Source organism: Pan troglodytes, chromosome 14 (genome assembly GCF_028858775.2).
Source record: "Pan troglodytes isolate AG18354 chromosome 14, NHGRI_mPanTro3-v2.0_pri, whole genome shotgun sequence".
Taxonomy (NCBI): domain Eukaryota; kingdom Metazoa; phylum Chordata; class Mammalia; order Primates; family Hominidae; genus Pan; species Pan troglodytes.
In genome coordinates this window covers 31584881-31729059 of record NC_072412.2, presented here as the reverse complement: position 1 = coordinate 31729059, position 144179 = coordinate 31584881, and the positions used below count along the sequence as shown (strand labels likewise).

The 144179-nt window shown below is 39.3% G+C and overlaps 1 protein-coding gene and 1 pseudogene across 29 annotated transcripts; both read left to right on the top strand.

Moving 5' to 3' along the window:
• The first annotated feature begins 34017 nt into the window (after positions 1-34017).
• On the top strand, positions 34018-141581 carry N4BP2L2 (NEDD4 binding protein 2 like 2). Of its 29 annotated transcripts, none has more exons than XM_016925140.4 (10): positions 34018-34421; positions 36182-37440; positions 45667-45791; positions 50935-51023; positions 51756-51832; positions 55236-55382; positions 130128-131866; positions 135487-135572; positions 137951-137995; positions 141384-141581. In XM_016925140.4, the coding sequence occupies exons 2-9, from the start codon at positions 36182-36184 to the stop codon at positions 137972-137974; spliced, it is 3546 nt and encodes a 1181-aa protein (XP_016780629.1). In that variant the 5' UTR covers positions 34018-34421; the 3' UTR covers positions 137975-137995; positions 141384-141581. The 29 variants fall into 29 exon arrangements, 25 of the variants coding, with proteins under 25 accessions (XP_016780629.1, XP_054520841.1, XP_054520848.1 ...); XM_063792439.1 differs by having other exon boundaries at positions 34345-34583; XM_016925138.4 differs by having other exon boundaries at positions 34361-34518.
• Positions 76400-76831, top strand: LOC134808190 (MICOS complex subunit MIC10-like; annotated as a pseudogene).
• Positions 141582-144179: the final 2598 nt, after the last annotated feature.

The window sequence follows — 144179 nt, the reverse complement described above, 5'->3', positions numbered from 1 at the left end:
GGTATATCTCCTAATGCTATCCCTCTCCCCTCCCCCCACCCCACAACAGGCCCCGGTGTGTGATGTTCCCCTTCCTGTGTCCATGTGTTCTCATTGTTCAATTCCCACCTATGAGTGAGAACATGCGGTGTTTGGTTTTCTGGCCTTGCGATAGTTTGCTCAGAATGATGGTTTCCAGCTTCATCCATGTCCCTACAAAGGACATGAACTCATCCTTTTTTATGGCTGCATAGTATTCCATGGTGTATATGTGCCACGTTTTCTTAATCCAGTCTATCTTTGATGGACATTTGGGTTGGTTCCAAGTCTTTGCTATTGTGAATAGTGCCACAAGAAACATACGTGTGCATGTGTCTTTATAGCAGCATGATTTATAATCCTTTGGGCATATACCCAGTAATGGGATGGCTGGGTCAAATGGTATTTCTAGTTCTAGATCCTTGAGGAATCACCACACTGACTTCTACAATGGGTGAACTAGTTTACAGTCCCACCAACAGTGTAAAAGTGTTCCTATTTCTCCACATCCTCTCTAGCACCTGTTGTTTCCTGACTTTTTAAAGATCGCCATTCTAACGGGTGTGACATGGTATCTCATTGTGGTTTTGATTTGCATTTCTCTGATGACCAGTGATGATGAGCATTTTTTCCTGTGTCTATTGGCTGCATAAATGTCTTCTTTTGAGAAGGGTCTGTTCATATCTTTTGCCCACTTGTTGATGGGGTTGTTTGATTTTTTCTTGTAAATTTGTTTAAGTTCTTTGTTGATTCTGGATATTAGCCCTTTGCCAGATGGGTAGATTGTAAAAACTTTCTCCCATTCTGTAGGTTGCCTGTTCACTCTGATGGTAGTTTCTTTTGCTGTGCAGAAGCTCTTTAGTTTAATTAGATCCCATTTGTCAATTTTGGCATTTGTTGCCATTGCTTTTGGTGTTTTAGTCATGAAGTCCTTGCCCATGCCTATGTCCTGAATGGTATTACCTAGGTTTTCTTCTAGAGTTTTTATGGTTTTAGGTCTAACATTTAAGTCTTTAATCCATCTTGAATTAATTTTTGTATAAGGTGTAAGGAAGGGATCCAATTTCAGCTTTCTACATATGGCTAGCCAGGTTTCCCAGCACCATTTATTAAATAGGGAATCCTTTCCCCATTTCTTGTTTTTGTCAGGTTCACACACAACCAGTATTAATGCAATTTTATAGAAACATAATTTGAGATAATGCCATCACCAAGAATTTTAATTTAAAAACCAATTAGTTTGAGCTTTTGCATAGTACAATATTATAAAGTAAAATGTAAAGATTAAAAAATTATCATACGATTCTTTCATTAAAGAATACTGAGTGAGATTGGATGTGGTAGTGCACGCCTGTAATCCCAGCACTTTGGGAGGCCGAGGCAGGCAGATCATGAGGTCAGGAAATCAAGACCATCCTGGCCAATGTGGTGAAACCCCATCTCTACTAAAAATACAAAAATTAGTTGGGCATGGTGGTGCACACCTGTAATCCCAGCTACTCGGGAGGCTGAGGCAGGTGAATAGCTGGAACCTGGGTGGCGGAGGTTGTGGTGAGCTGAAATCGCACCACTGCACTCCAGTCTGGTGACAGAGCGAAACTCCATCTCAAAAAAAAAAAAAAAATGCTTAGTGAAATAAATCTAATTCTAATGTCTAGGGACAACCAGAAATAAATTAGAAAGAAGTGTAATTACAAATATGAGTCAGCACCTCAAAGAGAACAGACCTACCCAACATATGAGAATACAAACAGCACATCTACACACAAAGACACTGTAGGGTTCTGTAAAGAGAGTGGATTTTGATATAATATGAACTTATTGCAAATGCTACACTATGAAACTTTCAACTACTCAGTTTAATCATCTGTACAATCTAAATGATAATATTAACCACTTTTCAAAGATTTTGTGATAATTGAAATATTATATGTAAAGTTCCACATACAATTCTTGACATATTATAGTCACTTAATAAATGGAAATTAATATTAAGTTTTATAAGTGAGTAATTCTATCTTCTATAAGAAACCTCTTAAAAATAAATCAAAGGTCAGACGCAGTGGCTCATGCATGTAATCCCAGCACTTTGGGAGGCCGAGGCAGGAGGATCTCAAAAAGTTAAAAATAAAGCTAACATATAAACCAGCAATTCCACTTCTGAGTATACACCTGAAGGATGTGAAATCAGTATGTCAAAGAGATATCTGCACTCTCATGTTCATTGCAGCATCATTCCCAATAGCCAGGACATGAAGCCAACTTAAGTGTCCATTAGCAGATGAATGACTAAAGAAAACATGGTATATGTACACAGTGCAACAGTATTCAGCCTTTCCAAAGAAGGAAATCCAGGCTGGGCACAGTGGCTCACGCCTGCAATCCCAGAACTTTGGGAGGCCAATGGGTGTGGATCACCTGAGGTCAGGAGTTTGAGAGCAGCCTGACCAACATGGTGAAACCCCATCTCTAATAAAAATACAAAAATTAGCCTATAGAAAATGATCCTATCAATTTCGAGTGTGTAACCACTAAGGATAAAATGGCTAAAGGTAAGAACTGTATATATGATATAAAGAAAAGATAGCTTCAAAATATTGGTAAACTTTAAAAAGTAATTTTAATTTTGCAAACATGAATCATTCCAAGGAGGGAAGAAAGCAGGAGGTCCCTAAAGAAACCATATGTAGGCCCAGAGCAGTGGCTCATACCTGTGATCCCAGCACTTTGGGAGGCCGAGGCGAATGGATCATAAGGTCAAGAGATCAAGACCATCCTGGCCAACATGGTGAAACCCTATCTGTACTAAAAATAAAAAAAATTAGCTGGGAGTGATGGCACGCACCTGTAATCTCAGCTACTCGGGAGGCTGAGGCAGGAGAATTGCTTGAACCCAGGAGGCGGAGGTTGCAGTGAGCCGAGATCACACCATTGCACTCCAGCTCTGGGCGACAGAGCAAGACTCTTGTCTTGGAAAAAAAAAAAAGACGAGGTCTTTCTCCATCACCCATGCTACAGTGCAGCAGTGGAATCATGGCCCACTGCAGTCTCTACCCTCCCGGGCTCAAGCTATTCTCTTGCTTCAGCCTCCTAAGTAGCTGGGTCTACAGGTGCACACCACTATGCTTGGCTAAGTTTTGTAAATTTTTTTAGATGTGGGATTTCACAACGTTGCGCAGGCTGGTCTTGAACTCCTGGGCCCAAGTGATTCTCCCACCTTGGCCTCCCAAACTGCTGGGGCTACAGGCATGAGCCACCGTGCCCGGCCCACATAGTTTCTTAAAAAAAAAAAATCGTACATTTGGTCTATAAAAAAAAAATACATATGGTTTCTTTTCTTTTTCTTTTTCTTTTTTTTTTCTTTTGTTTTTTTTTTTTTTTTGAGTTGGAGTCTTGCTCTGTCGCCAGGTTGGAGCGCAGTGGCACAGTCTCGGCTTGCTGCAATCTCCGCCTCCTGGGTTCAAGCGATTCTCCTGCCTCGGCCTCCTGAGTAGCTGGGATTGCCGGTGAGCGCCACCACACCCAGCTAATTTTTGTATTTTTGGTAGAGTTGGGGTTTCACTATGTTGGTCAGGATGGTCTGGATCTCCTGACCTTGTGATCCACCCACCTCAGCCTCCCAAAGTGCTGAGATTACAGGAGTGAGCCACCGCATCTGACCTACATATGGCTTCTTTAGGGACCTCCTGCTTTCTTCCTCCTTGGAATGATTTATGTTTGCAAAATTAAAATTACATTTTTTAAAGTTTACCAATACTGGGCCAGGTGTCGTGGCTCACTCCTGTAATCCCAGCACTTTGGGAGGCTGAGGCGGATGGATCACCTGAGGTCGGGAGTTCGAGACCAGCTAGACCAACATGGAGAAACCCCATCTCTACTAAACATGCAAAGTTAGCCAGGCATGGTGGCGCATGCCTGTAATTCCAGCTACACAGGAGGCGGAGGCAAGGGAATCTCTTGAATACGAGAGGTGGAGGTTGCAGTGAGCTGAGATTGAGCCATTATACTCCAGCCTGGGCAACAAGAGAGAAACTCCATCTCAAAATAAATAAATAAATAAAAGTTTACCAATACTTTGAAACCATCTTTTCTTTATATCATATATATAGTTCTTATCTTTAGCCATTCTACCCCTAATGGTTACACACTCAAAATTGATAAGATCATTTTCTCCTGGGTTGTCATCACTTTCTGGTAATCATTTCCTCTTATTGATGACTTGGTTGTCCCTTTGAAGCAAGGCCCATGGTTAAAGTTCATGTCGTTTCTTCTAGCCCTTGTTCCATTCTGATAGATAGGTGTTAAGAATGGACCCAAGCAAGGCTGGGCACAGTGGCTCACGCCTGTAATCCCAGCACTTTCAGAGGCCGAGACAGGTGGATCATGAGGTCAGGAGTTCAAGACCAGCCTGCCCAACATGGTGAAACCCCATCTCTACTGAAAATATAAAAATTAGCTGGGTGTGGTGGTGGGCGCCTGTAATCCCAGCTACTCAGGAGGCTGAGGCAGGAGAATTGCTTGAACCCAGGAGGCGGAGGTTGCAGTCAGTTGCGCCACTGCACCCCGGCCTGGGCGACAGAGCAAGACTCTGTTTAAAAAAATAAAATAAAATAATGAACTCAACTCAATTTGGCCATTTGCAATTACTGAGTTCTTTTTCGCCATAAGTAGCCATATATATTTAGGGGTATAGGAGGGATGTAAGGATCTTAGCCACAACTTTGCTAACGGATTTATAAAGAGAGCAAATCTCAGACTAAATTCTGCTACATATGCAGACATTTGTTAGCAAACTGGCATGAAACAGAGAAACAAAAATTACAAACTTGTTTTGTAAGCTCCATGAAGGCCCAACTTTGTCCTTCAAATGTGCTAATCACAACTTGCACGAAAAGTTCATTGTAACCAACACAACAGAGATGAATTCAGTTACTTTATAGATGACAGGCAATAGGAATTCTCCAAATTAGTGGCTGATATGGCTTGGATTTGTGTCCCTGCCCAAATCTCATGTTGAGTTGTCATCCCTAATGTTGAAGGAGAAGCTTAGTGGGAGGTGACTGGATCATGGGGTTGGATTTCCCCTTATTTTCTTCTGATAGTGAGTGAGTTCTCATGAGATATGGTTGTTTAAACGTGTGTAGCACCTCCCCCTTCGCCCTTTTCCTCCTTCTTCAGCCATGTAAGGCATGCCTGCTTCCCCTTCTCCTTCTGCCAGGATTGTAAATTTCCTGAGGCCTCCCAGCCATGCTTCCTATACAGTCTGCAGAACTGTGAGTCAGTTAAGCCTCTTTTCTTTATTGGGGGTTGAGTGAGAAAATTAACTTATGCCTTAAAACTTTTTATAATTTTATTTCATGGAATGGAATTAAATTACCCAGTCTAAGGTAGTTCTATATAGCAATGTGAGAATGGACTAATATAGGGGTGGAATACAAACTTTATCAGAATAAAGCTTCATACCACTCCAAAGATGACCCTTTTAATGCAAAGGTGAGGATTGTTTCTGTATTTCTGCATATTGACACAACTTTCTATATATATCTACACTTACATCTTGAACACCACTAATTTCATCAACAAAACCTATTTCTAGCATCCCAAATGCTAATTACAAAACTCTGTGTTGATCAGAGCTAAAGTGGATATTGTAGTCACCTTTGGAATGTGGCCTTTTTTTGTTTTTTTTGTTTTTTTGTTTTTGAGACAGGAATGTGGCCTTTCATTAAATGTTAGCTAACTATTCCTGAAACACATATTCCTAATTAGGGCACAAACCAGTCTTAGAGTGTAGATTTAAACAAACACACACACTGATATCACATTGTTTATGCTAGAAACTGGCATTTGGAAAAAAAAAAACAAAACTACAGTCAACTTAGAATGGGTCATAAGCAAAGCCCCAGTTCATTTGTCTGCCTGCATGACTTGCATTGCGTTGTTCCCAAGATGACACCAGGCGGAATTTTGTAAATAATAAAATGATACTTTTATTTCCTTATTGTGCTTAGTGTACTTGTTTCTGAAAGTGACAGTGTGAGAAAATCCTAAGCAGAGAAGTAAGAGAGAAGTGAGGGGGAATCCTAACCAGTGGTGACAGCAAAAAAGGTGACAATGTCAGAGATGGATTGGGGCCCCCAAGGCAGAAGTCGGTTTCTCAACTTGGTCCAGGCATTGGTCAGTCCAGGATTAGATGTCCTCACAAGTACGCTTTCTGGTAATAGGCATCATTTCCCCCACTCATCTTTCAGTCCCTCTTCACAGGAAAATCAAGACTTTACAATGGACATGGAGTACCATAGTTCACACAAATAAAACTATGCTAAAAATACGTGGAAGAAGGCTGGGCGCAGTGGCTCATGCCTGTAATCCTAGCATTTTGGGAGGCCAAGGTGGGCAGATCACCTGAGGTCAGGAGTTTGAGACCAGCCTGGTCAAACCCCATCTCTACTAAAAATACAAAAATTAGCTGAGTCAGGTGGCATGTGCCTATGATCCCAGCTACTCCAGAGGCTGAGGCAGGAGAATTGCTTGAACCTGGGAGGCGGAGGTTGCAGTGAGCCAAGATCACGCCACTGCAGTCCAGCCTGGGCAACAGAATGAGACTCCATCTCAAAAAAAATAATAATAATAAAAAAATATATATTTATATATATATATATTTTATATATTTATATATTTTTTATATTTTTTATATATTTTTTATTTATTTATATATTTTTAATATATTTATATATTTTTAATATATATTTTTATATATTTTTAATATATTTTTATATATTTATATATTTATTATATATATAAATATATATATATGCAATTATTTTCAGTGAACCCTAAGGGAGCTCTTTTTAAAACAAAACTATCTTGATAACAAAGCCACACAAATTTTTATCTTATTAATAAAGAAAGTCTGCTTCTGGTAACTTTTGTACCTTGAATAGGAAACTGGGCAGGGGGATTAGAAAATTAACTTATGCCATAAAACATTTTATAATTTTATTTCGTGGAATGCAATTAATTCCCACAAATTTTTATTGATTCTGTGCATGAAGCCATTTATGCTTCTAATCAGGAATTGGAGAAATAGCATATTTTTTGGCTGTTTAGTGTCAAGGTCATTTGAAATTACATTTTGCAAGCAATTTTTCAGAAGAACTAGTCAATATATTTGCTTTAAAAATGTAAGTATATGACTTTAATAAAAACTCATGTGTGACTTTAATGGCTTCATTAATTTTCCATCAGTGATGTGATTTATTGATTTTTCCATTATAAGGATTTGTGCTTACTATTCTCTAAAATCTATTTTTAAAAATAATGTTTCGTTACATAAAGATGACATTTATTTTTTAAAGCCTAGAAATGTGAAGCTGATTTTATTTTTTAACTAAATCATTGTCTAAAACTGCTGAGCAAAAAGTGATATGGGGATTATTTAGCAGTGTTTTTCCTATTTAAAAACTTCTATTTTGTCGAGCACAGTGGCTCACGCCTGTAATCCCAACACTTTCGGAGGCCAAGAGGGGTGGATCACTTGAGGTCAGGAGTTCGAGACCAGTCTGGCCATCATGGTGAAACCCCATCTCCACTAATAATACAAAAATTAGCCAGCATGGTGGCAGGCGCCTGTAATCTCAGCTACTAGGGAGGCTGAGGCAGGAGAATCACTTGAACCCATGAGGCAGAGGTTGCACTGAGCCAAGATGGTGCCACTGCACTCCAGACTGGGCAACAGAGTGAAACTCTGTCTCAATTTAAAAAAAAAAAATATATATATATATATTTAATCAAAGTGACATGCTTTCATCAGAGAAAATGTGGAAATACAGAAAGAATAAATAAGTTATACTACTTGGAGTTAGCAATGAACACCAAATCTGAGTAGATTAAGCAGAAGGGAGTTTACAGGAAGGATATTAGAGGACATAGAACCCAGGATCTGCTGGGGACCCAGGGTGAGAGTGAACTGATGCCAGTGTTGTGTGGGAATGGCTGGCTACAAGAACCATAGCAACAGAAACTACATCATCAGAAAAACCCATCAGCAGTGCAATGAAGATTCCTTGCAGTAAATATCTTTGACCATACTTACAGCCTCGGGACGTTAGATCAAGATTCAAAATACTAGGAAAATACTTAATTATCCAAATCATAGGTCATGTGCTCATACACTGGCTGTACCAGGGAGAGGAAATGGTGAATCTGGTCCCTTCAGCTTTTGTTGTGGCACTGCTCCCACCAACACTACCTACAATGGGTATTCTCTACCAGGAAAATGGGTATTCTCCACCAGGAAGATGGGTATACTGACAAGAAAGCTGGCATTGGATTGGATACTAGAAATTATCCAATTCCCACCCCAAAAAGACAAAATCCCCTAGAGAGATGTTAAAAAGTGTCATACCTAAGCTTACCACTCAAAGAAAACTTAATTATTTGGTATCTTTCTTTTTAGGACTTTTCTATGAATTTTTCTTCTACATACATAGCTTAGATCATGGAATCCAAATACAATTTTTAAAAATCCTACTTCCTTCAAACACCAATGTAGCATAAGCATTTATTTTTCATGGGATTAAAATGTTGATAGTCATTGTTAATAGTCAAATAATTATCCATAACACATATAATAGTAAACTTAAAGCATTTACCTACTGTTGGAAATTTAGATTGTTTCTTTTTTTCTTTTTTTTTTGTTTGTTGAGCCAGAGTCTCATTCTGTCACCCAGGCTAGAGTGCAGTGGCGCGATCTTGGCTCACTGAAATCTCTGCTTCCTGGGTTCAAGCAATTCTTCTGCTTCCGCCTCCTGAGTAGCTGAGATTACAGGTGCCTGCCACCATGCCTGGCTGATTTTTGTGTTTTTAGTAGAGACGGGGTTTCACCATGTTGGCCAGGCTGGTCTTGAACTCCTTACCTCAAGTGATTTGCCCACCTTGGCCTCCCAAAGTGTTGGGATTACAGGCGTTAGCCACTGGGCCCGGCTGGGAATTTAGATTGTTTCTAAGGAAAAATACCTCTGTAGTTATTGGCACAGGAGTTGCAGATCAATTTTTTCAATTGACTATTCATTGTCTAGTGAATCAGATTCAAGCCCAGCTTCACGGTTGTGTCTCAGTTCGGGCTGCCATGACAAACATACCACAGACTTGGTGGACTAAACAGCAAACATTTCTCACAGTGCTAGAAGCTGGAAGTCCAAGATCAGGGTGCCTGCAGACCTTTGTCTGGTGAGGACCCACTTCCTGGTTGGCAGATGGTGGTCTTCTCACTGTATCCTCACAGGGCGGAGATAGAAATCACCTCTCTCATATTTCTTCTTATAAGGGCACTAATTCCATTCATGAGGGCTCCACCATTATGACCTAATTACCTCCCAAAGACCCCACCTCTTACTACCATCACCTCAAGGATTAGGATTTCAACATATTAGTTTGGGGGGAACAAAAACATTCTGCTTATAACAGCATGCAACCAAAGCAGTTGCACAGGGCCTGGGATCAGAAGGGTGCCACACTTGGGGCTTGTTAAGTTAAATTTAGCCTAAAGCTGCCTCTATACATATTTGAAAGGTTTCTCCCTACATAGCAGACTGTAACCTAACTGGATGTATAAACAGACTGTAACATATTCTTCTTCCAACCACTGAGTTTCGGCCAATCAAAGGTGGCCAACTGTTCAAACTGGGTTCACATAAGGCAAAGGCAAAGCTGTAACCAGTCTGGCTACTTCTGTACCTCTCTTCCATTATCTGTATATCACTTCTTTTCCTGTCCACAAATCTTCTTTGACTATGCAGTAGCACTGGAGTCTCTTTAAATCTGCTGTGATTCTGGAGGCTACCTGATTAATGAATCAATCTTTGCTCAATTAAACTTTGACAAATTAAATTTGCCTAGGATTCTTCTTTTAACAGTTGGTGTTGGAAGTGGGATTCAAAGTAGAGCTTCTCTCAACCCTCAGGAGAACTGAGTGACCAAACAAGGTACCTGCCAGACTCATTCTGTCCTCCCTCTAGAAACACCTGGGTAAGTTCTCAGATTCTGAAGCTCCATGAATTTGTGTTTTGAGCTATCCAAGTTTGAGCTGAAAATTTTTTTTATCTGAACTGGGTTCAGAAGTCACAACAAAAATTGGGCCATGTCCAGGTGTTACCAGAAAGGGGTCCTGATCCAGACCCCAAGAGAGGGTTCTTGGATCTCACACAAGAAAGAATTCAGGGTGAGTCTATAGAGTAAAGTGAAAGCAAGTTTATTAGGAAAGTAAAGGAATAAAGAATGGCTCCTCCATAGACAGAGCAGTGGCATGGGCTGCTTGACTGAGTATACTTATAGTTATTTCTTGACTATATGTTAAACAAGGGGTGGATTATTCATGATTTTTCTAGGAAAGAGGTAGGCAATCCCAGGAACTGAGGGTTCCTCCCCTTTTAGACCATATAGGGTAACTTCCAGATGTTGCCATGGCATTCGTAAACTGTCATGGTGCTGGTGGGAGTGTCTTTTAGCATGCTAATGTATCATAATTAGCATATAATGAGTAGTGAGGATGACCAGAAGTCACTTTCATCACTATCTTGGTTTTGCTGGGTTTTGGCCAGCTTCTTTACCACAACCTGTTTTATCAGCAATATGTTTTGCACCTAGGACGGTATGTACAAAGGCCCCAGAGTGACAGAAGTGAGGCCAATTCCATTAAATGAAGGAAGGTGAGTGTGAAGTTGAAGCACCGGGGTGGGAAGAGAGACAAGAATTGAGCATGGAGAGGTTACACCACGTAAACATTTCTTTTTTTAGGATTTGGCATTTGGCAGTGCATTTTTTTTTTTTTTTTTGACAGAGTCCAGGCTGGAGTGCAGTGGCGTGATTGCATCTTGGCTCAATGCAAGCTCCGCCTCCTGGGTTCACGCCATTCTCCTGCCTCAGCCTCCCGAGTAGCTGGGACTACAGGTGCCCGCCACCATGCCCAGCTGATTTTTTTGTATTTTTACTAAAGATAGGGTTTCACCATGTTAGCCAGGATGGTCTTGATCTCCTGACCTCATGATCCGCCTTCCTCAGCCTCTTAAAGTGCTGGGATTACAGGTGTGAGCCACCATGCCCGGCCGGCAGTGCATCTTTTAAGCATTACATCTGTGAACATGTTTCCTGAAAAAAAAAAAAAAAAAAAAACAGAAAAGAAAAGAATAGAAAAGAAACAAAGTCTCAAATCAAAGACCCCAGCCTCCACCTTAAAAAAACTAGAAAAAAAAGAGGGCAAATAAAACTTATACAGAAGAATGGAAATAATAAAGATCAGAGTGAATATTAATGAAAACAAAACAGAAGAAAATTAAAAATCAACGTAATAATAGCTAGTTCAGTAAAAGAGTTCAATGCAATTGATAAAACTCTAGCAAGAAGTCCATTAGAGGTTCTGGTTAGCGCAATAAAGCAAGAGAAAGAAATTAAAAGGTCTCTAGCTGTAAAGAAAAAATTAAAACTATCTTTATTCATAGAGAACATGATTATCTATAAGCAAAATCCTATGGAATCTACAAAATGGAGCTAATAGCACTAATAAGTAAGCTTAGCAGGGTTGCAAGATAAAATAGAAATATATAAAAATCATTTTTTTTTCTAAGACGGAATCTCGATGTGTGCCCCAGGCTGGAGGGCAGTGGTGTGATCTCAGATCACTGCAAGTTCCCTTTCCTGAGTTCAAGCAATTCTCCTGCCTCAGCCTCCTGAATAGCTGGGATTACAGGTGCATACCACCATGCTGAGCTAATTTTTTTGTATTTTTAGTAGAGACAGAGTTTCACAACGTTGGCCAGGCTGGTCTTGAACTCCTGACCTCAAATGATCCTCCCACTTCAGCCTCCCAAAGTGCTGGGATTACAGGGGTGAGCCACTGTGCCCAGCCTCGAGTGTATTTCTATATAGTAGCAACATTCAATTAGAAATTGAAATTTAGGCAGGGTGCAGTGGCTCACGCCTGTAATCCCAGCACTTTGGGAGGCCGAGGCGTGCAGATCACGAGGTCAGGAGATCGAGACCATTTTGGCCAATATGGTGAAACCCCGTCTCTACTAAAATACAAACAATTAGCTGGGTGTGGTGGCACGTGGTTGTAATCCCAGCTACTTGGGAGGCTGAGGCAGGGGAATCACTTGAACCCAGGAGGTGGAGGTTGCAGTGAGCTGAGATCACGCCACTGTACTCCAGCCTGGTGATAGAGCAAGATTCCATCTCAAAAAAAAAAAAAAAGAATTGAAATTAAAAACCAAACCATTTAAAATTACACAAAAATATAAAATAATTAGGAATAAATTGGATAAACAATATGTAAAGTCTGAGTGCCTGAAGACTATAGAACATTGTTAAGAGAGATTTATTTATTTATTTATTTATTTATTTATTTTAGGCCTCTTTTTCACCTTTATTAATAGAAAGTGATAATGGGTCAAGCTACCTGAAGTCAATATTGAATCTCAGATGTGACTACTTATTCATTGCCTGAAAGATCAATCTACTTCAGGGTCACAGTCTGAAGATACAGTTTCTCCAAATATTATACAACAAAAATTATGTGTTCTGCACCCTCCTCTTGCCCATTATTTATGTTTAACTGAAATAACCGACAAGATTTTATAAAGCTATTTCTTTCACCCCCTTCCTAGTCCTCTACAGAAAGATGGACATTAGGTTCTGTTTTATTTTGTTTTATTACATTTTGTATATATGTATGTGTGTGTTTCACCCCCTTCCTAGTCCTCTATAGAAAGATGGACATTAGGTTCTGTTTTGTTTTATTACATTTTGTATATATGTATGTGTGTGTTTCACCCCCTTCCTAGTCTTCTATAGAAAGATGGACATTAGGTTCTGTTTTATTTTGTTTTATTACATTTTGTTTATATGGATGCGTGTTATTACATTAACATAAAATGTATTTCTTACTGTGAGTTGTTTTAAGAAGTTCGAATGTCACCCTTTTATTGCATACACTAATAGATGAACTATATGATCCTTTAGATAACTGTATAAATATCACTTCTTTTAAAAAATATTTTGATAAGTGTTGAACATTTGTTCAAGGTTGAACCTCAAGACAAGTATTTAGGTATATACACTGTTATCAAAGGTTTGACATGAACTAAAAGCATCTTTGGTACATTATTAGCCCTACTATTTAATTTGAAGTCATTTCTTTTGTTAGAAATTTGGTATTCCAAAAGCGAAGACAATGCTTTTCATAGAAATCATCTATCAAGAGCCTATTATGTAGCCAACGTTCTGATACAGATATCTATATAATCAGTAACACAGGATCACACTTAGCAATTATATAAACTTTGAAGTTTCATAGATAATTTTTACTATTCTTTTTTTTTCTTTAAATTTTTTTTTTCATAAACCACTATGAGATATCATCTCACACCAGTTAGAATGGCAATCATTAAAAAGTCAGGAAACAACAGGTGCTGGAGAGGATGTGGAGAAATAGGAACACTTTTACACTGTTGGTGGGACTGTAAACTAGTTCAACCATTGTGGAAGTCAGTGTGGCGATTCCTCAGGGATCTAGAGCTAGAAATACCATTTGACCCAGCCACCCCATTACTGGGTATATACCCAAATGACTATAAATCATGCTGCTATAAAGACACATGCACACGTATGTTTATTGCGGCATTATTCACAATAGCAAAGACTTGGAACCAACCCAAATGTCCAACAATGATAGACTGGATTAAGAAAATGTGGCACATATACACCATGGAATACTATGCAGCCATAAAAAATGATGAGTTCATGTCCTTTGTAGGGACATGGATGAAACTGGAAACCATCATTCTCAGTAAACTATCGCAAGAACAAAAAACCAAACACCGCATATTCTCACTCATAGGTGGGAATTGAACAATGAGATCACATGGACACAGGAAGGGGAATATCACACTCTGGGGACTGTGGTGGGGAGGGGGGAGGGGGGAGGGATAGCATTGGGAGATATACCTAATGCTAGATGATGAGTTAGTGGGTGCAGCGCACCAGCATGGCACATGTATACATATGTAACTAACCTGCACAATGTGCACATGTACCCTAAAACTTAAAGTATAATAAAAAATAAAAAGTTAAGAGAGATTTAAAAGGCCTTAAAACTCAAAGATATATACCATGTTAATAGATGAAAAGACTTGATATTTTTAAGATGTTACTTCTCCCCAAATTGATTTACAGATTTAATGCAGTCTGAACACAAATCCCAGTGGATCTGTTTTATAGAAATTGACAAATTGATTTTAAAATTCATATGGAAATGCAAAGGACCTAGAATAGCCTAAATGACTTGGAAAAGAATGATATAAATGGATTCATATTATTTGACTTCCAGAGTTTATTATAGAGCTACAGTAGTCAAGAAAATGAGAAATTGCATACGATGGATAAATCAATAAAACAGATAGAGATTCCATAAAAAGGCCCATGCATATATGGTCAATTGGTTTTGATGGTTTCAAGGGCAATTTAATGGAAAATAAATAATCTTTTCAACAAGTGGTACTGAAACAGTTGGATATCCATATGCAAAAAAAGTAAAATCCATAATTTGCAACATATACCAAAAAAGCTCAAAATAGATTATAGACAAAATATAAGCCCTCCAAATACAAAACTTCTGAAAGAAAATATAGGAGAAATTTTTATTTTATTTTGGTATAGGCAAAACTTTTATAGATTCAACAGCAAAAACATGATTCTAAAATAAAACAATTGATAAGTTAGATTTCATCAAAATTAAGAGATTGGTTTTTTAAAAATGGATACATAATAGATGTGCACATTTTCAGGGTACTCATGATAATTTAATACATTCACATAAAGTGTAAAGATCAAATCAGTATATTTAAGACATCTATCACTTTAAATATTTGCCATTTATTTATTAGAGGCAGGGTCTCATTATGCTGCCCAGGCTGGACTCAAACCCTTGGGCTCAAATGATCTATCTTCCCACTTCAGCTTCCCAAGTAGCTGGGGACTACAGGTGTGCACACTGTGCCCAGCTCTGTCTTTTCTTTGTGTTAGAAATATTTGAGTTATTTCTTCTTTTCTTTTCTTAGTCTATGCTGGGAGGAAATTTTTGACTTATTTCGTTTTAGCTATTTTGAAATGTGCAATAGATTATTGTAAACTATAGTCACTCTACTGATCTATCGAACACTAGGTCATATTTTTTCTGTGTGTTTGTACCCATTAATCAACTCTCTTTATCTCCCCTTTCCCCCTACAAGAAATTCTGTTCTTTGAATTTCTTGACACTGTTAACAGAATGAAAAGGCAAGCTACAGCCTGGCATAAAATATTTGTAAATCACATATTTGATCTAGAATGTGTATCCAGAATATATAAAGAACTCTCTGAACCCAATAATAAAAGAATAACCAATGTTTTTCGAATGGGCAAAAAATTTTAATGGACACTTCACCAAAGAAGTTATATGAATGGCAAATAAATACATGAAAAGATACTTGTCGTCATTGGTCATGAGAAAAGTGAAAATTAAAGTCACAATGAGTTATACTGCTACACATCTGTTAAAACACCTAAACTTTAAAACAGCAAGTGCTGGCAAGGATGTGGAGCCTCTGGAATTCTCATATATTGCTGGTAGAAGGGTATATAATAATATGGTAAGAGTTTGATAGTTTCTGAATATTTTAAATATACAACATCATATGACCCAGCCATTTCACTCTTAGGTATATGCCAAGAATAAATGAAAACATATTAACATATACAAACAAATATTTGTATAGAAATAAAAAAGATTATAATGACTTTATTTGTAATAGCCTCAAATTATAAGCATCCAAAGTATCTATCAATAGATGGATATGTAAGTAAATAGGCATGCCATACAATGGAAGACTATTCACCAATAAAAAGGACTATTGGTACGTACAAAACATAGATGAATTTCAAAATAATACTTATTTTAAAATTTTTCTTTCTCCCCCTTTTCAAAGGCATCGACAAAATAATTTTGTGGAATGAAAGTCTGCCGAAAAGAGTACATACATTGTGATTTCATTCCTCTTAGATTCTAGAAATTTTTATTTGTTTGTTTTTGTTTTTGTTTTGAGATGGAGTCTTGCTCTGTCGCCCAGGCTGGAGTACAGTAGTGTGATCTCGGCTCACTGCCACGTCCGCCTCCCAGGTTCAAGTGATTCTCCTGCTTCAGCCTTTCGAGTAACTGGGATTACAGGCGCTCACCACCATGCCTGGCTAAGTTTTGTATTTTTAATAGAGACAGGGTTTCACCAAGGTCTGCCAGCCTTGGCCTCCCAAGCTGTTGGGATTAAAGGCGTGAGCCACCATACCTGGCCTAGAAAATGTTAACTAATATATAGTGACACAAGGAAATCAAGCCAGTTGTGGTAGCGCACACCTATAATTCTAACAGTTTGGGAGGCCAAGGAGGGATGATCCCTTAAGCCCAGGAGTTTGAGATCAGCCTGGGCAACATAGCAAGATAGAGAGACCTGGTTTCTAAAAAAAAAAAAGGCCAGGTGCAATGGTTCACGCCTGTAATCCCAGGACTCTGGGAGGCCGAGGCAAGTGGACCACTTGAGGCCAGGAGTTTGAGACCAGCCTGGGCAACATGATGAAACCTTGTCTCCACCAAAAACTACAAAAATTAGCCAGGCGTGGTGGCATGTGCCTGTAGTCCCCAGCTACTGGGGATGCTGAGGCAGGAGAATCTCTTGAACCTGGGAGGCAGAGGTTCCAGTGAGCCAAGATGGCGCCACTGCACTCCAGTCTGGGCAACAAAGCAAGACTCCATCTCAAACCACCCCCCACAAACTCATAATAATAATAATAATAATCAGGTGTGGTGGTGTGCGCCTGTAGTTGCAGCTACTCAGGAGTCGAAGGTGGGAAGATCACTTAAGCCCAGGAGTTTAAGGGTTCAGTGAGCTATTATTGCACCACCGCACTCCAGCCTGGGTGACAGAGTGAGACCTTGTCTCTAAAATAAATAAAATAAAATAAATCATAGACTTTAAAATACATGCAGTTTATTGTACAGTTTTATTAACTCTATGAAGTAAAGTTTGGTCCATCTTATCAGCTTCATACCTTCCAAAAAATTCCTCAAAGTGTCTGGTCCATCCATGGCACCTGATATTGGTTAGGCTTTGTGTCCTGTGCTGTTCTCCTGATAGTGAGTGAGTTCTCTCAAGTTCTAATAGTTTTGTAAGGGGCTCTTTCCCCTTCGCTCGGCATTTCTCTCTCCTACCACCTTGTGAAGAAGGTGACTTGCTTCCCCTCCACCTTTCACCATGATTATAAGTTTCCTGAGGTCTCCCCAGCCATGCTGAACTGTGAGTCAATTAAACCTCTTTTGTTTCTAAATTACTCAGTCTCGGGCAGTTCTTTACAGCAGTGTGAGAACGGTCTAATACAGCATCATCCCTGTTTTCCATTTCAAACTGGAAGCCAGATGCTAGATTTTACATTCACCTGAGCTAGAGATCCCTGTACAGGATTCTCCAGAAACTAAATTCTTCATGTAATATGTTTATATTGAGTTGTGGAAGATGTAAAGTTAGGCAACCATATGTGGTTTGTGTATATATAATTTATTTATTTATTTATTTATTTATTTTAACTTTAAGTTCAGGGGTGCAGGTGCAGATTTGTTCCATAGGAAAACTTGTGTCTTGTGGGTTTGTTGCACAGATTATTTCATCACCCAGGTATTAAGCCTAGTACCCATTAGTTGTTTTTCCTGATCCTCTCTCTCCTCCCACTCTCTACCCTCCGGTAGGCCCCAGTGTGTGTTGTTCCTCTCTATGTGTCCCTGTGTTCTCGTTATTTAGCTCCCACTTATAAGTGAGAACATGCATATTTGGTTTTCTGTTCCTGCAATAGTTTGCTAAGGATAATGGCTCTAGCTTCATCATGGTCCCTGCAAAGGACATGATCTCATTCTTTTTTATGGCTGCATTAGTATTCCATGGTGTATATGTACCACATTTTCTTTATCATTGATGGGCATTTAGGTTGATTCCATATCTTTGCTATTGCAAATAGTGCTGCAATGAACATACACATGTATGTGTCTTTATAATAGAACAACTTGTATTCCTTCAGGTATATGCCCAGTAATAGAATTGCTAGGTCAAACGGTATTTCTGTTTTTAGGCCTTTGAGGAATTGCCACATTGTTTTCCACAATGACAACCATATTTAAGATATATAAGTTCTAGAGTTTAAAAACCTAGAGCTAAGGTTTCTAGCTGTAGGTGTCCAGCACTGGGTCTTTCTGCTTTCATGTGTGTTTTATGAAAAGGCTATATATGCAAATCGACCTCCAAACATAGAAGGAGCCAGTAAACCAAAGAAGGAGGCAGACAAATCCCACTTGTCATAAGGTGATTTTATTTGGGAACTTAGGGACAGAAGCATGGTCTTAGGAAGCTGTGAAACAGGTAGATCTCCACACCATTATCCCCCAGAACCAGGGATTATACACCATGAAGAAAGGCAGGTGTATAATTTGATCAAAAGGCGGGATTTATGGTAGGCATATGTTCTTACACAAAGAACAATAGATAAAATGGAAATTTGAGAGGCATTCCAGGGACCAGGGTTAATCAGAAGTCAACATGGTGGATTAGCTTCCAAGATGGAGTCACTTTAGCCTCCACACTATGACTCCTCCATCTATATTTCCCTTCCTGTTTATTTTGGGAAATGTCTCTCTGCTGACTTAATGTGTCCCCTCAGGAGTATGCTGCAGATGCTTGAGCAGTGAGCAGTAGCCTCCCTGTCCTAGGGTTATTGTCCTCATTTACTTTGTTGTAACATTCTACTGCAGTGAACACGTCCATTGTCTCTTGAACAAACTTTCTATTTCAGAGGACTATAAGGAAGAGAAAAATGCTGCACCACTACATGCCACAGGTGTTAGGCCTTGTACCTGAAGACTCATGGCCTTATACCTGAAGACCACCTATGGAGATGGTCTTACTCCACATTAACAGGATGTTTCAGTTTGAGAAACCTCACCCTTGTTATCAGTTGATTTTGATTTATTCCCTTAGCTTGGCTAGGTCTCTAAAACTGAAGGAAATGAAAGATGAGTGAATCTGTATGAAACATGCAAGAACACTTTTTGAAGGTTCTCAATGATGAGATGGGCGTGAGGTGCTCAAATGGCATTTCAAGATGGGTGCTCATGCATGCAATCTGATGAGCTCTTGGTTATCTCCATGCATAACCATACAACTCTAGTTTCTTGTTTCTGGGATGGTAGGTGGTTGTGGACTGTATATGGGGACATTGAAAACATGACAACAGCAGCAGCATGAGTGAGTATGAATAAGTGAGGGGAATTGTGAATAAGTGCTATGCACCCCAGATAAAATTAGCACAAGCAGGACAGAGTGGGAGGGGAGGATTATTTTTTTACTTTGGATATGCTTAGTCTTAGGGAGTGGATTCTTCCTCTATAGGCAGTTGGGAATGTGAGACTTGAGCTTATAAAAGAGAACAGAGCAGGAAATAAATTGGTTGTTAGTTGCCTAGTGCCTGGTGATGAGTAAAGCCATAATTGAATGAGATGTTTGGTTGGTGGGGAAAGTGGGAAGGGAGATATGGAATGAGAAAAACAGGAACCTCAGAACTGTATTTTGACTTATTTGTAAGAACAAAAGATTAGAAACAACTTAAATGATCATCAATAGAGGACTTACTAAAAACAATTATGATACATTCACACAATGGAATACTGTGCAGTAGTAAAAAAGAATGAGGAAGTTCTTTCTGCATGTATATAGGATGATCTTAGAGTTACATTGTTATTTAAGAAAAGCAAGATGCTTAACAGGAGGTACTGATGCTACTATGTGAAAAAAAGAGGAAAACAGCACATGCATATTGTACATTTGAATGTGTATATATACAGATGTACAATATGTAGGCATACGCATATACATATATAAAATGTCTCTGGAAGGAGCACAGTTGCTTTCAGGAGAGGCTGGGGTAAAAAGGGACTTTTCACAGAATACCCTTTTGTATCTTTGAGTTTTAAATGACATGAATGTGTGTATATATATTTAAATATTAAATAAATAAAAATTTTAAAAAGATTAAGCTTGCGTGTGCCTCTTGTCTTAGTCTGTTTGGGCTGCTATGACAAAATACTTTACACTGGGTGTTTATAAATAATAGAAATTTACTTCCCATGGTTCCAGAGGCTGGGAAGTTCAAGATCAAGGTACCAGCAGATTCAGCATCTATCAAGAGCCTGTTTCCTGGTTCATGTATGGTGCCATTTAGCTGTGTCCTCACATGGTGGAAGAGGTAAACAGCTCCCTTGCACGTCTTTTATAAGGGAGCTAATACCATTCATGAGGACTCCGCCCTCATGACTTAATCGCTCCCTAAATGCCCCACTTCTTAATATGATCACATTGATGATTAAGTTCCAACTTATAAGTTTGGGAGGGGACATATTCAGTCCATAGCACCTCTGTTCAAAGATGAGGGAATCTAGAGATCCACTGCACGGAGTAAGAAATAGGAAGATAAGTGCAGTGAAGTGCCTTAGAAGGGAGAGTCAGAGAGAGGAGGCAGTGGCGGTTGACCCTGTTGTTTGGAGTGATAAACGCTGTAGAAAGATCAAGCATGGGGATGATGAAGGAAAGGTCATGGTGAAGAGGTGAGGGTGAAGAAGAGAAAAGTGGCTGGGCGCAGTGGCTCACGCCTGTAATCCCAACACTTTGGGAGGCAGAGGTGGGTGGATCACTTGAGGTCAGGAGGTCGAGACCAGACTGTTTAACATGGTGAAACCCCATCTCTACTTAAAAAAAAAAAAAAATTAGCCAGACATGGTGGTGGGCGCCTGTAGTCCCAGCTACTCAGGAGGCTGAGACAGGAGAATCACATAAACCTGGGAGCCGGAGGTTGCTGTGAGCCGAGATCGCACCACTGCACTCCAGCCTGAGCGACAGAGCAAGATTCTGTCTCAAAAAAAAAAAAAAAAGAAGAAGAAGAAAAGAGAGAGAGAGAGAGAGAGAGAGAGAGAAGCCATGTTCCCAAGGACATTATCTAAAAGGGAAAGACCAACAAACAAACAAAAAAATAAATAATTAATTAAAAATTAAAACAAAAAACCCACCAAAATCGGGAAAAAAGTCGGGGGGGAAAGGCCTGTTTACTTCATGGAGGAAAGAAAAGTCTATGAGCAATGTCTTTTGCCTGGTTGTGTTAAATGTCTGTTTCCACCCTTATAGCTGTGGAGAAGAATGTGGTGAAGTGTTCTAGAAGGTAGCACCAAACCTACCCACTATCACCTCCTCAGCACATCCACATCTCTGTACCCACCAGGATCCCCTACGGCTCATCCCATAGTAGCCAGAAAAGTTCTGGACACATTTATAATCCTTAAGCACCCATTGGTGTTTTCTTGTGACAGATTTTTGTTTTGTTTAATTTTTTTTTTTTTGAGATGGAGTCTCACTGCAATGCCCAGGCTGGAGTGGAGCACAATGGTGCGATCTTGGCTCACTGCAACCTCCGCCTCCCAGGTTCAAGAGATTCTCCTGCCTCTGCCTCCCAAGTAGCTGGGATTACAAGCGCCTGCCACCAAACCCAGCTAATTTTTTTGTATTTTCAGTAGAGACGGGGTTTCACCATATTGGCCAGGCTGGTCTTGAACTCCTGACCTCAAGTGATCTGACCGCTTTGGCCTCCCAAAGTGCTGGGATTACAGGCATGAGCCACCATGCCTGGCCTGTTTTATTTTTGAAGTAGTGTCTTGCTCTATTGCCCAGGCTGGAGTGCGCTGGTGCAATCACAGCTCACTGCAGAGTCCCTCTTGGTCTCAAGTGATCTCCCAACAAGCCTCCCAAGTAGCTGGGACTACAGGTCCATGCCACTATGCCTGGCGAGTTTTTAAATTTTTTGTAGAGACAGGGTCTCACTCTATTGCCCAGGCTGGTCTTGAACTCCTGGGCTCAAAGGGTCCCCCCACTTTGCCCTCCCAAAGTGTTGGGATGACAGACGAGCCATCACACCCAGCCCTTGTGACAGCTTTGATTTTCACGTAAAGGTGTACTTGCTGTCTTCCTTTCTCCATATTTATTATACATGCACTATATGCACTATAATCCGAAAATCTTATTTTATTATAATTTAAACATCCCAGTAAATATTCAAGATTTTAGTATAATTGTTACTTAAAATTCATAGTACATAGCATTTTATGTGCATTTTGCACAAGTATATTACTATGGAGATTTTTAGCCCTGTGGCAATAAAAAATATTGCAAAAACCTCAGCTTCTATAATCTACATTCATAAATGATGGGTTCTCCACACAGAAAACTTTAAAATAACTAACATATAGTTTGCCAGACACTATTGTAAATGCACTACATATTTGATTCATTAAATCTCCTGAGCAGTCCTGTGAAGTAGAACTATTATCATTTCCATTATACAAGCTAAAAAACCAAGGCTCAGAAGGGTTTTGTACTTTGCTGAAGGTCATATACCCAGTAGGAGGAAGAGCCTGAATTTGAATCCAGGCAATCTGCCTTTGGAATCCACACTTTTAGCCATAAATGATACTGATTCTAAACTTAAAGTAGAAGTATGTCTTGCAGAGAATAAGTGAATAAATATAACTTTAGGAGGATTTGCATGTGTTCATGTTAAAAATAGTATAATAATTTTCATCCGATCGCTATAAAACAATGCTATAGAATAGAATTGAACTTGTAAAAATGCATTTAATATATTCTTGTAACAAGTCAAAAATACAGAGATATATAAAGAAAAAGTTAGTCACCTCCCTGCCAGTCCTCACTGCACTAAACTCCTCTCGAGGCAAGCTCTGTTTATGTCATGGAATGTCTACTTCCACATCACTGTTCAAGTTTCTACAAATATGTATACACATATATGATGTTTCTTCTTTCCTTCTTCTTTTCCTTTTCCTCCTTCCTTTCACAAAATGAGATTACACCATACATTTGCCATTCCAGTCCTTTGGTGCTGGGAAGTACATTTCACCATGATTTGATGACCAACTTCTTTGTAGAAATTCCCTCTTCTGACACTTGTATTGGGCAGAAGTCAAGGACAAATGAGGCCTGCACACCTGACAACCTGGGCCTTCCAGGGGAAACTGACAGGGCTGAGATAATCCTGTGGCCATTGCTGTGGGGGCACTGTAACTGCACAGGAGAAGGGACATTGCTGTGACACTGTCAAAATGTGAAACCTCTGGAATTGTCCTCTTGGTACATTTTGTTTCCCCTATAATTGTTAACAGGAAAATCCATAAAGCGAAGACACTTGTGTATTTACCCTTTGGAGCACGGGTCTCTGAGCTGAAAATGGGGTGCACGTTCAGGAAGCCAGCCCAATTTGTGGTGTCCAAGAATGGGCTGGAAGAAAACCGTCATAAGCTTGTCTTTTGATCAAATGAAAATACTTTTCATGTTTACTGATGATTGATAATTTTTCCTGCTTTTAAGATTCTCATTCTCATGACATTTAAGGAAAAGTGTGAAATTCGATTCTTAAGAGTAACTTATAACACATGCCTCAAGGCAAAGCCTCCTTGAACAGCGTTTATCTTCTTTACTGCTAGGAGTTGGAGGCGGCTACACTCTGTGAACCATCCTGTGAAGTAAAATATCAGAAGAGACACCAACATCACTGCCTTAAAGACAGTGGAACCCCAAGATTTCCTGGACTGGGCAGCCTCCTTATCCCCTTATCCAGGAAAGTTAACGGAAGAGACACGTTAAGAGAAGAAAATATTCTCTAATAATCTCTGCAGCAATTTTTTCCCCAATGTTTTCAGCTAAAAAAAATTGTTAAATGTAATCCTTTTTTTTTTTCATTTAGTTTCCTTCAAAGAATTTTCTTTCTATTCAAGTACTTGAAAATATCTATTTTTCTATTACTGGATCTCCCTATCAGTATGACTTTGTAAAAAAAATTGGGTAAAATACACATAAAAATGTTAACATCTTGATCATTTTTAAGTATACAGTTCAGTAGTGTTAAATACATTTCACATTGTTGTGCAACCAATCTCCAGAATTTTTATCTTGCGAAGTTGAAATTCTGTACGTATTAAGTAACAACTTCCCATTTCCTCCTTCCCGCAGTCCCTGGCAACCACCATTCTACTTTCTGTTTCTATAAGTTAGGCTATTTTAGGCAGCATTTGTCTTTTTGTGACTGGCTTATTTTACTACAATACCTTCAAGGTTCATCCATATTGTGGCATGTGATAAGATTTCCTTCCTTTTAATTTAATTTTTGATATAAGGTCTCACTCCATTCCCCAGCCTGGTCTCCAACTCCTGGACTCAAGTGATCCTTGCGCCACAACCTCCCAAAGTGCTAAGATTTCAGCATGAGCCACAGCATCTGGCCTCCTTCCTTTTTAAGGCTGAGTAATATTCCATTGCATGTTAATAGCACGTTAGGTTCACACATTCATCTGCCAATGTGTCCTAGGGTTATTTCTACCTTTTGTCTATTGAGAATAATACTGCTATAAACGTGGGTGTTCAGATATCTCTGTGAGACCCTGCTTTCTACTCTTTTGGGTATATACCCAGAAGCGGAATTGGATCACATAGTAACTCTATGTTTCATTTTTTTGATGATGCACCATGCTATTTCCCACAGTAACTGCACCATTTCACATTCCCACCAATAATACACAAGGGTTCCAATTTCTCTACATCCTCACCAACACTTGTTATTTTCTGGGTTTTTTAAAAATTTTATTTTGATAGCAGCCATCCTAATGGATGTGAGGTGATATCTCATTATAGTTGTGATGTCTGCTGAGCATCTTTCCATGTTCTTATTGGCCATTTGTATACCTTATTTGGAGAAATGTCTACTCAAGACCTTGCCCATATAAAGACATACAAAGACCATGGGCAAGTATGACGACATAGTCAAGACCTTGTGCATTTGGAGATATTTCTCCAAAGAAACTATACAAAATTATATATATATATATATATATATATATATATTTTTTTTTTTTTCCTGTCATCCAGGCTGGAATCCAGTGGCATGAGCTCAGCTCACTGCAGCCTCTACCACCCAGGCTCAAGCAAATCCTCCCACATCCCACCTCAGCCTCCCAAGTAGCTGGGACTACAGGCACGCACCACCACACCCTGCTAATTTTATTTTACTTTTTTTTTGTAGAGACAAAGTGTCTAAGTTTCACTATGTTGCCCAGGCTGGTCTCAAACTCCTGGGCTCAAGAGATCCTCCTGCCTTCCCTCTGAAAATGCTGGGATTACAGGTGTGAACCACCACGCCCAGAGTTGTCCATGTCTTAATCAAATTGTTTGTGTTGTTGTTCTGTTGCTATTGTTGAGTTGTAGCAGTTCTTTATACATTCTAAATATTAACCCTTTACCAGATATATGATTTGCAAATATTTCTTCCCAAATTTCCATGGGTTGCCCTTTCACTCCGTTGATTGTCCTTCAATACACAGAAGTTTTAAATTTTGATGTAGCCTAAGTTACCTATTTTTTTTCTTTTTCTTTTTCTTTTTGAGACAGGTCTAACTCTGTCACCCAATCAGGAGCGCAAAACAGGGTCTCATTCTGTTGCCCAGACAGGAGTGCAGTGGCATGATCTCAGCTCACTGCAAACTCTGCCTCCCAGTTTCAAGCGATTCTTGTGCGTCAGCCTCTCAAGTAGCTGGGACTATAGGCGCCCACCACCATGCCTGGCTAATTTTTGTATTTTTAGTAGAGATGGAGTTTCACCATGTTACCCAGGCTGGTCTCGAGCTCCTGAACTCAGGTGATCCACCCACCTTGGCCTCCCAAAGTGCTGGGATTACAGGTGTGAGCCACTGTGACCAGCCCCTGTTTTTTTCTTTTGTTGACTGTGCTTTTAGTGTCATATCTATGAAATCATTGGCAAAACCAACATTATGAAGCTTTTCACCCAAATTTTCTAAGATTTTTGTAATTTTAGGTCTGATACTTAGGTCTTTGATCTATCATTTTTTTATTGTGGTGAAATAAACATAACATCATATTTATCATTTTAACCAGCTGTAAAAGTGTAATTCAGCTGTTGCTATCACTTTTTAACTCTTGGGATCTCATCCTTGGGGGAATAAATTATAAAGTTTTGGTTGTCTGTCATCTAAGCAATGATAAAATCAATCCTCTATCAAATGTGAACAGGTTATGCCTTTTAGGATGGTAAGGCCATGACACCTCAGATAAAGCAAAGCAGCCAAGAGCACAGACAGATAGCCCTAAAATCTTCTGCCAAAGCCCCATCTCTCTTCGCTATTTTTATTGTGAGCTGACCACGCAAATTTATTAACCCAATTCTTATGATTATTTTTTGATAGACAACAGTTGCCTTCAGTTGTTAGAATCAAGTAAAAAAACCTTCTCCCGGCAACTTTGAGAGCAAGTTTCTGTCTCACTTACAGATATATCAAACATTTTTGTTTAGCAAGCAGGCATGGAATAGCTTATAGAGCCTACTTAGTAAGCCTGATGACCGTTCTTTGTCCTTTTAGTACTCTGACTACTATGTTGCATGAAAGGTTCTTTTTAGGCAGATGTTATAGTTTTCATAGTTGACATCAGACAACCAGAATTCCTACTGACTTACAGTTGAATGTCATCTCAACAGGTGTGGGCTACAGTCTTCATTCTGTTCTTATCATTTGTTCAGTAAAGGGAGGGAGTGTCTCCAAAATATTTTAACTTGAATACTTTTAATTTCACCAGTGAGAATCCATTTCTTATGTCCTTCATGATATTTACAAGCCATTAGTTTTGAAAAGTCATTTATGACATTAATGAGCAAAGTAGTGTTGATGGAGGTATAAATAGCTAAAGGGGTGGTTGTAGTCCCTCTGGAACACAGTCTTTTTGATATAAAGCTAGCTGACTCTCTCCTGCTCCCCATATAAATGACTGATTAGAATGCTAGCTGCATCTACCATGTGGCTTTAACACACATTTATATACGATATTGTCTATATAAAAAATTATGTATCTGTTATATTACAGACATCATAACAATCTCATAACCATGCTATAAAAAAAACCCACTTCTTACTCACAGTTAAACCTTACTTTAATGAGGCTTCCAACTCCTACCATGCCGTGGAAACTGCCCTCACTAATGCCTGCTGTGAGCTCCTCACCTCCAGTTCCTTGGATTCCCAGTTGTCCCCCTCTCCCTGGGGCATTTAACGCTCTTGGTCATCACCTTCTTTTTGATACTTTCACCTCCCACCTCTCTGTTCTTTTTTGCAGGTTCCTCTTCTTTCCTGCTTGTTCAATATCGGTGATCTTGAGAATTTTTATCTCAGTCTTCTAGTTTTCTTAGGTAATCTTCATATTCTCTTTGAATCAGTCTGGCTAAGCCCAAGGCTTCAACTAGTTCTTCCACACTAAAAACTCCCAACACCTCCATCTCCAACCCCTCTCTTAAATCCAGACAAATCCCCAACACTACCATTTGGTGATCTTCCAGGCAAATAATATGTACCATGTACAAAACTGAATTCATCAATACTTATCCCCCTTTACTCACTACATGGCCCATTTCTCTTGCTAGCTTTTCTTTTCCTACTTAATGACACCATGGACTTAGTCCATTTTGTGTTGCTATAAGGGAATATCTGAGGCTGAGGCTGGCTAATTCATAGAGAAAGGAAGTTAATTTAGCTCACGTTTCTGCAGTCTGTACAAGAAGCATCTGCACAACTTCTGGTGAGAACTTTTGTACTGCATCAAAATACAGCAGAGAAAGTCAAAGGAGGAAGTGGGCACATGCAAAGATAGACCAAACCTCAGGGGGCGTCCTGGCTTTATTTATTTATTTATTTATTTATTTATTTATTAGATGGAGGATCGCTTTGTTGCCCTGGCTGGAGTACAGTGGCTTGATCCGGGCTCACTGCAGCCTCTGCCTCCCAAGTTCAAGTGATTCTCCTGCCTTCACCTCCTCAGTAGCTGGGGTTACAGGCGCCTGCCACCATGCCCAGCTAATTTTTGTATTCTTAGTAGAGATGGGGTTTCACTATGTTGGCCAGGCTGGTCTTGAACTCCTGACCTCAGGTGATCTGCCCATCTTGGCCTCCCAAAGTGCTGGGATTATAGGCATAAGCCACCGTGCCTGGTGCCACCTCAGCCTCTTAAAGTGCTGGGATTACAGATGTGAGCCATCACATCAGGCCTCCCAACACCATTTATTGAAGAGACTGTCTTTTTCCCTATTAAGTGTTGGCTATTTGTATGTCTTCTTTTAAGAAATGTCTGGTGGGGCTCGGTGGCTCACACCTGTAATCCCAGCACTTTGGGAGGCCGAGGCGGGCAGATCACGAGGTCAAGAGATTGAGACCATCCTGGCCAACATGGAGAAACCCTGTCTCTACTAAAGATACAAAAATTAGCTGGTCATGGTGGCACGTGCCTGTAATCTCAGCTACTCAGGAAGCTGAGGCAGGAGGATCACTTGAATCCAGGAGGCAGAGGTTGCAGTGAGCCAAGATCATGCCACTGAACTGCAGCCTGGGTGATAGAGCAAGACTGTCAGAAAAAAAAAGAAAAAGAAACGTCTAATTAGATCTTTTACCCATTTTTTAAATGGGATTGATAAATCTTTTTTGTTTTATTTGTTTGTTTTTGCTGCTGTTTGTGTTCCTTGTATATTCTGGATATTAGTTCAATTAAGTCCCACTTGCCTTTTTTTAGTTTGTCCCCTGTGTTTTGAGGGTTTAGCCATAAAATCTTTGCTTAAGCCAATGTCCTGTGGTGTTTTCCCTACACTCTCTTCTAGCAGTTTTATAGTTTAAGGTCTTATGTGTAGGTTTTCAATCCACTTTGAGTTGGCTTTTGTATATAGCGAGACATAGGGGTGTAGTTTCATTCTTCTGCATATGGATATTTGGTTTTCCCAGAATCATTTATCAAAGAGGAAGATGGCTTGAGCTCAATGTATGCTCTTGGTACCTTTGTCAAAAACCATTTGGCTGGCCAGGAGCAGTGGCTTTTGCCTGTAATCCCAGCACTTTGGGGAGGCCATGGTGGGTGGATCACTTGAAGCCAGGAGTTTGAGACCATCCTGGCCAACATGGCGGAACCTTGTCTCTACTAAAAATACAAATATTAGCCGGGCATGGGGGCATGTGCCTGTAGTCCCAGTGACTTGGGAGGCTGAGGCAGGAGAATCACTTGAACCTGTGAGGTGGAGGTTGCAGTGAGCTGAGATCACACCACTGCACTCCAGCCTGGGTGACAGAGCAAGACTTCGTCTCAAAAAAAAAAGAAAAAAAAAATCATGGCTGGCCATGGTGGCTCACGCCTGTAATCCCAGAACTTTGGGAGGCCAAGGCAAGTGGATCACGAGGTCAAGATTTGAGATCAGTCTGGTCAGCATGGAGAAACCCTGTCTCTACTAAAAATACAAAAATTAGCCAGGTGTGGTGGCGCACACCTGTTATCCCAGCTACTTGAGAGGCTGAGGAGGAAAATCGCTTGACCCCAGGAGCCAGAGGTTGCAGTGAGCCAAGATCATGCCACTGCACTCCAGCCTGGGCCACAGAATGAGACTCTGTCATTCTGTTTGGCTATGAATACATAGATTTATTTCTGGGTCTTCTATTCTGTTCCATTGGTCAATGTGTGTTTTTTTTTGTTTGGTTGGTTTTTTTTTGTTTTTTGTTTTGCCAGAGTCTCGTTCTGTCACCCAGGCTGGAGTACAGTGGCAGGATCTCAGCTCACCACAACTTCCACCTCCCCAGTTCAAGTGATTCTCCTGCCTCAGCCTCTTGAGTAGCTGGGACTACAGGTATACACCACAATGCCTGGCTAATTTTTGTATTTTTAGTAGAGACGAGGTTTTGCCATGTTGTCCAGCCTGGTCTTGAACTCCTGACCTCAAGTGATCCTCCCACCTTGGCCTCCCAAAGTGCTGGGATTACACGCATGAGCCACCGTGCAGGCCAATTTGTCTATTTTTATACCAATACCATATTGCTTGGGTTATTATAGCCATGTAATATATTTTGAAGTCAGGTAGTATGATGCAAAACTTTGTTCTTTGTTCTTGTTGCTCAGGATTGCTTTGGCTCTCAGGCTTTTTTTTGTGATTTCATGAGTTTCTGTATTGTTTTTTCTATTTCTGTGAAAAAATATCATTGCAATTTTGATAGAGACTGCATTGAATCTGTAGATTTCTTTGGGTAGCATGTTCATTTTAACAATACTAATTCTTCTAATCCGTAAGAATTTATTTGTGTCATCTTCAATTTCTTTCATCAATATTTTATAGTTTTCAGTGTATAAATCTTTCACCTCCTTTGTTAAATTTATTCCTAAGTATTGTATTGTAAAGATCAATGCATAGGGGTAGAGTAAGGTGAGTAGACACCCCGTTTTAGGTCATTGCAGCTATTGTGAATGAGATTTTATTTTTCTTCAAATATTTCATTGTTAGCGTATACAAATGCTACTGATTTTTGTATGTTAACTTTGTACCTTGCAACTTCAGTTAATTTGTTTCTTAAGTTATGGCACAATTTTGACATATCAAATATTTTAAGCTGAAGTATCTGAGAAATGGCAGGTGCAAGAAGGGCTCTTTGACCTTCTCCTGAGGCAAGTCATAAGACTCTCATGTGAGAGGTGCCCTTCCTCTTTGTGGAGAAAAGGAACAACCTTACTTTTGAAAATACAGGGACACCAACAGGAATGTAAACAAGCCTGGCTAATTTCCCCCAGTTTACTACACTTAGCTCATACCTCCTTCGTCCTATCACATTTTTCTATGACTCCTCTCTTCATCAAACCTTGTATAAAACACTCAGGTTTAACTATTTTTTCAGGTCTTCATAAACTTATGAAGGTTTCTATGTCGTCTAAAACGTATGTTAAATAAATCTGTATACTTTTCTTTAGTTACAGAGTTTCAGCTGAGAACCAAAGGGTAGAAGCAAATTATTTTTCCCTCCCCTACAATATTCCACCCTAAAGGAGAAGGAGCAGAACACCCTATCTTAGTTTCTTTGTGCTCCTATAAAAAGTAGCACATTCTGCTGGGCTTGGCGACTCATGCCTGTAATCCCAGCACTTTGAGAAGCCAAGGAAGGAATATTACTTGAGGCCAGGAATTCAAGACCAGCCTGGGCAACATAGTGAGACCCTGTCTTTACGAAAAATACAAAAATTGTCTGGGCATGGTGGTACTTACCTGTAGTCCCAGCTACTACTTGGGATGCTGAGTGGGAAAGGTCGTTTGAGCCCGTGAGGTTTAGACTGCAGTGAGCTGTAATGGCACCACTGTACTCCAGCCTGGGTGACAGAGTGAGATCCTGCCTCAAAACAAACAAACAGACACCCTAGCAGAAGTGGCAAAAAAAAAAAAAAAAAAAAAAAAAAAAAAAAAAAGAAAGAAAGAAAAGAAAAGAAGAGAAAATAAAAGAAATAGCAGAGACTGGGTAATTTACAAGGAAGAAAAATTTAGCCTGGGCAACATGGTGAAACCCCATCCCTACAAAACACACAAAGATTAGCAGGGCATGGTGATGCATGCCGATGGTCCTAGCTACTCAGGAGGCTGAGGTGGGAAGATCACCTGAGACCAGGAGGTTGAGGCTGCAGTGAGCCGTGCTTGTGCCACTACATTATAGCCTGGGTGACAGAGCAAGATCTTGTCTCAATAAATAAATAAAAATAATAACAAATAACAAACTTATTTCTCACAGTTCTGGAGGCTGCGAAAAACATCAGACAAATCCCAATACAAGAGCATGCTACAAGATACCTGATCAGTTTTCCTCAAAATTGTCAAGGACGGCCAGGCGCTGTGGCCCACACCTGTAATCCCACACTTCGGGAGGTAAGGGTGGGTGGATCGCTTGAGCGCAGGAGTTTAAGATCAGCCTGACCAATATGGTGAAACCCCGTCTCTACTAAAAATACAAAAATTAGCCAGGCGTGTTGGTGGGCGCCTGTAGTCCCAGCTACTCGGGAGGCTAAGGCAGGAGAATCTCTTGAACTTGGGAAGCAGAGGTTGCAGTCAGCCGAGATGGTGATGGTGCCACTGCACTCCAGCCTGGGCAACAGAGCGAGATTCTGTCAAAAAAAAAAAAAAAAAAAAAAGTCAAGGTCATCAAAAATAAGCTTAAGATATTAAAAAATAAATTTAAGAAATTGTCGCAGCCAAAAGGAGCCTAAGGAAACATGATAACTAAATGTAAGGTGGTATCCTGGATAGAACCCTTGAACAGAGAGGGCATTTAGGTAAAAATGAAGGAAAGTTGAATAATGAATAAGTTATATAACTAATATATAACTGATATGTAACTTAATGTTACATATTATATGTTATAACTAATAAGTTATAACAAATTAATGTTAAAGTATCAATGTTAGGTCATTAGTTGTAACAATGTAAGAGGTTAGTAATAAGGGAAACTGTGTGTGTGGCGGGGTGGGTACATGGGAACTCTACCATTTGCTCGATTTTTATGTGCATTTAAAACCATCCTAAAATAGTCTATCAATAGTAAATAAGTAAGGAGAGCAATGGAGTATAACCCCCTGAAGAAAAGGAATCCATAAATTCATACTGATAGTGAATAAATAAATAAGTAGGGTTCTGCTCTATAGCAGCATCTGGATTGACAAATGTGGAAGGCTTGAAGGAGGTGGGAAAAAAAAATCCCGACATTTATGGAATCTGAACCATAAGGTAAAGTTTGATTAGGTGCAGGATATTTGCTTCGTCTCAAAGTATAACCTCACAGATTGCTTATTAGTTTTTTTTTGTTGTTGTTTTTTGGCTTTTGGTTTTTTTTGAGATGGCGTCTGGCTCTTGTCACCCAGGCTGGAGTGCAATGGCCTGATCTCGACTCACTGCAACCTCCGCCTCCCGAGTTCAAGCGATTCTCCTGCCTCAGCCTCCCAAGTAGCTGGGATTACAGGTGCCCGCCACCATGCTCGGCTAATTTTTGTATTTTTAGTAGAGATGGGGTTTCATCATGTTTGCCAGGCTAGTCTCAAACTCCTCACCTCAGGTGATCCGCCCACCTCAGCCTCCCAAAGTGCTGAGATTACAGGTGTGAGCCATCGCGCCCGGCTGCTTATTAGTTTTAAGGGGGAAAATATGCCATGGAGAAGCAGGACAATACCTTGATGGGGTGACAAAGATTAATATTATCTTATAATTAGCATAGTGTGCCTGTGGATGTAACACACTGAGAACGCCACAACCTCACGTAAATGTGGTTGTTTCAAAGTAGGATGCATGAGTTTAATTATGAGGAGACAAAGGTCGTAGTAGAAATCTGTATTTGAGTTAGATTTCTTTCTGAGAAAATGGGTTGCTTTGGTGAACACTCTTGATCACAAGGCTGTTAGTTAAATAATCAAATGTATATATTCCAGACTGTAACTTTAACAACAAATGAAATTGTTATCACGTTGGGGATGGAAAAGGGTACATATCCATAGAAAGAATTATTTAAATATGAAGAGATGATAAGTTTTCCTTGCAAGGACCTGAAATTATGGGGGATGGGGAACCAATGGAGGGAGGAGGGGTTGGAGAGGTGGTGGGAAGAGAAAACGAGCCCTCAGTTGAGGACTGCCAGTTGTTTGGTTTGTATTTATTTTTAATGCAACAAACACTTACATAGCGCTTATTCTTACCAGGAGCTCGCTGTTCTACGTGCTTTGCACGTATTGACTCTTTTAATGGGAAAGCTCAGTGATTGGTCTGTATTTCCAAAAACAAAACAAAACAGCGACCTGACACTAAACGATTTTGTTCATAAGTATTTTTATCTGTTATTGGGGACCTGCGCCGCAGTAATTCTGTCCTTCCACAGAAAAGCATGAGCCTAAAATTACGTTAGGTGGTCTTTGGTAGAAACGACCGGAATCCAAATTTGTGGTACCAACTGTGGAGTTCCGTTGGAAAAGTCAGCTGGTTGTCTTCTAGAAAGCTCTAAGAAGCATGCACTGAGAGCCGATTATACATCTATTGGGGGGCGCCAGTTTCTCAAATTCCTTTTTCCTTCGGGGGTGAACGCCAGAGGAGGTCGCTGCTTTCTTTTAACGAAAGTTAGTGTTTTTAGATAACTTCCCTGCTCCAGATCTAGGAACTAATTCCGGTCTACTTTTGTTGCCAAATTACTGCGTTTGTCACGCCATGGATTCTGGGAGACCTAGTCTCCGTGCCGTGAGGTTTACGGAGCCGGTGTGAACGTCGGACTTCAATTCCCACAATGCCTGGCGCAAACGCCTAGTTTTGGCCTGGGTAACCGAGAGGTGACCGCCATCTTGCGTACGGAGGTGAGGTTTGTTACCGCGATTCTGAGAGGTGGGCTTTTAGTCCCTCCAGACCTCGGCTTTAGTGCTGTGTCTCCGCTTTTCTTTCACCTTCACAGAGGTTCGTGTCTTCCTAAAAGAAGGTTTTATTGGGAGGTAAAGGTCAATGCGTAGGGGTAGAGTAAGGTGAGTAGACACCCCGTTTTAGGTGAGGGTGGGGCGGTGGTGGTGTTTTTCGCTTCACTTCTTGACTGGACCGTTTAGATCAGCTGTAAACGTAGAAGTAAGCTCTGTGTGAACTTTTGCGCCTCAGAGACCTCCACAATTCCTGGACAGGACCTGAGCGTGTCTGCACTGGGACAAAAAAGCTGGGTGACGCACTTTTGCCCGGGTCGCTCACTCTGGAAGTCTGGAGGCATGGGGCTCGGATAGTGTATAGATCACGCGGTTTATTAACGCAACCCGGTTGCTTTTCTTCGGGACTTTTCTGACACATTTCGAATGAGGAAAGGAGAAACCGAGAGGAGGCCTTTTGGCGTTCTCCGCAGTTGTCTTTCTCCAGCTCTGTGGCCTGCTTGCATCATTCTGTAGTTCGCCTTTTTGTCCATTTCTTTTTCTCTCGTGTTAGGAACACCAGAGAGTGGCACAACGAAGAATTGGGTGGAATAGGCCTCTGGGCTGTACTTTGAGGTCCCTAAGGCATTTCAGGGGAAGTAATTCCCCCCCCCGCCCCCAAGACGGGGTCTCCCTCTGTCGCCCAGGCTGGAGTGCAGTGGCGCCATCTCGGCTCACCACAACCTCCGCCCCCTCCCCGGGTTCAAGCGATCCTCCCACCGCAGCCTCCCGAGTAGCTGGGACCACAAGTGCGCGCCCACATGCCCGGCTAATTTATTGTATTTTTGTTAAGAGACGGAGTTAGGCCATGTTGCCAGGCTGGTCTCGAACTCCTAAGCAGCAATCCGCCCGCCTCAGCCTCCCAAGTGCTGGGATTACAGGCTTGAGCCACTCTGCCAGGCCTAAAGGGAAGCAAATTTTATCTTCGTGATAGATTATTCGGAAAAGATGAACGCTTTGAACTTTGGGAGTTGCTAGATTTCTTTATTATACAAATTTCCGTTATCATCATTGCAACTTAAGTTATCTCTTCCCCCCTTTTAAATGAACACACTATACCCATTTAGGAACCTCTTTTACGCTAACTACTCACAGTTAAGGGTCTCCAAAGACTGGCACTTCAGTTAATCTAACATTTGGATGCTAAGGAGATTGGTTGTCTGAGGTTTGGGAGAGAATTGGAGCTATTTACTCTCAAAAACACAGTGGTTTTAAGTAAGGAAAGCTTAGGATGCAGTGTATCACAGTCATTTTGAGTATGTGTTAATTTGGTGTTGGCGGTTTCACTCTCCTTTTAAATACACAATTGTGTATCTATATCATAAAAATATATATTACTGATTCAACTTTACAGACATACTTAAATCTTTTAGGTCTTCTAAATTCAGAAATGGATCGTTTAAAGTTGAGAGAGATATATATATGTATATATATACATATATATATATATTTTAAAAAGGATATTCAACGAGATCCCTCCCATAAACCACCATGTTGTGACTGTACTTAAATAATAAGTGGTTATGAAAGTGACTGGTATTTTGGGAAATTGTTACCATTAAATATATCACAAATTTAAATGTCTTTATCTAATTTCTTGTTTTTGAAGAAAATTTTATTTAGATTTTTAATATATTAGCTAGTAATTGTATGATTTATTTATTTCTCAGATGTCTTATGGTGAAATTGAAGGTAAATTCTTGGGACCTAGAGAAGAAGTAACGAGTGAGCCACGCTGTAAAAAATTGAAGTCAACTACAGAGTCGTATGTTTTTCACAATCATAGTAATGCTGATTTTCACAGAATCCAAGAGAAAACTGGAAATGATTGGGTCCCTGTGACCATCATTGATGTCAGAGGACGTAGTTATTTGCAGGAGAACAAAATCAAAACTACAGATTTGCATAGACCTTTGCATGATGAGATGCCTGGTAATAGACCAGATGTTATTGAATCCATTGATTCACAGGTTTTACAGGAAGCACGTCCTCCATTAGTATCCACAGACGATGAGATATATAGCACAAGTAAAGCATTTATAGGACCCATTTACAAACCCCCTGAGAAAAAGAAACGTAATGAAGGGAGGAATGAGGCACATGCTCTAAATGGTATAAATGACAGAGGAGGACAAAAAGAGAAACAGAAATTTAACTCTGAAAAATCAGAGATTGACAATGAATTATTCCAGTTTTACAAAGAAATTGAAGAGCTTGAAAAGGAAAAAGATGATTTTGAGAACAGTTGTAAAGAATCTGAACCTTCTCAGGAACAATGTGTTCCATTTTATGAGGGTCATAATAATGGTCTCTTAAAACCTGATGAAGAAAAGAAAGATCTTAGTAATAAAGCTATTCCATCACATTGTGATTATCAACAGAACTTGGGGAATGAGCCAGACAAATATCCCTGTAATGGACAAGTAATACCTACATTTTGTGACACTTCATTTACTTCTTTCAGGCCTGAATGGCAGTCAGTACATCCTTTTATAGTGCCCTATGGTCCCCCTCTTCCCAGTTTGAACTATCATTTAAACATTCAGAGATTCAGTGGTCCACCAAATCCACCATCAAATATTTTCCAAGCCCAAGATGACTCTCAGATACAAAATGGATATTATGTAAATAATTGTCATGTTAACTGGAATTGCATGACTTTTAATCAGAACAATGAATATACTGACTGTAGTGAGAATAGGAGTAGTGTTCATCCCTCTGGAAATGGCTGCAGTATGCAAGATCGATATGTGAGTAATGGTTTCTGTGAAGTCAGAGAAAGATGCTGGAAAGATCATTGTATGGACAAGCATAATGGAACAGACAGGTTTGTGAACCAGCAGTTTCAAGAGGAAAAGTTAAATAAATTGCAGAAGTTACTTATTCTTTTAAGAGGTCTGCCTGGTTCTGGGAAAACAACATTGTCTCGGTAAGTAAAGGATACCAACTGAATACTTGGTAATTCATTATTTAAAAATTATAAATGATATTTGTCGCCGGCTGCAGTGACTCATGCATGTAATCCCAACACTTTGGGAGGCCAGGGTGGACCAGTCACTTGAGCTCAGGAGTTTGAGACCAGCCTGGGCAACATAGTGAGACCGTGTCTCTAAAAAATGAAATAAAAATGTTAGAACTATAATGATACTTGTAATCACTGACAAGTGCTTTTATGTTTCTAGTAGAAGAAAATCTTTAATTTGCTACACTTGAGAATAGCATCTGACAGTGTAACTATTTAAAAATCTTTTCTGATAGAAGAAAGGAGAATTGGCATATATGTTTATATTTAGATTCTGCTAAGGGCTTTAAAAATAGATAACACTACGTATAATTATGGCAGTGATGAAAGCAAATGCTACTTGAGAACTGTCCTGGCCTACCCTTTTGAGTCAGCTATTCAAGAAAAGTTGGACTCAGTGTTAGAAAATTTGAGTTTTTCAAGTTCAGTTGGAGGTGAGAAAAAGAGAAAATTTGGGTATTGACTCAGTTATTTCCCTTTTTCACCTTGGGCAAGTTTTGCTCTCTGTTAATGGAATAAATGATACTTACTTTTTCTGGAATTGGGAATCAAATGAGATGACCCAAGGAAAGGAATTTTGAATGTGTTGAGCACTGTGCCATGTTCATACCATTGATTGGCAGAAGGAACCCTTTTTTGATTTCTTAAAATTCAGGAGTTTGAAGTGAGTAATATCTGAATTGGTGTTAGAACTGGTGGTGGTTTATTGTATTACAAGATATTTCAAATTCCTTTTTTTGTTTACATTTTTAAACTATTGATGCACTTGAATATGTTTATGCAGTTGTGAAAAAATAGTGTAAAGAAAGCAGTACAAATTATCTTGGGTTATATAAGATGATTCAAGATTTGTGCCAGACAAGGAGAAAAAGAAAATTTTTTGATATCTTTGGGTGAGGATGGAGAGGTCCAAGAAACCATTTTGCAAATGTTTTATATTACTAACAAGACAATCTAAACCTAAATAAACATTTTTTTCAGAGAAAAGACACTAGAGAAAGATTTAATTTGTGATATTTCAAGCTAGATTATAAACTGTGATCTTTGTGAATGAATTAATTCATTCCAGAATTAAATTTTGGTCTTTGTATTTTGATTCCTTTTACTTTAGTGAGGATTTTGTAGAGAAGATGAAATTTCATCTCTATAATAATAGAAGTTAGGAGTGAGGTCTCACAAACATGGGCTGTCTTCTAGATTTGGGATATACCATCAGAGATAATAAATAATTGAAATTTGGAAACTGGATAAAAGAGTCTGCTAGTTAGGACCACTTGACTAAGAGTGGGTATAGAAGAAACCTAAGGAAGAAAAGTTAGATTTGAGACAACATATTGGAGTATGTTGAAATTAAAGGTGAATAAAGTAGTGGAAATTCGATAGAATTTAAAGGAGACATTGTAGTGGGAGATGGTAGAGGTGATTAGATATAATATGTATATTTATTTGAAAAATATATAAGAATGAAAGTTGTATGTAGTACCAACAAGTACCATTCGTATTATGATTCACAATTTACAGAGTATTTTCATATATAAAAATCTTGTGCAATGGGTTGTTTTTTCATTTTATAGAAGGAGCAGAGGCTAAAGGAAGTTGAGGTTAAGTGATTTGGAAGTTACAAAAACTAGTAAGAGCTCAAACTAGCAATAAAATTATAGTATGTTTTTCCCTTGCCTTCACTGTAATGCTTAATGGTTGTGTAGTCTTATACGTGACTCCTGACTTCAAGGATCCTGGTCTGTACCTCTTTAGGTCAACACGTTTTGAGTGAACTGGTGTTGGTTATTTGGAATTAGATATAAAGTCATATATTCTTTGGTGAGGAATGGCTTCATATAGGAGTTCACATTCAAAACAAGCTTTGACAAAATAATAGAGTGAAAATTGGTAGATCAGAGTTGAGCTGATTGGAGGACCAAATTAAAAGACTGGCTGGGCATGATGGCTCACACCTGAAAACCCAGCACTTTGGGAGGCCAAGGCAGGCAGATTGTTTGAGCCCAGGAATTCAAGACCAGCCTGGATAACCTGGGTACCCCAGCTACTTGGGAGGCTGAGCCGCCGAGGCTACAGTGAGCCATGATCGTGCCATTGCTTTCTAGCCTGGGTGACAGATTGAGACCCTGTCTCAAAAAAAAAAAAAAAAAAAAAATTAGTAATGCTTATGTTTGGTATGTGGTAATGAGTGTAGGCAGTTGCATAGAATTCATATTCTTTGGAGGTAGTGTTCAAGTCCCCTTCTTACTTAATTTGGTCTTTGCCCACATCTCAATCAGCATGTCTCTAACATTGTAAGTATTCAAGATGTCGGATGATATTCTGAGAGAGAGAGACAGTAGGCCATAATAGCCTTGGCCATAGTTTTGGCCCATAGGGTGTTTATGGGTAGGATAGCCTGATAAAGATGTCACTTTTCCCCCTAATTGATTTATAAATTCAGTGAAACTTTAACCAAAATCCCAAAGGAATTTTTGTATGAATTTGAGAAGCCTATAAAGTTTGTTTGGTATGTAACTATAACAAGGACAGTTGAAAAAAACGAGACTTATCCCACCAGCTATTAAAATTTAGAAACTACTATAGTTAAAACTTTGCAATTATTAGCAAAAGAACAAGTAGATAAAATTAGAGAACCCAGAAACAGGCTAGGTGTGGTGGCTTACACCTGTAATCCCAGCACTTTGGGAGGCTGAGGTGGGGAGCATCACTTGAGGCCAGAAATTTGAGATCAGTTTGGGCAACATAGACCCTGTCTCTATTTTTTTTTTTTTTTTTTAAAAAAAGGCCGGGTGCCGGTGGCTCACCCCTGTGATCCCAGCACTTTGGGAGGCTGAGGCAGGTGGATCATGAGGTCAAGAGATCGAGACCATCCTGGCCAACATTGTGAAACCCCATCTCTACTAAAAATACAAAAATGAGCTGGGCGTGGTGGCATGTGCCTGTAGTCCCAGCTACTCGGGAGGCTGAGGCAGGAGAATTGCTTGAACTCGGGAGGCAGAGGTTGCAGTGAGCCGAGATCACACCACTGCACTCCAGCCTGGGCAACAGTGCAAGACTCTGTCTTAAAAAAAAAAAAAAAGAAAAAAAAAAGAAAAGAGAATCCAGAAACATACCTACATATAAAAGAATTTAATATTTGATGAAATGATGTTTTATATTAGTAGGGCAAAATATTCAATACATAGTAATAGGATATTTGATTGTCAGTCTGGAAAAATATTTAAAGCCCCTATCTTAAATCATTCACAAAAATAACTTCTAGATGGATAAAGGACTAAGAGTAAAAACAAAACCAGCAAGGAAACTGGAAGAAAATAGAGGTTTTTAAAGTAATTTGAGAGAATGAGTAAAACAGTGGGATCTTTCTTACCCCCTAATAAATGAAAAGTGAGGGAATTTAAGAAATTAGTTTTTTGTTGTTGTCATCTGTTTTACAGATTATTGTGGATATTTGCAATGGTAGGCTGAATAATGTACCCCTCCAAAGATACTCATGTTTTAATCCCTAAAACCTGTGCATATGTTGCGTTAGATGGTAAATTGGATTTTGCAAATTTGATTAAGGATCTTGCAATGGGGAGGCTGTCCTGGATAACTGGATTGGCCCAGTGTGATCACAAAGGTTCTTAATAAGAGGGAGGCAGGAGGAATTAGTCAGAGAAGGGTTAAGACCAAAAGCAAAGGTCAAGAGAGAAGATGCTGCACTGCTGGTTTTGAAGATGATGGAACATCCCATAAGCCCAGGTGTGCAGCTAACCTTTAGAGGCTGGAAAAGGCAAGGAAACATATTCTATAGAGCCTCCAGAAGGAACACACGCCTGCACACACTTTGTTTTTAGCTCAGTGAAACTGATTTTGGACTACTGACCTTCAGAACTGTAAGATAAATTCCTGTTGTTTTACGTTTGTGGTGTTATAGAAGTTACAGAAATGAATATACTTACCGTAGTTTAGAGAGAGATGGGAGGAGACTTTTTTTTCTCCCTTCTTTTGAAGGAGGTAGGTCTCCTTAACTCCAGAGGAAAGACTTGTCTTTCTTCATGTAGGTCCCTTGATTCTTAATTCAGGGAGTGTTTAGAGATTGAATTACCCCAGTAAAGTAGTCTCACGATAGGAAGTATATAAAGGCACTCAGTAGATAAGGAGGAAAAGTGTTCATGATGTGTCAGTTTTACTTAGATTTTGTATTTTTCTTGAAAATCACTTGTAAATGCACATGAAAGTATTAAAATAATGCTCAGTTCTTAGAAATTTAAAAACCAAACCATGAAAATGGACTCTCTTGTAGGCCTTGTTTTGGGAACAGATTCTCTTGGTTTACTTGTTTCTTACGTGAGAAATTATAAGTATAGAGTACATTGATTACTCAAGGCTGTATAACAGGTTACCCTAAAACTTAGTTGTTTAAAGCAACAAACATATATTGCCTCGTAGTTTCTGTAGGTCTGGACTCTGGTTATAGTTACCTGGGTGCCTTTGGTTCAGTGTCTCTAAGAATGCTGTGATCAAGATGTTGGCTAGGACTGTTTCTGGTCTGAAGGCTTGATTTGGGAAGGATCTGGTTCTAAGAGCTCTCTCAAGATTGTTGACAGGACTGAGTTCCTTGTGAGCTATGTTGGATTGAAGACTTCAGTTCCTTGCTGGCTGGAGACTGGAGGCTTCTCTCATTTCTTTGCTGCTTGGCCTCTGTCCATTCACAAGACAGCTGATTTCTTTCAAAGTGAAAGAGAAAGCATGCAAGCTCAAGTCTAAGACAGAAGCTACTTTTTTTTTTTTTTAGTAATCTCCAAAGTGACATCCCATCACCTGTATCATATTCTATTCCTTAGAAGCTAGGGACTAAATCCAAGCATACTGCAGGATAAGAGGATGCAAGGTTGTGAGTACCAGGAGGCAGGGATCATTGGAGGCCATTGGTTTTGGGGTCAAGGAGGTGCTTTATCTTAGCTCTCCCACTACCATCTAACTTGCCAAAATTATTTCTTCTCCTGGATTAGTTTATTATCAAATTGGCAGGCTTTTATGAGGATTAAATGAGGTCATAGATTTATGTAAAATGTTTGACATAAAATAGGCTCTCAAAAAGATAGCTATTGTTTTGAAAAAATAGAAATCAAGTGGCCACTGAGCCCAGATTTGATTTTTTTAAATTAGATATTTGACTTACATTTCTAAATTTTGACATTCTGAGAATCCATTTTAGTACCTGACTTGAGAGTTCTGACAGAGTCTAAGAATTTTGAAAATACTGATGTTCTTAAATAATTTATTTTTGCTTTAGAGGCTTGATAAGACATTCAGATATTCCTAGATTCATATAGGTGTTTTTTTAAGTCCATAAAATAAAGCTTCATGGTTTGAAGTAATTCAGGGAATTTGAAAAAGATGCATAAACAGTGTATGCTGCCTGGGAGGAAAAGTCTTTTCAAGTTAAACTTATTTACTATAGTTATGATTTATATATTTAAGAAAATGTTCTTTATAGAGATTTGTTCATATGTGTTGTTGACTTGTTTTAATGATATAAATTGGTTTATTGCTCCCCCACCTTTTATTTTGAGAAAATTTAAACCATTTTTTAGATACAAAAAATATGATTGTCATGTAGAATGATATTATTAACATCTTAAAAATCACCTGTGCCGGGCACGGTGGCTCACGCCTGTAATCCCAGCACTTTAGGAGGCTGAGGTGGGAGGATCACCTGAGATCAGGAGTTCAAGACTAGCCTGGCCAACATGGTGAAACCCCATCTCTAATAAAAATACAAAAATTAGCCGGGCGTGATGGCACGTGCCTGTAGTCACAGCTACTCAGGAGGCTGAGGCAGGAGAACCACTTGAACTTGGGAGGTGGAGGTTGCAGTGAGCCGAGATCACACCACTGCACTCCAGCCTGGGCAATAGAGTCGGACTCTTGTCTAAAAAAAAAAAAAGAAAAGAAAAGAAATGACCTGCTAATAAAGTAATAGAATGGAAAAAACAAAACAAAACGAAACAAAAAAAACAAAAAAGGAAGCATAGAGTATCTAGACAAGGTGTTATCTGGATTTCTGGTACTGTTGAACATAATTAGATGTCACATGATCAGTTACAATCAAAATCTCTTTTTGGGTGATTGAGTTTTGCTTTAGAATGCTAATATCATGGCATTTTCATATTCTAGGTTATCTGTATAAGCAGTAAGATGCCAAATATATCAGATAGACATGTTTTGGATAAATCCTGGCTGCTTGAAAAAGAAATCCAACTCCAGTCTCCCAAAAAGCAAACACACAACCCAACCCATTAATTTACATTTGGTTTGTCTGAAGTGATTTGAACTGTAATTCTGTAAGTGGAAATAGAGGTTTGTGCAAAAGTAATCACAGTTTTTAATTGGCATTTTAATGGCAAAAACTGCAATTACGTTCACACCAACCTATACATACTTAAAATTGTTTTCTTTTGATACAAGTGATTTTATAAAATACACCACTGGCCCTCCATATTTGTTGATTCCACGTCAGTGAATTCAACGAACTTTGGACTGAAAGTATTTGAGAAAAAATATTGCATCTGTATTGTAATGTACAGACTTTTTTCCTTGTTATTTCCTAAACAATACAGTATAACAACTATTTACATAATATTCACATTGTAGAGTATTAGGTATTATAAATAATCCAGAGATGAGTTAAAGTGTATGGGAGGATGTGCATAGTTTATATGCAAACAGCCATTTTTATATCAAGGGCTTGAGCAGCAAGTGTGGTCCTGGAACCAATCTCCCATGGATATTGAGGGAGAGAACTGTATATGATACCATTATAAGCTGAGGGATGGAGAGATGACACTTGTCATCTTAATAGTTTAAACCCTTCCTACTATTTTTTTAGTGAGAGGTAAGTAAGCTTGAATCATTCCAGGCCAATATTCTTTTACTCTCAATTCCTTCTATTAATACCACCTCCCATCCCACCAATCCCCTCAAAATTATACAGTGATATCCAAATGCCTAATGGTTCAAGGAGAGGAGAGAAACAACAAAATACTCTCGTTGTTGCTCTTGGATCCAAATCATTATCTTGCTGCATTTTCCCTATCATAGCACACTCCCAATTTCTTTCATGAGTCATTGGTAATGAGAGTTCTGAGTACTTGTTAATCTTGCTGTACTTGTCAATTTAAGGCAGTATCGTTTTCAAAACAAAGCTTGATTATCATTGACCTGAACTGAGAGTTTATTTTTTATTTAGTGTTTAATAATTTCATTTAATGACTTAAGTTCTTAAAAATTTAAAGTTTGATTATACTTTGGAGGATCACAGATTGTTCCATAACCTTAAGCCTCCAACTATTTCTGACTTTCACTAGAGGATCATATATGCTTCATGGAAATGAGTTTATTAAAGCTGTCTAGAGTCACATATGGTTTTTTCTAAATGAATTGCTTGCTTAGGCTTACTTGCTTTTTAGGTTACCTGTTGCACTAGATTGAGGCAAATAAAAATACACTAAAGTGAAAACATGGATAATAGTTGATATAATTTTGAGATTGGGTAAATAATGTTTTAAAAAGTTGCAATACAAATGCTGCTTCAAAAAGTTTTTGTTATGGCCAGGCACGGTGGCTCATGCCTGTAATCCCAGCACTTTGGGAGGCCGAGGTAGGTGGATCAAGAGGTCAGGAGTTCAACACCAGCCTGACCAACATGGTGAAACCCTGTCTGTACTAAAAATGCAAAAATTAGCCAGGCATGGTGGCACATGCTTGTAATCCCAGCTACTCAGGAGGCTGAGGCAGGAGAATCACTTGAACCCGGGAGGCGGAGGTTGCAGTGAGCCAAGATCACGCCACTGCACTCCAGCCTGGGCGACAGAGACCATCTGAAAAAAAAAAAAAGTTTTTGTTAGCATCTGTAATTGTGTAGATTTAATAGTAAAAGTGATTTGAAATCTGAAATCTTTGTAAGATTATTCAGCTCTTGTGCTGGTCTGTTCGTGATGTACTTTCAGGTAAGTATCAGAAATCCATTTAATAACCTTTCCTGTGTGATTTATTTCACTTGGTTATATTTATTTCTGATGGTTTATTTCTGATGGTTATAGATTTTGTAAATGGCACCTTTATGATTTCTTTTATTAACAGAATTCTGCTTGGTCAGAATCGTGATGGCATTGTGTTCAGCACTGATGACTATTTTCACCATCAAGATGGGTACAGGTATAATGTTAATCAACTTGGTGATGCCCATGACTGGAACCAGAACAGAGGTTTGTTTTGGGCTAAGTGTCCCGGGATAGAATATTTGGCTAGGAGTCAAAAGACCTAGATTTTATTCTCAGCTTAGGTTTTTACCAGCTGAATGACTGTAGGCAAGCCGTTTAAATAGCTTTGAGACCTAATTTCTCCATCTGTTAGAGGTGGTGATAATTATACTTGCCCTACCTGATCAGGGTTTTTGTGAAAAGCAGAGAATTTAGATAAAACGCTTTGTAAACTGTAAATAGTTTATCAGTATAAGCTGGTAAAATAATAGCAGCATGGGATATTTTAAGAGGCTTTATTTTATACTTGATGAGTAAATTCAGAGAACTTTGAATCTGTACCATTGTTATGTAGTCCCAAAGTTATTTCCCCGAGAATAATGCTAATGTTTTCCAAGGCTTAATATACTGGTTGTGAATATTAAAAGTTTTTCTCATTGATATTGCTCTACAAGAAACCTACTTAATACATTTTTTAGCGGACATGGGTCAATTTCTGTTTATCATTAATAGGGGTTCTTAACCTGGGCTACACTTTTGAATTTCTTGGGGACTTTAAAAAAAAGCAAAACAAAAAAACAAAAAAAAACAACCAGACAAAGAAGAAGTGTGCCTGGCCTCAGCCTTAGATATTTTGGTTTAATTGATCTCGGGTGGGGCCTAAACAATGATACTTTTTGTTTTGAAATTTCTCCAGACGATTCTGATGTATAGTCAGAATTGAAAACTCTTGATCTGAACTATAAGTAAATACATATGCTATGTTATTTTAAAAGAATGGATTGGTGATTAAACAAATAGCTTTTATTATGAAAAATTTTAAACAGATTAAAGAGACTGTAATGAACCTCATAGACCCATCACCCAGAATTATCAGATACTGAGATTTTGGTATATGGGCTTTTATCTTTTTGTTTGTACCCCTTTCTCTTTTTAAAGCAAATTCTAGACATCATACTTTATACATTTCAAAATAACTTTTTTACTAATCACATCTTTCACTTCAGTGCCGTTATCACACATTTAAAAAAATGCCAGTTCCTTCAGATCATGTAACCCAGTGTGTAATTGAATCTCCTCTGTTGTTCTAAAAAATCTCTTCACAGTTATTTTGTTTGAATTGGGATCCAAACAAAGTCCTCAAAATGCATTTTGTTTTATTTAATTAAGTTAATCCATAGCATGTTCCTTCTTTTAACCCTCATACCATTAACTTGTTGCAGAAACTATGTTGTTTGTCCTGTAGAAAGTTCCACATGCTGTAGTTGTCTATTTGCTTCTTGGTGTTAACCATTTAACTTGCTCCTCTTTGTTTTCTGTGAATGGAAATTAGCTCTAGATTAGAGGCTTGATTAGGTTCAACATTTTTTTTTTTTTTTTTTTGGCAAGCAGATATTTGGTTGTCCTATTCTTAGTAATGGTGAGCTTAAACAGTAGCTGCACAGGGACAACCTCGTCCCTCTGTCTGCTGTCAAGTTCCCTATTAACCTTATATCTGATGGTTTTATCCAGTAATAAATTGTTTCCTCAGTCAGTTATTTCATTCAGAATTGCAAAGTGGTGATTTTTAGTTTAGTTATTCCTTCCATGTTTAATGGAATTCTTCTGTAAAGAAGAACTTCTCTCAAAGCTGCCAACTAGGGTTGCCCTAAAGTATAATATATACAAGAAAAATAGTAATGCTTTTCTTTTTAATTGTCAAATACAGTAAGGAATTTCAGTGAGGATGTTTGTGTGTGTTTTAGAGATGGGGTCTTGCTTTGTTGCCCAGGCTAGAGTGTAGTGATACAATCATAGCTCAGTGCAACCTCGAATTCCTGGGCTCAAGGGATCCTCCTGCCTCAGCCTCCTGAGTAACTAGGACTACAGGCAAGTAGCTGGGACTACATACGTGTACCAGCACACCCAGCTATTTTTTTTAAAAAACTTTGTAGAATTTCGAATGAGCCACAGTGCCTGGCTGAGGATGGTTTCGAGTTAAAAGTTTTAACGCTGTTACAATTTATAGTTTCACAAGAATGTTTAAACATCAGATAAGTTTGATCATAAGACTGTTTCCTAGTATTTATTTTATAACGCTCTAGAATTTCTCCAAATATATTAGAGGGTGGCATAGCAGTCTAAAAAATATTAATTTTTTTATTTTTTTAATGCCATAGAACATTTTTGCTCAAATCAAATAATGATGGTATTGCAATTCTGAAAATGTTTGGAGTTACTGGCCTAAAGGTAAGGGGAGCAAGATTAGTTGATAAGTTGAATGAATAGACAGGGCAGAGCCAGTATACCTTTGGTGAACTAGTAAGTTTATTTGCGTGGGACATTTTTTTTCTCTTTGCAGTACTGGCATAGCTGGGTGCAGTGGCTCATGCCTATAATCCCAGCACTTTGGGAGGCCGAGGCGGGCAGATCACTTGAGCCCAGGAGTTAGAGACCAGCCTGGGCAACATGATGAAACCCCATCTCTACAAAAAGTAGAAAAATTAGCCAGGTGTGGTGGTGCACACCTGTAGTCTAAGCTACTTGGGAGGCTGAGATAGGAGGATTGCTTGAGGCAGGGAGGTCAAGGCTGCAGTGAGCTGAGATCATGCTACTGCACTCCAGTCTGGGTGACAGGGCAAGATTCTGTCTCAACAAACAAACAAACAAACTAGTACAGAATATTTCATTAAAATGTTTATGTCATTTGAATTATGTTAATTATACTTCCTAAATGGAATAATGGTATCTTATTATTAAACCAGAATAATAAATATGAACTTGAATATATTTAAATGCTAGGCACCATTCTATGAAAATCTGTCTGCTTCATGTTTATTATTGAAATAATCTAAATTAATTTTAGAACACTTAAAATCGAAAACATCTCCAAAGTGTAGTTCTTCTCTTTCTAACAGTATGATAGTTCATTTGTTTAAGAAAACTATTCCCATTATTTGGGTATTCAAACATGTTTTTACTTAGGAGCTCTTTTTGCATGGAATGTACTAGACTGTGGTATTGGATGATAATGGAAAGAAGATAATCTCCCCATTCGTAAAATCAGAAATTTATTTGATCAATAAAACTTCTTTTCTGGAACACAACTCCTTGGATGTGTGAGCCTATCAGACATTAGGAGAATAATTTTAATAAGCTTTTGAATGGAAGATTTGATCACTATGATTAGAGACGGAGCAGTGGGAGATGATAGTGTCTTGGTGCTAGCACCAAGCTAGCACTAATAGATGATGGCACCTATTTATGACCCAAATTCTAAATTTCTTTTGGTATTTAGAGACATCTCCCAAATATGTATTTCCCCATAGTGATTATTCTAACTGACCTTTAGCATTCTGTCTGTCCTAGACATCTGTATAAATGTTTTCATTCTGTTGAACTTAGTGGTTTGAATTCTAACTCCTGAGAAAATTTCCACATCTTTGCATTTTGCTTCAGCCTTCTTTTCCCCATAGTGTAATGGGGAACAAGAGGTGTTTGGTTACATGAGTAGGTTCTTTAGTGGTTATTTGTAAGATTTTGGTGCACCCATCACCCAAGCAGTATACACTGCATCCTATTTGTAGTCTTTTATTCCTCACTCCCTTCCCACCCTTTCCCCCTGAGTCTCCAGAGTTGAGTCATTCTTATGCCTTTGGATCCTCATAGCTTAGCTCCCACTTATGAGTGAGAACATATGATGTTTGGTTTTGCGTCAGCCTTTTAATTTTTTTTTTTTTTTTTTTTTTTTTTTTGAGACGGAGTCTTGCTCTGTCATCCAGGCTGGAGTGCAGTGGTGCGATCTTGGCTCACTGCAACCTCCGCCTCCTGGGTTTAAGCAGTTCTGTTGCTCAGCCTCCCAAGTAGCTGGGATTACAGGCGCCTGCCACCATGCCCAGCTAATTTTTGTATTTTGAGTAGAGATGGCTTTTCACCATCTTGGCCATGGTGGTCTTGAACTGCTGACCTTGTGATCCACCTGCCTTGGCCTCCCTAAGTACTAGGATTACAGGTGTGAACCACCATGCCTGGCCTTTTTTTTTTTTTTTTTTTTTTGAGACAGAGTCGCACTCTTTGCCCAGGCTATAGTGCTGCGGCGTGATCTTGGCTCACAGCAACCTCCACTTCATAAGGTTCAAGTGATTCTCGAGCCTCAGCCTCCCAAGTAGCTGGGACTACAGGCGCATACCACCACGCCTGGCTAATTTTTTTATTTTTAGTAGAGATGAGGTTTTGCCATTTTGGCCAGGGTGGTCTTGAATTCCTGACCTCTGGTGATCCACCTGCTTTGGCCTCCCAAAGTGCTGGGATTATAGGTGTGAGCTACCACACCCAGCCTTGTGACAGTGATTCTTATCTCATAGTGCAAAAGATGGCATTTGGATGGGAGATAATAGTTCAGAAAAGTTCCATTCTACAGCAACTCCCAATTTGAGGACCATAGTTCTAAGAAATATCCACAAAGTCAGTTGAACTATGATTTTTAGCTACTTGGCATATAAAGTTTTGCTGGTAAGTAATGACTTAAATCCATAACTTTTCAAAAACATAAGCCTTACTTCAAAAGCATTATTTGTACATTGTAGAAAATTAGAAAATACAGAAAATCATCTGCGGTAACTTTCCCAAAAAAGAGAAAATACAGATAAAATATTAAATGAAAATATTCTTACCACCTACAGGCGACCAATTTTAATATCTCCATAAGTCTTCCCCAGCTCTATCTTTTGACTTAAATAGGATCATATTTAACTATTGTCTTGTAACTTGCCATTTAATAACCTCCATCCTTCCGTGTCAAAATAATTTTTCACCTCTTCTCTTACTTAGTCTATATTCAGATGTAAATTGTTCATCTCTTATATTTCCCATAAGTGAAAGTTAGTCCTAGACTTGAAGCCTTTATTAGCTGTAAGTTCAGCAAAATGCCTTTCAGAGCCAGTTTGTCAAAGCCAGCATCCAGTCTGGAGAATACACCTGGCATATGGTTGTGTCCTTCAATTCCCTTTCAATCTAGTGGAGTGCTTTTTTTCATGACACTGACTGAAGAGATTGCACAGTTTTGGTTTTAAGTACAGAGACGTAGTACATTTCTTAATAATAAATGTTTAACTTTTGTGTGTTTTAACCTAATTTGTTTTTTTATTTTTAAATTTATATTTTATTTCAGCAAAACAAGCTATCGATCAGGGAAGATCTCCAGTTATAATAGATAACACTAATATACAAGCTTGGGAAATGAAGCCATATGTGGAAGTGGTAAATATGAAACATGAGAAAGTTTTTATTTTTTATTCTTGTCAATTTTTTCACATTCTAAAATTTTGGCTAGTTGGATCTTGATTATTAAAACATTTGTCCTTTGTTTTCTAAAGAGGTTTGTTGGTTTGCTTAGTTTTTAAAAAAATTATGAATGATGTTTTTTAAGGAACATGTTCATCTTGTTAATTTTTGTTTGTTTTTTTGAGACGGAGTCTCGCTCTGTCACCCAGGCTGGAGTGCAGTGGCACCATCTTGGCTCACTGTAAGCTCTGCCTCCCCAGTTGAAGCGATTCTCCTGCCTCAGCCACCTGAGTAGCTGAGATTATAGGTGCCTGCCCCCATGCCCAGCTAATTTTTGTATTTTTAGTAGAGACAGAGTTTCACCATGTTGGCCAGGCTGGTCTCGAACTCCTGAGCTCAGCCAATCTGCAGTCCTCAGCCTCCCAAAGTGCTGGGATTACAGGCATGAGCCACCACGCCCAGCCTCATATTGTTTTGACTTTCCCTAAGGATAGTAATCTTAAGGAATTACTATTCCTTGAGAATAGTAATCAGGATTTATCCAGTTAAATAGTCTTAACTGTTATAAACCATATTATTTTATAAAGCGTCATTTTTCTTGGTCGAGCAAGTGTATAGTATTGTCGAAATGAAATTTATCTGTCTGCCTTCTTTTTACTTTAAGAAGTACTTCTCTGGGTTTTTGTTTTCTTCCTTTCCTTTGTGTAGGCCATAGGAAAAGGATACAGAGTAGAGTTTCATGAACCTGAAACTTGGTGGAAATTTGATCCTGAAGAATTAGAAAAGTAAGACACTCGAATTTTTATTGAATCCTTATCTTTTCTTCTTTCTTTTGTGAATTCTGACATCCTTTCACAGTTTATTGAATACAAATGTAGGTTCAGGAAACTGAGGGTAAAATGTGAGGACCTTTTTTCTCTGGTTTTTGGCTAGGCCACTTCTCTGCATTGTCCTTCCACCTTCATCTCCTTCCCATTTTAGGTCCCATCAACTTTTTACTTTGTGCTTTCATGTTGCTCCCACTTTTCTATCTTTTCAACTACAGGACCGTAGTATTATACCAAGATGCTTGGAATCAATGTGTTTTGGAATTTAGGTTTTAGCAATTTTTGAAAGGTAATATAGTGCATATACATCTAATCTTAACTCCCTTTTCAGAGTTTGGGGGAGCATGTTATAATCAAACATCTTAATATTTCTGCAGCAAATCATGACTAGTCAATTCAAGTAAATAACAAAGAATCTGCATAATGTAAAGTCAATTCTGAGTAAGTTGTTCTGCCAAATGAGTACAGATATGGGTAGAGTTTGCTGCCAAATGAGTCAGGGAGAACTGAGTTTTCGCAGCTTAACCAGATTTCAGTAATTGTGGTGAGAGATTGTGAACTTCTATTTTCAGTCCTAACTCTTCCATTTATACCTATCTTTACCTTTTCCCTTCATATCACTGTGTTTCCTGACTGTTATTCCTTTTTTTTTTTTCCTTTACTTTTTTTTTTTGAGATGGAGTCTCGCTCTGTCGCCCAGACTGGAGTGCAGTGGTGCAATCTCAGCTCACTGCAAGCTCCGCCTCCCAGGTTCATGCCATTCTCCTGCCTCAGCCTCTCCAATAGGTGGGACTATAGCTGCTGGCCACCACGCCCGGCTAATTTTTTTGTATTTTTAGTAGAGACGGGGTTTCACCGTGTTAGCCAGGATGGTCTTGATTTCCTGACCTCATGATCTGCCCACCTTGCTCAGCCTCCCAGAGTGCTGGGATTACAGGCGTGAGCCACCACGCCTGGCCTTTTTTTTTTTTTTTTTAACTTTTATTCTCTTCCTCGTCCCCACCTTCCCACCCCTGTTTTTAGGTAACAACTTTATTGTGATAAAATTCACGTACCCTTACAATTCACCTATTTAATTGCATACAATTCAGTGTTTTTCTGTATATTCACAGAGTTGTGCAACCTTCACTCCTCTTTTTTTAAACCAGTTTTTCCCCTTCTACCTCAGTTTGCTTCAAGCTGTTACTCTGTGTATGGGGTCCAACTAATTTACTTCCCTCTTGCCTTTCATTCCTTTGGCTACTTTGTCTTTCTGATTTGTATGCTGTGTGTTCATGTATAGATAGACAAACAGATTAGTATTAATATCTGATATTTTTTGCCTGCCTAGCTGTGTGTGTGTATCATACCTGAGGTGGAAGAGACAGAAGCTTAAAAATTAAAAATATTTGAGTAATGCTGAATAAATGAATGATAAAATGCTATGCAGTTATGGCTTCATTACATTTTTGAGGAATTGTTAAAATTTATTATTTTCTTAATATAAATTTACCTTTATATAACAAAGCCAGTTTAACTGATACCTGGTGTAGTTTGATTTTTGAAAAGGATTGATTGAATCATAAATATTGGCATCTTGTGGATTTAGTCTTTTTTTTTAAATTAAAAAACGTATTTTTTGAGACAGGGTCTACTGCTGTCACCCAGGCTGGAGTGCAGTAGTGATCTTTTTTTATTTTTATTTTTTTCAGACAGAGTCTCATTTTGTTTCCCAGGCTGGAGTTCAGTGGGGCGATCTCAGCTTACTTCTGCCTCCCAGGTTCAAGCGATTCCCCTGCTTCAGCCTCCTGAGTAGCTGGGCATACAGGCACCTGCCACTACGCCTGGCTATTTTTTGTATTTTTAGTAGAGACGGAGTTTCACCATGTTGGTTAGGCTGGTCTCGAGCTCCTGACCTCAAGCAATCCACCCACCTTGGCCTCCCAAAAGTGCTGGGATTGCAGGTGTGAGCCACTGCACCCGGCTTGCAGTGACGATCTTGGCTCACTGCAACCTCTTCCTCCTGGACTCAAGCGATCTACCCACCTTGGGAGTAACTGGGACTACAAGTGTGCACCACCACCATGCCCAGCTAATTTTTTTTTTTTGGTAGAGACGGTTTTGCCATATTGCCTACACTGGGCTCTTGAACTCCTGGGCCCAAGCATTCCGCTGGCCTCAGCCTCCCAAAGTGCTGGGATTACAGCTGTGAGTCACTGCACCCAGCCAGATTTAGTCATATCTTGCCAATTTTCAACTTCATTGCATTTTTTCTTCTATCTTTTTTGCTTTCTTTTCTTATCTTGAATGTAAACGTCAGCTTTGAAAAGTAAACATTTCTGGCCTTTTTCCAAGATAAATAAATTGGCATTTGTACATCTAGAATGATAAATGTAAAAATATGTTTCCTGTATGTTTTGTCATGTCCAGGTCAAGTTACAGAAAACTATGAGGGTAAAATAAGTTGTCAGGAGTTCTTTGAGGGTCCAGAATAAATTTTAAACCACTTTTTAGTGTCATATAACCTCACATACAGAAAAGTACATAAATATAAATATATAACTTAACAAAGTTCTTACAAGATCAACACACATTTAGCCATCACCCATGTCATGGGAGCATTGCTAGCATCTCAGAAGCTCTTTGCATTCCTCTTCCCAGTCACAGTTACCTTTTATTCTCTAAAGGTAGCCATTGTTTTGCCTGGGTAATCATAATCTCTTTTTTTAAAGTTTTGCCATAATATCTTTGGCCTTAATATCATAGTTTGGGGGCAGGGGCAAGGTTAAAAAAAATACCATAGTTTAGTTTTGCCTTTTATCAAAGCTTTATATTATGTATAATACATATATATATGGAATCCTACAGTTTATATTCATTGTGTCTAATTTATTTCACTCAACATTATGTTTGTAAGAGATGTTCAAATTGTGTCTGTAATAATAATTTGGTGTTGCCCATTTTAAAATGTGATAGGAACTGTCATAAATAACTTCTAAAAAGTGATATTTTACTTCAATTTTTGCAAGTCCTAGAAGTCCACTCAATCTTTCTGTAATTCTTAAAACAGTATTTCATAATCTTTAATTTTGTTATTAACAAGGGGATATAGTCAGCAGGCTCAGTGAATAGGTAGTTCTATGTGAAAAGGATGTAATTAACATTTTTCTGTGATATATGGAATCTTTATACCTTTTTAAAATATTGATAAAAACATTTGAGTTTTTAATAAGTCTTTTTACATAAAATGTGAACAGATGAAATATATATTGTTTATTTGCAAAATATTATTTAGAATTTGTGTGCTTTTTCTCTAAAACAGTTAATCTCTAAGCCTGTACATTCTGCAACAAAGATTTACAATCTTTTTCTTTTTTGTTAGGAGGAATAAACATGGTGTGTCTCGAAAGAAGATTGCTCAGATGTTGGATCGTTATGAATATCAAATGTCCATTTCTATTGTAATGAATTCAGTGGAACCATCACACAAAAGCACACAAAGACCTCCTCCTCCGCAGGGGAGACAGAGGTGGGGAGGCTCTCTTGGCTCACATAATCATGTCTGTGTCACAAATAATCATTAAATTAGCTATTTTCAGCTAACACATTTGTTGTTGCACTTGAAAAAGAGTTAGTGAGCCTGTCTTGGAGTTTAAATAGTTTCAAATAAAAAAAGGCTACATTGCCTCACAAAGGATGTTCCCAGCAAGTTGTTTAAATTCCCAGCAAGTTGTTAAAGTGTAAATAAAAATATATGAAATTGTATTTTAAATGTTTTTATATTCTCTTGTTGTAATACTCTTGGCTGTTATGGAAGCACCTGAGTAATAGAGTGGTGGGTAGGAGCTAGGATGTTTTTCTACAATCGAATTTTAAACTAATTTATCTATTTTATAGATACTATTGAACAGTTTTTTAATAGTTCATATCTAAATCTAACTTTTCATAAAACTTTAGGGTTTTTCCTTCACTACCTTAAATATGCAAGAAATACTGACTTGGTATAGGGTACCTTAGTTTTCTCAATTCATTAGACAGGTAAAATTATATTTCAGCTGATTGATCTGTGTGACAAAATTATTTCTTAGCTATAATCAGCACATCACTTAGTTCAAACAAAATTCCCCAGCAAATGTTAGATAGTAGGTATATCAATCACCTGGGGAGTTTTCTTCATAATATGCATATTCATCTTGTAATGCATACATAGTTATCATCCTCCTTCTCAACCCATCTCCCTAACCCCACATGCTTGCCAGTTCTTGAAGGGATAAAGCGATTCTAATAATGTTTTACTTCTCTCTGTTCAATTTAATGTGATATAATTCTAGTATAAAAATATTTTGGACAGTTGCTTAACATGGTCATAAGAGGATTTGTACTATAGAATATCTTCTAGTACTAATTTTTCTGTAGAGCAAATTATATTTCTCTCACTGGATAGTTTTTAGATGTGTTTCTTCATATAAAATTAAAAACTGAGATGGAATTCATTTCAGAGGTCTTGTCATTCATCCCCTGCCTTCAAACCAAGCTTTACCTAGACTAACCTAGATAATTAAGCATTTCTCTTTGCAACATGAGGAAAAAACACTACTACTTCTCTTAATACCATTGTTACCAATGTCTTCTGAAGAATATTTCTTCAACAGTTTTGATTTACTTTTTTGATTTACTCTTTTTAGGGGGAAAAAAACCCAGCTAATTACAATGCTGTCTTAAAAATTAAGCATTATGATTCTTTATATGTTTTACATAATATTTTGTGGCCTTTAAGCTTTCTCCTAAACCAGCACATCTTGAATCCCATAGTATTTCTTTGTTTTAAAACCTTTTGCTATTCCTTTCAACTTTAGATATTCTCTCACATCTTTATATTACTTTTTAAGTTGTGAGGCCAAAAACTAGATTCACTGCTATCAACAAGGTCTTTGTTACATTGCCTTTAGTGAAATAAGAATATGATTTTATTTGTACTATTCAGTGCTGTTAACATTTGAATGAATATTACCTTTATCTTGTTTAGTACATGTGTTTGTATATATTTGTTCATCTTAACTACGATGTAAGAATATGCTAATTCATGTTTTGTGTGTAAATGTATATTGTATACATATACACATCTTCATCTATGTTTTCATATATTCTTTTATTTCAGAGTAATACTTGTTGGTGTTTGGACATGTGTTTCTAAGTATTTTATTCTGTAGATTAGCGCAGTTTGAAAATTGTACAAAAGGATTTCATTTTGGGACAGGTGAAACAACTCTTAGGTAGACTATATGTCCCTTTCTTTCCCTCTGTCTTCATAAACTTAGGAGTAATAGTACTATAAATTTAGCTTTTTGGCCGGGCACGGTGGCTAACACCTGTAATCCCAGCACTTTGGGAGGCTGAGGTGGGCAGATCACCTGAGGTCAGGAGTTTGAGACCAGCCTGTCTGACACAGTGAAACCACATCTCTACTTAAAATACAAAAATTAGCTGGGTGTGGTGGTGTGTGCCTGTAATCCCAGCTACTTGGGAGGCTGAGGGGGGAGAATCGCTTGAACCTGGGAGGCAGAGTTTGCAGTAAGCAGAGATTGCGCCACTTGCACTCCAGCCTGTGAGACAGAGCGAGACTCCTTCTCAAAAAAAAAATTAGTTTTTTTAAAATAACTTTTACATTTATTTTTGGAAAGTAGAGTATTGCCTTTGGGAGAAACAGATTATGAGGAAATATGTTCATATTAAGTTTATTTTAATTTCCAGATTTTATTATAGACTTGTCTTCATCTCCTAGTTCTGACTACTAAATAATAATCAGTTAAGAGATCATTCATCATTACCAATTAATTTTTTACATTATAATGTTAGCCAACTACTGTTGCATCACAGAGTCCAAATAAATAAATAAATCTTACTGAGGCTGGAAAGCTAACATTCTTACTCAGAATTAAACAAACAAGGTCTTGTCCTGCTACGTGGGCTGGATGGAGTGTGGTGGCGTGATCATAGCTTGCTGAAACCTTGAACTCCTAGGCTCAAGAGGTCCTCCTTTCTCAGCATCCCAAGTAGCTGGGACTTCAAGCATGCACTGCCACACCTGGCTTATTTTGCATTAAAAAAATTTTTTTGTAGAGTTGGGGTCTTGCCTTGTTTCCCAAACTGGTCTTGTACTCCTGGCCTCAAGTGATCCTCCCAAAGTGCTGAGATTACAGGCATGAGCCACTGCACCAGCTTTAGTGATTTTTTTTTTTTTTTTTAAAGACAGAGTCTTTCTCTGTCGCCCAAGCTGGAGTACAGTGGCATGATGTCAGCTCACTGCAACCTCCACCTCCCAGGTTCAAGCGATTCTCCTGCCTCAGCCTCCCGAGTAGCTGGGATTAGAGGCACTCGCCACCATACCTGGATAATTTTTGTATTTTTAGTAGAGACAGTGTTTCACCATGTTGGCCAGGCAGGTCTCAAACTCCTGACCCCAGGTGATCCACCTGCCTTGGCCTCCCAAAGTGCTGGGTGGGATTACAGGCATAAGCCACCACACCAGGCCTAGTTGGTTTTTTTAAGGTGGAAAAACAGTTGTTTTCCTAAACATTGTGGCTAATTTTAATTAAAAACAGAATGGAGGAATGAATATGCAGTGGAAATACTAAAATCACTGTTTAAAGTCATTGCTTGGTGTTTAAAAATCTATAAAAATGTGAAATTTACAATTTTTCATCAAAATTCTATTCAGACAGTCTTTTTGGGGGGTTGGGGTTAAGAGAGGAGGTCTCTTTCTGTTGTATAGACTGGACTTGAACTGGTCTCAAGTGATCTTCCTGCCTCAGCCTACCTGGTAGCTGGGATTACAGGCACCCAGCCAGGTATAGTGTTAGTGGAATAGACCCCTGCTGCTATACCCCATTCTAACCATCTCCATCACAAATAATTAAAGTGGATATTAATCATATTTACCTAAGATGGAGTACATCTTAGTTAAGTAGAATACAACTTCTAGTTTGGTTCAGTAAGATTAAATTGTATTTATTTTTTTGTTTGTTCCATAGATTTAGTGCAGAAGTTACTTTTTTGTGGTAAATGAATTTATGATTTTTTATGTTTCATAATTTTAGTGAAAATTCTTGTGTGGTAATTAATTTGAACTTTTGATACTGCTTTTTAACCAGGTAATCTTTATTTTCAGTATTTATCTTTGTAAAAGATAATGTTAGCTTTTTTATATTTTTGTCTGTTTTAAAAGTAAGATTATTTACAAAAGACTGAATTTTTTAAATTGTTGGAGTGGGTGATTTAAGTATATGAACTTTGCTTATCTCTTGTCTAATTAATACAGATTCTGGAATTTTCCAGTTTTACGTATAGATAAGTTTTGAAAGTATGATTTAAGAGGATATGAAATGTTTGTATTGGCTATACTTGAATTTTTTTATTGCAAAAATGTCTGATTTTCTGAGACTGGTTTTCTAACTATTTATAAAGAAAATTGGTTGTCTCTTTGGAAAATGTAGAAGAAATGTAGTTGTGTGTTCTAGTGCCTTGGCCAGATAGGCTTGCTAGTCTTTATTGAAGTTTAATGTATTCTGACATGAATACAATAACTAATAAGGGCTAAAGTTGTATTGTTGTTGCTTTTTTTTTCTTAACATTTGCAATCCACATTGAACAATGTCTTATAACAAAATCTTAGCTTATGATTCAGAATAAATAATTCAGAACATTGAGACTAAATAATTTGGTGGCAGCAGCAGGAGTTAAGTTAGTGATTTTTTAGAGTTAAGTTTTAGGAGCTACAATTTATAAATTAGAAATTTTCCTATTAAAGTTACCAGCTGTGTCTTCGTGAATTTTCTGAGAAGGAGAGATTGTATTAAGGGATTAATGAATGTTTGGTGATAAGACTGGCATACAAATCTTTATTTTTAAAAGGTATCATTAAAACAGTTGGCTTCCCTGTATATATACTGTATTTCCTTCTTACACAGTCCTTAGGATGGTAAGAAGTAGTAGTAAATTTCTTGAAATAGACCCTAAAAATATAGGGATTAGTGATTGTCTTATGTGTCATTTTGATTCCTTTTTTACTTTGCAAAGCAGTATTTAGATTGATTCAATTTAGTTGATTTAAATTGCCAAATGTGTTAAGCCTAAGTTTTCACTTTTGCATGGTTTGTAAGTTTCAGAGCAAACCTTGAAAAGCTAATGATTATGATTATGGGCAACTAAGTTCTGAAAACATGTAAAAGAATGGCTACAATTTACTCTCAATAATTTAGACTACATTGAGTGGTGTAATTTTTGTAATAGAATATACATGTATGTAAGCAGTAATTTGGAAGATCTCCTACAGAAATTCTTTTTTTTTTTTTTTTTTTTTTTTGAGACGGAGTCTCGCTCTGTTGCCCAGGCTGGAGTCCAGTGGTGCGATCTCGGCTCACTGCAAGCTCTGCCTCCCGGGTTCACGCCATTCTCCTGCCTCAGCCTCCTGAGTAGCTGGGACTACAGGCGCCCGCCACCATGCCCGGGTAATTTTTTTGTGTTTTTAATAGAGACGGGGTTTCACCTTGTTAGCCAGGATGGTGTTGATCTCCTGACCTCGTGATCCGCCCGCCTCGGCCTCCCAAAGTGCTGGGATTACTGGCATGAGCCACTGCGCCTGGCCAGAAATTCTTAATGTATTATCACTCTATGCACAAGAACAAGAAGAAGGAGTAGCACAAATAACTTTGGAAAGAGAGTCTCAGCAGTAAATAGTTATTCTAGAAGCTAAACTGTATGTGTTGAAAAGTTTTGACTTTTTGTATATCCAATAGAAATTTATTTAATCATTCATAATCTCTTTTTCTTCCTTCTTCTTCTGACAAATTCTGTTCTCTGAAAAATAACCCTGTTACTTTCCAGTTGTGGTAATTGTAATAATTACACATTATAATTCATTTCCCAGAATGGAATATGTTAACTTCAGTAAGTTCTTTTAAATTTCAGTGTGGAAAAAAATAGATGATTTTTCTGTAGCATGGACACAGGCACAGTCTGATCCCTAATCTCAAAACTAGACACAATTGCATTAGCAATTGGTGAGTAACTGAAGACTTCACATTGAAGTTTTGGTTTGGTTTTTAATATTTCCATTTCCTTTTTTTTTGTAATTGAACTACTTTTTGTAAATTAATGGGAAGATTGAAATACTTTGAGAGGAGCTATTGGGTTTGCCTCTCAGTTTTGCTAGTAACTAAGGGAAAAAGAATAATGTGGTTTTTCATGGTTGAAATTGTGTTTTAGTAGAGTCCATTGAAATATACTTTATTATTTGGATTATTTTCTTATTTTCCTGTTTTAACTGTTTTCAGATGGTACATGTAAAGTTAAAGTTTTATTCTTGGTGTTAATTTTCAGTTGGTAATTATAATAATTATACAGCTTTCAGAATATCTCTTCATTCTGAAAGAAATTCTGAAGAGTAATTCTGAACTCTTCACTTTTTTAGTGTAACAAAATGAAAGAAAATTTACTCAGGAAGGGATTGTGGGTTCTTTGTTTTCCTTTTTTTTTCTTCCGTTTTTCTTAATCTTAGAAATCATATTTCTTTTTCTTTCATAGTCTTTTCTTGTGTACGTGTTTTCTTTCACTCTGTTCATTTTTTTGCTCAGCTATCCTCCTGTAACCTCATAACATTCTTAATGAAGGTGATGGGATGGTAAGTGTCTGGCAAAGCAGGAGATAATATCTTTTTCCCTCATGTATTCTACTGAACTCATTGTTCCTTCTCAGCCTTACTTAATCAAGTTAAACTTATACACCACAGCTCTGCATTTAGTTTCCTGACCCTGTGGGTTAGGTAGAATTTAGATATGAAAATGGCTGGAAAGATTTATAAAAATCTATTATGTTAATCATTGGTGGGGAATCCATAACATGGCATAGAACTTGATGTATGGATTTGAGAAAAAATATTTACATTAACTTAATTATATGATGATGGATGCTAATTGATAAGCAGTAGGTTGAAATTCACTGTTACATAATTCACTATTATGTCATGGTTGCTGGTTGCCCTTAACTGAATGATTTTGAAGGAAAGCTGATAACTATTTTGAGTTAAATTTTTACAAGTGGTTTCTTATATGGTGCAATGCCGCTGCAACAAACAGTAGGAATTTTGTAGCAAAAAGTCTTAATAATATCCATTTAAATAACTGCTGCTTATTTAATGCCCATCAGTGCTAGGCCCCCATCTAAATGTGATTGTTACAGTCGTTAATTTTCACAATTCTACAATGGCTTTAGAAAGAGGAAACAAAAATTTGGGTTAAACGACTTATCTAACATGATTTCTCTAGTAAGAGATAAAACTGTGATTCAAATCTATGTTAGACATGTATCTACTGTAACCCTCTATTATTTTTTTTTAACCACATAGTTATCTTTTTTTTTTAATTTGGTGTTTTTCCAAGGTTAAAAAGAAATTCCAGTGAAGAGTTGATTCCATCTTTATGGTATCTTTATTTTTTAAGGTTATAAGGTATGTTGATTTATCAGGAAAGTTAAATGAAGAAATCTTCAAGAGGCCATTTAGAATTCTGTTTTTAAAAGTCAAAATTGAAAAGAGTTGGGCCGGGCGCAGTGGCTCACGCCTGTAATCCCAGCATTTTCGGAGGCTGGGTAGGTAGATCACCTGAGGTGAGGCGTTTGAGACCAGCCTGGCCAACGTGGTGAAACCCTGTCTTTACTAAAGATACAAAAATTAGCTGGGCGTGGTGGCGTGTGCCTGTAATCCTGGCTACTCAGGAGGCTGAGGTAGGAGAATCGCTTGAACCTGGGTGGCAGAGGTTGCAGTGAGCCAAGATGGTGCCATGCACTCCAGCCTGAGCAACAGAGTGAGACTCCATCTCAAAAAAAAAAAAAAAATTGATAGAGTTTATACCATTTAATGTTTAAATGTTTTCTGTAAATTAAACATCAGTAGACTTGATAATCATATTTCAAGAGCATTTTTTTCCATTGAATTATTTACATATACTGTTGTACTTTAAGGCTTTAAATTAATTTTAATATTTTGTTATTTTAATTAGCATTTGAAATGTATAGTGTTCAATAAATGGATTGCTAAATTATGTTAAGTTGGATTTTTTTAACCCTAATTAATTTTCAGGCAGTATTTCCTAAAATAAGTCAATACTACTTGTAAGTGGTTTTACTTACTTTTCTTTTATGTCCACTTATTACGTAAGTATGTTAGTAGTAGACATCATGGAAATTACATAAATTTTCCAAATATTTGAAGAATTAAAGGAGCTTTTTCTCTATAATAGGAACTTTTTATTCTTTTATGGAATTTTAAATTAATTTTCTGAAAGAACAGTAAAAGAGACAGTTACTTAAGTTTGCTTTGTAAATAACTTAAATTTTACAAGGAAAATCTTGAAGTACAGAATTCTTACTGTTGGGTATTTGCTTTATTTTGTTTTAGTCAACTTAAAAAATTGAAGAACTGGGTCTTGTTTGGTTTCTCTTAATTCCTTAAGAGTAGTTTGTGTTTTTTCTTCATTGTTCTAAATGTTAGAGTTGGAGTTTTTGTTTAGAATAGAAAAGAAAAGTTGGAGTTTTTGTTTAGAAAAGAAATGTCATTGGTTTTATGAATAGATTAAGATAGTTTTCAATTCAGGAAACTGGTAAGCAGTACATAAGGATATTGAGATTATAGGAATATAGTTCAATGTAACCCTTGGCAGAGATGCAGTTAAGACATTTATCTAGAATGTAAGTAAATTGAAGTATTTATAGGAAATGTGATAAGAGTAATGGGCTAGACATTTTGAAAATTAAAACCAGGGATCTTGTTATCTTTGGATCACTACTGTGTCCTAGGAGCTTTATTCTTTACTAAGAATCAGTAACTGTTTTATTCGATATTAGGCACAGTCTTCTCCCTAAAACAGTCAACAAACTTTTGATACGAAGGAAGCAGTAATCAAAGAAGAGCAACGTTACAGGGCAGTTTGTAATAAAAGTTGAGTATCCCTATCTGAAATGCTTGAGACCAGAAGTGTTTTGGAGTTCAGATTTTCTTTTGGATTTTGGAATATTTGCAGAATACCTACTGATTGAGCATATCTAACCTGGAAATCCAAAGTGCTCCGGTGAACATTTTCTTTGAGCATCATGTCAATCAATGCTCAAAAAGTTCAGGATTTTGGAGCTTCTTGGATTATGGGTGCTCAACCTGTATAGGAAACGTGGAGATGGAGCATGAATCAGTTGTATTTGATACTTGCTGGGGAAAGGATTTCCAGACCACCAGAGAAGAAGGATCACCCGTTTAACTTGGTGTATCCAGTGCCATATCAGAGCCTTTTCTTCCATTTTAACCTCACCAGTAGTCTTTAGATTTGTGGTTTATGATCAAGAAATTAAATCCTAGAATACAGATTAGTAGAGCAAAGTTGAGGCTTTTGATTATCTATTTCTTTTAAGGTTTTTCGCTTTAACACTTTACAGAAGAATTTCTAGACTGAGAAGAATACTCCAGGTATTTGTCCCAGTCTTAAAGTGGTTCAACAGAAAGTTCATAATCACTTTTTAGAACCCTTTTCCCAAAGAACTGTGATCCTACGTGTAACTTAAAAAAAGAAAACACACAAATGCTTGCATCTTTTTTCACATATTTATCTGTATTCAGCAATCAAGAATAGCTGGTACTGATGGATATCTTTACATGATTTTTCATTATTTATCTGAAAATAATATATATTGGGTCATTATTTGGCTTTTCAACCTCAGTAATTCAGTAACTTTCTTTTAGTTAATTTTGTTGACCTGTTTTGGACACTTTTCAAAATATTCTTAGCATGATTTTACTGGGAAGAACACATTATTACAAGAGTTAGGCAGTCTGAGTTCCACCTCCATTTGTGTCCGTCCATCTCTCGTTTGTTTATTGAATGCCTTCACCTGTGCTCTGAATTGCATCTCTTTCCTTCTCAGGAAATTTTATACATTGTCAAGTATTCCTTCTCTCTAACTTCAACCTCGCCTTCTTTGCTGAGTCTGACCCATCAACAGTTAAACATGATCAAGTCTTCCGATTTAAAAGTCCCTCTTTCTTGACACAGCTCATTTATAGCCAAACTTCTTTCTAAAGAGTAGTCTACATTCATTTTCTTTTTCTCCCTCAGTTCTGATAATATTGAACCCACTCCATTTTAGTTTCTGTCCCTATCATTCCTCTAAATTGATTAAGGTCTCCAGAATATTCCTCTGTATTTACGGGCATTATTCACTGCTCTTCTTATTTGACTACTCAGCAAGCATTTAACTTTTGATCAGTTTTTCCTTAAAATACTTTACTTGGCTTCCTTGACATCATGGTTTTTGTTCAGATCTCTGTGGTTATTTCTGTCTCCTTTGCTGCCTTCTCCTCTTGGTCCTTGAATTTTAGAATTCTTCAAATTTCAGTTCTAGACAATCTTCTATTCTTACTCTTAGCTTTCCCTATGTGGTCTCATCATTTCTCATGTGGACATAGTAGTCTCCCCACTTTTATTTTTGCCACCTTACAATTTTATCCACAGAGCAGCTAGAGTAGTCTATAAATTCTTTTTAAAATACGTAAAATCACTCACTGCTTAGACACTACATAATCTAGTCCTTGGCTGCTTCTCTGACCCTGTCTTATACCAGTCTGCATTTACTACAGTCCATCTATACTGGCCTCTTTAAACTGTTCTTCAGATATGATAAGCTTGTCCTCGCTAAAAGCTCTAGCTGTTATTTCTCCTTGGAATGCTCTTCTCGTCTACTCTTCCTATGCCTAGCATTTTCTTAACGTTTAGGTCTCACCTGAGATGTCACTTTCACTGTAGTACTAGTAGTTGATGTTACTACTGATTCGTTGGCAGTATTCCTGAAATAGAATATAGGATAAATGAGGACATGTTTATTTTGTTCACAGCTGTGTCCACAAAATCTAAACAGTGCCTGTAGTACTGTAGGAGCTCATTAAGTAGTCGGCTGATTGATTTTTATACCTACTGGTTCTATTAACAATATTGACCCCCAAATGTATTTTCTTCATAACCTTCTCCTCTGAACTCCAGTCTGTATATTTAACTGTCTACCTGACATTTCCACTTCTAAGCTTAAAAGGCTCCTCCAATTGAACCTGTGATCTCTCTAAATCTGGGACTCCAGGATTTCCTGCCACAGTGAATGGATTTACCTTTCATCTATTTCTGTAAGCTAGAAAGTTGAGAGTCTTCGTCAGTGCCTTCTTTCCCCCTCATATTCAATCCATCAAATGGATTCTATGGACTTTGCCACCTGAATATCTCTTGAATCTGTTCCTACATTTTAAACTACCATCATTTGATGGATTTTCACACAGTGAGTGTATCTATATAATTAATACCCAGGTCAGGAAATACGATATTACTAGCACCTTAGAAGCTCCTTGTGCCCTCTCTCTGTCAGAGTGATCTTTTTAAAGGGAAAATGCGATCATGCTTAATGCCTTTCAGTTGCTTCCCATTGCTCTTAGAATAAAGACCAGAAATCATAATGTGATATTTAAGATCCTGGATGATGTTACTGTTTTTCCTATGCAACTTCATGTTTTTTAAATTATTTTTCTCACTTTCTGTATTCCAGCCCTGATAACCACCTCTCAATTCCTTGAATGTGGTATGCTGTTCCCTCTTGCTAAAAAATTCTATGTACACATACCCCTTCCGTTCTTGTCCTTCAGATTTGAGCTCTTCAAAGTTTTCTTGGACATAGCAAGCTGATGAGGTCCCAAATACATCTTATGTGCTCTCATGTACTTTATTCATTTGTATATTATTATTTCCCTTCATTATTTTTAAGCTAATGAGTCAGGTATTACACCTGTTTTGCTCACTGTTGCTTGGTCATCAGCTAGCACGGTGGCTGGGAAAGATTAGTATTCAATATTCATACAATAAGTGAATATGAGTAGTTTGGGTTTGTTATGGGATGAATTATCCATCCCCACCCCCCACTCCCACACACAGACACCCAACTGATACACTGAAGATTAAAATTCTAACTGTAGAACCTAGAATGTAACTGTATTTGGAGATGGGGCCTTTAAAAAGGTAATGAAGATAAAATGAAGTCATATGGGTGGACTCCAATTCCATATGAGTGGTTTCCATTAAGAAGAGATTAGGACACAGACACACAGAAAGGTAAGATCATGTGAAGACACTGGAGGAAGATGGCCATCTACAAGCCAAAGAGATCTACAGGCTTTAGAAGAAACCAACACTGCTGACACCTTGATCTTGGACTTCTAGAAGTGTGAGAAAATAAATTTCTGTTCTTTAAACTACCCAATCTGTGATACTTTGCTATGGAAGCCCTAGTAAACTTATATGGATTTTGGTATTGGGAAAGTGGGGTGCTGGTGTAATTAATACCTAAAAATGTGGAATTGGCTTTAGAACTAGATAATGGGTAGAGGCCAGAAGAAGTATTTGTTAGAAAAAGCATAGACTGCCTTGAAGAGATTGTTGGTAGAAATATGGATGTTGAAGGTGATTCTGGTGAAGCTTAGAAAGTAGGAGAGCTGTTGAGAAAGCTTCTGTCATCTTAGAGGTATACATATGTCACCTTGAATAAATATTGGTAGAAATATGAATGTTAAAGGTGTTTCTGGTAGGAACTCAAATGAGGAATATATTGTTGGAAACTGAGGGAAAGGCAATGCTTATTATAATGTGGCAAATAGCCAAATTGTGTTTTGTGGAAAGTGGATGAACTTACAAAGTGATGAACTTGAATGTTTAGCTGAGATTTCTAAGCAATGCATTAAAGATATGGCCTGGTTTCTCCTTGCTGCTTAAAGTAAAATGCAAGAGGAGAGAGAGAAATTTAAGAAGGAATTATTAAGCCAAAAGCAACCAGAGCCTGAAGATTTGGAAAATTCTCAGTCTATCCATATTGCAAAAATTTAGCATGTTCTGGAGGGAACATCAAAGTTGTTGCAAGACAACCATTTCCTAAAGCAATTAGGGATATGTGACTTGTGGATCCAGTCAGCCATCTTGGCAGCAACTAGCAGAAGCCAGGATAGAGATGGGGTTATACCTATGGAAATGCTGCTGGCTGGTACTGAAGGGAACAGAGGGATAAAAATGAAGGAAGTCTGTTGGATTTCTGAGATTCTATAAAATGGGTCAGTAGAGCTATCTGGCTGTGAACATGTGTTCTTCAAGAAGAGGGAAGAATGACCCTGAAGATGATTGAGAAGGCAAAGGGGCTACTATTGCTACCACAGGACCAGAGGGCTCAGGCCTGAGGAGTTAAGGTAGGCTACTTCTTAGGGCTGAGGGAGGTGGGCTACCACACTGGTGGGCTCAGAAGACAGGGCTGCCACCCCTGTCAGGTGGGAAGATGGAGAATGAAGCTGAAGAAGATTATTCTTGAGCCTTAAAATCTAATGGGATTTGCCTTTCTACGTTTCAGACCTGCTTGGGATCCATCACCCCTTCTTTCTGATTTTTTTGGAATAGGAATGTTTATCCTATGCCTGTCTCACCAGTGGTGTATTTTGGAAGCAAATAACTTGTCTAGTTTCACAGGTTCATGCTGGAGAAGAATTTTGCCTCAGGGTGAAACCTTGAGTATGCCTGTACCTGGTCTAAATGATATTTAGATGAGATTTGGGGCTTAGAGTTGACACTGAAATGGGTCAAGACTTTGGGGCTGTTGGGATGGAGTGGATGTGTTTTGTGTCTGAGAAGGACATGAATTTTGAGGGGCCAGATGGCAGAATTTTAGGGGTTGAATTGTATGCTCTCCAAATGTATATGAGTTAAAGTCCTAACTCCTAGTACCTAGAATGTGACCATATTTGGAGATGGGGCCTTTAAAAAGGTAATTAAGATAAAATGACGTTATACATGTGAGCCCTAATCCAATATGAATGGTGTCTTTGTAAGAAGAGGTTAGGACAAACACAAAGGGAAGATCATGTGATGACACTGGAGAAAGAAGGCCATCTACAAACTGAGGAGGGAGGCCTGAGAAGAGATAAACCCTGTGGACATCTTAATCTTGGACATCTAGCCTTCAGAAGTGTGGGAAAATAAATTTCTATTGTTTAAGCCACCTAGTCTTTGGTACTTTGTTGTGGGAACCCTAGCAAATAAATACGCAGCTCTTAACACTGGTTAGTTGAGAAGCACTTTGGAGACATTTCCTTCTTTTCTGCAGTTCCTTTGTGTGTAAAGTTAGGGCATTTGCCTTAATCAGTGGTTCTTTTAAGTTTTAGGTCCTAATTCATCTGTTATATGTTGTTTCGAAAAATTTTTGGAGTTTTACATCCATCAGGGGACCCCAGGTTCAGAATTCCTAGACAAGACTCTTTTTTATTTATTTATTTTTTAAGAGAGTCTTTTTCTTTCACCCAGGCTGCCAGGCTAGAGTGCAGTGGCGCAATCATAGTTCACTGTAACCTTGAACTCCTGGGCTCAAGCAATCCTCCCAGCTAATTTTTAAATTTTTTTAGAGCTGGGATCTCACTGTGTTTCCCAAGCTGGTCTCAAACTCCTGGGCTCAAGTGATCCTCCTGCCTCGGTCTCCCAAAGTGCTGGAATTACAGGTATGAGCCACTGTATGTGGCCATGACTAAGTTCTAAGGAAGTTTTACCTTGGTTTTGTAGCTTACGATCTATTAATGTAATTTGACTATTTGAAGTGAAAAAGTTGATTGTGTGAATTAATGATGGAAATAACTTGTTTGTCCTTTACACTGCCTAAAAATTTAGCTTTTTAAATTTTAAGGAATTGTTACCTATACTTGCATTGAACATTTATTGCACCACTTTTACATGCTAGTGGTGGAAATATAAAAGTAAATAAAGTAAGCCTCCTACTCTTGAATATATAGCTTTATGAAGGGAAGATGGTGGGAACCCGATGGCTCTTCTGTAGAATATGGATTAATACTAGTCTTGCTTTGTGGGATTAACACTTTTGAATGCGGGGACTGTGTTTTTATATCCTTAGGGTCTAGCTCAGTATTAAGCACCTAAAAAAAGCTTGATTTGTGTTTGAAGAATGAATACCCCCAGAAATTATTTCTGCTGGCAGCTTTAAGAAGCAACACTGAGATTTATAGTATTATACTTTAAATTTAATTAAATCATACTGTGTTCCGTGTTTTGAGGCAGTAATTAGTGCAATATAAATTTATTTTATTTTATTTTATTTTATTTTATTTTTTATTTTTTTTTTTGCTACAGAGTCTTGCTCTGTCACCTAGGCTGTACTGCAGTGGCATGATCTCAGCTCACTGCAGCCTCCACCTCCTGGGTTCAAGCGATTCTCCTGCCTCAGCCTCCCGAGTCACTGGGATTACAGGTGCCTATCACCACGCCCGACTAATTTTTGCATTTTTAGTAGAGATGGGGTTTCTCCATGTTGGCTAGTCTGGTATCGAACTTATGACCTCAGGTGATCTGTCCACCTCGGCCTCCCAAAGTGCTTGGATTACAGGTGTGAGCCACCATGTCTGTCCAAATATAAATGCTTTTAATGACTTCTAGTATTCAAAGCTTTCTGAAAATAGAATGTGTTTCATTAAGAAGTATATAGTGAGTTGCTTGATACTGGTGTTCACGGAGCAATGGAGTTCTGTGCTTTCAGACTGCCCCTTAGAAGTATCAGGGATTGTTGTAAAGAGCAGAGGGAGACAGAAACCACTAATTTAGTACAACACATAGTTTGAAATTGCAGAATTCGAAGTTAAGTTGCAGTTTTGACTGCACTTGATCAAGTCACTTAATTTTCTGAAACTTTTCCTCGTAATTAAATGATTATGCCTTTTTAATCTACAATGTAGGGTTATTAGATGGATTAAGCAAGATGAATATTTTAGAGTTTCAGCCGAAATAGTTCTTATTTTAGTCTTATTTTATAAAGCCGTGGAATTCTGTGATTTTTGTTTGCCTTTTGATGATTTTACCTCTTTTGATAATACAGTGAAGAAGAGTAGAGATGGAAACAACCCAGTTTTATAGTAGTTAGCAATGCTGTAATAGGCTGGGCTCACGCCTGTAATCCCAGCACTTTGGGAGGTTGAGGAGGGTGGATCACATGAGGCCAGGTGTTCGAGACCAGCCTGGCCAACATGGTGAAACCCCATCTCTACCAAAAATACAAATAAAAAAATAAAAAATTAGCTGGATGTGGTGGTGCATGCCTGTAATCCCAGCTACTTGAAGGCTAAGGTAGGAGAATTCCTTGAACCCAGGAGGGCAGAGGTTGCAGTGAGCCGAGATCGTGCCACTGTATTCCAGCCTGGGCAACAGAGCAAGATTCTGTCTCAAAAAAAAAAAAAAAAAAATGCTGTAGTAGGTCTAGAAGGATAAAGTTTAATTTTTTTCATTATCGAATTTATCAAAGATATATTCCTCATTGGCATAGATGGATTAGTCTGGAATTGCTCAAAACAATTTGTTATGATGCATATCCCTTTTTATCATGAATACTGGCAAGGTTTTCTCGCCTATGTTGCGTAGACTGTTGGTATGATCTAATTACGTTGACATTTCCTTTTTTTTTTTGAGACAGAGTCTCCCTATCTCTCACAGAGATGGAGTCTCGCTCTGTCTCCCAAGCTGGAGTGCAGTGGCGCGATCTCGGCTCACTGCAAGCTCCCCCTCCAGGGTTCATGCCATTCTTCTGCCTCAGCCTCCCGAGTAGCGGAGACTATGGGTGCCCACCACCACTCCCAGCTAATGTTGTTGTATTTTTAGTAGAGACGGGGTTTCACCATGTTAGCCAGGATGGTCTCGATCTCCTGACCTCATGATCCGCCTGCCTCGGCCTCCCAAAGTGCTGGGATTACAGGCGTGAGCCACCGCACCCGGCCGATATTTTCATTTTTTTACTGGCAAATTTGGTATGATTAATTTCACACAGCAGTGTATTGGGCAGCCCACACAAACCTATTTCTTTAAAAGAAAAAAAAAAGGTTTTTATTTTGTTTTAATGTCAAGCTTAATGTGGCAAGTCTTTTTCTCCTCTCTCTTGGTTTTCATGGAGACATTTTCTCCTTGTTTCTCATACGTAACATTATGTGTAATGTTCATGTGACAGTGTGATATCAGCCTATCTGTAGTTATGTGAAACCATTAGTTGACTGCATCCTGGGCTCCTGTGAAATGACTCATTCAGAATGGGAGCATCATTTTGAGGGGATGTCAGTTTTCTGTTTTCACAATAGTTAGAAAAGTGGGCCAGGTGCAGTGGCTCACACCTGTAAGCCCAGCACTTTAGGAGACCGAGGTGGGCAGATCACTTGAGGTCGGGAGTTCAAGACCAGCCTGGGTAAAATGGCGAAACCTCGTCTCTACTAAAAATACAAAATTAGCTGGGCTTCGTGATGCATGCCTGTAATCCCAGCTACTGGGGAGGCTGAGGCAGAAGAACCGCTAGCACCCAGGAGTTGGAGGTTGCAGTGAGCCAAGATCATGCCATTGAACTCTAGCCTGGGCAACAGAGAGAGTGAGACTCCATCTCAAAAAAAAAAAAAAAAAGAAAAAAAAGTGACAGAGTTGTCATAAGACTCAGTAGACAGAAGGGAAGAGGGCACATGTTGGAAGGCACAAGAGGACATTTATAATATTTTAAGATACTGTTACATTTTTTATTTTTAAGAATAATAGTTTTTTTTTTTTTTTTTTTTTTTTTTTTTTTTTTGAGACACGGTTTCCGTCTGTCACCCAGGCTGGAGTTCAGTGGCGTGATCATAGCTCACTGCAGCCTTGGACTCCTAAGTTCAAGCAGTCCTCCTATTACAACCTCTTGAGTGGTTAGGACTACAGGCATGTGCCACCATGCCTGGCTATTTTTTTTTTTTTTTTTTTGTAGAGACAGGATCTCTACAGGCTAGTCTTGAACTCCTGGCTTCAAGTGATCCTCCCTAAGTGCTGGGATTATGGGCAAGAGCCACTGCACCTGGTGACATATTCTGAATTTTTAATTATGTTGTTCTTCCTGGCTTACTTTTTATTTTCTACTTTTAAACTGAAGTAGAAGTTATTTAGAAACAATTTACTTATAGAGAAATAATTTTATTTGTAGACAGGATAGGTAGCATTCAGTAGAGAAAGGAAATGAAAAGCAGCTCATCAATAGTTAAATAATTGTTCAAGCAAGATGTGAATAAGTTGCTATGTTATGACACTGATGTGGAACTTCCAAGAAATGTGTTTGGTCATATGAATTCTTTTGGGAGCAAGGTAGACCTGCTAAAGGCACCGAGCCTATGGTAGATCTCCAGGGCTGAAGCTCAGGTGGGCATCATACCCAAGGCAGCAAGCAGTGAAAAGAGCCACAGTAGAACCCAACTAAAAGTCTCAGAAAACACCAAAGGTTATGCTTGGGAAAAAAGTTCAGTCAGCAAATATTAGACAAGGGCATGGTAAACTGGTAGAGTCAGTAGCCAAGAACTAAAATGGAACTGAGTAAGGTTAGGTGTGTAGAAGAATGATTCTAGAGCATTGCCATGAATGGTATTGGGATGTGTGAGGCTTGTTTTAGTGGCTGTTAGCTGTATGGTTTCTTGGTGAGAGATGGACTGATTTAAAGGTACAGAATTGGACTATAAGCTTCCTGCCTGCCTTCCCAGCCCTGAACAAAGGCTTTATCTGGATTGTCCTTGGTCAGATAGAGGGTGGGACAGGAAGAAGTAAGCTTGGGTAAATTTCCATAGTTTACTCTGACTCTTTATGCCCAGGTTGTGTGTGCTTAGCCAAGGTATAGAGCAGAGATTGGAGTCCATGCAAGAACAGTGTGAAGAATATGATAGATGTAAATTGGAAATGAGAATTCATGAGATTGACTTTGAATAGGCCCAGAAGAAGACTTCTAGCTTTTGGCGATCATGAGAACATTGTATAGAAAACAAATGAGGCTTCCTTGCTGCATTGACTTTACCAATGTATATAGGAATGCTTTTTTTTTCCCTTAAGTTTTTAAGATGTATCTTGACCCTTGGGACAACCTATGCAGTTAATGTAAAGAAGTGCTTAGTGTAGTAAGGAAGTAACAGATGGAAGCCATAGTTACTAGGGATGAAATGATATTTTCTGGTTGCAGAAATATGAACCAGTAGTGAGAAGAAGTAGTAAAATTCTGTTGTCTGCATGAATGCGTAGCCGTGGGTTACTTTTCACCGTTCAGTTAATTGAGTGGTAGTCAGTGAGTGAAAAGTAGAGGGCCAGGTTCAAGGAAGGCTTCCTATAGGAGTTGGTGCCTAAGCCTAGTTTAAGTCAGACTTAGCAAGAAGGAAGGAATATGGGAGAAGGCCTGTAGGCAGTGGCAGCTGAATAATCAAAGGCTTAGAGGCAAGAAACAGTAATGTATTTATTCATGCAACAATATTTCTTTTTTAAATTTTAATTTTTTTTTTTTTTTTTTTTTTTTTTTTTTTTTTTTTTAGACAGAGTCTTGCTCTGTCACTCAGACTGGAGTGCAATGGCACAATCTCTGCTCAGTGCAACCTCCATCTCCCAGGTTCAAACGATTCTCAGCCTCCTGAGTAGCTGGGACTGCAGGTGTGTGCCACCCTGCCCAGCCAATTTTTTTGTAGAGTTGGGGTTTCACCATGTTGCCCAGGCTGATCTTGAACTCCTGAGCTCAAGTGATCCACCTGCCTCAGCCTCCCAAAGTGCTGAGATTACAGGGGTGAGCCACCATGCCCAGCCAAAAGATAAATTTTTTAAAAAATTCCAGTCCATCACAGTCTGATACTTTAGTAATGTATAATAAAGAAGTGATTACTAGGTCCGGGTGTGGTGGCCCACACCTGTAATCCCAGCACTTTGGGAGGCCAAGGCAGGTGGATCACTTGAGGTCAGGAGTTCGAGACCAGCCTGGCCAACATGGCAAAACCCCATCTCTACTAAAAATACAGAAATTAGCTGGGCATGTGATGCACACCTGTAATCCCAGCTATTCGGCCGAGGCACGAGAATCATTTGAACCCAGGACGCGGAGATTGCAGTGAGCCAAGATCACACCACTGCACTCCAGCCTGGGCAACAGAACGAGATTCTGTCTTAAATGAATGAATGAATGAATGAAGTGAATTACAAAAAATTTTAAAATACAAACCAAATGTTTTGTTAAATTCAACAGACATAATTATGTGTCAGCTGCATGCAGTGGCTCATGCCTGTAATCCCAACACTTTGGGAGGAATTACAGGGACCAGGAGTTTGAGACTAGCTTGGCCAACATAGTGAAACCCCATCTCTACCAAAAAATATAAAAATTAGCCAAGTATGGTGGCATATGCCTATATCCTAGCTACTCAGGAGGCTGAGATGGGAGAGTCACTTAAACCCAGGAGGTGGAGGTTGAAATGAGCTGAGATCATGCCACTGCACTCCAGCCCAGGTGACAGAGGGAGACTCTCTCAAAGAAAAAGGAAAAAAAATTACTGTGTCTAATTTCTATAATTTTTTTTTTTTTACTTATTCTCAATTTCTGTACTTGTGGATCAGTAGCAAACTTCATGGACTGGCATCAGTATGAATGACATTTGAGTAGCACTGTTTGGTGTGCAGCATACTAGAGTAGTGAGAGAAGGAAACATCTGTGGACATTGTATCAACTGGGAGGCCACCGAACATTTTGTCATGTTTGTTGAATAACTTGTGCAGCCTAAGGCAGCCTGTCAGGGCAGTGGTGTGGCAAAGCCATAATATTTGTATGGGGCTCATTCTACTGAGAGGCATATCTGCTGTTCTGATAGTGGAGTCTCCTCCATTTTTCCTCCAGCACTCTGCTCTTTGGGAGGCACTGCAGGGTGGCTGTGACTTTGGTCAGGTGTAGCTTATGTTTGGCCATCTCTTGGTTGATCCAGTTTATTTGTCTTAGTTTCAGTGATGGCCAGAGGGTTACAAAGGATTTGGAATGGAGCATGTCTCAGGGTGGTGTGAACTCTGTTGTTGCCTGGATTTCCAGATCATGTGACAGAAAATCAGCTGGATCATTTCAGCTGTCCAGGTTATCAGTTAGAATAAAGTTTTTAAAAACTAAAATCTTGGGAGCAAGGAGGCCTCTCTGATGTAAAGAAAGATGAGTAGACTGGTTTATCCCTTCTATGCAGTTAGTACATGAGAGTACCCTGGTCCTTTAAGAGCCAGAGTTCTTTGGGGTTTTTGTTTGTTTTCCCCCATTAAAAAGCACTAGCATTTATTAGGGGAAAATGAGGTTCTCCTCAACTCATGTTTTCCCTCTCTGTATTGTGGAAAATCTGAACCTCACTCTGAAAGTGAATACATCCATTTGAAAGGGATGGCAGGTTACCAAGAGTGTCATTTAATGAAACCCCTCTTTTTCTTGACCGAAAGAGACCTTGTTTTCTTTGAGAAGCAGGAGTTCACTTTAATTTTTATGAACATCTCACACCACTTCCACCTAACCCTACCTACCGTAATATGGGCTGGCCTGTCAAGTCTTGGGCAAGAATAGTGATAAGATGCTATCAGGTCAGAACCCATATTGTTAGAGTAGCTGAAAGATTCAGGAGTTCTTATTTTGAACTCTTGCATGTAGAATCATTACAAGATGTCTCTTAAATGCAGTTAGAGTGAGAGGAAAGCTGGAGCTGTGGGTGGGGAACATGTCAGAGGTGGGGCTCAGCAGGAAGTGGGACCAGTGCCTGCTGGATGTGGTAGATAAGTACTGGTTTTGGATTAGGGATTGTTTTCTCACTTACCTTCTTTAAAAAAAGAATGTGGCCATTAGCCTTTGGTTCTGGCATGGCATTTGGAATGGCTTATTCCAACTGTCAGCATGATTTCCAGGTTCCATGTCTTCTACATGGAAAACATGTCAAAGGACAGGAGCAGTGACCACCTGACAACATCACAGTGGGAGGAAAAGAGAAATCATGTTTATTCCTCTGGAATGCTGAAGTACCCTGGAGTAAGCTGTCATTCTTATTATAACAATGTTATTAGTAATGCTTTAAACTCCAGCACACTTGTTATGTATTTGAAACCAAGTCTGTTTCTTGTTTTGTATTTTCTCTCTGGAAATTGTAAGGCAGTGGTCTTAAATACATTAAACAAAAATAGGGAAAAAAGCAGTTAAAATTTGATGGCATATCAGCCAGCTGACCCAATTCTTGGCACAGTCAACAAGTATCTTTGATTTGTTCTCAGCAGGGCTAAGTCATCAGATATGTCAGAAGGGGTAAAAAAAAAAAAAAAAAAAAAAATAGGTAGTTTGGTTGCATATGCCTTTTTTCAGAAGTAATATTTAAATTATGTAATAGTTGGTGTGGTGTCCCAGTCTGCCAGCTAGCACATGGCCCTTCCTGGCTGCCTCATTCAAAATTCTGGGCAGGCTGCAGTTCCCACAGGTAACCAACCACATGAAGGCAACTCTGGGGAATCAGTGGTGAGTAGTCACAGCCTCGGAGTCAAAAGGCACCGGCGGGGTGGGGTGGTTCATGCCTGTAATCCCAGCACTTTGGGAGGCTGAGGCAGGCGGATCACTTGAAGTCAGGAGTTAAGACCAGCCCTACCAATATGAAGAAACCCCATCTCTACTGAAAATACAAAAATTACCTGGGCATGGTAGCAGACACCTGTAATCCCAGCTACTCAGGAGACTGAGGCAGGAGAATTGCTTGAACCCAGGAGGCGGAGGTTGCAATGAACTGGGATCGCGCCACTGCACTCAAGCCTGGGAAACAGAGCGAGACTCCATTTAAAAAAAAAAAAAAAAAGAGGCAGCGGGCATTTGCCTGATGAGGTGCCACTGCCACTGGTGTCTCCTGCTGGGTACCAGGCCAGCTCTGGCAGAGGAGACATGAAAGAACAGGAACTGGATTCAGTAATTTGGACTGGCTAGTGCTATATCTGTTACTTTCCAGACCCATTTGAGTTGCCCCACGTCTGGGTGGGAAAGGTAAGAAATGCACAGCCTAGTCCTTGGGAGTATCTAGAAGAATCCAAAGGCATTGTCCAGAAGGTACAACTTTGGGGGCTGGGGGTAGGGATTGACTGCATGGGTACTAAACAGAATAGAGGCTGGTTACTGTGCTAGAGAAGGAACCTATGGGCCCTTTAGGGTGCCAGTCCTTAACCTGTTGACGGGTTACTAAGGATCCTTGAGAATATGCTGGGCTACAGGATTAGACAGTGGCTCAGGACACTATTTGCCAAATGGTAAGAAGAATTTCAGTATTTTAACACACTTTGAGGCCGTAAGAGTATACTGGCTGAATGTTAGCCCTTTGAAGTCTGAGACTTATGGATTCTTGAGTATCCATGGCAGTTTGTGCATAAGAAAGCTGTGCAGTTTATTCTGATTTTTTTCTGGGATAGGTAGAGTCCCAGAGAGATTGTATTCGCTGGAACTAATTGGAAGCTAGAATTTACACCCTCTATCTTTCCTGGGTACAGGGAATAGAGTGTGACCTCTCACTTGTACATGTTGAATTAACAACAGATGTGTTTCTATGTCTGCCAGTTTTAGGGAGAAGTCTGAAGACTTGTGCAGAGGAGGTGGGAGCAAAGGGACTTTGTTGAGGTTTTGGCCAGCCAGATTATTGATAGAGCATAGGTCTTGGAGAACACAGCTAGGGCAGGATATTCTGCTTGGGAAAGTTATGGAAAAATGCAGAAGAAATGTTCAAGCCAACGTCTTTAGAGAACCTGGGAAACCAATTTCATTCATAGATTTCAAGGATTAGGAGCCTGGGAGTCCTGAAAGAGCATAAGAGAACAATCACGGAGGGATGAAGTTCCAAAACCATTGTAGCAAATAGTACAAAGAATCTTTGGTGTCTTTTTCAGCCACTTGATGCTTAGGTGTATTGGATCTGTTTAAAGGTACAGGCCTTAAGCAGATATTGATTAATGTAGAGATAGTAGTGACAGAGTCTTTATGTGGTTAAAATTTATGTAGAACGTTAATTATATAGAAAATGAGACAAATACTGTACCTGGAACCCCAATTTGTATCCTTAGGAAACACGAGAAGGTATCATTGGTATATTCTAATGCTAGAACTGAAGTGCAAAGAGAATGTTTTGGACACCAAGCAGTAAAAAATTGAGCAGGGTAAGTTTGAGTCCATTAGAGAGCAAATTGGCTAATTGGGAGTGAGAGAGGTTACACACATTGCTAAGTATGGCCAAACAGCAACAAAGATAGTATAATGAATAGAATACTGCAATCACAATCAAGATACTAGGATCAGCCTGGTGCAGTGGCTCACACCTATAATCCCAGTACGTTGGGAGGCTGAGGCGTAAAGATCACTTGAGCCCAGCAGTTTGAGACCAGCCCGAGCAACATGGTGAGACCTCGTCTCTACTAAAAAATTAGCTGGGCATGGTAGCACATGCCTTTAATGCCAGCTACTTGGGAGGCTGAGGAGGGAGGATCACTTGAGCCTGGGAGGTTGAGGCTGCAGTGAGCTGTGATCATGCCTGGGCGACAGAGCGAGACCCTGTCTCTAAAAAAGGAAAACAAAGTAAAAAATTAGTATAATTGTTCTCAGGATGCTGCAGTTTTGTGACCTTTTACAAGTTGTTGTCCCAGTTCATGACTCATACTGCATATAAAGATAGTACCTTTTTTTTTTCTTTTTTTTTTTTGAGACGGAGTTGCTCTGTCACCCAGGCTGGAGTGCAGTGGCGCGATCTTGGCGCACTGCAAGCTCCGCCTCCCGGGTTCACGCCATTCTCCTGCCTCAGCTTCCCGAGTAGCTGGGACTACAGGGGCCCACCGCCATGCCCGGCTAATTTTTTTGTGTGTTTTTGGTAGAGACGGGGTTTCACCGTGTTAGCCAGGATGGTCTCGATCTCCTGACCTCGTGATCTGCACGCCTCGGCCTCCCAAAGTGCTAGGATTACAGGCTTGAGCCACCGCGCCCTGCCTAAAGATAGTACTCTTGTTTTCTACTGTGAATACTGTGAATGCGGTGCTGTTTATGGATATTCTGGATTCTGTCAAAAATAGTAAACAACTTATTGGTTTCTATTTGATGGTATTTAACATGCTAAAAAAATGGTGTATTAGGGCTAAAAGGGATTTACAGGATATCTCCTTCAAATCTCACATTTTATTTTTATTTTTTAATTTTTTAGACCGAGTCTCACTCTGTTGCCCAGGTTAGAGTGGAGTGACGCGATCTTGGCTCACTGCAACCTCCGCCTCCCAGGTTCAAGAGATCCTTATGCCTCAGCCACCTGAGTAGCTGGGATTACAGGTGTACACCACCACTCCCAGATAATTTTTTTTATTTTTTTATTTTTAGTAGACATGGTGTTTCACCATGTTAGCAGGCTGTTCTCAAACTCCTGGCCTCAAGTGATCCGCCCACCTCAGCCTCCCAAAGTGCTGGGATTAAAGGCGTGAGCCACCACTCCTGGCCAAATCTCACATTTTATAGATGAGGAAAGCGAAATCCAAAGAGATAAAATAACTTACCGCTTACAGTCAGTCAATAGAAGGACTAGGACTAGCATCCAGGACAACTGTCTTTTAGTCATTTCTTTGCTGTCCCAAAAATCTAAGTATTATAGTGAGTAACATTAGCTTGCAGTTTTTAATAGTTCATCAATAAGTCTGAATCCTTGTCAGTTGCCACACTGGCTACCCAGAAAATTTCAGGCAGTTATATGCCTCAGGCAGTTATATGCCTCAGGCGGTTGTATGAAGGTTTATTTCCTTCTTATACATTAAAAATAGTGTGAAACATGATTGAAAATAAACTGTTTTAGTCTCTTGATTTTGTATCCACTTTCAACATTTTAATATGAAACCTTGACAGAGACTTTGCTGTAATTTTGGTCTTGAGGGGCGGGGGGACTCATCCAACTCACAGTACCCAGCAGTCTGAGTTCTTCAGATAGGCATAAAGAAACGAGAAGTTACATAATTTTTGTTGAATGGGTATGGTGATGTTGGCAAATGATTAAGCCTAAGAAAAACTGTTTGTGTACCAGTTTAAACCATGAATGTACTGTAAATAGGTTTTGTTGTTGTTTTTATTTTTATACCACTGAGAATCAACACTTAATTCTTGGACATGTGCAACATAATGATACACAAATAGATAGAGGCATGAGAACTGAATCAAAGAAGTCAGGCCTGAAGGACAGCCAGAAAATGGGTGTGAGCTATCTCTTAGAAAAAAGAAAGAGACTGGGCACGGTGGCTCAAACCTGTAATCCCAGCACTTTGGGAGGCTGAGGCGGGTGGATCACCTGAGGTCAGGAGTTCGAGAGCAGCCTGGCCAACATGGTGAAACGCCGTCTCTACTAAAAATACAAAAAAATTAGCTGGGTGTGGTGGCAGGCACCTGTAATCCCAGCTACTCGGGAGAGTGAGGCAGGAGAATCACTTGAACCCAGGAGGCAGAGGCTACAGTGAGCTGAGATCGTACCACTGCACTGCATCCTGGGCGACAGAGTGAGTGAGACTCTGTCTCAAAAAAAAAAAAAAAAAACAAACAGAAAAGCTACAAAACATTCACACATTTTGTTGTTTTCTATGTCTCTGTATAAATGATGAGCTTTAAAGTTAATCCTCAATTTTAAATATACAAAATTTTTAATTTGTACTTTTGATACCATGCACTTTTGGAAATTTTTTATTTTTTGAGAGCATGATACTTATTTCTTACGCTCATGTTTGAAAAGGTTTAGAAATGTGGTTGCTAAATTTGTTTTAAAACAACAACTGTGACTGTTTTACCTGTGTCCAACATGTTGAGAACTCAAAAAGTAGTAAATCGGGCTCTCTTAATAGTGCGCCTGTTACTAATGGAATTTACTTAAAAAGTAAGTTTGCCATATGAAAGGGTATTAATATCCTTTTCAAGCATAACATACAAATGAATTTTCATCTTAAATATATTAACTTCTGATAAGAAAACAGATGCTAGGCCTAAAGATATTTGCTACATAGGAAAAATGATTTTTAAAAAATTTGTCTGGGGTGCCTGTAGTCCCAGCTACTCGGGAGGCTGAGGAAGGGGAATGGCGTGAATCCGGGAGGTGGGGCTTGCAGTGAGCAGAGATCGCGCCACCGCACTCCAGCCTCGCCGACAAAGCGAGACTCTGTCTCAAAAAAAAAAAAAAAAAAAAAAAAAAAAATTGGTGTTTTGGGATATGTAAAAAATAATATCTTTTAAAAGTGCTAAATCCTAAGTTCATAAGAGTGATGCACATATGAAATTATGCACAGATGTCATCTATCTCATTTCAGGCTTAGGACAAGAAGCAAAATTAAACAAGTTACGTAATATAACATTTTTCTTTTCTGATAGTTTTCAGAAAGTCATTTGTTGCTTTTCAAGTTGTCAGAGTTAGGGCTTTGTGGTGAATATATGAAAAGACTTTTCTTACAAAGGAAATCTTTTTTCTATGTATGCAAATTCCATAATAACTCACCAGTTCAATTAGGAAGAGCTTCTGGTGAATAAATATACTTTTTTCGGCCGGGTGCGGTGGCTCATGCCTGTAATCCCAGCACTTTGGGACGCCGAAGCGGGCGGATCAGGAAGTCAGGAGATCGAGACCATCCTGGCCAACTTGGTGAAATCCCGTCTGTACTAAAATACAAAAAATTACCTGGGCGTGGTGGCACGTGCCTATAGTCCCAGCTACTTGGGAGGCTGAGGCAGGGGAATCGCTTGAACCCGGGAGGCGGAGGTTGCAGTGAGCCGAGATTGCGCCACTGCACTCCAGCCCGGGCGACACAGTTAGACTCCGTCTCAAAAAAAAAAAAATATATATATATATAATATATATATAGTTTATTCATATAGTATATATAGTTTATATATAGTATAGTTTATATATAGTATATATATAGTTTATATAGTTTTTTCAGTTTTTATTATTATAAAAACTGTTGATTATTGACATAACTACTTTGTAGCCTAGAGTTCTTTTGGTGTGACCAGCCCATCAAAAGGCATTATTTATAATTTCAAATTACTAGAATTTTTCTACATCCACATAAATTATTTTCCCTTTTTGTATTTCATCTACTTAGTATAACAGGAGCAGGATAAGTCAAAGTAATAATGGTAATGCTGAGATCTGTGAACCTTTGTAATTCATCATGAGCATGTAATAGTTTTATAATACATGTAAAATATGCATGGTAAGCATGATGAAAAACATTGCAATAACCATGCAGGAAGAGTCATTTGAGACCTCCTCCAAATAGCAAAAAGTTACCACCCTGCCCCTTTTCCCTTCAGAATCTCAGAACTATGGATTTTCTCTGGGTTCTATTTCGTTTTTTCTTTTCAGGTTGAGAGCCACTGTATAAGTCTGTCTTAAACCTTGGAGGCATTAGTAGGTCTCAAGGCTCCTGAAAAAAGTTTTTTTTTTTTTTTGCTTTAATCTGGGTGAAAAATGAGGATTTACTCTAATTACAAAACTAAACATTGTATTTCCACCCATTTGTGTAAGTCAGGGATCCCTAACCCCTGGAACTTGGACCTGACCTGTTGGGAACTGGGCTGCACAGCAGGAGGTGAGCGGTGGGCAAGTGAGCATTACTACCTGAGCTCTGCCTCCTGTCAGATCAGCGGTGGCATTAGATTCTCATAGGAGCACAAACTCTATTGTGAACTGTGCATGTGAGAGATCTAGGTTGCTGCACTCCTTATGGGAATCTAACTAATGCCTGATCATCTGAGGTGGAACAGTTTCATCTCCGAAACCACCCCCAAAAAGGTTGGGGACTGCTTGTGTAAAGTCACCAAATACTCAGATAAAAACAATAGCTTCGGCCAGGCGCAGTGGCTCACGCCTGTAATGCCAGCACTTTGGGAGGCTGGGGCGGGTGGATCACCTAAGGTCAGGAGTTGAAGACAAGCCTGGTCAACATAGTGAAACCTAGTCTCTACTAAAAATACAAAAATTAGCCGGGCATGGTGACAGGTGCCTGTAATCCCAGCTACTGGGGAGGCTGAGGCAGGAGAATTGCTTGAACCTGGGAGACGGAGGTTGCAGTGAGCCGAGATCGCGCCACTGCACTCCAGCCTGGGTGACGAGAGCGAAACTCCATCTCCAAAACAAACAAACAAACAAACAAACAAAAAAACAAAACAGTAGCTTCCACTGCCCACCTAGTGGGTAAAATTATTCATTCAACGGCACCTACTATGTCACAGGCACTGTCCTATGTAATAGTAGGCAGACAAAACTTCACAAGTCGAAGATGACAAGTAAATTACATGGATGTTAGAAGGTGATAAGTATTAAGGAGAAAAAGTAGGAGGAGGAGGAGAAAGAGTGCTTTGCCCAGGGTAAGATTATGTGTGTAGGGGAGGGGGATGGAGGGGAACTGGTTACAGTGTTAAACAAGGTAGGGGTCAATATGGGCTTTACCTGAGAAGGTGACATTTGAGCACCTTAGTTGTCCTAATTTTGGCTTAAACAATTATTAAGAGAATTATTGCACAGCATAAAATCTAAGCCTGATTTTTTTAGTGTTTATTATATGATAACATAAAATTATATTTAGCTGTACATTTTTCTTAGTGAGCAGTAGGTATCTGTGAAGCAATGTTGCCAATGTATTGTGTTATTTCTTAGCACTGGAAATGAACTGCAAGTATTTTTTTTTTCAGGAGGGGAATTGACCAAATCTTGGTGATTAAACTAGATTTGTAATATTACAGGATGAACCTTTTGATAGAATTGGAGTTAATGTTAGAATATTGAACCGATTTACCTTCTTAATCGTAGTTTATATGCATACAGCAGTGTGATCTTGTCAAGGGGAAATGAAAACTCTTTTCCATATTTGAAGCAATCACATTGAAGTAATGAGAAGGTGTTAGAAGATTTGAAAATTAACTAGTTCCTTTGAGGAATTTACGTTTCAGGAAAATGATGTTTTTATAATCTGTATTCTTAAAATATATGCTGCTTGATCTCCATACATTTTTTTAACAATTTGGCTAAGGATAAATATAATGAAGTTAGTTTACTTAAGGATAAGGTAGATGTTAACTTAGGACTTAGCAGTTGTTATTGTTATTACTGGCAATAGTTAACTTTAAAGCACTATTATCTCAAAGTAAAAACAGCGTACATGACAGAAATGGAAAAATTCAACACATCACACTATAGTTCAAATTGGAATTATTCTAATTCATAGCTGATGAGAATGTAGTGAAGTCATCAAATAAGAAAGTCACCAAATAAACTTTTTTAGAATCTGGGAGTTAATAATTATTGTTAAGCCTTGTTAGCTAGGACTGAATTTGCACACAGGGTATTTCTGTTACAGAATATGTTTGTTTGTTTGTTTGTTTTGAGACAGTCTTGCTCTGTCACCCGGGCTGGAGTGCAGTGGTGAAATCTCAGCTCACTGCAACCTCCACCTCCCAGGTTCAAGAGATTCTCCTGCGTCCATCTCCTGAGTAGCTGAGATTGCAGGTGTGTGCCACCATGAGTTTATGTTTGTTAATCAAAGTTTATACTCAATATATAGGTGGATTTATTATTCTAAAGTGGAGCTTAAATATTGAGAAAACTTTAAACACATTGATTTGTATATTTTCTTTTTTTTGCCTAACTTCTTTACTGAAGAAAATATTTGGAGTGCATTTATTTATTTTTTCTATTACAAAAGTAGCACATTCACCACACAGATAATCACAAAGAAACCAACCCCTAAAATTTACCACCATTAACATTGTGCATATTCCTGTCTTTCTAAACATGTATATGCACATATGTTTAAATATATAAATATACAAACACATATACACACCTTTATTAAAATTGTGGGATGATAATTTATAATTTAAATGTATAATTTTATTTTATTTTCATTTCAACTTGTATTTTAGTTACAGGGAGTACATGTGCAGATTGAGTACATGGGAATATTGTGTGATGCTGAGGTTAGGAGTATGGATTCCGTCACCTAGGTCGTAAGCATTGTACTCACTACCCATCCTCATGCCTCTACCCTCTAGTAGTCCACAGTGTCTCTTGTTTCCATATTTATATCTATGTGTGCCCAGTGTTTAGCTCCCATTTATAAGTGAGAACATGCAGTATTTGGTTTTCTCTTCCTGCACGAATTTGTTTAGGATTATGGCCTCCAGCTCCATCCATGTTACTTCAAAGGACATAATCTCATTCTTTTTATGGCTGCCTAGTACTCCATGTTGTATATATACCACATTTTCTGAATCCAACCTAACGTAGCTGTATAGTATAATGGTACAGAACATAAAATTTGCAATCAGAGAAACTTGGGTTTAAGCCTAGTTCCATGTATTTATTAATTATGCAAACTAGGCCTCTATTTCTTTATCTGTTAAATGGGGATGATGATAGTACACCTCTTATTAGTCCGGCGTGGTGGCACATACCTGTAATCCCAGCTACTTGGGAGGCTGAGGCAGGAGAACCACTTGAACCTGGGAGGTGGAGGTTTCAATGAGCCAAGATTGCACTGTTGCCCTCCAGCCTGGGCAGCAAGAGCGAAAACTCCGTCCAAAAAAAAAAAAAATCAAATAAATTTTAGTTAATATAGTAAGCATAATTATTCAGAAAAATAAAGAGCTTGTAAAAATGCTCACAACATAGTGAAATAAAAATAAGAAATGATTCATATTTCCTATATGCCTGCTATGGGGAAGATATTCGTTATATATAAAATCTCACCTAATCCTACGATAACCTCTTTCTTTTTTCCTCTTTTTTGAGATGGAGTCGCGCTCTGTTGCCCAGGCTGGAGTGCAGTGGCGCGATCTTGGCTCACTGCAACCTCTTCCTCCCGGGTTCAAGTGATTCTCCTGCCTCAGCCTCCCGAGTAGCTGGGATTACAGGCGCATGCCACAACGCCTGGCCTGAATATTTTATCTTCTACTTTTTTTTTCTTTTCTTTTTCCTTTTTCTTTTTTTAAAGACAGGGTCTCACTCTGACTGGAGTGCAGTGGTGCGGTCATGGCTCATCGCAGCCTCAACCTCCCTGGGCTCAGGTGATCCTTCGACCTCTGCCTCCCAAATAGCTGAGACCACAGGTACATGCCACCATGCCCAGATAATTTTTGTACTTTTTTGGTAGAGATGGGATTTCACCATGTTGCCCAGGCTGGTCTTAAACTTCTGGGCTCAAGCAATCCTCTTGCCTCAGCATCCAGAGTAGCTGGGACTACAGGCATATATCACCAAACTGGCTGTAGTCTCTGGCTGATTTTTAAAATTGTTTTAGTGACGGGGTCTCACCATGTTACCTAGGCAGGTCTGGAAATCCTGGCCTCATGTGATCTTTCTTCCTCAGCCTGCTGAGTAGCTGGGATTACGGGTGCGGGCCACTGTGCCTGGCTTCTTTAATTTCTTGCTTGCTTTCTTTTTATTTATTTATTTGTTTTTGAGATGGAGTCTCGCTCTGTAGCCCAGGCTGGAGTGCAATGGCGCGATCTCGGCTCACTGCAACCTCTGTCTTCCGAGTTCAAATGATTCTCCTGCCTCAGCCTTCTGAGTAGCTGGGTCTACAGGTGCATGCCACCACGCCTGGCTAATTTTTTGTATTTTTAGTGGAGACATGGTTTCACCATGTTATCCAGGATGGTCTCGATCTGCTGACCTCATGATATGCCTGCCTCTGCCTCCCAAAGTGCTGGGATTACAGGTGGGAGCCACCACACTTAGCCAGTTTATTTTTATTATTATTGTTATTATTATTATTATTATTATTATTATTATTGAGATGAAGTCTTGCTCTGTTGCCCAGGTTGGAGTGCAGTGGCGCAATTTTGGCTCACTGCAACTTTTGCCTCCCGGGTTCGAGCGATTATCTTTCCTCAGCCTCCTGAGCAGCTGGGACCACAGGTGCAAGCCTCCACACCCAGCTAATTTTTGTATTTTTAGTAGAGATGGGGTTTCACCATGTTGGCTAGGCTGGTCTTGAACTCCTGACCTCAGGTGATCCACCCGCCTCACCCTCCTAAAGTGCTGGGATTACAGGCGTGAGCCACCACACCCGGCCCAGTTTATTATTTTTAATAGTTTTTAATTACATTCCTATGAATTTTCTATGTATAAGATCCTATTATCTGCAAATAGACATGTTTTACTTCTTTCTTTCCAATTTGTATTTTAGAATTTTTTTTCTTGCCTAATCGCCTCTGGTGTAACGTTGAATAGAAATGGTGAGAGTGTACATTCTTGTAGTCTTTTTTCTGATCTTCAGGGTGAAATATTTAGCCTTTCACCATTAAGTATGATGAATGTGGAGTTTTCGTACATGTTTTATATCAGATTGGGGAGCTTCATTTCTGTTCCTAGTTTATTTTGATTTAGGTGTTTGTTTGTTTGAGATGACATCTCTGTTCGCCAGGCTGGAGTGCAGTGGCATAATCTTGGTTCACCGCAACCTCTGCCTCCCAGGCTCAAGCAACACTTCCACCTCAGCCTCCTGAGTAGCTCAGACTACAGGCCCACATCACCACACTCAGCTAACTTTTTAATATTTTTGTAGAGACAAGGTCTCACTATATTGCCCAGATTGGTCTTGAACTCCTAGGCTCAACTGATCCTCCCACCTTGGCCTCCCAAAGTGCTGGGATTACAGGTGTCAGCCACCATGCCCAGCTCTTAGTTTTCTTCCTGTTTCTAGTTTGTTAAGGGTTTCTGTCATGACAGAATGTTAGATTTTGCCCATGTTTTTTCTCCATCTTTTGAGATGATGATGTGGTTTTTATCCTTTGTTCTACTGATATGGTTTATTACATTAATTGAATTTTGGATGTTAAACTAACCTTGCTTTCCTGAGATAACATCACATTTGGTCACAAAGTGTAATCATTTTTTTATATAGCTAGATTTAGTCAGCTATTTTTTTGAGGTTTTGCATCCGTATTCATAGGAAATATTAGTTTGTATATTTCTGTTTTTGTGTGATGTTTTTGGTTTTGATATCAAAGTGATACTGGCCTCATAGGCTAAATTGGGAAGTATTCCTTCCTCTTCTATTTTTAGAAGAGTTTCTTAAGAATTGATATTCTTCTTTAAGTGTTTGATAGCGTTCACCAATGAAGCCATCTGGGCCTGGGCTTTTTTGTGTGTGTGAAGTTCTGAACATCTTTTAAAATCTAGTTTACCTCCTTTTCCAACTATTCTTCATTTACTTCAGGAACTCTTCTGATTTCCTTTTTGTGTGGGTAAAAAGTAAATGACTTTAATCTTATTTGACAAGAATAATAATCATGTTATACCATTTTCAGTAACAAACAAAATAACAAGGAAGGTGAGAATAAAGGAAGGAAAGAAAACAAATGACATATTTCTAGTGAAATTTTTTGAGGTTAGCCTGTGACTATAATAAAATTATTTTGTAGCAGTGTACCAAGATGTCAGTTTGCACAGCTCTATAGAAAACAACTATTTTGTAAGTTGAAAATTTTCTGCATTCTAAGTATTCTTTATAAATGTGTTCTTATGCTTTTAATTTTATGGCTAAAGGCTATTCATTTTGTGGCAATAATTTAGTTATGAGGTTATCTAAGTGGAAATAATTCAACATATTCTAACAGTATTTCATATACTTAAGATGAAGGCAAGATTGTATTTTCTAGCTATTTTTTAAAAAGAATTACAGCCGGGCATGGTGGCTCACACCTGTTTTCCCAGCACTTTGGGAGACTGAGGCTTGCGGATCACTTGAGGTCAGGAGTTCGAGAACAGCCTGGCCAACATGGTGAAACCCCATCTCTACCAAAAATACAAAAATTAGCTGGGCGTGGTGGCGCTGTGCCAGTAATCCCAGCTACTTGGGAGGCTGAGGCAGGAGGATCCTTTGAACCCGGGAGGCGGAGGTTGCAGTGAGCCGAGATCACGTCATTGCACTCCAGTCTGGGCAACAAGAGTGGAACTGTGTCTCAAAAAAAAAAAAAAAAAAACCTACCCTAGATCCATTTTTAAGAAGAAAATGACTTAATTAAAGATGAAAAACCTTTAGCTATATTTTTTCAAGTTATATGTTTGCAGTTAAATGCAACTAATAGCACATGAGACTGTTTTTCTTATTTTTGATTTATTTTTTATGTATTTATTTTTCGAGTCAGGGTGTTGCTCTGTCGCCCAGCCTGCAGTGCAGTGGCATGATCTCGGCTCGCTGCAGCCTTGACCTCCTAGGCTGAAGCAATCCTCCCACCTCAGTTCACCCCCTAGTTAACTAGGACTACAGACGTGCGCCACCACACTTGGCTAATATTTGTATTTTTTGTAGAGATGGGGTTTTGCCATAATGCCCAGGCTGGTCTCAAACTCTTGGACTCAAACTCTTGGCAGAAGCACTCCTTCTGCCTTGGCCTCCTGAAGTGCTTGGATTATGTAAGTTGTAAACCACTGGGCCTGGCCCCGACTGGTTTTTCTTTTCTTTTTTTTTTTTTTTTCTTTTTTGGATGAAGTTTCGCTCTTGTTGCCCAGGCTGCGGTGCAATGGCGTGATCTTGACTCACTGCAACCTCTGCCTCCCGGGTTCAAGCAATTCTCCTGCCTTAGCCTCCCGAGTAGCTGGAATTAACAGGCATGCACCACCACACCTGGCTAATTTTGTATTGGTTTTATTAGACTATGACATACACAACTCCTGAAAGTGAGCCTGGTAGTATCATTCCCATCTTGTAAATGTATTATGTAATGGTGAGGGATGTTAGCAAAAAAACAAAACAAAACAAAAAACTGTAGCATAAAATTACTAAATTATTATTTTAGAAATTAATTTTTTAAAAGTAAAAAGTAATCATGCAATGCTATTATCCATTCCTGCTCTACCCCCATACAGTAAGTATAAATAAAGATCATCTGCCATGTTCCTGTCTTTCACCGTGTGTTAGTCTGGATGCCAAGATGTGCCGAAATTTAGTGATGTACAACCTACAAAAATCAATTGTATTTTTATAAACTAACTAGTTTTACTAAGTAGTTATAGCAGGAAATATTCTGAAGCTTACCTTAATAGCTTTAATGAGGAAATTTTAGATAAGAATATAGAGGTTAAAATAGGTTGAAGAGAAATATTCTGTTCATCAAAGGCCACCTGCATTTTTTTTCTTTTTTGAAACTGAAATGGCCCTTCTCTGCCCTTATCTGTAGCATATGAACTTGACTTAGTTTTCCAGTTGCCCTGATAGATTTGCTTTGCCCATCTACATTTTCCCACAGTACTTGCTTCAGTTGAACCCATTTGTGAAAATACTAGTTGTGAATTATAGCCTCTGGCTAAGTGTAAGAAGAGGGTTTCCCAAGTTAAGATTTCGTTTGACTAATAAACATTAGTGCTGGGCTGTAAGTAAACTAATGGACCAAATATAATGGCTACTGCTTCAGACATCAATGTTTAAGTTTACCACATTAGTGAAATAATTGGATGAAAATTCATAGACATTGAAAAGTAATTGAATTTAGAGCACACTAGAATTTAAAAAGTCTGAATAAGTATGTCTTAGTTTGAAATACAAACAAACTAGTAGTAGATAGAATCAAATACCAACGCAAAAGATAATATTGTCATATGAAATTAGTGTAAGAGAAATTTAAATTTTGTAGCCAAAACAAAACACCTAAACATTCTTAACAGATGAAATAACATGAAAACTTTTACCAAATGGTGTCTTAGTTTTGTAATCTTTCCTGTTATTCTCTGGGATTCAGAGTAGAAGCAGTCTTTTCTCTTTCACCTACTGATAGGAAAACTATATGAAATATGACTGTAAAGAGTCTAAGGCCAGGCACAGTGGCTCATGCCTATAATCCCAGCACTTTGGGAGGCTGAGGTGGGAGGATCACTTGAGATTAGAAGTTTGAGACCAGCCTGGCCACCATGGTGAAACTCTGTCTCTACTAAAAATACAAAAATACAAAAAAAAAAAAAAAAAAATTAGCTGGTCATGTAGTCCCAGCTCCTTAGGAGGCTGAAGTGGGAGGATCACTTGAACCCAGGAGGCAGAGATTGAGGTGAGCCGAGATGGCACTACTGTACTCCAGCTTGGGCGACAAAGTGAGACTCTGTCTCAAACAAGTCTAATTACAAGTAATCAGTTTAATTATAATCACGCTAGGTATGTAAACCCCACTATAACAATTCATTGGATACAGTCAGCTAAAATAAATATATCGTGTCATCTTAAGTGTAATGACAACCTGATAAAACAACTAAACCTAGTATGAATAAAAATTGATTTAACAGATAACTATTGATCACCCATTATGAATCAGGCATTGGCTAGCATCCTGCAGGGTATTGCTTAAGTTTTGTATGTCTTTTATTGACATTTTACATGCAATATTTAAGACATACAAAAAAGATAAGCATAAGCCAATGGTGTTCATTTATTCGTAGGCCAGCTACATAGTTGAAAGCCCCCATGTACCATATATCCTGGAAGATATAGGCAACAGAGCTCTGAAGGTTTAAATTATATATATTTACACAAATATATACTTAAATTTTGAACTGTAGAATACTGTAAAATTCATTACACAAAACAAAGACAGTGTAGGCAATATTTGCGTCTAGTTCCCAAGGCTAGAATATGACAGGGTCACCATCTGCATTCAGACACAAAGTTCCAGAAACTGGACTAGACTGACTCAGGTATTTACAGAATAAGAGTTTGAATAATAGTCAAGAAGGAAAGCTAAACAATAATCAGGAAAACTGGCCCTGAAAATAAGATTTGAGGTGTGAATTAAAGCCATAATCTTATAAGCCAGAACCAGAGGCTTACCCCTTTTTTGAATCATGGACTACTTTCAAAACCCAATGAAATAGTTCCTCTTGCCTATAAACAGTCCTTGTAATAGTCCCTCTTCCATTAAAATTACATGCATGTACATACATATACTACTCAATTTGGGGGAGTTCAAAGATCCTCTGAAGTCTTGAGTATCTGTAAGTGAATACTGGTAGTCAGCTTGGGGTGGAGAGAAAGTGATTTGAGTTAGAGACTAAGTAATGTGAATGAGTCTAAGACTACTTTATAAGGTGAAAGTAGGATGATAGTGTCAATCATTGAGCTTCAGACTAGTCCACAGAAGAGTTTAGGAGCCATTGCTGGCAGATAGTGGGAGGCTGTGTACGTGGAGCTTTGACTATGCCCTCTCTTCAACCAGAACACTTCCCTCCACTTTCACTTGTTTATATATGTGGATTTCATTTAAAATTTTGATTAATAGATGTGTTTTAATCCTAAAGATATTTAGGGGACTTTTAAAGGCAGAACACAATCTAAAAAGTGCAATCTTTTTTTTTTTTTTTTTGAGACAGAGTCTCACTCTGTTGCTGAGGCTGGAGCGCAGTGGTGTGATCTCGGCTCGCTGCAACCTTTGCCTCCTGGGTTCAGGCGATTCTCCGGCCTCAGCCTCCCGAGTAGCTGGGGTTAAAGGCATGCACCACCATTTCTGGCTAATTTTTGTATTTTTAGTAGAGAAGGAGTTTCACCATATTGGCCAGGCTGGTCTTGAACTCCTGACCTCAAGTGATCTGCCCTCCTCAGCCTCCCAAAGTGCTGGGATTATAAGTGTGAGTCACTGTGCCTGGCCTAAAAATTCCAATCTTTAGGTTCAGAAAACCTTTCTGAGTTCTATTAACTATACAGTCTTGGAGAAATCACACTCTATGAGTTCTTCAGTCTATAAAATGAAAATAGTAGTAGCACAGTTGTGGATTTGAACAAGATGATGTTTATGAAAGCACTTTAAAAGTTGTGAAGCACAGTCTAAATGTTATTTCCATTTTCAGGTGTGACTGAAGAAATATCAAATGTTTCCTAGTAAGACAGCAACTCAGGTGAGATGGAAACTCCAAGTAATGATATAATGGATCTAGCGTCTGATTTTCAAAGATTAAAATTATGTAGAAAAAAGTCTCTTTATTGTTGAAGAGACTTTAAATATGATGCCATCCAACTAACTAGTAAGTGCTTGAGTTCTCACTAAAATTCCCTGTCAAGTGAACTTTTAATCTGGACTCTTTATCTGATATTACTTTCCTTCTGCCTGGATTTCACTCTTTACAATTGCATTAAATGAGGTTCTCCAGGTCAAATCTCTGTTTTTGTTTCTTTGAAAATAAATATATTTATTTTGCTCTCCTCCATGAACAATATTGTCAATAGATATAGAATAGTAGGTTGACAGTTCTTTTCTCTCATTACACTGAAATTATTCCACTGTCTTCTTCCTCAGTTGTTTCTGATAAGAAGTCAGCTAGAAGTCTAATTGTTGTTCCTGTGAAGATAGCCTGTCATTTTCTGGCTGATTTTAAGGCCTTCCCTTTGACTTTAATGTTTTGAAGTTTCATTATAATGTGTCTAGGTGAGGATTTTTTGTGTCTTTATCCTATTTTGGATTTGCTATATTTTTTTTGAATCTGTGGGATGGTGTATTTCATCAGTTTTGGAAATTTATCAGTGATAAATCTCTTCAAACATTGACTGTGTCTTATTTTCTCCTCTCTCTCTCTCTCACTCTGTGTCTCTGTCTCTCTCTCCGTCTCTCCCTGCACTTCCCTTCTCCTGAGGCTCCAGTTTTATGTCTGTTGATCTTCTCATTCTCCCTTCTGTCTCTTAATCTTCATTTTTTATCATTTTATTTCTTATTGCTGCTTTCTGGATATTTTCTGCAGATGTCTTTTTCCATTTACTAATTCTTCCATTAGCTGTCCTTAACTCACGACCTTAACTCATGACAAGGTTTTTTTCAGTAATTAATATTTTTTCATATTTATACATTTTGGGGATCCTTTTACTTTTTCTTTTTTTTTTTTTTGCTTCTGAAGAAAAAACAAAATTTCATTGTTTTAATAATTACTGGCGGGGCGCAGTGGCTCACACCTATAATCCCAGCACTTTGGGAGGTCAAGGCAGGCGGATCACGAGGTCAGGAGATCGAGACCATCCTGGCTAACACAGTGAAACCCCATCTCTACTAAAAATACAAAAACAAAAAAAAACAAAATTAGCTGGGTGTGGTGGCGGGCGCCTGTAGTCCCAGCTACTCAGGAGGCTGAGGTGGGAGAATGGCATGAACCCAGGAGGTGGAGCTTTGCAGTGAGCCGAGATCATGCCACTGCACTCCAGCCTGGGCGACAGAGTCAGACTGCATCTCAAAAAATAAATAAATAATAAATAATAAATAATTACTTCAAGATATGAAAACATTGATAACTAGATTTCCTTCACATATTTATCTTGGCATGTAGAGTACATATGGCCTATATTACCTTTTCAATAATATCATAACGTTCTTTTTTTTTTTTTTTTGAGACAAAGTTTTGCTCTTGTTGTCCAGGCTGAAGTGCAGTGGCATGATCTTGGCTCACTGCAACCTCTGCCTCCTGAGTTCAAGTGATTCTCCTGCCTCAGCCTCCTGAGTAGCTGGGATTATAGGCACCCGCCATCATTCCCAACTAATTTCTTTTTTGTATTGTTAGTAGAGATAGCGTTTCACCATGTTGGCCAGGCTGGTCTCAAACTCCTGACCTCAGGTGATCCATCCACTTCGGCCTCCCAAAGTGCTGAGATTACAGGTGTAAGCCACTGTGCCTGGCCAATAATATCATACCATTTTTCTACCCTTTGAATTCTGTCTTGTACAGTTGTACTCGCTTTTTTGTACTTCCGAAATCACCCATTATATTCATTCTCAGTTAAATCTCTATATACAACACAGATAATTCTCAGACCTTCTGTGGCAAAATATTCCAGATGGGTTAATGTCTCCTGAACAAATAGAGAATCTTCTGAAAGTCTCTCATAAATCACTCTATCAGCCCCTTTGCAGTAGAGCCAGAGCTGTCCCATAAGGGTTCAGACAATTAGAGACATTCTTTTTCTATTACTAGAGAACTCCAGGACATTAAGAATTTCAAAAGCATTTTTCTCCCGTAGCTTCTGTGGTGACAGAGTATGGTGTTCTTGTATAAAGAACAAGCCATATTCTTTTGCTCCTTTCACTAAAGCTGCTTTGGCTGGGGAGGAAGCCTGGTAGATTATATTATTTCCATCTCTCAGGAATAACAGTGTGGCACACAGATAACAGGGTAAGAAATTGCGTTATATAGTTTTTTGTGGGATGGCCATTCTCAAAGTTCTCCAATAATTTGGGGTCATTAAATTCACAGGACTCTAGGATGGAAGAAGGTGTCTGACCGTAAATTACACCTGCAGTGGTACACTTCTTAAATGTCATAATATTCCTGTTTTATTAGAAAATAGATGTTTTACCTGCCCAAGTTCTTCATTGAGATTGAATGTTCTGGCCATGGCGTAGACGTTATTTACTTTATAATGCATATCTTCATTCCAGTGTATAAGCTGGGCCTGAATATATTTCACAATTTTCCCACAGCAACCAGCAGACTAATGGGGATGAGGTTCTGGTACAAGATGATGAACACCAGTATGTCAGACAATGACTTGGGAGCTGGAATCAAGGACATGACCAAGAGCAGCAAGAACAAAAGGGAGACTGACACATTGATCACTTTCTCAACCTTTGATCTCTTGAGAGGTGATTTGACAGAATTCTGCATGAATTTTGTTTCAAATCCAGTGCAAACAACTATGCCAATAATCCGCTGAGTATTTCTCAGCTGTATACCTCTTAACAAGACCTGGTCAGGCCCAATTGGAACAGAGCTTTTACCACTTAGGCTCAAGGTTCCATCTAAGCTATGAAATGACGATTAGGTCTATTTTTCCAGATAGGCTGAACAAACGGTTTTCTGATTGCATTCAACCTGTTTCTGGCAAAGCCTGCTGTAGCTTTAGATCTGTCTCTCCATCCAGATTAGGCGTTGCTATATAACAATCAACTGAGGTTCACTGGAAGACATCAGGACTATGTCTATAGGAAGGAACTCCCAGTTCTTTGTATTAACTATTTTGTCTGCCATATGTCATTTACAATCTTCTATAACCTCTTTGGTCCCTGAAATCAGAGGCAAGAGAGTTGTATATTTTCCTGTTGGTGACACGTCTGGAATTTGCTGCAATACATTAATGAACAAGAAAGCATTGGCAGGTTTGGTAAATTGCAGATACAAAAACTCAGGGAGAAATGACCACATGCTGTACTTGGCCGTGCTGATGAAGTTTTTGCAGCAAATGGTTCTTAAGGGGGTCATTGATGTAAATGGTGCAGCCTTTTAGCCCTTGTAAGCCTTGCATAGTTCATAGCCAGGGCATCCTCTCCTCCACCTTCTGACTGCCCAAGGAGAAATGAGTAGATCTCAGACTGCTCAGCTGGTGTATGATAGTGGCAAGAGTACTATTGGTTACACATTCAAGTTCACTGGTAATCCCCCCAGGCAGAGCTCCCTGGCACAAGTGCTGGGGCTTGGTGTTCTTCTTCACTAAAGGCATGGCTCACAATCGTATGATAGTTGACTGCGGGTTGCAGAAATTTCCTTCAAGTAGCATCACTACTTTGGCTCAGTTATCAGTAGTAGTAACAGCAATCAAAACTAAAATGGTCTGTGTTCCCGCCGGGGCTGCACTCGAGCCCCATGGTCCTGCCACACCCACCTTGCACCACACTGCCAGGGGTACTTTTTCAACTTTATTTAGTTATTATTTAGAGTTTCTTATTCCCTACAGTCAGTTTAGATGTATCTTTATAAATAGTGAATGTGCTTATTTTACATGCTGTATATCCACAGTACTTCAGGTCTGTTTTTGCTGTTCCTTGTTCATGGTTATATGTTTCCAATGTATTCTGTTATTTTTTGCTATGAGCTACTCATTTTTCTTGGAATTTTATTTGTATCAGTATTTTTGAGCCCTTGGATAAAAATAGATTTCTCCAGCAAGGATTATATTTACTTCGGCCAGGTGCCTGGCAGCAGTACCAGCCTGAGATCATTCTAAATTACTGGTCTGCAGTTTTCTAGACTAGACAGAGAGCAGCTTGTGAGGAATGGGTTGTGGTTCCAGATCCTTAGATGTGATGTTCCCTACCCTAATCCACTCAGCATCAGAATTCCACGTAATTTATTTTTCCTTGCAGTTTTGGTTGGAGGGTAGAGATAAGTTTCTGTTCACTTTTAGACAAAAGCAAAGAAGCCGTTTGAGGTCTCAGCTTTATTAGAGAGGGAATTGTTATTGGCCTGCTCCCTTACCCTGTTAACTTGTGCCCACAAAAAGCCCTAAGTTTACAAAAACCCTGAAGATCCAGTTCATCTGGTTTATCAAATGTTTTCAAAGGCGGCTGAGGTCAGCTGACCCTTCTGGGTTCCTGCCTTCAGGAATCCTGGGAATTCTGTAATTTTTCAGAAGCTCATCAGTGCATTTAGAAAATATTTCGAAAAAATGCTTAATCCAGGATTTAGTTGTTTGATCCTGTTACCTACTTACTACATTCCTGGAAATGTAATTCTCCTCAATACCATTTTAAGGTATCCAGATAGACAGAATTGCATGAAATATTTCACCTCTAACAAGATATATCATGCCTTTTGTATGAGAGATTCTTGTTCTGTCTTTCCTGCCCTTCTCCCTTTGCCGTATTTTTCTTCTCCCTTTGCCGTATTTTTCTTATCTGTCTTCAACTTATTTTCATTGTAGTATATGTGCTTTCATAATGATATAGGAGGTAAGAAAGTACTTAGGCAGATAGTAGGGATATGGGAATCCTCGGTAAGGCTTTCCTTTTTAATGAAAAGCAGCCCCAAATTATTTTCCTTTCTAACGAAGAGCTGCAGACATAGATACTGGCAGTCGTGCCAATCATGTTCAAGATGGAGGCTCCATCTTCCCTTCTCTTTGTCAGCCACGTGTACAGAAAGAAGCAGACAACATGGCACTGATCAACTGGAATGTCCATTTGCATAATAAGATTAGGGTGGGGTAACCAGCCTTCCCTGTGCATTATGTAGACGTCATACCTGATTAAACCAATCTATGAGCCCTGTGTAAATCAGACACCGCCTCCTCAAACTGGACTATAAAACTTGGCACATTCGTGCTAGCCAATCCTTTTTCTGTTCGGAGACCCTCTCTTGGATGACCTGCTTTCTCTGCATGAGGAAGCTTTCTCTCTCTCTTCTTTTTCTATTTAACTTTCTGCTGCTAAACCCACTCCTCGTGTGTGCCCATGTCCTGAATTCTTTCTCAACCTTGACCAAAAATCAGGGTATATAGCCCAGACAACGGAGCTGTTTCAGTAAGCCACCATAAATCATTTCTTAAGTGAGTGTGCAGATAAATAATTTCTTTTTAATCTACATTTGCTCTGACCTGGGCAAGAACAGACTGAGGGCATTTATCTATAGTGCTGATTCTCAGCACTTTTGAATATGAGAATGCTTTGAAATGACAAATTTTAACAGTTTCTGCATGGTGACAGTATAATTTTAGTGTCCAGTGATGAAAAATATATAATAGAATGCTAAGTGACACTTTTTAATTAATCATAACCTCATCTATATAGTTACGTATAATATTAACACAGGTATATGTGACAGGTATTCAGTCTTTAGACATTTTTTATGCACATATGGATGCATGGATCATGTACAGTACTCCATTGTCAGCGGCCCACAGGAAGAAGATACTCTTTCAGATAATCCTTTAAATGCTACTTAAGTTTATTTAACTTTTTGTTAGCCATGTGACTTTTTTAAATCAAAGTAAATATAACACCACTAGCTCTTTTATCACATGGTCTATGGCTAAATCACATTTTTATTTTAGTGCGGTGGCTGGGGTGGAGTCTCACTCTGTTGCCCAGGCTGGAGTGCAGTGGCACGATCTTGGCTCACTGCAACCTCTGCCCCCCCAGGCTCAAGTGATTCTCCTGCCTCAGCCTTCCGAGTACCTGAGATTACAAGCACATGCCACCATGCCCGGCTAATTTTTTTTTTTTTTTTTTAGTAGAGACAGGGTTTCACCGTGTCGGCCAGACTGATCTCAAACTCCTGACCTCAGGTGATTCGCCCACCTCGGCCTCCCAAAGTGCTGGGATTACAGGCATGAGCCACTGTGATAGGCCGCTAAGTACATTTCTATCATATGTATTTGTATAATTGACCGTGACATTTTGTGGATTTGTTTGAATTTTTCCAACTTTTTATTAAGGAAAATCTGATATGTAAAGAGAAGTTAATATATATAATATAATAGTAATAATAAACTGTATATACCTTCTACCTACATTCAAAATCATTAACATTTTGCCATATTTGCTTTATAGATATATGTATATATGAATATCTATATAAGTTTACACATTTGTTTACTTGCCGAACTATTTGAAAATAAGTTTTAGATAAGACCTTTCACTCCTAAGTGAAGGCATTCCTAAAGAATAAAGGCATTTTCTTTCATAACCATGATACCCTTATTATATGCAAGCAAATTAACAAAAATTCTATAATAATTCAAATTTCTGCCATTGTCACAAAACTATTTGTAGTAAGCAGAATAATGCTTCCCCTGTACCCAAAGGTAGCCATGTCCTAATCCTCTGAACCTCTGACTATCTTATCTTACATGGCAAAGGGGAATTAAGGTTGCTCATCAACTGACCTTAAAATAGTGAGATTATACTGGATTATCTGGTGGGCCCAGTGTTATCACAAGGGTCCTTAAAAGTGGATGATAGAGGCAGAAAAACAGAGTTAGAGGGAAACGTGACTATGGGAGAAAGGCACAGAGAGAGACAGTGTTGCTGGATTTGAAAATGGAAGAATACAAGCCAAGGAATGTCAGTGGCCTCTGGAAAAGAGACTGGAAAGGACAAGGAAATGGATTCTCTCATATACCTTTCAGAAAGGAACCTATCCCAGCTGAAACCTCGATTTTAATCCAGTAAGACCTGTTTTGGACTTCTGACCTATAGAATTATAAGATAATAAACTTGTATGATTTTAAGCCACCAAATTTGTGGTGACTTGTTACACAGTCACTTATTACAGCAGCAATAGAAAATGAATACACTGTTTTTTATAGCTTTATTTTTTTTCTCCCCAAACTAGGATCCAGTCAATGTTCACACCTTGTGTTTAGTTGATTGTTATCTTTGGTTGTTTTTAAAAATAAATTTGATAATGTATTTGATTTAACCTATCAAAATATTATTTCAACATATAATAAATATTTAATTTTTTTTTTTTTTTTTGAGACGGAGTCTCCTTCTGTTGCCCAGGCTGGAGTGCAGTGGTGCGATCTTGGCTCACTGCAATCTCTGCCTCTTGGGTTCAAGTGATTCTCCTGCCTCAGCCTTCTGAGTAGCTAGGATTACAGGTGCCCACTACCTTGCCCAGCTAATTTTTTGTATTTTTAGTAGAGATGGGGTTTCACTATGTTGGCCAGGCTGGTCTCGAACTCCTGACCTCAGGTGATCTGCCCACCTCAGCCTCCCAAAGTGCTAGGATTACAGGCGTGAGCCACCGCGTCTGACCAATATTTTTAAAATTATTAATAAGTTATTTTACTTTTTAAAAATCATACCCTTTGAAATCCAGTTTAGACTTACAACACATCCCAATTCAGACTAGCCACATTTCAAGTGCTTAGTAGGTACATATTAATAATGGCTATTGTATTTGATAGTGCTCTACATATTTGGGAATTGCTTTACTGTCTAAAAGGCAGTTCTAGCAGGAGGGATGTCTGCCAGGCTATTTTCATTCTCATTGAAAGTGCTGGCTAAGAGTGGCAGACTAGGAGTCAGGAGATGGGTTCCTCACCTAGGCTCAGCTAGCTTCATCTCACGGGTGTGACCTTTCTGGAGCTTGATTTCTTCATCTTCAGAATACAAAACTTTGAATAGGCCATATTTGAGGCCGAGCTCTAGGCCAGGTGGCATATCTGTTACTCTAGGGAGGAGCTTTTCAGGTGTTTTGGATACCTTTGCTTTGATCAGTGCCAGCAGGTGATGAACGTGCCTTCCTTGGTCAGCTGTTTAGACTTCCCTTGAGTGTGAGGGGAAAAAAAAGAAACTGTTCTTCATGCTTACCAGTGGCATTATATATGAAGAAAAATAACCAGCACAGCAAAAAGGAAGTGTTGCACTTTCAGCCACTGATTCTGCAGTACCAAATAAGTAAGAACCAGAAAGTGGAATCTTCTTAGTATTGACGTTTCTCTCTCTCAGTGACTGACTCAGCATTTCTCTATTTTTTTAGACTATATTTTTAGGACAGTTTTAGGTTTATAAAAAACTTGAGCAGAGTACAGAGAGTTCCCATATGACCTCCTCTTGGTCACTTGTGATGTGAACAGTCCTCCACCTTTTTTTATTAATCTGCTCATTACGATGTTGTCTTTGTTAAGAGTTCAGGCCAGTTGTCTTATAGACCATCCTATTTTTCTGGATTTATCTGATTGTTTTCCTCGTGGTGTCATTTAACATCTTCTAGCCTTTGCATTTCTTGTAAAGTGGAAGTTAGGCCTAGAGAGAGGCTTGATTAAATTCAGGTTAAATATTTTGGGCAAGAATAGTTCATGGGTGATGTATTTTTATTCTTCTTAGATATCATTTTGTGAGGTTGTGCTGTCACACCCAGTGTCAGTTTCCAGCCTATGCTGAGGTCTGAAGGGAGTGGGTGGATGGGCAACAAATAGCTGAAAGAACACTCAAGGGGCTGTAGGCAGTGAGTATGGCTTTATTCAGCAGCTCTTTCATCAGCAGCTCACTCGCACTAGCTCTCTCATCAGCAGCTCTCTTGCAGCAGCTCTCTCACACTGCTTTTATCTTGACTGTCGGCTCCAGCTCTGCAGCTCCTGCCACTCCCACACACAGCTGCATTCCCTGGCCTACAAGGCAGGCTTTCCCTTACAGGGTTAGCAGGTTAACTCTTTCTCTGGGTGCAAGACGAGCCGAGCCTTGGCTCCCCCTTGTCCGCCTACAAGATGGACAACTCTGGCTCTCTCTCTGTCTTTCTCCGGGTGCGCCCGCACAAGGCCTATGCACGGTGACAGCAGGGCAGTTATACCTTTCTCAAACAATACTGGCTCCGAGCCCAGTATGAGCTTACACAAACAGGTTATATAACAAGTGGAGTATGCACCTGCACCCTAAACTCACTGAGTCATTCTGGCCCAGAGGTCCACCTTGGCCTATTCCTTGACCAGAGCACATCCATATACCTTACATTTCACCCTCTAGGCCAAGAGAGATAGGTTTTGGGCACAGAGGCCCAATAAACACACATAGGCTTCATACACAAGCCTGACACATAAGCTTTGGGCATGCAGGCCTGATACACAGGTTTGGCACATAGGCCCCAGGTCCAACACATACATAAGCTTCTGGACACACAGGCCCATTACATACATAAGCTTTGATAAACTGCCTAGCTATTAGTGCAGATTACTGTAGGTGTCACCTCCTTGGTGATCATCATTCACATTGCACTGAGTTCAGCCCATTGGCTACTTTGCCTGCACCTGGTTTCAAACCATATGGTGTCAGTACTAGGCTAGACTGTGACAGCAATCCAGGCAGCAGTAGCACCCCAGCTAGACCTATCTGTGTTCCCTGCCCTATTAAGAATGGGAGGATGTTCTTCCTAACAGTGAAGGCTTAGGGTCTAGGGGTGCTTCAGGCCCCATGGCCTTATCTTGCATGAGGACTACAGGTACCAAGACCTCTTGTAACACTGCAGCTAAGGTACTTGTATTCAGCATACTCCGCTGTTCTAAGGAGGTGCTACACTTTGCTAAAGTGGATATCTACGCCATCCCATTCTGGGGGCTTGTTACCTATGAATGCACCCATCCTGCTATGGGGTAAGTCATCTGTCCTGCCATGCTCTCATTAGCCTGAAGGGAAGCATATATAGCTGCTAACTGCTTCCCTATCAGAGTATGAGAGCTCAGCTCCCTTCCATAGTTGGGACTAAAAGCATACTGTCACTCCCAAGTGCCTCATGCATTGATATAGGCCCTAGCCAAAGCTATCTGTGGTCACATGCACATCCAGCTTAAATGAGCACCCCTGGTCAACTACCCATAGGGCTTATGTCTACCGAATAGCCTGCTTGGCTATTGGAAAAGGCTGCCTCAGTTTCATTATCCCAATCCCAGGCAAGAGGGGCATTCCTGCTTTTAAACCTGTAAAAGAATCAGAGGTTAGCATAACATCATTAATAAGACTATGACACCACCGCAACACTGTGAAAGTCCATTGTCGCCCTCCCATGAAGGCAAACTGTTCCTGGCTGTCTGGAAAAGAAGTCCCAGTTCCATTGTCAAGCGGTCCATCAAGTCTGTGACAGACAGCACAGCTGCCAAGCTGTGCAAAACATCCACCCCCAGAATGCATTTAGGCACTGGGGAGAGATACACAATGCATAAGCAGAGAGCCAAGCGGCTGATGGCAAGGTGCAAAGATACAGGTCTCACTTTCACTGACTGGCTTTCATAGCCATTAATTGATGCAGCCCTACCCAGAAACTTATACGTGTTCAGGGACCAGTGGATTGCCAAGTCCACATGTGGCTGCGGTGGTCCAGTGTCCCTCTGAGCAAGGCACCTCAGCCAGTTCCCTCATCAAACAGAAAAGTCTTTACACTTCCACTTGACTGCAGCAGGTACTCCCTAAACTGGAACACTTAGGCAGGACTGGGCTGTACAGTAACATCCTTCTCCCGATTGAGTTGCACCAAGTCTATACTTGACTTTCATCGTCTGACAGTCTCTGGTACTTCTCTGGACCAGCATCAGTCCACACTTTAATTTAAAAAGCCAGCTTCTCCATCTTGGAGGCAGAGCAGGAAATGTGTCAGCTCCTTCGTCTCAGAGACGGAATATCAGGCAGGGAGGGGACCCCCCCAGACGCTGCCGACATTACTTGCCTAACTCCCACAACTCAATGGGGGTGGGGGTCCCTAGGCCTACCTTTGGGGCCCAACAGCTGCTTATGCTCTATTTTCTGGCAGACCACTGGGTGAGCCTGCAACCAAGGTTCTTCCTCCTCCCTGCGCTGCATCCCACAGGGACTGGGCATGCATGTCCTGCAGCACAGTCATAAACACCCATCTGACTCTGCTGACAAAAGTATGTACTTTCTCGGTGCTGTGCACTTCCAGGTGCTTCAGTTCCATCTCCACACTCACAGGGGACCTGTCCACTGCCACCCATGTCTCCACTGGAGCCCATCCATGCAGCACAGCTGCCACCAGTTACCACAGCCCATGCTGCAGCCACATTGCCGACCTGGGAGTCTTGTGGGCTGAAGACCCATTCATCTCATTCTGCCGAGGACTACACCAAATGTCAGGTTCAGGGTCAGGTTCCAGCCCATGCTGAGGTCCAAAAGGAAGGGGTGAATGGGTGACAAATGGCTGAAAAGAACACTCGGGGGACCGTAGCAGTTGAATATGGTTTTATTCAGCAGCTCTTTCATCAGCAGCTCACTCACACTAGCTCCTCATCAGCAGCTCTCTCACAGCAGCTCTCTTACACTGTCTGCCTTTATCTCAGCTATCTGCTCCAGCTCTGCAGCTCCTGCCAGTCCCACACACAGCTGCGTTCCCTGGGCTACAAGGTTGGCTCTCCCTTACAGGGTTAGCAGCTTAACTTTTTCTCTCTCTGGGCACAAGCCAAGCTGGCTCTCCCCTGTCTATCTATAAGACAAACAACTCTGGCTCTCTCTCTTTTCTCTGGGTGTGCAGGGCATCAGCAGGGCAGTTATACCTTTCTCAAAGAATAGTGGCTCCAAGCCCAGTATGAGCTTACACAAACAGGTTATGTAACAAGCAGAGTATGCACCTGCACCCTAAACTCGCCGAGTCGCTCTGTCCCAGATGTCCAACTTGGCCTATTCCTTGACCAAAGCACATCCATGTACCTTACATGTGCCCATCACTTCCAGTATATTGGAATACATTTGGATCCTGATTCTGTCACATCAGCTGCTACTCCTTTCTCTCATTTGAAAATATGATAAAGTACCTCTTTACTTTTGTTATTCGCTTTACCAATGAAAATATTGACAGAACAAAGGAAAGAGAGTATCAACTCTTTGGCTGCCTTATCTTACAATGTCTGGGACACAGTAGCACTCAAATATTTGTTAAAATAAATTTTCACTGCTTTTTTCTTGAAATTACCTTTTCCTTCAACTTATAAAATATTCCTCTTTTCATATCCTACCCTTATTTTAATTTTTTTTTTGTCTCTTTTTGCACTAATGACCTCTTCAATGTTGTTTCCAATGTTCTATTCCATGCTCTCATCTTCTTTCTTCCTTAACCCTGAGGCCATCTCAAATGTGACTTCAATCCCACTTCTTTGCTGTCTCCTGTAACTTTTTCTTTAGCCCCTACTTCCTACCTGGGATATGAATGCATATCTCTCACTGCCTGTTTGACATTTCCACTTGTGAGTTTAAGGGCCTCCTGAAACTGAGCATATCTAAAAGCAAATGCATTATTTTCCTTTTTTTATTTTTTTGAGACAGTCTTGCTCTGTTGCCTATGCAACAGAGCAGTGGTGCAATCTCGCCTCACTGCAACCTCTGCCTCCCAGGTTCAAGTGATTCTCCCACCTCAGCCTTCTGAGTAGCTGGGATTACAGGCACCTGCCACCATGCCCAGATAATTTTTGTATTTTTATTAGAGATGGGGTTTCGCTATGTTGGTCAGGCTGATCTCAAACTCCTGACCTCAGGTGATTCCACCAGCCTCGGCCCCCCAAAGTGCTCGGATTATAAGCGTGAGCCACCATGCCTGGCCTACGTTATTTTTCAATTTACTATAGCCCTCAATTTTTTTTTCATTATTACCTATATTAATGTTATAACTAACCTAGTGGTTGTCTGGATCTTGATTCTTTTGTCTCTAGAATAATGCCCTCTCTCGGCCAGGCACGATGGCTCACGCCTGTAATCCCAGCACTTTGGGAGGCCGAGGCAGGCAGATCACTTGAGGTCAGGAGTTTGAGACCAGCCTGGCCAACATAGCGAAACCCTAAAAATACTCTACTAAATACATCTCTACTAAAAATACAAAAATTAGCTGGGCATGGTGGTGCTCGCCTATAGTCCCACTTATTCAGGAAGCTGAGGCAGGAGAATCACTTGAACCCAGGAGATGGAGGTTGCAGTGAGCTTAGATTGTGCCACAGCACTCCAGCCTGGGTAACAGAGGGAGACTCTGTCTCAAAAAAAAAAAAAAAAAAAAAAATGCCCCTCTCTCATAATAACAACCAATTTCCAAGACTATAAATTCTACTTCCAGTGTCTTTCAAATCAGCTAGTATTTCTTCATCTTCACGTTATCTCTAGCAGATATATTATTAATAGGTTAAATCATATGAAATTGTTAATTCTTAACTATTTTTGATCTATGAGAATGGCCATTTTATATCAACCTAATAATTTATCTAATTTTACTACATCAAGTTTGTGTTATTTTATCTACAAGGATATTGATAGAGATTATTTAAAATGCCTTACTAAAATCTCTTATCTGCCAATATTCAGGACTTTATCAAAGAAGGAAATGAAGTAACTTTCAGGTCTTAGTGTGAATCTATGTGAGTTCTTAGGGAAGACTCCCTTTTCTACTTAAAAATATATTTATTACAACATGTGTCATATAAAAGAACATGTAAGATGCAGCTATTTGGTTAAAGACTAATAATAAAATGGATATCTATGTTACCACTACCCAGGTTAAAAAATAGAAGATTATATATAACTAAGAAGACCCTTGCTAGTCACAGGCCCTTCCTTTTTTCCTAAAGGAAGTCACTATCTTGAGTTTTGTATTTGTTGATCCCTTCCTTTTCTTTATAGCATAAACCCAAACAATATAGGGTTTAGGCTTGCCAGTTTTGAACTTACTATAAACTCAATCATGGTGTGGGTATTCTGTTACTAGGTTCTTTTTTTTCTTTTTTTTTTTTTTTTTTTTGAGATGGAGTCTCTGATCTCGGCTCACTGCAACCTACACCTCCTGGGTTCAAGGGATTCTTGTGCCTCAGCCTCTGGAGTAGCTGAGATTACAGATGCCTGTTACTATGCCCAACTAATTTTTGTATTTTTAGTAGAGATGGGTTTTCACCATATTAGCTAGGCTGATCTTGAATTCCTGACCTCAAGTGATCTGCCTGCCTCGGCCTCCCAAAGTCCTGGGATTATAGGGGTGAGCCACCACGCCTGGCCTCTGTGACTAGCTTATTTTGCTCAATATTGTTTTTTAGCCATATTAATGCAGATATTAGTAGTTCATTTATTTTCACTACAATATCATATTCCATTTTATGAACATAGTATAATTTGCTTATTCGATCTATTGATGGATAGAGGGGTTGTTTTCAGATTTTTGCTACTCTGAAGAATGCCCTGTAGCCATGTGCTGGAATTTCTTTAGGGTAGTAGTTTTTAAATTGTAGGATGTGACCAATTAGAGGGCCATAAAATCAATTCGGTACATTGCAACCAGCACATTGAAAAATATAACAGTCTCACATACCTAGCAGTTAAGAAACAAAACTAGGCCAGGCATGGTGGCTCATGCCTATAATCCCAACACTTTGGGAGGCCGAGGCGGGTGGATCATGAGGTCAGGAGTTCGAGACCAGCCTGACCAACATGGTGAAACCCTGTCTCCACTAAAAATACAACAATTAGCCAAGAGTGGTGGTACGCGCCTATAATCCCAGCTACTCAGGAGGCTGAGGCAGGAGAATCGCTTGAAGTCAGGAGACAGAGGTTGTAGTAAGCCGAGATCATGCCATTGTACTCCAGCCTGGGTGGCAGAGGGAGACTTTGTCTCAAAAAGAAACAAAACTAAAATAAATATGCATTTTCCATTTTATATATGCATTATAGTTTTACATATGCTTTTACAGTGTGCATTACATATACAGTATATTATGGGAAAATATTGTTTTGTGAAACTCTTTTTGTGGCTGTGTGTATGACTGTGTGTATTGAGAAAGGCTATAAAATAAATTTCTTATTTTGATTAACAGTCAAAAAAGTTTTAAAGTTGCTATGTTCTCATTGTGGGTCCATCAATATGGATTTATAAATCATATTGGGGTTACCTAAGAGTAGGATTGCTGAGTTTTAGGGTGGTAACCTGTTTGGTTATTTTACATAATAATCATAATGTTTTCCACAGTGATTGTGCTTTTTTATACCCCCACCAACTGTGAAGAAGAATTTTTTCTGGATTCGGGCTGGGCGCAGTGCCTCACACCTGTAATCCCAGCACTTTGGGAGGCTGAGGCCAGTGGATCACAAGGTCAGGAGTTTGAGACCAGCTTGGCCAACATGGTGAAACCCCGTCTCTACTAAAAATACAAAAATTAGCTGGGCGTGGTGGCAGGCACCTGTAATCCCAGCTACTCTGGAGGCTGAGGCAAGAGAATCACTTGAAACCAGAAGGCAGAGGTTGCAGTGAGCCGAGATTGAGCCCCTGCACTCCATCCTCGGTGAAAAAACAAAACTCTGTCTAAAGAAAAAACAAACAAACAAGAATTTAGATTCTTGTTAACACTTGGTATTGGATGATTTAACAATTTTGTTAATCTGGCAGACATGAAATTTTATCTTATTGTGGTTTTAATTTGTATTAGTTTTATTACTAATGAGGTTGGTTTTTATTTCATGTATTTTGGACCATTTGTATGCCTTTTTATGACTTTTACTTATTTTGCTATTTATTTATTTTATCGTTATTGATTTGTAGGATTTCTTGATGTACTTTTGTCAGTCAGTAGTCTATATCTAGTAAGGAAGAGAGAATACACTCTAGATATTTCAAATAGGGGGATTTAATATAAGGAATTGGTTAGAAAGTCATTGGAATGGTTGGAGAAGCAAAAAGTGGATGTTAAGTTTCCAAAACCTTGATATATGCAAGAAGCTGCAGTTATTCCTAGTGCTAGAAGAGAGAAATAGAAAATGAGGTTACCCAGAACCCATGATTATTGTGCTGTTGAGGCTTCTCCTGTTGGACGTGAGCTTTCTCAACAGCAACTCAGGAGCCTTCACTTGTGTGTTGCAACAACTCTGTTGGAATTGCCATCAGAAGCCAGAAAAAAACACAAACATATTTTCCCCCTCTCACTTCCAGTGTCCTACCAATAATTTCTATTGGTAGAACCTAGGAAATGAGCTGGCAAGGAACCTGCAGCAGGGATTATAATTAACATCTTCATTTGTAACAATCCAGTTAGAATTTACCAACTTAGTTTCAATTACATACAACAACTTTTCTCATATATCTCTGTTCCCTCCATTAGATTGTTGTTGTTGTCACAAATTACATCTTTATGCATTGTGGTCCATCAGTATGGATTTATAAATATTGTTTTATGTAGTTGTCTTTTAAATCATGTGGAAAAAAGACTTACAAAGCATATATTGACTTTTATATTTAACTATGTAGTTTCCGTTGCTGTTAGTCTTTTTTGTTGTTGTTGTTATTTTTTATTTCTTCCCATGGATTTGAGTTACTATGCAGTGTCCTTTTATTTCAGCCTGAAGAATTCCCTTTACCTTTTTTTTTTTTTTTTTTTTTTTTTTTTTTGGTCATGGGCAGGTAGGGCCATTCTACTAGTAGTGAACTCTCTTGGTTTTTGTTTGTCTGGGAATATCTTAATTTTTCCTTCATTTCTGAAGGATAGTTTTACTGGTGTTCATGGTTCACAGAATTTTTCTCTCAGCACATTGAAATGTCAACCCACTGCCTTCTGACCTTGGTAGTTTATGGTGAGCATTCAGCTCTTAATCCTAACACTGATCTCTTATAAGTGCCCTTTTTTTTTTTTTTTGAGACCAAGTCTTGCTCTGTTGCCCAGGCTGGAGTGCAATGGAGGGATCTCTGCTCACCGCAACCTCTGCCTCCCAGGTTCAAGCGATTCTCCTGCCTCAGCCTCCCAAGTAGCTGGGATTCCAGGTGTCTGCCACCATGCCTGGCTAATTTTTGTATTTTTAGTAGAGATGGGGTTTCACCATGTTGGCCAGGCTGGTCTTGAACTCCTGACCTCAGGTGATCTGCCTGCCTTAGCCTCCCAAAGTGCTGGGATTATAGCCGTGATCCACCCCACCTGGCCTATGTGCCCTTTCTAATCTTCTAAGACTCCCATTATGCTTAGGTTGGTGTACTTGATGGTGTCCCGTAGTCTCTTCAGCTCTTCTCCACTTTTCTTCATTCCTTTTTGTTTGTGACACTTAGACTGCATAATATCAGTTGCCCTGTCTTCAAATTCACTGTTCTTCTGCCTGCTCAAGCCTGCTGTAGAACCCCTTCTACTGGATTTTTTATTTCAGTTGTTACACTCTCCAACTCTAGAATTTCCATTTGGGTCTCTTTTGTACTTCCATCTCTTTTTGTTTGTTTTTGAAATTTTTTTATTAATGTATAATATTTGTATATTTTATTTATTTATTTTTGAGACAGAGTCTTGCTCTGTCACACAGGTTGGAGTGCAGTGGTGCAATCTCAGCTCACTGCAGCCTCCGCCTCCTGGGTTCAAGCAATTCTCCTGCCTCAGCCTCCCGTGTAGCTGGGATTACAGGCATGTGCTGCTGTGCCTGGCTAATTTTTTTTTTTTGGTTGTTTGTTTGTTTTAGTAAAGACAGGGTTTCACCATGTTGGCCAGGATGGTCTTGATCTCCTGACCTTGTGATCCGCCCTCCTTGACCTCCCAAAGTGCTGGGATTACAGGTGTAAGCCACTGCACTGGCCAATATTTGTACATTTTAACGGGGGTATTTGTAGTATTTTGTTACATGCATAGAATGTCTAATAATCAGTCAGGGTATTTAGGGTATCCATCACCTTAAGTATTTATTTATATGTGTTGGGAACGTTTCAAGACCTGTCTTCTAGCTATTTGGAAATATAAATACATTGTTTTTAACTATATAGTCATCCTACGCTGCTATGAAACATTGAAACTTATTCCTTCTATCTAACAGTATGTTTGTGCTCATTAACCAACCTCTCTTCATCCATTCCACACCCCACCCACTCACCCACACACAGACCCTCCTCAGCCTCTGGTAACTATCATTCACTTTCAACCTCCATGAGATCAGCTCTTTTAGTTTCCATGTATGAATGAGAACATGTGATACTTGTCTTTCTGTGCCTGATTATTTCACTTAACATGACCTCCAGTTCCATTCATCTTACTGGAAATGACAGGATTTCATTATTTTTTCTATGTCCAAGTAGTATTGTGTATATATACCACATTTTCTGTATCCACCCATCCATTTATGTACACTTAGGTTGATTCCATGTTTTTGCTGTTGTGAATAGTGCTGCAATAAACATGAGGGTGCACGTATCCCTTTGATATAATGATTTCCTTTCCTTTGGATAAATATCCCGAGGTGGAATTGCTAGATCATATGGCAGTCCTGTTTTTAGTTCTGTGAGAAATATTTATATGGTTTTCAATAATGGCTGTGCTAAATTACATTCCCAACAACAGTGTATGAGAGCTCCTTTTTCTCCATATCCTCCCCAGCATATGTTATTTTTTTTTTGTCTTTTTAATAACAGTCATTCTGTGGCCAGGTGTAGTGGCTCACACATACAATGGCAGCACATTGGGAGGCCAAGGTGGGAGGATTGCTTGAGCCCAGGAGTTCAAGACCAACCTGGCAACATAGTGAGACTCTGCCTCTACAACAACAACAAAAATTAGCCAGGCATGACGGTGCACACCTGTAGTCCTAGCTTGTCAGGAGGCTGAGATAGGAGGATCACTTGAGCCCAGGAGTTCAAGGCTGCAGTGAACTATAATCACACCACTGCCACTCCAGCCTGGGCAACAGAGTGAGACCCTGTCTCTAAATAATAATAATAGCCGTTCTAACTGGGGTAGAATGATATCTCATTGTGGTTTTGATATTCATTTCCCTGATGGTTAGTGATATCAACCATTTTTTCATAGACCTGTTGGCCATTTGTATATCTTCTTTTGAGAAATGTCTATTTAGATCCTTTGCCCACTTTTTAATGAGATTGTTGTTTTTTCTTTGTTTTGCGTTTGGGTTGCTGTTGTTTGAGTTCTTTGTATATTTTGGATATTAGTCCCTTGTCATAAGATTAGTTTGCAAATATTTTCTTCCATTCATCAGGTTGTCTCTTCATCCTGTTGATTGTTTCCATTGCTGTGCAGAAGCTTTTAAATTTAATTAAGTCCCATTTATCTACTATTTTATTTTGTTGCCTCTGCTTTTGAGGTCTTAGCCATAAATTCTTTGCTTAGACCAATATCCTGTGGTGTTTTCTTCTGGTAGTGTTATAGTTTTGGATCTTATGCTTAGGCCTTTAATCCATTTGGAGTTGATTTTTTGTATATGGTGAGATTTGACTTTTCTATAGGGGTCTAGTTTCATTCTTCTGCATATGGATATTCAGTTTTCCCAGCACCATTTTTCAAAGAAGGTGTCCATTCCCTAATGTATGTTCTTGGTGCCATTGTCAAAAATCATTTGGCTGTAAATACATGGATTTATTTCTGGGATCTCTATTCTGTTCTATTGGTTGATATGTCTATTTTTATACCAATATCATGCTGTTTTGGTTACTATAGCCTTATAAGTCAGGTAGTGTGATGCTACCAGCTTTGTTTTTTATTTTTATTTTTTGTTCATTTGTTTGTTGTTGTTATTTTGCTCAGGATTGCTTTGGCTATTCAGACTCTGTTTTTGGTTCCATGCAAATTTTAGAATTGATTTTTTTCTATTTCTTTGAAAAATGTCATTGGTATTTTGATAGGGATTACATTGAATCTGTAGGTTGCTTTGGGTAGTATGTTCATTTTAATAGTATTAAGTTTTATAATCCATGAGCATGGTATGCCTTTCCATTTTGTGTGTATGTGTTATCTTCCATTTTTGTGTGTGTAGGTATTATAAATGGAGTTGCCTTTTTCATTTCTACTTCAGATATTCCACTGTTGTATATAGCAATATCACTGATTTTTATATGTTGATTTTATGTCTTGCAACTTTACTGAATTTGTTTATCAAATTAAGAATTTTGTGGTAGAGTCTTTAGGTTTTTCTAAATACAAGATCATGCCCTGTGCAAACAAAGACAATTTGACCTCCTCTTTTTCAATTTGGATGCTTTTTATTTCTTTCTCTTGACTGATTGCTCTGGCTAGGACTCTCAGTACTGTATTGAATAGGAGTGATGAAGGTGAGCATCCTTGTCTTGTTTCAGTTCTTAGAGGAAAGGCTTTCAGCTTTTCCCCATTCAGTATGATGTTACTTAAGAGTTTGTCATATTGGTCTTTTTTATGTTGAAGTATGTTCCTTCTGTGCCCAGTTTTTTGAGAGTTTTTATCATGAAGGGATGTTGGATTTTGTCAAATACTTTTTCTGCATCTGTTGAGATGATCATATGGTTTTGTCCTTCATTCTGTCAATGTGATGTGTCATGTTTATTGATTTGTGTATGTTGAACCGTGTTTGCATCCCTGAGATAAATCCTACTTGCTTATAGTGTATTATCCTTTTGATGTACTGTTAGATTCCATTTGTTCATATTCTGCTGAGGATTTTTGCATCTGTGTCCATCAGGGATACTGACCTATAGTTTTCTTTTTTTGCTGTGTCCTTGTCTGATTTTGGTATCAGGGTAATCCTGGCCTTATAGAAAGAGTTAAGGACAATTCCCTCCTCTTCATTTTTTTTGGAATAGTTTTAGGAGAATTGCTTTGGGTAGTATGTTCTGATCAATGAGCATAGGATGTTCGTTATAAGTTTGGTAGAATTTAGCAGTAAAGTTATCCAGTCCTGGGATTTTATTTGTTGGGAGAGTTTTTATTACTGATCCAATCTCATAACTCATTATTGGTCTGTTCAGGTTTTTTATGTCTTTTTGATTCAATATTGTAGGATGTATATATGTCCCAGAATTTATCCATTTCTTATGGAATTTCTACTTTGTTAGCATATAGTTTTTCATAACAGTCTATGATGATCTTTTGTATTTCTGGTGGTATCATTGTTATGTCTCGTTTTTCATTTCTGATTTTGTTTATTTGGATATTCTTTTTCCTTGGTTAGTTTAGCTAGTGTTTAATTTTGTTTATCATCTCAAAAAAAACACTTTTTGTTTCATTAATCTGTTGTTTTGTCTTTTTTTGATCTCTGTTTTTTTACTTCTCTGATTTTTAATATTTCTTTTCTTCTATTAATTTGGGGTTGGCTGTTTTTGCTTTTCTATTTCCTTGAGGTGCATCATTAGATTGGTTATTTGAAATCTTTCTAGTTTCTTAATGTAGGCATTTATTGCTATAAAATTCCCTCTTAGCACTGTTTTTGCTGTATCCCACAGGTTTTTGTAGTTTGTATTTCCATTTTCATTTGTTTCAAGAAATTTTTTGATTGGCATCTTAATTTTGTTGACCCAAAGGTTGTTGAGGAGCATATAGTTTAATTTCCATGTGTTTGTACAGTCTCTAAAGTTCCTCTTGTTATTGACTTCTAATTTTATTCCATTGTTGTCTGAGAAGATACTTGATATGATTACAGTTTTTAAAAAATTTGTTGAGACTTATTTTGTGGCCCAACATGTGGTCTATCCTGGAGAATGTTATGTGTGCTGATGAGAAGAATGTGTATTCTACAGCTATTGGATAAAATGTTCTGTAGATATCTGTTAGGTCCATTTGGTCTAAAGTGCAGTTTAAATCTTATGTTTTTTGTTAATTTTCTGTGTAGGTGATCTATAAGGCTGAGAGTTGAATGTTGAAGTCCCCAACTATAATATTATTGTTCTAGAGTCTATCTCTCCCTTTAGATCTAATAATATTAGCTTTATATATCTGGGTGCTTTGATGTTGGGTGCATACATATTTAGCATTATTATATCCTATTGCTAAATCAGTCCATTTGTCATTATATAATGACCTTTTCTGTCTCAGACTTAAAGTCTGTTTTATCTAAGTATAGCTACTCCCACTTGCTTTGGGTTTCCATTTGCATGGAATGTCTATTTCCATCCTTTACTTTCAGTCTGTATGTGTCTCTACAGGAGAAGTGAGTTTCTTGTAGGCAGCATGTGATTGGGTAATTTAAAAAATCAATTCGGCCGGGCACAGTGGCTCACGCCTGTAATCCCAGCACTTTGGGAGGCTGAGGTGGGCGGATCATGAGGTCAGGAGATTGAGACCATCCTGGCTAACACGGTGAAACCCCGTCTCTACTAAAAAATACAAAAAAGTAGCTGGGTGTGGTGGCGGGTGCCTGTAGTCCCAGCTACTCGGGAGACTGAGGCAGGAGAATGGCATGAACCTGGGAGACAGAGCTGACAGTGAGCCGAGATCATGCCACTGCACTCTAGCCTGGGCGACAGAGCAAAGACTCCGTCTCAAAAACAAAACAAAACAAAACAAAAAACAAATCAATACAGCCAGTCTGTATCTTTTAAGTGGAAACTTTAATCCATTTACATTTGAGGTAATTATTGATATGTAAGGACTTATTCCTGTCATTTTGTTCATTGTTTTCTGGTTGCTTTGTATATACTTTGTTCTTTTGTTTCTCTTTTATTGTTTATCTTTATGGTTTGGTGGTTTTCAATAGTAGTAACATTTGAATCCCTTCTCTTTTTCATTTTTGTGTTTGCTCTACCAGTGAGTTTTATACTTTCATGTGTTTTCATGATGGTAGATACTGTCCTTTCACTTCCATGTATAGGACTTCTTTTAACGTTTCTTGTAGTGCCAGTCTAGTCGTGATGAATTGCCTCAGTTTTTGCTTTTCTGAGAAAGACTTTATCCTTAATTTTTGAAGGATAACTTTGCTGGGTATAGTATTCTTGGTTGATAATTTTGTTTTTCTTTCAGCACTTTGAATATATCATCCATTTTCTCCTGACCTATATAAGGTTTCTGCTGATAAATCCACTGTTAATCTGATAGGAGTTCCCTTATATGTAACTAGATGTTTTTTTCTTGCCATTTTCAGAATTGTCTCTTTGACTTTTGACAGTTTGGCTATAATGTGCCATGGAGAGCTTTTTGAGTTACATCTATTTGGGTTTCCCTGAGCTTCCTGTATCTAGATGTCTAAATCTCTTGCTAGACATGAGAAATTTTCAGCTACTATTTCATTAAGTAGGTTTTCTGTGCCTTTACTCTTCTCTTTACCTTCTAGAACTCTCCAAATTTGTGTATTTAGTAATTTCATGATGTCCCATATGCCAAGTAGGTTTTGTTCATTCTTTTTATGTATTTATGTATTTATTTATTTAGTTAGTTGTTGGTTTGATTTGTTGTTGTTGTTGTTTTTGAGATGGAGTCTCGCTCTGTTGCCCAGGCTGGAGTGCAGTGGCGTGATCTCAGCTCACTGTAACCTCCACCACCCAGGCTTAAGCAATTCCTGTGCCTCAGCCTCCCAAGTAGCTGGGACTACAGGCATGAGCCACCATGTTGGGCTAAGTTTTTGTATTTTTAGTAGAGATAGGGTTTCACCATGCTTTGGCCAGGCTGGTCTTGAACTCCTGAGCTCAAGTGATCCACTCACCTCAGCCTCCCAAGGTGCTGGGATTGTGGGCATGAGCCACCACACCCAGCGTATATATTTATTTTTTAACTTTGTCTGACTGGGTTATTTAAAAAGACTTGTCTTTAAGTTCTGAGATTCTTCCTTGTGATAGCTCTAGTTTATTATGGAAGTTCTCAAATGTATTTCTTGTTTCAGTCATTGAATTCTTCAGTTCCAGGATTTCTGTTTGGTTCTTTTTTATGATATCTATCTCTGGTGAATTTCTCATTCATATCTTGAATTGTTTTTCTGATTTCCTTGTATTATTTATCTGCGTTCTCTTGTATCTCACTGAGCTACTTTGATTATCATTATTTTGAGTTCTTTTTCTGGAATTCCATAAAATTATTTTCCACTGGAATCTATTGCTGAAGAATTATTATGTTCCTTTCGAGTTGTCATATTTCCTTGTGTTTTCATGTTTATTTTTTCCTTATGTTGATATCTGCACATCTGGTATAACAGTCACATCCAAATTTTTGGCTATGCTTTTATAGGGGAAGACTTCTTCCTAAGGATGTATCTATGGTGTTGGTTGGGTAGGACACTTTAGCTTTTATTCTGGGTGCATGAAGTCATGCAGTTTCCATATGATTTCTTCAACTGTAAACAGCATCTGTGGTGTTTGTGGTTTTCTCAGTGGATTAGGCTGAGTTTGTTAGTGGAAGTTGTGATGAGGTTTACTGTGGAAGGGGATGCAAGTCCTCAGTCCTCAGGCCCAAGTGGTGGCACTGACAGGCTGAGTGTGCCTATCCTTGGGCCTCTGGGTGGCATATATGAGCACCAGTGTTAGTGGGTCCCAATATGATGATTCTTCAGCTTCTAGGCACTTGCTCAGGTGCCAGGAGTAGCAGCAGTGAACCAGGTAGGGGGATTGGTTCTTGGTCTCCTGGGCAATGTGCTTGTTTGGGTGATGGCAGCCGTGGTGGTGGGACAACCATCAGGCTCTGAAGTAGTATATGTTTGTGTTAGCATTGGCTGTGACAAGCTGGGTGGGCCAGTCCCCAGACCTCCAGGTGGGACATTTGAGTGGGTGCTGGCTGTGTTGGTAGTGGCAGACAGGGTAAGCCTGTCCTCAGACTCTGAAGAGGAGTGCAGAGATCCCGCCAGTGGTGGATAGGGTGGGGCAATCCTCAGGCCCCAGGGTAGTGGGCTTGGGCACTGGTGGGGAGGCAGTGTTAGGCTGAGCAGGCCTGTCTTTTGTAGTGCCAGTAGTATGCTGAGGCACCAGCTGTAGTGGCAGGGCAGGGTGAGCCCCAGGCCCCTGGTGGAATGCTTAGGTGGTTGCAAAAGTGTTGAGAGTGCGGGGGTTTGGGACAGCTGAGGGACCTGTCCTCGGCATGTGCAAGTGTGCTGTGACCTTGCTGCTGAAGAGGGCGGGATTACCGCCTGTAGTACGTGCTTTGGCCCCTGCAGCAGCAGTGGCAGCTGCAATGGGCAGCGGCAGAGTCTGATCTCAGGGCTTGTGCACATCAGCCCTGCTGCTGGGAGAAATGGGGTTGCTGTCTGTGGTGGCTGCCCCAGGTAGGCAGTCTCAGGTTCTAGAAAGCACACACTTTAGTTCCCTTTGTCCTGGGGGCAGCCTCCCCAGTGTGGAACACTGCGCATGCCCCAGGGTGCCGCACACTATATGTGCTAGAGTGCTGAGTTCCCTGCTACTCCCCTGGGTTTAACCAGCATTGTGCTGCTACAGCCCTCTGGATAGATGTGGGGGGATATTTCTAGTGATAGCAGCATGCAGTCTGGCATGGACTAGGCTCTCAAAATAGTGCCATGCTGCTGCTGCTTAGGAGTTGTAGGACAGTGGGACCTGGTGTGAGCTCCCTCTCTGGAGCAGTGCTATCAGGTCATCTCCAGGCAGCTCCCTGCAGTAGTCTCAGGGCTTACAAGGGTCGAGGGGTTTTCTCCTGGCCCAGGTTGCAAGAGTCTGTGGTCATTGACCCTTTCTCTGTACTGGGAAGCTTCTCTGGGCTCCCACCTGATTCCAGCTGAGCTGGTAGCCTTGCCTCCTGCTCCTTCTGTGCCTTAGGTGTTTCCTATAATTTCTCTGTTGAAGTCCAGTGTTCTCTCTTAAATGCTCTATTCAGAGTGTGATTATCTACTTGTTATTTTGAGTCTTCTTTATGGAGGAGGTGAGTGCTGGATGCCTCTAGCCAGCTGTCTTGAAGCCCCTCCTTCTAACTTCCATCTATTTATTGATATTAATTATTTGGTGAGACATTGTTCTTATTTGTTTTTAGTTCTTTATCCATTGTTTCTTTTAGCATATTTAAAATAGTTAACATAAAGTCTTTGTCTAATAAGTCCAATGTCTAGGCTTTGTCAATGATTGTTCCTATTAATTTCTTTTTTTCCTGTGTATAGGCCACAGTTACTTCTTTGTATGTCTCATAGGTTTTGTGAAAATTTGAAATTTTAAATAATATAATATGGGAAATCTGTAATCATATTTCACCCCCTCCCCCCCAAGGTTTGTTTCTGCTCCTTGTTGTAACTGTTGTTTGTTTAGTGACTTTTCTGCACTAATTTTGTAAAATCTATATTCTACTGAAGTCTTTGTTCCATTAGTTTAGTAGTCAGCTAGTGATTCAACAGACGTTTCCTTAAACATCTGGAACAACAACATCATCATCATCAACAAAAATCCTCCGTCTTTGTGTATGTGTTGGGATACCTTCTACACTAAGGCTGTTTATAATTCTGCCCTTGTCTTCATTTCCTGCTTGTATAGAGTCTGGGTGTCAGCCAGAAGCGACAGCTTTTTTAGGTCTTTTCTGAGCATACAGCCTGACTTGGTTAAGTACATGGCCTTCTAGATTCCCAGGAATATGTGGGAGCTTTTCAAAGCCCTTATTCCTAAAATGCCTCACTTCTCATCTTTTCTTCTTAAGCTTTTTGGATTATCTGTTGTTTACCCCAAGTGGTAGTTATGCCTTACCCCAACTGACAGTGGCTAATTCATTTGCCTTTAAATGTTTTCCACAAATGCCCCCTACACTGGGTAGTTGTGTTTGTCCTAGGAAAGTTTTGAGTTAGTTAAAATAGGCACAAGCCCTTTGAGCTCGGAGTCACCAGCAAGGTCAAAACAACCACAGTTCTTTGAGAAGAAGGTCCTTTCTGTCACCCTTGGTACTAAAAATCTGTACTGAGAAAGTAGGTTGTTGTCTTCAGGGCCAGTATTAATCTGGAGAGCAGTAGATGGGGCCAGAGTAAGTAAAAAACACTACAAAGAGCTAGGCACAGTGACATATGTCTATAGTCCCAGCTACTTCAGAGGCTGAGGCAGGAAGATAACTTGAGGCCAGGAGTTTGAGGCCATAGTGTGCTATGCTCAATTCTGTGAATAGCCACTGCACTCCAGCCTAGGAAACATAGCCATACCCTGTCTCAAAAAAACTTAAAAAACTAACAAAGATTTCTTACTGGGACTCAGCTTTTTTTTTTTTTCTCTTGATTAAACATTTTGCCCGGTTGCTGTAAACCCTTGATCTGTCTTCACAGTTCTGATAAAGTTGATTCTGACAGTTCTTTCCTGTTTAGTCACTTCTGTTGTGAAGGGATGAGCTTTTGGAGTTTGTTACTCAACCATTTTTGCTGACATCACTCATTAGTTGACTTTTTTTTTTTTTTTGAAGACAAAGTCTCCCTCTGTCACCCAGGCTGGAGTGCAGTGGCGAGATCTGGGCTTACTGCAACCTCCGCCTCTTTGGCTCAAGCACTTCTGCCTCAGCCTCCCAAGTAGCTGGGACTACAGGCGCCCATCACCATGCTCGGCTAATTTCTTGTATTTTAGTAGAGACAGGGTTTCTCCTTGTTGGCCAGGCTGGTCTCGAATTCCCAACCGTAGGTGATCCACCTGCCTCAGCCTCCCAAAGTGCTGGGATTACAGATGTGAGCCACTGTGCCCGACCAAGAATAACAATTTTTTTCTTCCTTTACAGTCCTTGTATCTTTTCATTATTTTCCTTTTCTATTTTGTCTGATATATCTTTCATGAATACAGAGGGACTATACAATGTTGAATGGAACTGGTGATAATAGGCATTCTTGTCTTGTTTCTGATTTAAAGAAACGTTTTTAATATTTCTCATATTAGAAATTATGTTTATGATAGGATCATAGTACTCATTGTTAATTAAGGAAGTTCTCATCTATTCCTAGTTTACTAAGAGTTGTGTGTGTTATTTTTAAATAGTAATGGATTTGAGTGTTTTAAGTACATAGATAAAAAATAAATAAAACAATTTCTACCACTATGAAAAAGCTTTTAGATGTGTTTTATCCTTTAACCTGCTGATGTGGTTAATTATATTAATGGATAGTCTAGTATAATTGAGTCTTGCAATCTTGAGATAAACCAGTTAAATCATAATGTTTTATCTATTTTACATATTAGTGAAGGTAGTTTGTAATATTTTATTTAGGGTTTTTGTATTTAACTGAGACTAGCCTGAAAGTTCTCATTTTTGTGTAACTTCCTGGCTCTATCAATCTATGTTAGCATTTTGAAAAAAAGCTGGAGGTGCTGGCTGGGCGCAGTGGCTCACACCTGTATTCCCAGCACTTTGGGAGGCCGAGGCAGGCGGATCACCTGAGGTCGGGAGTTCAAGACCAGCCTGACCAACATAGAGAAACCCCGTCTCTACTGAAAACACAAAATTAGCCAGGCGTGGTGGCACAGGCCTGTAATCCCAGCTACTCGGGAGGCTGAGGCAGGAGAATCACTTGAACCTGGGAGTCGGAGTTTGCGGTGAGCCAAGATTGCACCATTGCACTCCAGCCTGGGCAAGGAGAGTGAAACTCCGTCCCAAAAAAAAAAGAAAAAGAAAAAGAAAAAGAAAAAAAGCTGGAGGTATTCTTTCTTTTTCTTTTCTCTGGAAAATTATGCATATGATTGCAGTGAACAATTCCTTGAATATTCGGTAGAACTTTTCTGAAAAGTCACCTGAACTTGAAATTCCCTTGCTAGGGGGAGAAAAACTTAACCTTTATTGTTTTACCATTCTAGGACTACCCAGGCTTTCTGTTTCTTTTTAGTCAGTTTTAATAACTTGTGTTTTTGGCTGTGTGTGCTGGGCCTGTAATCCCAGCAGGAGGATTGCTTGAGCCCAGGAGTTCAAGACCAGCCTGGGGAACATAGTGAGACCCTGTTTCTTAAAAAAAAAAAAAAAATAGCTGGGCAGCTGGGCATGGTGGCACATACCTGTGGTCCCAGCTACATGGGAAGCTGAGGTGAGGGGGATCGCTTGAGCTTGGGAGCTCAAGGTTGCAGTAAGCAGTGATTACACCACTGCACTCCAGCCTGGGCAACAGAGTGAGACCCTGTCTCCAAAAATAAATTAATTAAATAACTTATATTTTCTAGCTAAATTTATAAATAAATGTATAAATTACATTTCATTTAAATTTTCAAATTTGTTGTTATAAAGTTATTCATATAATTAATCTTTTATCTTTTAAAATTTCTCTAGATCTGTAATTGTGCCTTCTTTTCTATTTCTAATACTCATTTCCTTTTTTTTCTTCCTTAATCTCACCTGGGGGTTGTGTTTTTTATTATGCTCTTTCTTCTACTTAAAAGAATATATGTGTGTATATATATATTTTTCTTTTTTTAAATACGGACAGAATCTTGCTATGTTGCCCAGGCTGGTCTTAAAACTTCTGGCCTCAAGCAATCCTCTCACATCAGCTTTCCAAATTGCTAGGATTACAGGCATGAACCACCATGGCTAGCATCTTCTACTTTTTTGAAGTTTATTCTGCTCTTTTTTTCTGTAACTTCTCCAGTTGTGTGGTTGACTCATTAATTTTGTGTCTTTCCTTTTTAATGTGAATGTTTATGCAAATATCCCTTTAAGTATCACTTTTTAGGCCAGGTGCGGTGGCTCACACCTGTATTCCCAACACTTTGGGAGGCTGAGGCAGGCAGATCATTTGAATCCAGGAGTTCGAGACCAGCCTGGACAGCATGGAGAACACGTCAGAAAGAAAGAGAGAGAGAGAGAAGGGGATGGGGTGGGAGGGAGGGAGGGAAGGAAGGGAAACAAGGGAAAGAAGGGAAGGAAAGGAAGGAAAGAAAAAGAGCCAGGCATGGTGGCGCTGCTGTAGTCCCAGCTACTCTGGAGTCTGAGACAGGAGAATCACTTGAACCCTGGAGGTAGAGGCTGCAGTGAGCCGTGATCACATCACTGCACTCCAGCCTGGGTAACAGAGCAAGATTCTGTCTTATAAAAAAAAACAAAAACAAAAAAAGCCGGGCGCAGTGGCTCACGCCTCTAATCCCAGCACTTTGGGAGGCTGAGGCGGGCGGATCACGAGGTCATGAGATCGAGACCGTCCTGGTTAACACAGTGAAACCCCGTCTCTACTAAAAATACAAAAAAATTAACCGGGCATGGTTGCAGGTGCCTGTAGTCCCAGCTACTTGGGAGGCTGAGGCAGGAGAATGGCCTGAACCTGGGAGGCGGAGCTTGCAGTGAGCCAAGATCGCGCCACTGCACTCCAGCCTGGGTGACAGAGCGAGACTCCATCTAAAAAAAAAAAAAAAATCACTTTTTATATATAATTTTTTTACTGTTATTCAGTTCTAAGTATTTCCATTATAATTTTTCTACCTATACATTTTTCCATGTTTACAATTTTTTCCAAAAAATTTATTGTTACTAATTTCAAAGTTAACTATATTATGGTCCGTACATTAGTAATTCTTTGAAATCTGTGGAGGTCTAGCTTTATGGCCTAGTTAATTTCTATAGATATTATATGTGAGCATGAAAAGAATGTGTTTTCACCAATTGTTGGATGTGGTGTTCCATATTAGTGCACTCAATCATTATTATGCTAGTTAAACTTCTGTGTCTTTGTCTCATTGTTCTATCAATTACTGAGAAAGGTGTTTTAATCTCTGAGAAAGATGGTGAATTTATCAGTTTGTCTATATATGGCCACTTAGTTTAAAAAATTTTTTTTCCACTTCCAATCATTTGCAATTACATTAAGTAAATTACATTTTTGGAGAATTTTCCAGTTCTTCTAACTCAACTGTTTGTTTTAAGTAAATCATAAGTATCACATTGCCACATTCTACTCTTGAATTGCATCATGGGAGTCTCAGTGAAATTTATAAGATTGCTTTTGTTGTTGTTAATACATAATAAAAATAAGAGCTGCCATTTATGAAGTACCCACTATGTGTCAAGCATTGTGCTAGGTGCTTTATTTATAATTAAAGCCCTCGTCTCTAACATGATTGGGACAGAAAGCTGGTTAGTTCATTGAAAAAATTGTTTAAAGAATTATTATGAAATGATACATACTTTAAACATTTTATTTGAACTTAAAATACATGTTTTTATGTGTATTTATTCAGCAATTTTTATGTATAATTTTGTTCAGTGCAGTTTAACTTTTTTCATGCATAAACCACATCTGTAATGTGTAGTCAAGAATTTCTAGTTTCTGTTGATATAAATTGGAAGTAGAACCCAAAGAAATATTCAAAGCAATATGAGTGCATAATCATAGGTCTTTATTATTTTCAACCAAATTTTATAGTTATGCTGCCTATTTAACAGCTGTTTAGCACTTCATGTTTAGTGAGACAAACTACATAATTATAGTAAAAATTATTATTGGCATAAACAGACTTGAGAATAAACCCATCTGACTCCTTATAAATATACAGTTCTAAACAGTGACAGCAAAAGGGTGCAGTTACACTGGAGAGCAGCCATCTAGCTGGGAGCATTTAGTGTGAGTCATTAATATCAGTCATTGTACAGAGGCAATGGAGAGAATCAATTGATCTGCTCTATCAGTTGAGTAGAGGTTATTTAAGAGCATCTGTATTAGTGGTCCTTACAACAACTTTGCAAGGAGGGGTATTTTCCTCATTTTGGAAAGACATGATTTGCCCAAGATCCCACTGCTAGCTGAGGGATCCCACTGCTAGCTAAGGCCTGGACTTCGCTATTACTGAGCCAGGACCAGGACCTGGGCCTCAGTTATTTCAACTGGTCATTCCAGAAAGCCATGAGACCTTTTATCATCTGCATGTGTTTTAATCTCAGATTTACTTCATTTATTGCCCATTATCATAAATTAGTATATAGGATTCTGCATTGGGAAATGTTTTTTTCTGGCCCCCCCTTAATTATATTTTTTCATGAGGGTTATCACTTACCATGCTTTCCACCCTCCCTTCCTGCTTTCTTCAGCTTTATCTGGATGCTCTCTCACCTTTGTCATCAGGTCACAGTTCACTTGGTCAGATTAGCTTGTATCTGAACAAACACTTTCTAATTCCTGAGAGGTACACTCCATTGCTCCCTAGGAGCTTGGATTCTAAGCCATCATCTAGAAAGCAAAATCTTACTCATCATAGATGTGTTACCATTTGTTCATTTCTTATTTTCTTCTTTCTTTTAAAAGCTACATCCTGTGCCTCTAACTCTTTTGATTTCCTCTCCATGACTAACTTTTATTTAGTGATTTTTTTTCTTCTAATGGTGCCATTCATTCCTAAATGAATCAGCACCAGTGAGATCACATTTAACGATCCTTGACACAGCTTTGATGAGATTCTCACACTTTCTAGATAGATGTTTCTAAAGAAAATGCATCTACTGATTAGCCACATTCAAGCAGAAGTTATCACCACCACCATCACTACCAAGTCTCTTATTTCCCAGGGGCTTCACAAGTCACTGTTATTGGTTTGTGTTTCCTTTCCAGAAGGCCATGTCCACTGTTTCTGAAATGAGGAGGGTAGCTATATAGAGTTCCAGTGGTGCAGAACTGGTACATGTCTCTGGCACTTCACTGTGGAGGCAGATTTTCATACCTCTTGGCATTGTGTTGTATTTTCAGTTGGAATTCTAATCCTTAGAGATTCCTTTGATTAACTCTTAGCAAACTGCCTTAATAAATTGCCTGATCTCCCAAACTCTGATAGTTTACTTTTTAAGCCACTTTATTCTTTCATGGTCCAGTGTTTACTTCTCTGCAGGCATAGTGGGTTGTTAGCATTAGCAGGTCCTTCCCTAGAAAGCAGACTTAGGAGAAAAAAAAAACAACGAAAAAAAGACATTAGCAGGGTCCTTATTATCCTTTTCTGAAGCAGCTGATTGTAATCTGCTTAGAAAACAAAGCAACTCTTGGGGAGTATTAGAGAAGCCCTCTTTTTTTTCACTTTCTGACCTCTTTTTTAATGACAGATTAGCCTATTCTGAGCTGGACTTTGAGGGAACTGATTTACCAACCCTCTCTCCAAACCCATATCTTGCAGACTTTTATGTTGCAGTAAGTAGCCACTTTATCCCTCTAATTAGGCCAATATCCTTGTACTCATACTTGATTCTTATCTTCTTCCTCATACCCTATATCTGATTTATTTTCAAATCTTGCTTATTTTTCCTTCAAAACAGTATCCAGAATGTGATCCCTTCTCACTGCCTCCACCCCATGAGTGAATTAACTCCAGGAGGAGTCACTTCTGCCCATCTGTTGATCTCAGCTGTGGGCCATCTAGTCTGGGTTTCCCATTGCTTATATGGAGGCTTGACATGAGGGCAGATTAGGGAGAGAGGATCCTGCTCCACAGTATCTCCTCTCACTTCCTCTTGTTGTTTCTTTTTTGATTTGATCCAGAGAAAGGAGAGGCAACAGAAGAAAAGTGTCAAGATACTATTAAGTTAGTGATAACAGGAGTCAGGGCCCAAGAACTGCTCTCATGAAAAGGACTCAACCCTTGCCAGCTGAGTATCTTCTGTTTATGCACATGTGAGGGTTTGAAAATGAGAGGAGGAAGAAAAAGAGAGAAGGAAATGTTTTGTACAATTTTCTCTTTAAACCGAGAGGCAGTGTTGCATAATGGTTAAAGGGTGTGGACTTCAGAGCGAATCAAACTAGGTCTGAACCTGCCACTAGCCATGTGACCCTGAGCACATTCTTCAACTTCTCTGTATATCAGTTGTCTTTGTAAGATGGGGTTAAAACTAGCCTTTGCCCTTACTTGATACAGTTTTGAAGATTAGGTGAATTGGTACATGTAAAGCAATTAAACAGTCCCAATACATAATAAGTGTAACATCTTTTTTTAAAAGCCAGTTTTCCAAGTGCAATTGTAGACCTTAGTCTTTCTGCTGGTATATGGAATTATAAACATTTTGGTGATGAAGTGTATTTCAGTAACTGCATTTCCCTAGATTAGGGCTCTCTTTCTTTGTACAGTGGAGAGCTGTTCTGAGGGACAGTGACTATACATTAAGTGCATTAAACTCCACAGAATCACCAGTGCTGCAGTGAGTCTCTTACGTCATTAGTATTTTACCATTTAATCGAATGAATAACGCAACAACAAACTCTATTTGTTCTTTTTCTCCTTGCCCTGCAACAGGATGGTTCACATTTGAGTAAAGACAGGGGAGTTTGTTTTCAGAATGACATACTAGTCTGCAGGATGAATTTCATAACTGACATTGCACCTTGGACTGCAACTAGGACTTTCACTGGAATCAGGTAGAACTGGCCATGAAGGAGAGTTACAACCACAGATAGCACTCTTTACTCAATATCCTTTTTATAGAGGCCCCATCACAACTGTTTCTAGGTACATTAGTGTTCCTTAGAGTATTTTCTAAACCAATATCTAGAAATGTGTAAACAAGGGCAGCAGCAATTAGTGACAAAGAACAAGATTTTCATGTGTCCTACCTATTGAAAATTGCCCAGCATATGGAATAAACCAGGCTAGCGGCTGGGGGTAGGTTTAATCTCATTTGTCCAATGCCCAGCCAGTCAACTGACTATTCTCTTTTCCGTATCATCTCTTTCTTCTTCCAGGTTTGTTTGCTTGCTTTTCTATTCCTCTGTCCTGGATTTTTCCCTCAGCGGTGTCAATTGTCCTTCCCCTACTACATTTTACTAAGTCTTCATTGTTACCTTGACCCTGACTCTGATTATCCAGGGTGAAAGACAGGATAACTAGATCTTTATATTCTAAATTAGAAAATTTCCTAAATCCTTGTTTCTCTCTTAGGATCAAATATTGTCTTCCGTTAAAGGGAGCTATGAACTTTCAGTCTGCTGGATGAAACACCATTGTTCTTTTGGGTGGGATAATTTTTCACTGGGCATTGCAGGATGGTTAGCTTCCCTGGCCTCAGGCCCAAATGCCTGATATTGGTAATGTGTGGTAACACATTACCAGTCATTCTGACCACCAAAAATGCCTTTACACATTTCCAAGTACCCCACAGAGTAGTAGTGTAGTCTCTGGTTAGAACCACTACAATCTGGGCAATTAGCAGCATGCCACTCAAATACTGGACTCAACAGCTCATTATCAACCATTCTTCATGTCTAGAGGAAACCTAGCTATTAAAGCCACTAAATTTGTCCCATTCTGAAACAGCCACTTCTTAATTTTCAAAATCTAAGATGTTAGGAGGTCCAAGATATTTACTGGTAGGTTTTATGTATATAGTCATGCACCACATAACAAAATTTCAGTCAACAACAGAACATATATATGACAGTGGTCCCATGAGATTATAATACCATATTTTTATGTACCTTTTCTAAGTTCAGATATGTTTGTATTTATTTATTTATTTATTTATTTATTTATTTATTTATTCAGATGGAGTCTTGCCCTGTGGGCCAGGCTGGAGTGCAATGGCACAATCTTGGCTCACTGCATCCTGTGCCTCCCGGGTTCAAGTGATTGTCCTGTCTCTGGCTCCAGAGTAGCTAGGATTATAGGAGTGAACCACCACGCCCAGCTAATTTTTTTGTATTTTTAGTAGAGACAGGGTTTCGCCACGTTGGCCAGGTTGGTCTCGAACTCCTGACCTCAGGTGATCCACCTACCTCAGCTTCCCAAAGTCGTGGGATTACAGGCGTGAGCCACCATGCCTGGCCTCTAGATATGTTTATATACACAAATACTTACTAATGTTTTATAATTGCCTACAGTATGCAGTGTAGTAACATGCTGTACAATTTTTCAGCCTAGGAGCAATAGGCTATATTATATAGCCTAGGTGTGGTGTAGACTACATCATGTAGATTTGTGTAAGTACACTCTATGATGTTAACACAGTGATGAAATTGCCTAATGACACATTTCTCAGAACATATCCTTGTTAATACATGCTTATATATGAAGTATTTTCTTTAAGGAAAATATTAGGTTTTTATAAAGTTATTTATGAAATGATTATATGCATATTAGCTTTAACTTTCTCAAAGTGTACTCATTTTTAATGTATAGGATTAAAATATCTCTTTTTAAAAGTGATTTTAAATATAGTACAAAGTATGGCCAGCACGGTGGCTCATGCCTGTAATCCCAGCACTTTGGGAGGCTGAGGCAGGCGGATCACCTGAGATCAGGAGTTCAGGACTAGCCTGGCCAACATGGTGAAACCCCGTCTCTACTAAAAATACAAAAAAATTAGACAAGCGTGGTGGTGGGCACCCATAATACCAGCTACTTGCGAGGATGAGGCAGGAGAATTGCTTGAACCCGGGAGGCAGAGGTTGCAGTGAACCAAGATCACACCACTGCACTCCAGCCTAGGCAATGAAGTGAGACTCCATCTCAAAACAAACAAACAAAAAGTACGTGCACACTTGAGAGTCTCTTGTACTAAAGGTTTTTAAACCTGCACATGAAGAGTATGATGTTATAGTTTGCTTATGTTATACATGAAATTAAGTCATACATTTTCTTAATTCTTTAATATTTCAGAGAAAGAGTTTTGAAGAAAACTGGGCATAGGCTCAGCAAAACCAAACAGAAGAGGAACAGAAAAAGAAACAAAAAGCAGAACAGTCAGAATAGAATCATGGAGGAAAACTCATTAGAATTCTTAAGTGATCTTACACCGGGAGATCAGGACCCATCTCAGAGTGAAGAGGAAGACATTGAAAAGACCAGAAGAGAATCAGAATATCCCTTCATTGATGGTCTACAAAATGAAGTCGGAGATTTTGTGACTGGATATAAAGAAAAAAGGTGGAAAAATAAAGATCCTAAAGACAGTTTCCAAAACGTTATGTCTATAGTTGAATTAGACAACACACCAAAGAATTACCTCTCTAAGGAAGGTGATAACTTGTTTGTAAGTTTGTTACTGAGGCCAAATGAAATCTCCGTTACTTGTCCAATACTGACTCAAAACCTTTCCTGTGTAACAACTGATGACTGCTCTGGCATGAAGGTAGAAAAGCATATTAGAAATAGGCATACCATAGCATTAGACACCCAGGACCTTTCTGCGGAAACTTCATGCTTATTTATGAAGAAGAGAGAAATAGTAGATAAAAGTCTCCCACATGAACCCATTCTGTGCCATCAACATGGAATCAGAATGTCAGATAAAGTTTTAAGAGAGGAACAAGTGTATACAACTAAAATCAATCACTGGGCTTTTTTCACAACCAATTTATCTGATGAAGATTTACAGCTGGGCTCTGACAGACAGCCCTATTTTGGTAGCTGGCCTGCAGGACCTCATAAGTTTATATGTGAACAGAGACCAAAGAAAGATAGAGCACGTAAGTTGGCTGGTCCTGACAGCAGGGGGCAATGGATTCAAATGATCTTCACTTCGGTGGCAGCATCAGAACCAGGAAACAATCCAGAAATACTGACAGACAAACTACTGATAGGAAATGAAGATTTTTCACCTCCACCTGAAACTATGGATTCATTCATAGAAACAAACCTCTTCAGAAGCTGCTTACCTCAACCGGATATACCAAAGAATGCCTTAGAATCAACAAAAAATAAGAAAAGGAGGAAGAAAAGGATTTTCAATTTGGTACCAAATTTTGACTTATTAGGACAGAGTCATATCGGTGTAAAAGAAAGGGAGAAATGTGACCTGTTAACAAAAAACCATGGACTAAAAATTACTTTGGGAGAAGAAAAAGATAGAATTTCAGAAAGGAACAGTGAAGAGGAGAATAAACAACAACTTATGACCTTTGATCATCATCCATTGTGGTTTTACCTTGATATTATCAAAGCCACCCCTTTAAATATTGATGGACAGCGTTATTCTCATTGCCTGTCATTTAACAGACTAAGGTGCTCTGCATCTTTATACAAAAATTATATTCCTTCTTTTGTGCTACATAATTTATCTAGTATTTGGAAGCCATCTTTTACAAACAAGAAACTGTTTTTGACTTTCGAATCTCAGACAAGTGTAGGTAATAAACTAAATGATGCAGGGTTTATTTCTCCAGAAATTTTACATAGTCATCCTGATACTTCGTGCTCTTTGGGAGTCACTTCTCATTTTCACTTTTTAAATGAAAGGTTTGATAGAAAGCTGAAAAGATGGGAAGAACCTAAGCAATTACCAGCTGAGGACAGCCAAGACTTAACAAGCACTGACTATAGTTCCCTTGAGCTACCATTATCACAAGGGTTTGCCTTTCAATTAGTAAAGCTTTTTGGATCTCCAGGCGTTCCAATGGGTAAGTTGTTTTCTTTTGCTAAAAGTAAAAGATCCAGTTTAACATATGTAAGTAATTTTGGAGGTGTTTCTACCTGGTGGTTAGTGATCTCATGCAGTTTATTAATCTCGTGATGCTTTTCAGCAGTGAGTGAGGATCCATAGCAAACGGTGCTTGATCTTCAAAGTCCCCACCCTTTGCTGTCGGTAGTCTTCATGTCTCTTTCAATGTCTTTGAGAACTTAGAATACTTGGGCTCTCAATTTCAATAGATACTGGGAAGAATGGAGGATGAAGCAGGCAAAAAGGGATTATGTAACCAGTAGAGATAGGCTGCTTTATTTATCGCTCTGTCTCCCAGGCTGTAGCGCAGTGGCGTGATCTCGGCTCACTGCAAGCTCCGCCTCCCGGGTTCACGCCATTCTCCTGCCTCAGCCTCCCAAGTAACTGGGACTACAGGCGCCCGCCACCACGCCCGGCTATTTATTTATTTATTTATTTATTTATTTTGTATTTTTAGTAGAGACGAGGTTTCACCATGTTAGTCAGGATGGTCTTGATCTCCTGACCTCGTGATATGCCCGCCTCGGCCTCCCAAAGTGCTGGGATTACAGGCGTGAGCCACCGCGCCCGGCCAAACCTTTCTACTTTCTTTTTTTATATTTATTTATTTATTTATTTATTTATTTATGTTTTTGAGATGGAGTTTTGCTCTTGTCGCCCAGGCTGGAGTGCAATGGTGTGATCTCCGCTCACTGCAACCTCCACTTCCCGGGTTCAAGCAATTCTCCTGCCTCAGCCTCCTGAGTAGCTGGGATTACAGGCGCCCGCCACCATACCCAGCTAATTTTTGTATTATTAGTAGAGACGGGGTTTCACCATGTTGGCCAGGTTGGTCTCCAACTCCTGACCTCAGGTGATCTACCCGCCTCAGCCTCCCAAAGTGCTGGGATTACAGGCCTGAACCACCAGGCCACCAGAAAAGAAACTCTACTTTCTACCTTTATTTTGTTTGACACGTGGTTCTTTCCTTTCTCATTCACTATTATAGCTCCCAAATACAACATTAGTAAATGGCAGATTGCAAAGATTACATGAAGGAAAGATATCTGAAATAGTTGAATTTACTTTTTAAAGGCAGTCTGAAAAGGATACTGAAGGGATGAGGTGGAAGCCTGACTAGTTGACTTAAAAGCTTCCTTCAGGCTCTTAAGGTTGTTATTTTGGGGCTGGATGTGGTGGCTCACACCTGTAATCCTAGCACTTTGGGATGCTGAGGTGGGATGATTGCTTGAGGTCAGGAGTTTGAGACCTGCCTGGCTAACATGACGAAAGCATGCCTCTACTAAAAATACAAAAATTAGCTGGGCGTGGTGGCGTGTGCCTGTAATCCCAGCTACTTAGGAGGCTGAGGCAGGAGAACCACTTGAACCTGCCTGGGAGGCAGAGGTCGCAGTGAGCCAAGATCACACCACTGCACTCCAGCCTGGGTGACCGAGCGAGACTCCCTGTCAAAAAAAAAAAAAAGATTGTTATTTTTGGAAATGAAAAGATCTACATGTGAATAAAACGAGCAAAAATATGATTTTTTAATATTCCAACTAAATTTCTTTTTGGGCCGGCCACAGTGGCTCATGCCTGTAATCCCAGCACTTTGGGAGGCTGAGGCAGGTGGATCACCTGAGGTGAGGAGTTCGAGACCAGCCTGGCCAACATGGTGAAACCCTATCTCTACTAAAAATACAAAAATTAGCCAGGAATTGTGGCACATGCCTGTAAACCTAGTTAGGAGGCTGAGGCAGGATAATTGCTTGAACCTGGGAGGCGGAGGTTGCAGTGAACTGAGATTGCACCACTGCACTCCAGCCTGGGTGATAGAGTAAGACTCTTTCAAAAAAAAAAATTTGTCTTAAATCATAAGCATATATAAGATAATGTCTTTATGATATTTATCCCAGCTTTTCCTTATCTGTAACTCAATAGCTGATATTTTCTAGTGCTGTTCCTTGGGGACAGAAGCTATAAGACTCAAGAGGCCAAAGCTCCAATTTTTGCAGTTCTCCTGTATCTTCTGTTGTTCTATACCTCTCAGCGTTCCTTGGGGACCCATTTCGTCTCAACGCTTGTCATCCTGAGTTTTTTAACTTGGCTCCTAAGCTTCTGATGTTCCAGATAAATTTGGTCCCACAGGTGAGACCAAAGATTGACTAAGTCCTAGGGCCAAGGAGTCATAATTATCAACCTGCTTTTGGGGCTCTGGCATCATATTTATCATATTTGTAAACTTTGTGAATAATTACATCTTGACTATTTGTTGTAATTTTTCTTTTTCTTTTTCTTTTTTTTTTTTTTTTTTGAGACGGAGTCTCGCTCTGCCACCCAGGCTAGAGTGCAGTGGTGAGATCTTGGCTCACTGCAACCTCTGCCTCCCGGGTTCAAGCAATTCTCCTGCCTCAGCCTCCCAAGTAGGTGGGATTACAGGTGCCCGCCACTGCGCCTGGCTAATTTTTTTTTTTTTTTGTATTCTTAATAGAGATGGGGTTTCACCATCCTGGCCGAGCTGGTCTCCAACTCCTGACCTTCATGATCCACCCACCTCGGCCTCCCAAAGTGCTGGGATTACAGGCGTGAGCCACCACGCCCAGCCTATTTGTTGTAATTTTTCTACCCACCTACTAACACCAAAGAAACATACCAATTTTTTTTCAAAGTAAATGCATTTGCTTTCGGGAGCTTTAAGTGATAACTGAAGACATTTTAGTTCTGAGATCGTAGTCCAAGGTCCATATTCTGAAATTGTATGTAAAATTTTGGGGGTTATTTTGTGCCATTTTTTGGGGGGGAAGTCCATAGATTTAATCAGCTCCTCAGAGGGGTCTATGATGCAAAAAGATTAGCAATCACTGCCTTAGAGGGGCACCAGAATGCATCAAGACACTATTGTGAAAAGTTTCTATGCCTCCGCTTACCTTGAGTGCATGATGTCATCATAATCAACAATGATCAAGCATCCGTTAATTAAACTTCAGAAAGCTTTTTAAAGGAAATAGACCTCATTCATCAAATAGCTTACCTTCTAAATTGGGAGACAAGACTAACATAAAATAAAATTAATGCATATAGAAAATATAAATGATAAGCTTATGAATATTTTATGAGTGACATTAATAGTGCTAAAAGGATTGTAGAAGAGAATTTGAGGTTATAGTTTTCTCTGGAATGCCTTCCATGTGGAAGTGCATTATAAGCCCTGTTTGTACAAGGGAAAAAGAATGTAGCTTGAAAGAAAAGCAGAGGGAAAGAATTTCATATTTGGAAATGGCATGTACTTGAAAGAGATAAAGAGAAAACCATAAGTAGAGGCTATGAAGCGATTTGTTTGGCTAGATTGGATGAGCCAAGCTCATGGTCAGTGGCCTTGCAAATAAGGCAAGAACTCAAATGAATCCTAGTATTGGAGTCTGGATAGTGTTTACTAATTGAGATCTGAGACAAACTCCAGCTTTAGACATCACCAAAATATCTTTAAAACCAGACTTTTAATGGTATGGCGAATTAGAGATCAGGTTTGCATGTCTTCACAGTTAGGGTAAAAATCTGTGTGACATTAGAGATGAGATTAGGTCTTTCTTTTTTTCACAGAATCCTTGTTGCCTGATGACTATGTGGTTCCCCTTGACTGGAAGACACTAAAGATGATCTACTTGCAATGGAAGATGTCAGTGGAGGTATATGTGTGTGTGTGTGTGTGTGTGTGTGTGTGTGTGTGTGTGTGTGTGTGTATTTTTGTTGTTGTTGTTGTTGTTGTTTGAGACGGAGTTTCATTCTTGTTGCCCAGGCTGGAGTGCAACGGTGTGATCTTGGCTCACCACAACCTCCACCTCCTGGGTTCAAGTAATTCTCCTGCCTCAGCCTCCCTAGTAGCTGGGATTACAGGCATGTGCCACCACACCCAGCTAAGTTTTTGTATTTTTAGTAGACATGGGGTTTCTCCATGTTGGTCAGGCTGGTCTCGAACTCCTGACCTCAGGTGATTTGCCTGGCTTGGCTTCCCAAAGTACTGGGATTACAGGCATGAGCCACCACACCTGGCCAGTGGAGGTATATTTTTATGGCTTTCAAATAGAAACCACTGTTCTATTCTCTACTTCTATGAGATTAACTTTTTAGATTTCATATATGAGTGAAATCATGCAGTATATATTTTTCTGTGTCTGTCTTATTTCAATTAACATAATTTCTTCCAGGTTCATCCACGTTGTTGCAAATGACAGGATTTCATTCTTTTTTATGGCTGAATATTATTCCATTGTACAAGCTATGGTGTTCATTGCACAGCAGGGTGATTATAGTTAACTATAGTTAACAATAATGCATTATATATTTCAAAATAGCTAGAGGAGAGGATTTTAAATGTTCTGACTACAAAGAAATAATAAATGTTTGAAGTCATATGTATGCTGATTACCATGATTTGATCATTACACAATGTACACACGTATCAAAATACATTGTGCTCATAAATCTGTACAATTATTATGTCAATAAAATTTTTTAAATTATGGAATAAAAAATAAAATTTATCAAACTTGAGAGAAGTGCTACATACCTTAAATTAGAAAAAGGATATATATGGATGGGGATGAGTGGATAATATAGGCATGTTTTCTTTCAATTAGTCCCAAAGAGAAGGTTACATTTAATTCCCTAACTTTGTGGAGGAATATACAGGTATAAGGACTCACTGGGGATGACTAAGGCTCCCACTGTAGGTGAGTCCTTTATTCTTCATTACATCTTTTCTCCTGTCCAGCCCTCAGTCTTACCCATTATGATAGAGTAACAGCTACAAATTAGATTTGTAGTTACTTGACTTGGAAGCACCTTCCTGTTGTTGTGATCTGTGGTCCACAGTGACAGACGTAACTATTCTGAGGGCTGTTCATTTTCCAGGTAGCTGGAGGAGGACTGGCTTGGAAGGTTAGAAGGATGATAGAAAATCTGGAAAAGCCAGTACTTCACCTAACCTAGTGGGGGTGGCTGGGGTTCTGTTCACATTAGTTGGTTATTATTTAAATGTGTCCAGAGGCAATGCTAATGGGTACATTTTGAAATGAATAGTAAAATCAAAATTTAGTGAATCATTCTAGAACTAATAGTTCAGGACAGTAGGTATTTCTTAACTGTTCTCATAAACACCTCTATGGGCAAAGTAGACTCATTTTGTCTGTCCATTTAATAAAACCAAATACATTTTTCCTCAACTTCTTGTTTCTCCTTATTCCCCATGGAGACATTATTGCCACTTAAAACACACATACACACACACAGAGCAATATCTTAAATGTTTAAATTGACATTTGTGGCCAGGCGTGGTGGCTCATGCCTATAATCCCAGCATTTTGGGAGGCCAAGTTGGGTGGATCACTTGAGGTCAGGAGTTCGAGACCAGCCTGGCCAACATAGTGAAACCCTGTCTCTACTAAAAACACAAAAAAATTAGCCGTGTGTGGTGGCACTTGCCTGTGATCACAGCTACTTGGGAGGCTGAGGCAGGAGAATCACTTGAGCCCAGGAGGCGAAGGTTGCAGTGAGCCAACATTGTGCCACTGCACTCCATCCTGGGCAACAGAGCAAAACTCTGTCTCTAAATAAATAAATAAACAAATAAATAGATATTAGATATTTATAGGTGTTTTCTTTCTTTCTTCCTTTCTTTTTTTTTTGACAGTCACACTCTCTCAGCCAGGCTGGAGTGCAGTGGCGTGATCTCAGCTCGCTACAACTTCTGACTCCCAGGTTCAGGTGATTCTCCTGCCTCAACCTCCCAAGTAGCTGGGACTACAGGCATGCACCACCACACCCAGCTAATTTTTGTATTTTTAGTAGAGACAGGGTTTTGCCATGTTGGCCACGCTGTTCTCAAACTCCTGACCTCAGGTGATCCACCCACCTCGGCCTCCCAAAGTGCTGGGATTACAGGCGTGAGCCACTGTTATATTTCTTTTGTCATTTTAGGAGTGTCCCTACATGAGTAAAATGACAGTGCAAACTTAACTCCAATGCCAAATATTAATATTTTATGTATTTTAATTATAATTTCTAGAAAAGACAGAAGAAGATTGGTTGAAAAATGAAAATTCCTTGAACTGTAAGTATGACTTATTGTAGAGACCTCTGTTTGATCATAAAATAGTTAATCTTGACATTATTTGTTTGTAATAGCTCATATTATTATAGCACGACTGGAGAGTAAAATATAAAAAATGAAGTTTGTTACCATAGCAACCTTGTGTGCTATTATACATGTGATGTTTTTATTTCCGTTAAGTGTAGATCTTTTTTGAAATACAGCAAAGCTTAGATTGTTGCTCCCAAATTTATTTTCCCACTTTATTGGTTAGAACATATTTTATAACATTCTATCAACACACAATTTATGAGACATTTCCCCCCTTGGGTTGGTATGTGATGAGGGCTGGGAATTAGGGGTGTAGGTTCTACTTAAATATTAGATTCTCTAGGAAAAGAGGTAAAACATAGACAAACTCATGTTACATTTTAAACTTATCAAGCTGACATTAAAATAAACACATTGCATTTTTTTCAAATGCCTAAATTATGAAATAAACACAGCTGCTACGATTTCAGTGCATATATGTCTGCATTTGATAAGAATTGAATGCACTATGCATTTACCATACGTTTTTTCATTTTAACTTATTTCTAAGAATATTCTAGTTTCCATTTCTCAACTAGAAAGACATGTATACCCTGTAAAAATGTTTTTTGTTTGTTTTAATCCTGCTTCCCCTGAAAGAAGAGGAAGAACTGAAGATTTGGGAGAAGAGTTTAGAGATTTGCAGGGGCCACTAGAAAAATGTGGGATAAATATGGTACAGGAGGAGATGAGAGACAATGAGGAATTCCAGAGGAAGGAAGTGAAGACATTCATTCAATTATTCAGCAAATGTGGCCGGGTGTGGTGGCTCACGCCTATACTCCCAGCACTTTGGGAGGCCGAGGCAGGCAGTTCACCTGAAGTCAGGAGTTCGAGACCAGCCTAGCCAACATGGCAAAACCCCTTTTCTACTAAAAATACAAAAATTAGCCAGGTGTGGTGACAGGTGCCTGTAATCCCAGCTACTTGGGAGGCTGAGGCAAGAGAAATGCTTGAACCTGGGAGGCAGAGGTTGTGGTAAGCTGAGATCGCCCCACTGCACTCCAGCCTGGGTGACAGAGCGAGACCCCACCTCAAAAAAAAATTATTCAGCAAATGTTTATTGAGGTGCTCATGTCAGACACTGAAGATATAGCAGTAAAAACACCCCTGCCCTCATGGAATTTATGTTGTAGGGATTTGATTTAACGCCATAGCATGTTGGGCAAGGACTTGGCTGAGTGAGCCTCTAGCCTACCTCTGACTGAAGTTAGATTATAGTGAGTGAAGTTCCCCTAGATGGCCCCAACATGAGGAGACACCAGTACAAGCAGCATGCAGCAAGCATGGATATATTTTCCTGTGGCCAATTTCAGGAGTCTTTTCTGTCTGCTAAAATTGGTAGATTTGTGTCAAGGACATTTTGCAACCATAATTTTGATTTTCATGATGATCTCCCACATGTATCCTAAACTGTCGGGTCTTCTCACAGAGCATTCTGCCCTTAATTATTATTTTTTTCTTTTTAGGGAATTTTATGAGTGCTATAGCTATGTGCAGATTTTTTTACTATTTTATTGAGAAAGGGCATCCTGTTTTATGTTTGGCATTAAGTACTGACCAGTCTGTCTCAAGGGGTAAACAGAAATTTAGAAAGAGGGAAATAGCAGGAGAATCTGGTTGGCTCTGGGAGCCACAAGTCGGTGCCCATTTACAAATATTCTCCCTGCTGGTTGCCAGGGTGTTTAATGTCATGGCACTCCTTTACGGCAGTGGGGCAGGGTGCTAGGAAGAGGATGGGTCCCCATCTTAAGGCTCCTCCTGACTAGCTGTGTGTGACCCTAAACAGAGGACCCTTCTCAGAGTCTCAGTTTCTTAATTTGTAAAATTTTTCTCTTTTAAATGAGGATTAAATGAAATAACTTTGCAAAGTTATTAAATGATAAAACTGGCCGGGCACGGTGGCTCATGCCTGTAATCCTAGCACTTTGGGAGGCTGAGGCTGGCAGATTGCCTGAGCTCAGGAGTTCAAGACCAGCCTGGGCAACACGGTGAAACCCTGTCTCTACTAAAATACAAAAAAAAAAAAAAAAAAAAAAAAAAGGAAATTAGCTGAATGTGGTGGCACACACCTGTAATCCAAGCTACTTGGGAGGCTGAGGCAGGAGAATTGTTTGAACCCGGGAGGCAGAGGTTGCAGTGAGCTGAGATCGCACCACTGCACTCCAGCCTGGACGACAGAGCAAGACTCCATCTCTACAAACAAAACAAAACACAAAAAACTGTGCAAAGTATGGAGCCTAGTGCCTGAAAAATAATAGATTCATAATAAAAGTGAATTCCCTTCCCCTAAATACTGCCTTGGATTAAAGCATTGCCTTTCTTTTTTTCTTTTCTTTTCTTTTTTTTTTTTTTTTTTGAGACACGGTCTTGCTCTTGTTGCCCAGGCTGGAGTGCAGTGGTGCGATCTCAGCTCACTGCAGTCTCTGCCTTCCTGGGTTCAAGCGATTCTCCACCTCAGCCTCCCAAGTAGCTGGGATTACAGGCGCCCGCCACCATGCCCAGCTAATTTTTTTTTTTTGTATTTTTAGTAGAGACGGGGTTTCACCATGTTGGCTAGGCTGGTCTGAAACTCCTAACCTCGTGATTCACCTGCCTTGGCCTCCCAAAGCGCTGGGATTACAGGCATGAGCCACCGTGCCCAGCCTTTTTTATTATTATTATTATTTTGAGATGGAATCTTGCTCTGTCGCCCAGGCTGGAGTACAGTGGCTCACTGCAACCTCCACCTCCCAGGTTCAAGTGATTCTCCTACCTCAGCCTCCTGAATAGCTGGGATTACAGCCCGCCACAACACCCAGCTAATTTTTGTATTTTTATTATTTTAGAGACGGGGTTTTGCCATGTTGGCCAGGCTGGTCTTGAACTCCTGACCTCAGGTGATCTGCCCACCTCGGCCTCCCAAAATGCTGGGATTACAGGCGTGAGCCATTGTGCCCGGCCAAAACATTGCCTTTGAAATGCTCTCTGGCAAAATAGAAATTGTGTTCTTTAGGAGAGGAACATATTGGCCCAGTAAACATGTTAACACATTTGCATGAATTAGTGCATTTATTTTTAATTTTTTGTAATGTACATAGCTGGATCCTCAGGGAATGGGATCTAGAACAAGTTTCAGCTGAAGGACAAGGAGTTGGGAAATGTCAGGGAACAGGCTCTTGAATGAGGCAGGACTAAGCAGTGTGGACTGTGGGGACAGCTGTGAAGTCCTGGATGCCAGGGGAGTGGCATAACTCAGGAAGTAAAGGCTGGGAACCTGAAAACAGACTGTTCATGTCACATGTTTTCTGGTCTTGTCTGGGCTTGTGTTTGCTTGTAGTTGAGTTCTGCTGTCTTCATGGTACTGCTGAAGATCATGATCACGGAGAAAAGTCAGAGTGCTCAGTGCCAACCCAAGGGATTCTTTCCAGAGACGTACCCGTTGGATACCAAAATTAGTTTGGATAATCTGTTCAACCATTCTTGATAAGTTATCTGAATAATAAAAAAAACTCAACAGAGGAGGTAACAATTTGAACATTTTATTGTCTAATTTGAAGATGTATGCCATACTTTGTTTGATAGAAGAAAGTAAGGCACAGAAAACTTGAGTACCTTATTTTTAAAACTGCATTAGGATTAAAAGGTTAGCCCCTATATCCAAGTATTGGTCTGAGATCCCATTTCTAGAATTCTGAAATCCAAAAAGCTCTGAAAATCAATAGTTATTTTTCCAAATGTATTCATTGTGGTAAAATACACCAATATAAAATTTACCATCTTAACCACTTTTAAGTGTGTTATAAATACATTCATGCTACCATCACTAGCATCCATCTCTGGAACTCTTTTCATCTTGCAAAACTGCAATTCTATACCCATTAAACAATGACCCATTCCCCTTTCCCCCTTCCCCCTTCCCCTCAGCCCCTGGCAACCACTGTTTCTGTTTTTTAAATAAGTTTGACATTAAAACTAAGTTTGCAGCCAAACCTGACCCAAATACAAGCTGGGCACCGTGGCTCATGCCTGTAATCCCAGCGCTTTGGGAGGCTGAGGCAGGAGGATCACTTGAGCCCAGGAGTTTGAGACCAGTCTGGGCAGCATGGTGAAACCCCATCTTTACAAAAAATACAAAAATTAGCCAGGTGTGGTGGCACGCGCCTGTAGTCCCAGCTACTCAGGAAGCTGAGGCGGGGATGATCGCTTGAGCATGGGAGGCAGAGATTGCAGTGAGCCAAGAAAAAAAAAATACCTGACCCCAAAAGGTAGGCAATTAATTTTACTCCTTATTTATCCCACTTGGAATGTATAAAGTATATTCATATATTTCATTGCAAACATATTAATGTGTTTAACTACAGAGGTCTGCGCCACACCCCACTGGGAATATAGGATAATATACAGTACTATTACCTTTAAACAACAAACACTTTCTGAATTCTGAAGTATATCTGACCTCTACAATTTTGGTTAGGGATTGTGGGACTTGTACTATACTAGAAGTTACTAATATTATTTTTTATTCTGTTTTAGTTTAGTTGTACTTAATAAGCTTAAAATATGAAAATTCATATTTACAAAATATAAATTAAGGAGTGACTACGCACTATTCAACATGTAGACATCAACTTAATCCCCATTTGCAGAAAGAGAGCCCCAGGTCTTATCTTACCCTACTTCTCCCAGATCTTCTGTCTAATCTTCTCGAAGGATCAAACCTCTAGGCCTGGGGACGGGCAGGCAGCTGCTTAGGGTATGGACATTTGTTTGTTAAACAGACTTGCAACTGCACTTCTGGTGTAGAGCCCCACCTCCAAATCTTCCAGTTTCTGAGATTTAGGGTTTATGCTGGGTAATTTGTGTTGTTTCTTGGCTGTCTATAAATCAGAGGATTTTTTTTTTTTTGGCCGAATCAATTAACACTTGGCCTTTTGCTCTCCAGTTTCCAAAAGCTCTTCCTTCACACCTTCTTACTTTTCCACATCTTGTTAAACAGTGATAGTTAGAGAAAAATTTCAATGTTTCTTCATTCGCCAAAAATGGTGTTTATAAGATTATTTTCTTTATGTCCCTGACAGTAATGGTTTCTAGTGCAGCAAAGTGAGATCGTGCTGGCTGTTTATGTTACTCCCTTACATTATCACTATCTTGTTCAGCCTTATTTTTATTTATTTATTTATTTGTTTGTTTGTTTGTTTATTTTTGAGATGGAGTTTCGCTCTTGTTACCCAGGCTGTAGTGCAATAGCGCGATCTCGGTTCACCACAACCTCTGCCTCCCGAGTTCAAGCAATTCTCCTGCCTCAGCCTTCTGAGTAGCTGGGATTACAGGCATATGCCACCACGCCTGGCTAATTTTGTATTTTTAGTAGAGACAGGGTTTCTCCATGTTGGTCAGGCTGGTCTCGAACTCCCGACCTCAGGTGATCTGCCTGCCTCGGCCTCCCGAAGTGCTGGGATTACAGGCGTGAGCCACCGCACCCGGCCTGTTCAGTCTTCATTTTTAGTAAATCCCAAACTCAGGATTATCTTTTAAGAAAATAGTTTAGGTTCATATACAATTATCAAGCACCTTCTGAATATCAGGCTGATATTGTGTTACAGCCTGGGCTGACAAAGATAAATAAGACACTCTCCATGCCCTCTCACTTCCTCTAGTGAGAGGAAACAGATACCCAAACAGTTTACTTTAAACTGTGGTTTTGAGGAATACATTGGGAAAAATAGAACTTGTTGACTAGTTAAATGTCAACTAAAGAAAAGTGAAAGGACAGTGTGTAAGATCGTCTCCAGGTGCTGCTGACCATGTGATCCTCCTTGAAACTCCCTCCCTGGGCTTCCCTGCATCTTTCAGTGTTCTGTTTAATTGTTGGTCATTCAATCGTCCTCTCCTTTGCTAGATCCACTTGAGGCACAGTCCTTAAATGCTGGTGTCCTCAGGACCCCTTCCTCAGCTGTCTTCTCTCTTCTCTATCTCCTTGTAGGGGAAAGGATTTCCAAAGCTCTGAGCTCAGCCACCTCTCCTAAGGAACACACTCACGTTTCCTGGCATCTGTTAGATAGCCCTACTTGCCACAAGCCCTGTGCTGAAACCCCTACCCACAAAGCTGCGTTGTCTTCCTGCAGCTGCTGCC

What these genes read in the sequence shown, in the direction of transcription:
- N4BP2L2 (XM_054664866.2), top strand. Translation starts at nt 36,182, where the DNA reads ATGTCTTATGGTGAAATTGAAGGTAAATTCTTGGGACCTAGAGAAGAA. An exon ending in GATCCTGAAGAATTAGAAAA is followed by an intron (nt 51,833 to 55,235) that starts GTAAGACACTCG and finishes CTTTTTTGTTAG; the next exon opens with GAGGAATAAACATGGTGTGT. An exon ending in ATCTCCAGGCGTTCCAATGG is followed by an intron (nt 131,867 to 135,486) that starts GTAAGTTGTTTT and finishes TTTTTTTCACAG; the next exon opens with AATCCTTGTTGCCTGATGAC.